The sequence below is a fragment of the Melanerpes formicivorus genome, unplaced genomic scaffold (assembly GCF_026170545.1).
Source record: "Melanerpes formicivorus ecotype bairdi unplaced genomic scaffold, bMelFor1.0.p_v2 SCAF_7, whole genome shotgun sequence".
NCBI classification, from domain to species: domain Eukaryota; kingdom Metazoa; phylum Chordata; class Aves; order Piciformes; family Picidae; genus Melanerpes; species Melanerpes formicivorus.
In genome coordinates this window covers 18,306,269-18,433,741 of record NW_027142359.1, presented here as the reverse complement: position 1 = coordinate 18,433,741, position 127,473 = coordinate 18,306,269, and the positions used below count along the sequence as shown (strand labels likewise).

The 127,473-nt window shown below is 39.8% G+C and overlaps 4 protein-coding genes and 1 non-coding gene across 10 annotated transcripts; 3 read left to right on the top strand and 2 right to left on the bottom strand.

The window, feature by feature from the left end:
* The first annotated feature begins 6,083 nt into the window (after positions 1–6,083).
* DIPK1A (divergent protein kinase domain 1A) lies at positions 6,084–21,624 on the top strand. Its single transcript, XM_068141263.1, has 5 exons — positions 6,084–6,367; positions 16,257–16,391; positions 16,664–16,771; positions 17,272–17,448; positions 18,382–21,624. Exons 1-5 carry the CDS (start codon positions 6,314–6,316, stop codon positions 19,192–19,194), a joined length of 1,287 nt encoding a protein of 428 aa, XP_067997364.1. The 5' UTR covers positions 6,084–6,313; the 3' UTR covers positions 19,195–21,624.
* A 67-nt stretch (positions 21,625–21,691) lies between these two features.
* Positions 21,692–28,762, bottom strand: RPL5 (ribosomal protein L5). Its single transcript, XM_068141265.1, has 8 exons — positions 28,652–28,762; positions 27,709–27,778; positions 27,497–27,612; positions 25,962–26,096; positions 25,244–25,446; positions 24,211–24,388; positions 22,515–22,603; positions 21,692–21,855 (listed from the first exon to the last, which is right to left on the bottom strand). The coding sequence occupies exons 1-8, from the start codon at positions 28,652–28,654 to the stop codon at positions 21,756–21,758; spliced, it is 894 nt and encodes a 297-aa protein (XP_067997366.1). The 5' UTR covers positions 28,655–28,762; the 3' UTR covers positions 21,692–21,755.
* On the bottom strand, positions 24,550–24,646 carry LOC137442679 (small nucleolar RNA SNORD21). Its single transcript, XR_010987732.1, has one exon. It is a non-coding gene; the product is annotated as a small nucleolar RNA SNORD21 (small nucleolar RNA).
* A 3,129-nt stretch (positions 28,763–31,891) lies between the features above and the next one.
* On the top strand, positions 31,892–105,954 carry EVI5 (ecotropic viral integration site 5). Of its 5 annotated transcripts, XM_068141258.1 has the most exons (21): positions 31,995–32,015; positions 42,266–42,317; positions 42,537–42,766; positions 46,550–46,739; positions 49,706–49,930; positions 50,930–51,004; positions 51,786–51,911; positions 52,652–52,795; positions 53,811–53,900; positions 54,010–54,107; positions 55,416–55,476; positions 57,151–57,204; positions 60,415–60,447; positions 60,986–61,132; positions 68,078–68,212; positions 70,366–70,506; positions 71,123–71,281; positions 73,018–73,164; positions 74,825–74,920; positions 84,507–84,602; positions 104,713–105,954. In XM_068141258.1, the coding sequence occupies exons 2-21, from the start codon at positions 42,309–42,311 to the stop codon at positions 105,004–105,006; spliced, it is 2,550 nt and encodes an 849-aa protein (XP_067997359.1). In that variant the 5' UTR covers positions 31,995–32,015; positions 42,266–42,308; the 3' UTR covers positions 105,007–105,954. The 5 variants fall into 5 exon arrangements, with proteins under 5 accessions (XP_067997363.1, XP_067997360.1, XP_067997359.1 ...); XM_068141262.1 differs by lacking the exon at positions 42,266–42,317 and having other exon boundaries at positions 31,892–32,015; XM_068141259.1 differs by lacking the exon at positions 68,078–68,212 and having other exon boundaries at positions 31,994–32,015.
* A 7,850-nt stretch (positions 105,955–113,804) lies between these two features.
* GFI1 (growth factor independent 1 transcriptional repressor) lies at positions 113,805–127,173 on the top strand. Of its 2 annotated transcripts, XM_068141256.1 has the most exons (8): positions 113,805–114,040; positions 114,172–114,381; positions 116,140–116,355; positions 116,596–116,802; positions 121,408–121,820; positions 121,910–122,047; positions 123,601–123,766; positions 125,825–127,173. In XM_068141256.1, exons 3-8 carry the CDS (start codon positions 116,241–116,243, stop codon positions 126,001–126,003), a joined length of 1,218 nt encoding a protein of 405 aa, XP_067997357.1. In that variant the 5' UTR covers positions 113,805–114,040; positions 114,172–114,381; positions 116,140–116,240; the 3' UTR covers positions 126,004–127,173. The 2 variants fall into 2 exon arrangements, with proteins under 2 accessions (XP_067997357.1, XP_067997358.1); XM_068141257.1 differs by lacking the exon at positions 113,805–114,040 and having other exon boundaries at positions 114,060–114,381.
* The last annotated feature ends 300 nt before the right edge of the window (positions 127,174–127,473 follow it).

Below are 127,473 nucleotides of genomic sequence, written 5' to 3'. Positions count from 1 at the left end.
GCTCCATTACAGTAAATCAAAGTCTGTCCTGCTGCCCATGAGGAATTCAAAGGTGAATACACAGACCTTACATAACCATATGAGAAGACAACTTCAGGATGAGAAAGAGTACAAATGTGCTTGCCTATATGAAAAGGGCTTGCTTATATGAAAGCAACCTAAAAAGCTGAGACAATCTTACAAAGACATTGTACACAAAGAAGAGTGTGCCAAGAGAACTGTACTGTGAGAATTATCTAATTCAGAAGTCAGTTTGATATAGTTTAATTATGCTTCAATTTACCATTTGTTGTCAGTTTGGCTGTCTCAGGACCTGTCTCAAATTCCTCAAGTAGGAACAATTCTAGAGCTCCCAAGGGTAGGAAGAAATGCAGGCAAGCATTAACAAGACGTGCTAGCATGCAGGTGATTGCTATAAGTAGAACATACTTTCTTTTGCCCTGGCTGGAATTCAGCAGACCAAGAGGTCAAGTGGGGATGGACTCCAAGGACTTTTTAATTCACTGCAGGTGCTAGGATGTAAAACATCTGTGACAGTGGTATCATACTAGTAAATATATAATGCTGTATCAAATTACTGTGTGATTTAATTACCAGTGGATACCCTGTGGTGAAAAGGGCACTCTTAATTCCAGGTCTTATTTAAAAACCCTTTTAATAGGTAATAGCAAATTGTAAATCAATTCTTGCTTGAATATGAAATTTTCTTGTGTTTAAAATGCAATTTGAATCATAAATGATGGCTAGGAAGAGGGATGGAAAAAAAAAATCAGATGGGAAAGCATAATTTCCACTTTGTTATGAGTTTCAATTAAAACAATCTTTAACCATCAAATTCCAATGGAGAACAATAGTTGCACTTCAAGTTTGACTTGAAATAAAAATAGATATAAGTCTATATCCTCAGTTGTGTAAATGAGTCCAGGTTCACTCAATGCTGGGTAGAAGGTTTTTTATGTGGACAGTTGCAGAATGTGAACAAGAAGTTGGAATAAAACACTGCTAAAGAGAGGTCAGCTTGGATGTCAGCACACAGTAAGTCAGTTTGTTTGTGTTTAGAGGTACTCACAAAAATAAGTTACTTGAAAACTCTGCAAATCTTACATCAAAGTTAGCCAAAACTGTGACAAGTTATTTAGTACGTCTAGACAACATTAAAAATAAATATCTGTAGTCATCTGAAATATTGTTAATGAAGTTGCACTACCTATTGTGAAAAACAGTAACTGCATTGACTAGCTACCAGTTAACACTTTTTAAAGGCAAAACAGTCTAACAAAGACTCTCTATGTCTTCAGAGAACTGTTCAGTTTACCTCACCCTCTACCTTTTTTTTTTTTGCACTTATAGCCCCTCATCCCAATCCCAAATTGGTTTTGGGGGGTTGGAAATGCAGGTTTGTAGATTATATCTCCTTTTGGGCAGCTACCTTGTAATATAAAAAACCTTAAAAGTGTCTGACGGTCATCTCAGTCAAAAGAAAATGCTTTATCTGCTACAGATTCTGTTCAGGTGTGATGCTGTTATCATTTGAATGCTCTGTTTAGCAAGAGGGTTCTGAGGCTATGTGCAATGAGAACTCTCTGAGTAATCTTGTTAAGTAAGGAAGAAGTTAGAACTGCTATCTCAATGTAAGAAGTTTGGGGAAATGGCAGTAGGGCAGTAAGATAATGCCAGATGGACTATTTATCTTTATAGTAAAGTCCATAAATAGGATATAAGACTGTCATATTCCAATTATAAAACTGATTTTTTTTTAACAGATGACTGCCATGAGTGTAAGATAAAGAGAACAAATGTTTTATTTCAAGTAGTGTGAACACAAGTTCACAGATTCTAACTTTATTTTGCTACTAATTCAAAGAAGGAAACAGCCTAGATAGTTAAGCGAAAGAACCATGTTGAAAGCTCAGTACATTTTAAAAACCACTAGGCAAAACAAAGCTGTCTGAAAATTAGAACATTATTTCCAAAGCAGAAATAGATTAATACTAGCAAGTATACTCTGGCCATTAATTTTAATATATAACCTCTCTCAGTCTTTCGTAAAAATGTTGAATCTCATAACTCAAACAATTAATAGAATCTATGATTCTATGATTCTAATAGAGGAAATAGACTTGAAAGGACAAATGCTTACAAAGGAAACTTAATGTTATGTTTGACTGAATCTGAACTGTGTTGTCTTTGTAGACTTTGAAACAATGAGAACACAAATGCAAACTGCTGTTTAGCATTTGCTTACCACTGATGACTAATGAAGTAATGACTACCCTCAATTCTTCTCTTCTGTTCTTCGGAGTTTCCTGAGTCCTCTAATGTATAAACATCTGTAATATACAAAGCTTTCTATTCTGAATTTATGAAGATCTATTTACTCCAAACATGTTATTAAGACCTATTAACTGTAATGTTTTCTAGTGTATTTTAAACAATATACCAGGAAAACCAGTAGACAGTGTGTCTCTTAAAGTAAAGACTTGAACCCCAAATTAATCAGCATCTTTGAATGCTTAATAATAGTTGGATCTAATTTCAGTCAAGAGCTACAAATTTATGTTATTTATATGACTGTATTGAAACACGAGTCTTTATATAGATATGTTTAAATAAAGGTTTTGGTGATGATAAACAGCCACTGTAGCATAAATCCAAGACACTGAAAAAGGATTGGATTGCTTCGGAAAAGAGGAAGAAATAATTAATATTAGGGTTTAGTTCAGATAATTGCTCTAGTTCTTTATACAACAGAAATTCTTGTGCCAACCCAAGCAAGAAGGCAGGTACCACCAGCAAGATCAGGAGAAGAAGGTGACATCACCTGTATCTGCAGCAGGCTGGATTTATGAGAGATTAAAGTGACCGTGTAAATACAACCTTAGAAATTAAACTTGCTGGCTGGAAGAGTCTGTTTCCTCAAACAGACTAATGGTTTGTATATAACAAGTTAAGCCACAAGGGAATACTTAACAGACTCTGTCTGCTTTCTGGGTAAGAGATGGCTCCATCTATTAATGCACTAGAAGCATTAACATTTTAAGAATTTGAATGTGATAGGAAATAATCTGTTATGGTAAAATTAAAGTTAACACACTGGTTAAATCACAGTTCACAGAAATCTGCAGGAAGGAAGGGAAATAGAATCTCACTCTGAGGGGAACATGAGGGAAAGTTTGTGTCTAAACATTGGGTGCAATTGCAGATCTTAATTCTGGAAAGACAGGCCTAATGAAGTAGGGCATATGTAAAAACAGACCAAGCACCTTGACAGCTGGGTAATAAGGAAAGGAAACTCTAGATTGTAGACTTTATTCTAGGAAATGGAGGTGTGGAGTTTTTTTAATCATTGCTGTGTTGTATACTGTGTCAATACATTTATGAAAAGTAATTACAAACCAAGGCAACTGACAAATACTAAGGCATTCCATTTCTACTTCTGATGTAATACTTTAAAACTGAGGTACTGCCCAGGATCATGCTGTATTTCTTAGGCATATCCAAAGAATAAGAACACTAGCCCATAAAGCCATGCTAGACAGACTGCAAGTTGGTAAAGCCTAAGGTGAGAAAGAGAAGTCTTGTGATTATTAACATTATTCAGAGGCTTCCTGTTAATGGAGACAGTGTGTTAACCTTGAGGATTTCCCATGGAGCCTCTTATGATAACATTTGTGTTAAATTGTTATGCATCTGCTTCAAATAACTGAGTAAGAAAATCCAGCACCACTGCAATAACTCTAACTTTTGTTTAATGTGAAAACCTGTATTACTTGCAGAAGAAACACAGACTTACATTCCAAATAAATTGGATAAAATTCTTTATAATGTTTTTAAAAGGGCATATTATAATGAGTATCTTGAAGAACTCAGATTCTTCTCTATAGTTTTCTGTTCTTCTCATCAGTCATATTTTCAGCACATGTAACCATTCTTAGGCTCTTCTGGCTTATTTTTAGTATGTATTAAGTTCCAAATGGTCACAGAACTGAAGGTGAAGGTAAGAAGGTATTATAAAACCACATTTACTTTTTGACACTAAGTGACAAACGCTGTACTTGTGTAATCAGCAATTGATTTCTATCTTGTACACAAACCCTGCATCACTAAAATAACAACACTCAATGTTGATATAGCTAGATAGGAAACTTAATTATTAACAGGTAGCACTGTTAGCCTTAAATTTCACTGCTTGGGTATTAAGATATATCAAAGTTTTAGCATTAGCATACAAAACCAGATAATGCATGAACTGTGGAATGAAAAGGTATGTGTGAATGGAAGGGTTGTAGAGTACATAATACATCAGTATTATTTATGCTCTACCTCTGTTGCTTTTCTGCACCTGCTCCCTGGTTTTTAGAATATTTATTTGGTTTTGTGCACACACTGAAGGCTAAGTCAGTGCATGCCTGGCTTATGTGGCCTAGCTTTTCATGGGAGTTGCCACTACTGGGAATTCTGTGTTTTACAGGTTGCTGAAAAAGGCTGAAATTTACTTATTTTTTAGCATTTAGCAAAGTCTGGGCACAAAGAGTACTTGAAGAACTAAACACTGGAATAAAGCACCTGTTCTCACAAATGATGAAAATTTCATGTACTAAGTGAAAAATATATCCCCCTAATGAACATATGCCAGGAACTGTTTGGATCCAGGCAGAACAAAAATTAAACGTTTAGATCTTTGCCAGCCATATGGGAGACCCACATTTCATGATTACTTCCAGCCCATCATTCTAAGGGTTGGCACAGAGCACTGGATGAAGTAATGGCTTCAGATTGTACAGCAAAATGTTTAAATGCTTGCTCTGTGGTCTCCTCTTGTGTTGCCTTTGTGTTGCATGACCGTGGTCTAGCTAAACTTGTGCAAACCACTGAACTGTAGAGGGAGGTGATGCAGAAAGCACAGCCATCTGGGCCTGCCTGAATAGCAAGAGAAGAAAACACCCTTACTGTGAGAGTCACTGGCTGTTACTAAAGCCAGGATTGCTTTTACAGGCATGCCAAATCTTACTAATTAATTTTCATATTTATATTTCAGAGTTACTCTGGCAGCAATTATGTTATCCAGAAAGTGGTCACAGACTGTTCTTGAATCTCAAAGCACAAACCTCTTTAAATTCTGCAGTTTTAGTGCTTTGTGATTCTGCAGAGTTTTATTACTTTGTGATCTCCTAACATTGGGTTTCCAGAGTCATCTTTCTGAAGAGTAAGCTCTGGCAAAAAAAAGGAGTAACTTACTGTAGTATTTTTGTTACTGTTTTTTTTTTTTTTTTTTTTTTCATCAAAGTAGCCTTTGCTAAGTGTACTGAAACCAAAAGCCATAACATCCTATGTTAATTCCCTCATTATTTTTATCTCCATAGTGTGGCATCATCTTTTTGCCCAAAGTCTCACAGCCAAAAGCATCTGAACAAGCAACTCCCAGCTTCTGACTTTGTCAAGTCATAGTCAAGTCTTGGACACAACAAGGCAGAACAAAAGTCAAACTTTATGTAAGAAATTGTGATTTTACTTGAAGATAACAGTTTTCCCACTAATTTCAATTGGACTGAGACTTCTCACAGTGCATGAAGCATTGAGAGATCCTCTGGTGAAGGAAAAGTTAGTAATTTTTTTCCTCATATTATGAGATATCCATCATCACTAACATGGGCCCAGGCAAGCACTTCCTCCTTTATTTGTGAAGACCCTTCTTTTCAGACTGTAAAACACTTGTGGCTGTTTTTAATACTGTGTCCAGAGAACGATAGGAGCCTGTTGCAATCAATGAGACGTTATTTATTAACTGACCTCTTCGTAGTTGTCCCCAGCCACAGCCTGAGCCCTTTCTGGAAAACATGAGCACCGCGGGAAACTCGAGGGCGACGCTCAGCTCGACCAATCCCACTCCTGCGCTTCAGGGCTGGTGAGCGAAAACCGCGGCGCACACAGCACCACCAGCTCGACGCGCCTGTGGGGCGAGGGGGCGAGGTGAGGCGAGGCGAAGCCCGGGCCCTCTGGGGCGGGGCCTCCCTTCGACCTGCCCCCTCGCCCCTTAGCTTCTCCTGGCTCCCTCACTGCTGCTGTGATCCTCCCCTTTCAGTAAAGGGTGGCGACGCGGGTGGGTTTTTGCGTCGGCAGAGGCGGCAGCTGCCCGCCTTTTTTGCCTACTGACAGCTTGCTGTCGCTCGGTGCCCGTCGGTGCTCGAGTGAGGGCGGCCGCTGCCGCGCTTGTTCCCTTTTTCCTCGCCGCCGCGGCTGCAGCAGCAGGCGGGGAAGCGCTCCTCGCCGCTCCGCCTCCGATCGCCGCCCGCTGCGGGGATGTGTGATTGCCATGGCGAGGCGGCTCTTCCCGGGGGCCTGGCTCAGGAAACCCCACTATGCGCAGGTAGGCCGGCAGCGGGCCGTCCCTACACGGCGGGCGGGTCGGGACAGGCAGGCCGGTGCCAGCCCTATTCCTTCCCCGCTTTCTCTTCCCTGCAAAGTTCCCTCCGGAGCGAGCGCCCCCCGTAGGGCTCGCCGCTTTCCCCAGCCCGGGTGCGGCCGTCGTTCTTTCCCGCCGGCCCCCGGCGGTGGACGGGGCTCCGCTGCGCCGCTGCTGAGCGGCTCGACCGATGGGAGGTCGCGGCGCCGGCGCCGCCCGCTGCGGCCGGCGGGCCCTTTGGTGGCGGATATTGGGGCACGGCAGCAGGTGTCAAGCGGCCTTGGGTTGTGCGGTGCCTGTTGCCGCCTCTCCCGCCGGTCGGACCGGGCCTCTTGCTGCCACCGGGGCGCAGCGAGCTCCGCGGAGTGTTCTCCTAGAGCGACCCGCGGAGCTCGCCGGCAGGACCTGTTACACGGAAGCCTGCCCGCCGGTTTGCCTGACCCCCTAGGACTCAAGGTTTTTGCTTCGGCAGCTACGTCCTCAGCGTTGCCAGGGCCCTGAGGAACCCTCTTCTTTTCTCCATTACACCTACTGCCGATGCTGTGGACATCCATCCTGTGAGAGGATGGACTACAGCTTGTGTGAGAAGATTTGGGTTTTTTGGTGCTATTTTTTAACCCGTGTGCTGTAAGAATTAATGTCGGGCACTTCTGCTGTCCGGTAGTTAAGTCGCTCCATGCATTTGTGTATGTGTTCGTCGGCACACTTCGGTATTTACATGCACAGGTAAACGGGCTGTATTACTTACTCTGTGTGAGGGTGTTTTGGTTGAAAGTGCTGCGGCTGTCATGTAGTAGGAAGTTGTACTGTAAAATGTTAGTCAGTTATGACCTTGTCATACGTTGAGGGTTATTCTCTGGAATTCTTTCATGTGTTGCATTGTTTTAATAAAATTGTAACTAAAATGAGCGTTTGTTGAATTGGAGTGCATAATTGAATTTGTTTTTCTTATATATGCTACTTGCATCATCATCTGTTGATATTTTGTTAAATGCTTTGTGGTCATCGGATTAGAAAATATAAACATCCTTGAAGTCTCAAATGTTTTAGTTCCTCCTTGTTTGGAACTTTTGCAACCTTATTCTCTTTATGGAAGCACCTGAAATGGGATTTAATATTCAAGGAGAAGTGTACAGATATGGGTATAGTCTTACCCTCCCGAGTATTTTTATAATGGTATGTATTTGCAAATTTGGGTTAGTATCACTTGATTTTTAGACAAGGAAAAAAATTATTTGCTGTGTATTTACTGAAGTAGATACTTGTACAGCATTTGAATTCCCATGTGAGAGGCTCTGATGCAAATAAAAATGAATTATTAATGAGTGTGGGATTGTCTACATTGCTGGTTTTGCCTTTATGATAAAGTCTCTCTCTGGTCTGATAACATTTTTATCCATTCTTCTCAGTATGCATTTTTAAGACCTTTAAAACAAAATACATTCTTTTAAAGTTTGCTGAGAAGCAGGAAGATCTCAAGATTGGTGTGGGTTTTGTTGGTTTTTTTTTTAATCAGAAAAGACAAATTCAGTATTTGTTTCTAACACCGATTAAAAATTGGGTTTTTTGTGTTTATTGTGCTTGCTTATGCTGGATGATGCATTTAATACTTTACAAATTTGATTCAGTGGCCTTGAGAACATAAGCATTTTTCTGTTAGACCACGAACGTGTGTCGATACTTGCTAGATCCACAGAAGGCAGCAAGCTATCAATATATTGGCTTTCCTTGTTGCTGCATGCGATTGTGGGTCCATGGCAAATGTAGTCATTGTTTAACTATAATGATTGGAGACAAATCTCAATAAAGCACTCAGCAAAGAAGACAATGCTCTTGCAGTAAATCATAGACTTTTAACTCAATTGGAACTATGAGCAAGATGGAAAGATGTGTGCGGTATTGCTGTGCAATCTTTCAAGTAGTACACTAGGGAAGATGTTGAATGACATCCAAATTTTGCTGGCTGGTGTTCAGGCTTTGAAAACTGTAAGGTGATAGAACATCAGGTTCTACAAGACATAAAATCTTGCTCTAGCTTTCCTGCTGTAATAGAAGCAGGATGCTATGAATTGGTTTGCAAATGATACTCGATAGCAAATGCTCTATTAGTAAGAATTTACATGTTCTTTAGCTTTTATACAGAATGCTGGATCCATAGGTTACCAGACAATGATCTTTTTGTCTAGGAAGGATGTGCTGCTAAGTGTCAGTTCATGTGAGAGCAGCAGGGTGAACTCTTAGGTATTTTACTTCAGCCCTAGTGGTTGGGGATCCACAGAGAAAATGTTTCAGTTGTGTCACAAAATGTTAGCTCTGAAATACGAAGCTTTACCGTCATTTAAAATGCAAATCATGCAATAATACCTCAAACCTGGTGAACTTTGAAATCTTACTAAATGCCACACACACACACAAAAATTCAAAATGTATTTGTAGGATCTTACAGTTGGGTGATTAACACTGTTGGGATTTTCTGGTTTGCACAGAGAGGTTGGTGTCTGAAATGTGTCCTGATAGCTGTAGCTAGCAGTTTTATCATGAGGCTGAGTGCAAGACTACAGAATTCTGTAATAATAATTGTGTAAAGAACACTTGAGTACTTGGTAGCTTTCTGGCCTACAGAGATTCTGAACCAATTTTACAAACTCTTTAGAGCTGTCCCACAGACTCATGTAATATTTAAGATACTGGCTTTGAAGGGTCAAAGAATGAAGGAGTTTTGAAGCCCTACGTAACAGACATTTACCGTATCATCTCTTAAGAGTTTAATCTTTTTTTGTGTTTTTGCTTAACCTTTTAAGGAGAAACCTCTTGGTCATTATTTCAAAAGATACCTCAAATTCTGTTTACTTTGATTTTTCAGGATACAAATAATTTAAGCTACTAACACAATCATGCCCTGTCAGCTCCTGGGCGAATGTGTCCAATACATGGTATCCAAGACTGTGGGCTAATGTTCTCAGACGTCATGTGAGCCTACCTGAAATGCATCCTATGATCCATAAACCAACCTGAATAGAACAAAACAGATTTCTAACATGATCAGCCTCCACCATTGGTGTTTTTGCTGCTTTTTTTTTATTTAATCTATTCTTTCCCAGTGCTAGTGTGCAAAAGAAATGGAGCAAGCAGCTCACATTTGGAGAGTAGTACAGCATGATTATGTGGAATAGCTTTCAGAATTAAGCTCTCTGTATTATTAAACAAAGGAACACTTTCATACTCTTCCACCATAAAAATGTTTTAAATAACAAGTGCGCTTTCCAAAAGCCTGGCATGTTACATTACATTTTGATCTGCTTCTCTCCATATGCTTTGGAGTGCATCCAAGCTTGAGTTTTGCCAGAAGTGGTTTTCCAGTTCCGTTCCAGGGGATGAATATCTAATTATTATTCAGTGCACATGACTTAGTAGAATATGCAAGTGATGGAAGAAGTCAAGTCTAATATTCTTTGAAGCATTACAAGTGCTTTCCTTCTTTCTTACATTCTGTGGCTCATATATAAGTTTTGATGGAAGAGTGGAGCAGAAAAGAGAAATTGTGTTTCATTGTTTTGAACACTTTTGTCCTTTTTGATAATTTCAGGATTCCTTGTCCTTCTGCTGCCCTGAATATGCTGTTATTAAAAGTTTCCTGCTGTTTGCCACAATTCCAAATGAAGTCTGTCTCAATGTATCGCCACCTAATCTTGGGTAGCAAGATCAGAAATGTGTCCAAGTGATTTCCATGGTGTATGTACAGTATGTCTGCCGTGTTCAGGCTGCATGAAGGCACACATGACCTAACAAGACTCAGTAAATCAGTGTCCCTGCTGCTTTACTACAGCTCCTGCACATCAGTCCTGACACTTCCTCAGTGAAGTGGACTGAGTGTGTCTATGCTCAACAGACCGATTTTGGGGAGGAAGTGGAAATTTGATAAGGGGACTGTATGGTAACAGAGATTGGGCCTTTTGCTGAACATAAAGAAGTCCTTTTTAGAAAAGTAATTCCTTCTAAATCAAAGGGAGTGAAACCTTGTGGTTTCCTCTAAGCAGACATATGTTCTTGTCTGTGCTTTGAACTGGCAGGACTTAAGTCTTCTGCAAGTCAAAAACTATGCAACTGCATTGGCATTGTGCTGAGCCCAAAATAAATCCAGCTTCTCAGGAACTTCCTGCCAAGTGTATGATGTAGTCAGATGGCATTTGGGGAGGATTTTCTGTCCCAAACATGCAGGACAAACCTGGATAAATTCAAATATAACTATTCTCTCCTATACAGTGGGTATGGTGAACAGGCTTGCAGACCACTCCTGGTCTCAGTGATTGTACTAAATGCTATGCATTTAATAAAAAAATTGAATTAAATAGCATTTTGGTTTAAAGTTTAGTATTACAAAGATTCATGGAAGCAGTCAGCAAGAAATTTTGAGGAATGAAGAGGGTTTGTTATCCCGGAAGCTTTGGTTCCCAAGCAGTTTTTAGGCATGAAATAGCTTTGCCTAAAATAGTTGGATTCATTTCTATTAATTCTTCCCAGATTTTACCAGTAGTGGTGTGTGCTGTGTTATTCATACTCTACAACAGTAGGGGTTTTAGAAATATCTTCTGGAAAATTAACTAACTAAAGAATCACAAAACCTGGCTGTTAAGGAATCACTGTATCTTACCTTTCAAACAGGTGAGAGATATTCAATAGCTTTTTATTTGCTATAATTCCTGATTCACAGGAGCTTCTTCTTATGTGTGTCTGTGTAAATACTAAAGTTAATTTATTATATTTTTCAGTAATCCTATTATTAGAAGACATTTTGTAGAGAAGAATCTTGTGACAGGCTTTAGGAAAACCATTGTCAGAACTGTCTGTAGGAATGAGGATGTGATAAAATCATATTAGTTGTCCCTGTAGGTGTTGTACAATATTTTAAGAACTGGGTAATTGAATGGTTATGAAAGGTTCACTTTTAAAAATAAAAGTCAAATTGGGGGGAGGGGGGGGAAGAGGGTGGGGGTGGCAGCAAATACTTTATCTCTTCTATTCAAACTCTACCCTAAGCATCCTGTTCTCTGCATACTTGCTTTCCAGACTGACTGCAGCTGTGGAACAATAATATTTCATATATTTGCATTTAGTATCTGTAAATGACATTTGCATCCTTCTTGTCTTTTTTTGTGGTTGTGTGATCATGATAATCCGCAGTTCCTGCTGTGTGTTGGTTTGTTGGGGTTTTATTAAGTTTTGTGAGCTTGTCTCAAGGAGATCTGGCTTGAATCACTGAAAACTGCCTGCAGTTGTATTTGATACCCTTGTTTGTGGGTAGAATTTTGCTTAATAAAAGTTGTTTTTATGTTATTTTGAATCTCTGAAATGGTGTTGATGGACTTGGAGATCCTGATTTGGCTTTTTTGAGTTGGAAGACATGCTAGGATGTTGAAGTAAACATACCCTGAAACTCCGTACTGATGCACTTTCTGTCATAGATTGTTTTTAAGCATGGTGTTTGGTATCAAAATGTGGAATGTATTTGAGTGTATTTGAAGTAGTGATAGTTTGTGGCAAATCTTACTTTTATTTTGGGAAATAAAACTGAAAACTCTATTTAAGAGAAAGCACTTAAAGTTGCTAGAAGGCTTGGTGCTTACTATAAGAATGGAGGTGGCCTACTATAATTCCTGTCTTAGTTTGATTACTTTGTTCTAGGGCAATATATTAAAAAATCATTTTCCCTTATATTCCTAGTCTCCCAAGTTGGATAGTAGAGCTTCGAGGAAATACTTAAAATGCTATATAAAATGCAATATGGAATAAGCTGAGACTTGGACCTGATACCCTGCCCCAGAGAAGTTAAGTAAATATAACATGTCAGCATGATTGTAAATATGGTCATGCATGTGCTTCTTCGGCACAGAATTTTAGCATTGTTGAGATTCTTCTCTATTGTTAGATTCTTTTATATTGCAAGAGTAGATATTCTGGTTGAGGTTTGCTTACAGATAGCAATCTTGAAGATGAAAAATGTAGGCAATGTTGTAATTCAATACACACCGGGTTGACTTGATTAACCCCTTCCAAGAGTCACATAGTTGGTTCTGCCCTTGTGTTGCAACCTCCCCTTTTATAGCCAAAAGGAGGAAGACATGAGTTTAAGTGTTTTAAATTAATTAAATTGTCCTGTGCCTTCAGTGTTTCTGATCCACTTCTTTGGTTCACCTCTCAGTTCAAAACTGTGTTTCAAGAGACCTCTGCAGGCAGGCTGCCTCAAGTCTAGTAGCCCGGTCTTCCTGGGACAGGCCTGCTGGGGAAGAACAGATCTCTTTGATTTTGCTTTGATTTATTTTCTGTAGTGTGGGTGTTACAACTAAACTATGCAAATAATTAATCTATCCTGCTTACAGTTTTCCTTTGGTTCTGGGAAGTGAGAACAGGGAGACACATTCTTCTATTGCTTTGTCTAAGACCTCTGCTGGCTTCCCAGAGCTGTGAAAGGCAGATGCTTGTGGATGATAAGCACATTTTGTACATGGGCAATAGTTAATGACAAGGATTCTGAAGTAAGAAATCTGTGCTAGATGAATGGAAGTAGATGGTACTGGATAGTGCTGGATGCTTACTTTAGAATGGGATACGGTGGAGGAAGATGGGAACTGAGGCCAGTGTCGCAGAATCAGATGAAAATAGACTTGAAATAACTGAAAGAAAAAGAATAGAGGACAATGTGTGGTTGCAAAAGGAGGATACTTAGGCTGACTAAGCAGTTTGAGATGGGTTCTGGAAAGAAAAATGTTGTAAGTGAAAATTGTAAGTGACTAAGTGCAGAAAATGGTCTGGAAGAAGAGATGAGGCTGAGTCTACCTGAGCTTGAACTGACATCTCAGTTCTATTCTGTAGGAAGCAAGGTGGGGAAAATATTTCTAAATCCATTGGTTTAAGTATCAGTTCTCACTTATTGCTGGTGTAGGATGACTTCTGCTTTTCATCAATCTGTTACTGTGGTTTGCAAGGACTCTTGTGATTCTTCATGTTTTAAGTGTGTAGATGTGGTATCATGTCTTTTTTTTAAGCTAGGAAATTGTCCTCTCTTGCAATTTTGTCATTTTAGTAGCATTCTGTCAATGGGAAAGGCTTTTGAATGCTATGGGTTTGAGGGGTTTTGACTGTTCTGTTCTCCCTACTCCCAGCTTCCTCATTTTCTAAGCTATTTCTGAGTGTGCTATAAACCACAAAGCATTATTGTTGGTCTCCTGTTTGTATCTCCATCCAGTTTGTATCCATGTTGTGGATACCATGCCTCAGAGGAAATTACATGTTACTCCAGTTAAGGTCTTTGTGGCTCTGAGCAAAATAGCAGAAATTACTCCTGTCTTCCAGCACTCAATAAAATATCATAAATGAAGACCTGATTGAAAGAGCTACCTATTCAAGATTTATCACCAGAATACAAGTAGCTAGTTTTGTCTATCTCTTGTAAGTACCTAGTTTTAAGATCACGTCAAGCAAGTGCGTGTGGAGTAAAGGAGTAAGGATGCACAGGTGAAGCATGGGGCAGGACCACAGCTTCACAGATGGAATCACCTTTGAGGGGTTTGAAACCAACCATTCTAGATTTTCTTCCAAGAGGAAAGGGTGTAATGCATGCAGGTTGTTCTGTCATGCTTTTGTGAGTAGTCAGAAATTGTAATTTTTCTAGTGAAAGCTGACTTCATCTGCTGCAGTTCTGTCTTTCCCCTCCATTTTAAAGCTAGGTAATATTGCTTATTCTGATGTTATCTTCTGAACCTACCCCTCTCCTTCCATGTCTCCCTCCATAAGCTTTTCAAGCTTTCAGCTTGTGGCTGAGAGTTCACTCTGAAGCAGTATAGGTTTTCCATTTTATTAGCTTAATTCTTGATTATTCTCAATAAATTTGCTTAGTTCTAAAAACAGTTTGAAAATTTTCAGTCAGTTGAGTTGTCCTGGAAACAAATCCTCACTTAAATATGGATACAAGTTTATTTATTTATTTACCTGCTTAACACTGGCCCTCGCTAATCTGAGTCCCGATTTGGAGGGCAAGCTCCTGGTTACAGGAAGTTCACTAAGATTTGCTCTGAGAGTCTGTGGGTCATTATTGCTCCCCTTTGCCCTTCCATTCTGGATCTTGGTCAGTTTGGAGCAGAGAACTAGCAAAAAAATTGAGATAGTGTCAGGAGCTTGTAGCAGCAAAATAATCATGATAGATGTGGAGAGAGTAGGCAGAAATTGATTTCTCTTTCAATACATTAACTGAGGGTTCTCAAACAAAGCTAAAGTGAACTAGATTTAATCAAAATGAAGTCCAGTTCTTGACCTCTGAAAACCTGGATTTTAAGGGAGTCTGGGTAAGTTCATTAAAGATAAGCAGTTTGGGCTTCACTAAAAGAAAATCACATCTGCCTTAGCAAGTTCTTCTAGAGGAGAATGGGAGCATATTTGAGAGAATGGGAGCAGTTCTGGGCCCCTCAGTTTAAGAAGGACATCGAAACACTTGAACGTGTCCAGAGAAGGGCAACAAGGCTGGTGAGAGGCCTTGAACACAAGCCCTATGAGGAGAGGCTGAGGGAGCTGGGATTGTTTAGCCTGGAGAAGAGGAGGCTCAGGGGTGACCTCATTGCCCTCTACAGCTACCTGAAAGGTGGTTGTAGCCAGGAAGGGGTTGGCCTCTTCTCCCAGGCAACCAGCACCAGAACAAGGGGACACAGTCTCAAGCTGCGCCAGGGGAGGTTTAGACTCGAGGTGAGGAGGAAGTTCTTCACCGAGCGAGTCGTTCATCATTGGAACGGGTTGCCCAGGGAGGTGGTTGAGTCATCGACCCTGGAGGCGTTCAAGGGGAGATTGGACGTGGCACTTGGTGCCATGGTCTAGTCATGGGGTCTGTGTTGATGGGTTGGACTCTATGATCCTCGAGGTCCTTTCCAACCTAAGTGATACTGTGATACTGTGATATTTGGGACATATTATATGTTCTCACTCTTCAATGGCATTTATTTATAGCTGTTGCTGAAGATCAGGATACTAATAGAAATGGATCCAATATAGCTGCTCTCATGCACTTTCCTTACATCCTATTGCTAAAGTTGACCATGACTTTCTAATTTTTTTCTAATTCTGATGTGAGTGTGAAAATCAAACTGTTAGCACACCAGTTGCAGGAGGGAGGAAAAAGAAAGAGAATTTGTCTTCTCCCTTACAATGTACTTAGTGCTCCCTCAATTCTTAATTTATAAATGCTTTTTTCCTCTCTCCCTTGTGAAAATTGTAAATGTGAAGCCACAGAAACAACAGGAAAACCCTGCATGCATTTACAGCAAAGATCACTGAAGATGAGGCTAGTACAGAGGAATTTTACTTGCATAAGTAAATAGTCATTTCAAGGAGTGGCAGACATCAGCACATGGAACCTGTTCCTGCTACCCACCCTGCTCACCGTGTATCTGTCCTTCATATTTATGCATTAGCAGATTATTTTTTTTTTAACTAAAGTCCTGATCTGTTAGATTTGGTTTACCAGAAGTGGAAAATAAGTAACTGGTCTTGGGAGAAAAATGCAAGTAGTTGAACTCTGGCAGTTTATGATTTTGATCCAATTGGTTCTTGCAGCTTGGCTTGGCCTGTGAGGGTCTGTCACTTTTTCTTCTGTTCATTCATATCTTAATTTTCTTTCCACTTATGTAAGTCAAACTGTCCTCCCCTGTTAGTTTTGCTCACTGAAGGAAGTGAATGTTCCATGTAAGGGAGTCTACTTTATCACTGTGGAAGACAAATTCTTAAAGCTGAAATAGTAGATTGTTTGTTGTTGTCATTCTGACTATTGCTGAATGAATTGCAAAGAATATTTCCTCTTTGTGTCCTCTAGGTACGTTTCTCATACATGCGGATGAAGTATCTCTTCATCTCTTGGTTAGTAGTATTTGTTGGCAGCTGGGTTATGTATGTTCAGTACTCCACGTACACAGAACTATGCAGAGGACATGACTGTAGGAAAATAATAGTAAGTATATCCAGCATAGCTTTCTTAAATGTTTGTCCTGACTAATTCCACAGCGAATTCAGACAATGCCGCATGTAAAATGATCAAATTCAGATACTCTGTGTTGAAGTACAGCTTCCATTACAGATAAAACTTGTTTATTAGCATCATTTTGATACAGGGTTACTAAAAACAGTTTTATGTTTTTCTTTCAAGAGTCAGGTGTTGGGAGAGATACAGTTGTCTCCTTTCTTGAGCACTTTAAAAACTCTTTTTCTCCCTGTTTGTTTCAGTGTGATAAATACAAGACTGGAGTCATTGATGGGTCAGCATGTAGCAGTCTTTGTGCAAAGGAAACACTGTACTTTGGAAAATGTTTGTCAACAAAGCCCAATAACCAGGTAAGGCTTTATATATATATATATATATACACACACAATATGCACTTGTACCTGAATATAATAATACATATTCCTACATATAAAGGCTATATTATTACTTTATAATAAATATATCTGTATTTTAGAAACATATACTGGAACCTTTCAGGTTTTGACAGAGTAACTGCTTTTGTAGGGCATACTGCTACTCTGCTATCCTGGTTCCCAAACAGAAGCAGCAGCCTCTTAACCTATGCCAAGGTGGTTGTAATGCCAGCATACTGTTTATCAAGCTGTCTTTGTATTTTGGCAGTGTAGCGTTGCCTAAGTACCTGCAGTAGTGTATTGTATTTGAGATTGCCATTGTTTGAATGTCCTCTGTGTATTCTCTGTATGAAGGATTCAGAGAAGGACTCTGATCTGCGTTGCTACTTAACACTTGAGGCAGTGGTTGGTGTACAAGTGGCCTTTAAATGTTCTACAGTGGGGTTTTTACCTTTTTCCCCTCTTTTTCTGCATAGATATATTTAGGAATCTGGGGAAATCTGCAAGGTGTTATAAAATGCCAGATGGAAGAAGCTGCTCAACTTGATTTTGATAACGACCCAGAACCAAGGAAGGAAATAATCCTGTTTGATAAACCAACAAGAGGAACCACTGTTGAGAAATTCAAAGAAATGGTATATGGTCTTTTTAAAGTAAGTCTATGCTTATTTATTCTATTTTGACAGAAAGAAAATGCCTTCTATGAGCCTCATTCAAGTGCATGTTAAAAAAGTAATCAGCACAGTTTTTCCCGGAGGTCCTTATCTTGAAGTTTTAAGTAGTTCTTTTTTTCTTAGTTTTTAACAGATGGAAGCTGGTATGCATCTTGCATGTCTATAGCTTTCACTTGCATTTGCATAGAAAATATGGTGGGGTGTTTGGAGTTTTTTTTAAATGCTTTTGTTCTTGTTGCAACCAAGTACAAAGACCGAAGTACAATTTGAAAACTGTGCTTGGGAAGAGTTACTATGTTAAGTGAGAAGCAGGAATCTCACTAACCACAATGACCAGCTGTACTTCTCCCAGCTCTTCCTGCAGGATATTAATATGGTATTTTATTGCCTTAATGCTGACTCAGAATTTTCCTAGCAGTGATCATTTTCTGTGTTTCACTGCACTTATTGCTTGGGATTTGTACCAAATGTGTCTTGGTATTTTTTGGCTAAAATGTAGTTCATAATGTAATGCCCTCTACACTTCTAAGGTTTAATCATCTGAAAACTAAACCTGTTCTAAACATTTGAATTCTACATACATTTTCTAAGATAGTACTCGACAAAGTACCTGGTAAGATTTTTCTAAACACCTATCTGACCAAGAACAGTATTTGAATTGTAATGTTTGCAGCTGGAAATGCAAAGAACATGAATACCTTCAGAAGTTCATATACTTGGTGCCATAAAAACAGAACAAAAAGGAAGCTTTTCAGGCATCTGATACCAAGTCCTTTAACATGTATAATCAATGGAAAGTAGAACATAGCCTACTATCCATAGGAAGAGAATAACAGGAGGTTATTAGTGTAACAGTTACAGGTGGATTGGTGGTGACTAATGAGATAATCTTTTTTGTTTGTTGCTTTTTAGGCAAAATTGGGTGAACAAGGAAATCTTTCAGAACTGGTTAATCTCATCCTATCTTTTGCTGATGGAAACAAAGATGGTAGAGTTTCTTTGCCAGAAGCAAAATCTGTATGGGCACTTCTGCAGCTGGATGAGTTTCTGTTAATGGTGATATTGCAGGATAAAGAACATACTCCCAAGTTGATGGGGTTTTGTGGGGATCTCTATGTGACTGAAAGAATTGAATATACCTCTCTCTATGGAATCAGCCTTCCATGGATTATAGAACTTTTCATTCCCCCTGGCTTCAGAAGAAGCATGGACCAATGGTTTACTCCATCATGGCCAAGAAAGGCAAAAATAGCTATAGGGCTTTTGGAATTCGTGGAAGATATTTTCCATGGACCTTATGGAAACTTTCTTATGTGTGATACAAGTGCCAAAAACTTGGGATATAATGATAAATATGATTTGAAAATGATGGACATGAAAAAAATTGTTCCAGAAATGAATTTGAAGGAAATTATTAAAGATCGTCAGTGTGAATCAGATCTGGACTGTATTTATGGGACAGACTGTAGAACTCTGTGTGACCAAAGCAAAAGGAGATGTACCACAGAAGTAATTCAGCCAAACTTGGCAAAAGCCTGCCAGCTACTTAAAGACTATCTGCTTCGTGGTGCCCCTTCTGATATCCATGAAGAACTAGAAAAACAACTGTACTTGTGTATTGCCCTTAAAGTCACAGCAAATCAGATGGAAATGGAGCACTCTTTAATACTTAATAACTTAAAAACTTTACTGTGGAAGAAAATTTCCCACACAAATGACTCGTAGTTTTTCCACCAGCAGAGGATAATACCAATTCCTGCCACTAGAGGTGGCCTACAACATTTGATAAAAACAATCTGCAGCATTTTTTTAAGGTTGTTTCGTTACTCATTTCCTGAATGGCTCTTAACACTTGCCCTTCAGTCAGTACCTTATGGTAGGACTGCTCAAAGAGCATACCGCTGAATGATTAGGCAGAGGCCAGAAGCACTTCCAGTGCTCCAGTGCTGTGTTAAAGAAACAAAAACCTTGCATGCTTGACTGTTCTGTGCACTTTGTCAGATCTTGAACAGGATGAAAGTATTCACTGTGCCACTGCATCACCTGATGGAACATCTTACAATTCTGTGAAAATCATTGCTCATATGAAATACTTACAAAAGATTTTTTCAAGTAAGTAGTTTTATGAAGAACCACTATTGCAAACAATGTGTCTGAGTCCAGGCTGCTGTTGTGAATAAAGGACTGTGAGAGTGAAGTTTACCAATACCTTGGCATGGCAGAATTTGCACATTAGTATTTTTTTAAACTGTGGAAAAAAATCAGAATTTTGTTCTAGAACTGAAAGGTTGTAATATAAGACAAATTATTGTTTACACCTTGTTACCTCATGCTTACATTTTGAATGTTTAAGTAGTTCAACTCTTCCTAATTAAGTCCTTATACAGTGAGCCATGGTGGGAGCCAAGAATTTGAGAGTATGTTATTTCTTAAAACACTGTATAGAGCCTAGTGGAAATAGTAACATCCATTTCACACACTGTGGACTATACTTCAGTTAAAACCTTTAAACCTACATTATGCCGAAGCAAATACTGCAACAAAAGAGTTTGTGGACTAAGCCATTGTATGAGAACTGAAGTGAGTTTTCAGAAACAGTGAAAGCTATGAAACAGTACCAGCCAGGAATGAAGTGGAATGTTAAGTGAACTGTAGTGCATTCCTGTTCATTTTCTAGTAGCATCTATGCCATTGTGAAGTCTGAAATGACAAGTAAATAAACACCATCTGCTCCTGGCATTCCACGTAGCATGACCACTGTACGTTTAATCTGCATCCCTGTTGTGTCAGATTTACGTCCACCTTCAGAGTTACGCAGAAGGGCATGTACGTAAAACACCTTAATACTCTGCTCACGTCATGCTGTTTAATTCATAAATGCTTTAGGTATGAAGTAGTTCAATCCAAAGTGATTGTAGTAGCAGTCATGCATACACTTCTAAATCCTGGCCCCTTCATTCATTTTCAGCATAGGTAAGAAGCTTTATTTATATATTTGAAAGGTTGTTCATTGCTTTAGGGATTCTGTATTAAATATGTACCTTGAATGATTAAATTGAATACCAGGACCAACAAATTTCTTCATGCTATAGGTAATAGTGGGCAGTTTGAGTTAACAAGGTACTGGTTTGTACACATGAGCTTTTTAGTTTACAAATTACTATGCCAGTAAGTATGTGTAGCCAGCAGTGCACTCAAGTGTGAAGTGGTCATGTCCTTGGTGGGAAAAAATCTTGACTAATTGCTACTAGGTTTTGGGTGGAGAAAGTTGAATCCAAATTTATGTTTAGTGTTTTAAACAGCCTAAAAACATTTATAGTGCAGTTTGATGTACAGAACCTTAATTTAAGTTGCTGTTGCATCAAGTTGGAGCTTTCACTGAAAAACAAATACACTTGTTTACAATGAATCACAGGCCTCCTTTTCTGTTTCATTAGCTGTACTTACCCATCTATCAGCATCTTAAAGCAGCATTCCTCTGTGTAGCCTACTTGACTCATGCTTTAACTGTGTAACTAACTTCATTAAGTCTAATTGGTAACAAGAAAGTCATTAATGGAGATGTAGGAGAAAAGGGATAGGGGACAGTTATAGAAGGCTCTATAACTAAGCATACAGATACAAATTCAATGGGAGTTTTTGTGTCTATTCACTAAAAGTGGTATATTCATCTCAAGACAGCATATGTCACAGTACCAGCCAGAGCCTGGAGCCAAGTGCACTGAAGTGCTTACTTCAGTTACAGGAGAAACCTTAAATACTTCCATCAGACATCTATTCATGTATCAGCTATCACTGTAAATAAAGCACTGCCATTTGTGTTCCTGAAAGCCTAAGGCTGCCTTTTGGCATATGCTTTAGAACTTGCTGTGACTACTACTTTATTTTAAGCTACAGAGTCCCTCATAACATTAAATATGCTAAAAGAAAAATGGTGAAGAACATGTAAAGACCTTAAAAAATTTGTAAGTCTTTTGGCAAGTTCTTACATCTGGCTTTTGATACGAGGCATGTCAAAAGTTAATCAAATTGATTTATTATGAGAATACTTCTAATGCAGCAGCCTTGGTTTAGAAGTCTGCCACCTCTCTTTGTGAAATTCAATTCATGCAGTACTTAGAATGGAGGATAAAAACTGCCAACCTTAGAGCTACAGAATGTCTGATCATAAAAAAGTGTTTTGCATCCTTGGGAGATAGATTAATAAGCCAGTCTTACACAGTTGCTTACTCAATAAATTTATTGCCACTTTTTCCAAAGCTTCATAGAAAATTGTGGAAGTTGTCTTAACTGTCAGCTGCGCGCTCCTGGGCCCTGAGAAAGCTAGCCTTCTTCTGAGCAACACGATCTTTCTTCTGGGCGAGGGACATCTTGGGACAGTTCCATCTGCAATGTAAGCACATTGTAGTATATAGCCAAGGCAGAAATAAGCAGATACATGGTCAAGAAAGTTGCAGTGCACCAGAAATGTGATTAGAAGTGCTATGCTAGAATATCTTCTTACTTCTGTTAACAATTTATTTCCTCATAATGATTTAAGGCCGTAGTTGGGGCACTACAGAAAGGCATGGTCAAGACTGAAACCATTTCATTCCTCAAGAGATAAGCCTATATACCGTACCAAGCCATATGGACAGTATCAAGCCAAATACAATAGCTATGCCTTGATTTTTCTTCCAGACCCTTAAAAAACTCAAAATAGCTTACTATTAACAAATTAGTCAGACTGCCTTCACCTGAAGAAAAACAACTTTCCTAGTGAAAACACTAAGACCTGAAGCGACACACCGAGTTCCAGCTATTCAGGCCCCAAGTATGCTCCACTTCATTATTCTTGAGTATAGGTGAGAGTTCTTGTGTTTTGGATTTCTACTGCCAAGTTAACTCCTGACAAAGTTATACAGAAATGTTTGTATCTTAATCTAGTCTAAAACACATGTGAAGTGTGACACAGCAGCACTGTAAATTACATTACTTGTTTTGACATAATTAAAGTGTTTTCAACAGAGAAGTCACATTCATATTAAAGATGATGAGAGTTTTACCTCTTTTTCTTAACTTCTCTCTTGGGTTTCTTTTCATGGACTGGATTATCCCGTATAGCAGCATGGGCTTTTTTATACATTTCTTCCATCTTAGAAACAGTAATAAAAAAAAACAAGTTCAATTTTCCATAGCAGTTCAGTTATATAATCCAAGCTACCCTTTCCCAAACATGCACTAAAAACAGATTTCATCAGAATACAGCTTGTAGTTTTGTGTGGCTGTCTTTAGAACACTTCATACTGCCACAGTCACTGACACAGCATACTCTGAAATTCCTACTATCACTATGATACAATTTAAGTATCTAAAGCCACACAAAAGTAATTTTATCTTTATCTTAGGGAACCAAGGCCATACAGTTACTACAGGCTAATTAAAACTCTCATAAATACAGGCTATCATCCTGCAGTTGAAATAGTATTTTGTCTCAAGTCTACATTTAGTGCCAGTGTCCTATGTCTAAAGTAAAAGGTAGTCTAGAAAGTTGTTCTCATTATTCCTCAAAACCTCTGTGTTTAGACAGGTAATCTTACCACTTTTCAGAACCCTTTGTAGTACACATTGCAGAGCTGCTTAGTAAGAGAACAAGCAGAAGTTGTGACAGCAGCTACTGATTAACAAAACTTGCAAGAACAGTAACAGTCCCTGCATCCTCCCCAAGGATGCAGTAAGACTGCTCTGTCCCAAGGACAAATATGGCTCCATAATGGCACCAATTTTAAGAATACTTTTGCTGCAGCTAATTAAGGCCACTAGGTCCCAGCTCTGAAAAATTTTCTACATGTATAACGAGTAAGTGTCTAGCTATTGACATAAATCCTGGACTCACTTCACTGCAATATAAATGATAAATGTTTAGTAAAACAGATGAAAATGGAATTTACAACACACAGTTATATTTAATAAAGACTAAACTGCCAAAACCCCAGCAACAACCAAAAATCCCATAGTCATAAAGGGGTGAAGCTTTAAGTTTGCCATAGCCTAAAAAAGGGACATGAGAATGTTTGTTTTAAACTTCAAGACCGCTAACTGGGAAGCCAACCACAAATATTACAGGCAGCAAGACAACCTATTTGAAGTAAGTTTAAAACTTGTACAGAACATAGGATTACCAAAATGCTCCTTTCTAAATACTCTGAAACTTACAGTAGTATCAAATCACAATATATTACACAATCTAGTTTCATGGTATGGTAAAGCTTCTACAATGGAGCTCACTTAGGCTGTTCTGTAGTCACCTGGAGTCTAGAAAAACCTATGGGGGTCACAAAAATCGTAAACCAACTTTGACAGAGAGCACATCCTCACAGTTGCAGCCACACCCGCTGCAGAAATGGCAGTTTGTGGTGCATGATTAGGAATGAGTGGGCAGCATGGACAGAAATTTCAAGTTAATTACTATAGCAGGCAAAACCAGAAAAAAGGCTCGTCTTGGAACGCAGTCCTGTAAGCTTGTATTTATAGGTTGAATGTTAAGCTTCACGGCAGAAAAAAAGGTCTCCCTTTCAGAAGATCTATGATATACTATAGAGCCCTTAAGGAAGGAAAAAGTATTTCCTTTGGGTGGATAACATTCAACATCAATCACATCATTTAATACATCAAGCTTATTCACATTACTAAAGAAGTCCCTAAGCAAGACTTGGCAGCACCTCTCAATTAATGCACCAGAGCCTGACAGATAAATCTTACCCCATCAGGTGTTATGTTATTCTTTATGTACTGGGAGAACTGTTTTTTGTAAGCATCTTCATCTTCCTCCATCAGGTAACGCATATAATCTGCAACATTTTGGCCCATGATATGCTTGCGGTGAACTTCTGCATTGAATTCTTTGCTTTCCGAGTCATAACCAGGGAAACGTTTGGTACTGTGGGACAGCAGTTACAGTCAGACTAAGACATAGTGCCAAATCTCTACTTCAGAGGCTAGGTTCCACACAGAGGTGGCCACTACATCAGATTCTCATATGGATAAGCAAGGTATAGAACTAATTAAAAATGAAGGTCAAGAAGTTTTAATTTCGTCTTGGCTGCCATCAGTCCCGTCTTGAAACAGTGCAGTACATCATACACACACCATGGACCAACTACAGCATATTCAGTCACTGGGAGTATCATCATGTAGCAGCCAAGTCAGAAACACCAATTACTCAAGAATGCATAGGACAGCATGGGAGAGAGCAGAAAAATACCCAACAGATCTAAGATTTTTCTTCCACTACTAGTATGGAAAAAATTCAATGGCAGTATCAGAATTAGATAACACTGCTGAAAATCTTGATTCACTCATTTGTAACCAGGAATTGTCAAAACTTCTAAGTGCAGGTGGACTGCTCAGACCTACTCTACTGACAACTGTAGCAAACATCAGCTTTGGACTTGGTATGCGCAATTTTCTTACACTGAAATTAGTACACACAATTTGCTCAAGACTTAACAGAATACTAAAGCAGTCAATCACTCGGTGATTTCACGTAAAAGCTCTTTTAGTTTCTACAAGTTCAATAGCATCTCTTGATAATTTCAAGACTCCCAGCAGCATCATCAGAATTGCACTTGTGGATTCAAAAACAATCAATGAACCAACCAAAACACCCCACCCATGAACATTACTGCATCACAACAAAATTATTTCACCACAGACTGTCAGTCTAAGTGGACTGTCACATAGAGAACAATCTTGGGTTAATTCTAAAGGATCTGCTCTAAACAGACTAGATTACCTGTGAGGGATGGACAGACCACCATCCACTGCACCCTTCAGAGCACCAAAGACTTTGTTTCCAGTAGTAGTTCTGGCAAGACCCGCATCCAGGTAGCATGTGAAAGCGCCAGGCTTTCCATCCACGCTTTCCACATTGTATTCATCACCAGTCACTTCAACTTGACCTTCGTAGATCTTATCAAGGCCAAATTTATTCAGAAGCTGTGAGAAAAGAAGAAAAAAAAGCTCTTCTGAAATTCTTTCCACTTACTGAGGAAATGAAAACTCAGCATCACCTTAAACACAAATTCCCAGTAAGATCTTCAAAGTTTTAAAAGATTTCTAACTCAAAAGGTTCAAATGCACCTTAAACTAATTAACTTAAGACTTACTCGTAAGCTTGTATGGAAAGTGGAAGGATACCGTTTACATTGTTTTCAAAGTCTTAAAAGTACATTTCTTACATTTTCATCCTGATTCCCTCCCTCCACCAAACCTCAGTGCCAGGACTTAAAAGTGGGCTGCTGGAGTTGGAACTGCATGCTGTCATACTTTTCACTGTGATCTGACAGTCACAAAAGGCCATCCAAAGTATAGGGTAAAGAGCAAGTTACTCAGAGAAGCCTCAAGAGCTGGGTATCTATCCTAACAGGCCACTTAAGGACATGAGTTTTCCTTTTTGTAAGAAAACATGAAAAACAAAGCAGCACCCTCCAGACAAACTGACGTATACCTACCCTGCGAGCCAGCAGCAGACCTGTACAATACGCTGCTGCGTAATTGGTCAGGCCAACCTTCACACCGTATTTTGGCAGCTCATGGGCATAAGCAGCACAGACAATCATGTCACCTTCAATTCTGGCATAGGCAATCTGACAACAAAACAAATATTAGTGGTCTCACAGTAACTCTGGACTTGATTATTGTTTGACATCTAATTAAGCTGACAGGAATTCTGTGTAGACACATACAACAAACTGCCAACCTTTGCTTGTGAGCTCAAAGCATGGCCTGTATTTTTTTTAAGCCAAGAATTCAAGTATGTATTAGGCCAGAAAAAGCATATGTCAGCAACTTTTATTTACCCCTCTACATACATCAAGAAGCCAGGAAAGTGCATACAGAAGCAACTTTTCCAAGAATCATTATGGATGTGGATGGATTTTGTCCTGCTTTCTGCAGGCAGCTCATGTAACACAGTATGTAACAAACCTCAGAAAAATGCAAAAAGCATCAGAATTTGTGGTAACACTTTTAATAAAATCATTCTGTAGGGTTAGTAATGGATCTCAGACTTCATCATCTCAGGGGTCTCCTCTGAGATGGCAGTATGAGAGCAGATATATTTCTGTTCTTCCTTTCATATACCAAACCTGCTTTTGACTCCCACACCTCCTTTCTACATTCTAATATTGTCCTGTCTTTGTAGGATTCCTACATACTGGAAACACGCTGTCAGTCGGATCTAAGCACCTAGCACCACTGATTTTTGAGTTTCAAAGATAAAATGTCAAGGTCACATAGTTCTGTCCGAATTAACTTTAAAGACAGCACTCTCCACTTTCTCAACAGATATTTATTCTACAAAGAAAGAAACAACAGTTAAGCTTTCATAGATTCCTCTTCCTTGAGCTTAACAACATGTATTTACCATAGAAAAACATGCCTAAGTTTTAAACTTCAGTATGTTTAGTTGAAACATTCAGAAACAAGTGAGTCACAGTGAAGAACTGCATGATACAACACACACCTGTGTACTTAGTAAGCATGAAATAATGCCTACAATTCTTATTGACCAGGCTCCTTTAATCTCATGTGAAAGCCATCATAAGGCACACCTGCATCACACGATCCGCATGACATCACAGAAAAACCCTCTCAAAAAGAGAAGGCACATTTAGATACTATGCTGTGCAGGTTTACAACTCAACTTTGCTGTCTTCAGTCAAGTAAAAAGGCCCTTTCCAAAGCACTTTAAATACAGAGGGGAAAAAAAATAGGTCTTCCCTCTCCCTGCACTTACTGCAGCAACATTAACACAATACAATCTTATGAACAACCTTGCGAAAGAATGCTGACACCAGTAAGACTTACTTTGTATCTTGAATACAGTTTATTAATGAAGTTGTATCAACACCTGGTGTCTTCAAAGCAGCTATTTTACAATACAGAAACTGCTCAGAGCAAGCCTAAAAAACCTGGCTGCTTGTGTTCTTCCTTTCCCTTCATTTCACTGGGAAAGCTGGTAAGTAGCAAGTACCACAGACCTTACCTGGCAAATGATGTCTCTGTTGGTAACACGCACAATCATCCTGTACTTAGGAGTGTTGTACTTGTTTTTGTCTTGAATTACCAAACGTTTGCGAGCATAATAATCAGTTTTTCCCTCTGAAAAACAGTAGTTATGGTGTGGAAAATGTGTGGAATAAGTGGGAATATTTATCAATGACATTTAATTACATGTTACAGAGAATTTGACAATACCTCTCCTTCTCCTGAATTTCACTTGGTATCTCTTGAAGTACGCCTTATTCTTGACAACTTTCACAAACCCCTTGAATAAAAAACATAACTGTTACTAACACAGAACCACTGAAGCTGAGACCACTCTATGTGCCATGAATAAAACTGTAGTTGAATCATACATAAAATAGCAGTTTACTTACATGTCTTGATTGAGTAAAACCCAAACACAATTAATAAAAAAAAACCAACAGATCAAACCCCACAATTCCTGTCTAAAACACACTCCTCCCTATAACTTCATATAATTCTAGAAGAAAGCCAGGAACTCTGTTAACATAACCTCTTGACTGCATGGGCCGAAGTTCTAACCGTGGTCCCTTCCTGTCGCTCTCCCACCGCCAGTTATTTCACTGGGGAGTTCTGTCCCAGGCCAGCTCCTCCTGTAGCCTCCCGACCCTTGCCTAAGACAACGCACTTTGCTGACATCGCGACGGGACAGACATTCGTCGGCATCTACCGACGTTCGGACGCGCAGCCCCGCCGTAGGGCTGCCCCTTCGTCCTCCCCGATCCTCGACCGAGATGCCAGCCATCGCAGAGGACGGGGGCCTCCATCGAGCCGCCCGCTCCCACGCCGCCCCGACCGCCCTCTTCCCGCTCCTTGTCACGCGTCTGCGGCCCGGCCTCGACTCTGTTTGCTGCTGCACCGGGCCGGTAGATTAAGGCCCAGGACGGTAGCACGGGCCAGGTGCAGCTTGTGGGGTCCAGCTGGATTCCCGCTGAGCCGCCCTACTGCACAGCCCTAGTCTTAATGGCAGCCATTGCCACGCTGTAGCCGCCGCAGCCGGCCCCGGGCCCGAGCCAATCTGGCTCCATCCGGACGGCCAGAGCCGCGCAGCGGGCGCAGAACGACGGACAGAACTCCCCGCCGCCGCGCGGGTCACATAGGGCCCGGTACTGACCATCGTGCCAGGTACTGTCCGGTCTAGGCCTAGGCCGGGGCCCGCTCCGCACAACGACTGCGCTCCGCAGCAGGGGGGAAAAGGCCGCGCCCACTGCGCAGGCGCAGCTCCTAGCCGGGCCGGCGAGGCGGAGCGCTGCCATCGAGCCTGTTCTGGGCACCGGCTCTGCTGCTCCCTGTCGGCCTGGCGGAGCACGCACCGGACCGCGGCCGTGGCACGGGCTGGGCCGCCAAGGGGGCCGTGTCAGACACACCGGGATGGGCTTCAGCAGTCGGTTGTCACAGTCCGAACAGATCAGAGAAACAATTCCAGAGAAGAGAGGAAGAGGAGAGTATACAAAGACAGCATTTGTTTCTGACGTGTTTGTGTAGTTATCCTCATTTACTTTACTGAAAAAGAGCCCAGTGACATATGTTAATTGTTATACACAGACCGATATCTTAAAAAGTTACAAATTTGGTATAAATAACCGCAAGAGAATGAAAGAAATAACAAATCTTTCCTACGTAGAGCAAATACCAGCATGGATCCTACCAGGTAGGTACCTGTTAGCTTCAGAAATAATTTAACTGAGTTTTACAAATTTCAGAATTCTACATGCTTTTCACATTGTTGCATAAACTAACTCATTGGGAGCACATTGTCTTAGCTACTGTCTAGCATGCTCCTCAAATGTCTCTGCTGGCAACTGCTGGACAATTACTTTGACAAGAAATGCCTCATAGTCTATGGTATCATAAGCAGGACTCCATTAGTCTTGTTAAATAAGAAAAAGGCAAAATCAAGTTTCTTGTTCTTCTTTGCAAGAAGATTCTTTGTTCCCAAAATAGCTCACTGTCAAGAAAATCAGCCTGTTATCTGTCACATTCCACAGAATGTTAGAGGTTAGAAGAGACCTTCAGAGATCACTGAGTCCAATTCCCCTGCCAAAGCAGAAGCACCTAGGGCAGGCTGCACAGGAATGCATCCAGACAGGTTTTGAAAGGACACTCCACAACCTCTCTGGGCAGCCTGTTCCAGTGCTCCATCACCCTCAGCAAAGAAGTGTTTCCTCATTTTGAGATGGAACCTCCTGTGTTCTAACTTGCACCTGTTGTTCCTATTGCGGGGCACCAACAACGGGCGACTGTCACCCTCTTCTTGATACCCACACCTCACATATTTGTAGACATTGGTAAGATTAAACAGCCCCAAGTCTCCCAGTCCTTCTTCATAGGAGAGATGATCAAGTCCTGCAATCACCCTTATAGCTCTCTGTTGAACTCTCCAGCACATCCCTGTCTCTCTTGAATTGGGGAACCCACAATCAGACACAGCATTCCAGGTATGGTCTCACCAGGGCAGAGCAGAAAGGGAAGGAGAACCTCCCTAGACCTACTGGACACACTTCTCTTAATGCACCCCGGATGCCATTGGCCCTCTTGGCACATTGCTGTCCCATGGAGAATTTGCCATACACTAGGACTTGAAGGTCTTTCTCCATGGAGCTGCTTTCCATCAGGATGACTCCTACTCTGTACTTGTGCTTGGTGTTATTCCTCCCCAGATGCAGGATTCTGCACCTGTCCTCAAACCTCTTGAGGTTTGCCTTTGTCCAGCTCTGCAGCCTGTCCAGAACTCGTTGGATGGCAGCACAGCCTTTCAGCAGGTCAGCCCACCCCTACAGTTTTGTATTGTCAGTGAATTTGCTGAGAGTACACGCAATCCCCTCATATAGGTAATTGATGAAGACACTGAATAAAACTGGACCCACTATTGATCTCTGGGGAATTCCACTGGCCACAGGCTTCCAACATGCTTCCAACATACTTTCTTATTAATTGTCACCCTGCAAAACAAGAAGGCTCCAGCTGAAGTTATTAGCCCCACCCCTGAATCACTTCAAAATTCAAGGCAAATTTCTGCTTTAATTTTCAGCTTGTAGAAAGGGTGACTGCTATTCATAGAGGTTCTGAACTTACTGAGGCAAAAGCTAGTATTTTCAAAGTTTGAATAAAGTACTTTCCACTTATTGATAGAGAAAAAAACTGTATTTGTGATTTCTGCTCTGATGCTATTTTCTGGTTTACGGTATATTGTGTGTAGTGTTTTTATGTAGGTGTATTCTGGAGAGCAGTGTCTTGAAGTTGGAAAAAGTCTCTTGGGCCGATGAAACCAGTAGCTTGGCAGCATTTGCTGGGAGTAGAGACCCTTGCTGTCTGCCTGCAGATGACCCAAGGCAATAAGGCTGTTGTCTGTGGCTGCACCGACCTATGTGGTCACTATCAGCATTTGCATTTTTTCTACTAACGTTTACTACAGTAGCAAATAAAGTAATGATGGAGATCAATAATCTATAGCTGCTCACTTGTTTTTTTTAAGAGTGCATTCTTCACATACTTTGGTATAGGATAGTGTGTGGATTATTGTATGTAGTCCGTTAGTGTTGTGGTTTGTTTTTTTTTTAAGCTTTTATTAGAATCCTTACAAACAAAAACGTCAGTATGATTTTGTCTAGGAGTCTGTTATTCATTGTATTGTGGACAATGGCAAATGGGCTCATTATTTGACGGGGAGCTGCTCCGAGCAGAGTCTCTGAACGCTTGGTGTCAGCCTATCGGCCTCTGGCCGCAAAGTCTCTAACAGACGCTTGTAAGGAAGGGCCGGCCCGTCTAGCCTGAGGCTGTTTAGTGCTCCGAGAGAACGATTTCCAACGTGATGGAAATCCCTAGGCAGACACCCTGTCTAACCCAAAAAGCCAGCTCTTGATGGGGCGGATGTTGCACACCCTTGCTTGTGTCGAGGCGATGCGGCAGCTTCTTTGCTCTGCCATTGCTGTGAAGCGCAAGGGCAACAGCGGGAGTGTCGGGAAGGCACGTAGGGTTCGCAGAGACGCTGCAGCTCAAGGTGCACTGGGGACTTGAATTACGGCTGTAGCTTTTTTGCCGTTAGTGATAACGTAACGGGAGGACCTGCAGGCCGGGAGCACGTAAAGCCGCCTGCGCGGTTTTAAGGGCCGTTTATCAGAACCAACCCCGGAACCCATCGTGGGCCGGGAGACCCTTGGCAAGCACCCCAGTGTAGCACTCGCGCTTTCTTCACGGCAGACCTTGTCCCTGGCTGCCTGGGACGCCCCCGCCCCTGCCGCGGCGCCCTTCCCAGGCTGGCGGGTCTCCGAACGGCGAAGCGCGGGGCTGCCCCTTGCGGCGGCGTCTGCGCGCCGAGTGCGCGTGCGCGCGGCACGGCCAGGGACGTGGCCCGGCTGCCGGGGCCGGCGGAGCGCGGGGAGCCACCGGGGACGGGGGGCGGCTCTGCGGAGGACGGTGGCGGGCCAGCGCGGGGACGCCGATGCTCGCACCTCCCTGCCGCGGGCAACGCTTCCAAGGTGAGGCGCGGCCGCGCCCGCGCTCCTGCTTGCTGAGGGACTGGCTGTGGTGCGCGGCAGGGCCTAGGTGGGGCGCAGCGACCCTAGCCGTGCCGCCCCGTCCACCTCCCGTCGGGCTGTGGGCCGTGCCGGGCAGTGGTGGGGCGTCGCCGCTCCGCGGGCACCGCTAGTCGCCCACACCCGGCCCCAGGTCCCGGAGCCCTCTTGCTGCCGGTGGGCGGTGGAGCGGGCGTCGTCGTGCTGCAGTTAGGCAAGGGAAAGCTCCCTCCCCTCCGGCGACCCGGGATGGGGCTGACATGAGGCCGCGGTGCGCGGCCCTGGCGCCGGCCCGGGGGCTGTGGGGCCGGCATGCCTCAATCCCTCCGTGCCTTAGGCTGTGGCGGCGGCTCAGCTGCCGCGGGAACGCAAGCGGGCAGTTGGCAGCTCCGTGATGGAAAGGGCCTGTGGCCCCCGCCGTGGATGGTCGCGGGGAGGGGCTCTCGCACTCGGCCCGGGGAAGACTTCAGCGGGTCCGTCTGCAGAGGGCGATTTCGTCCTTGGTTTGATGGATGCAGCGTTAGACCAGGAACCTACGGGCCTGTCGTTCTTGAGAGAGATAGTGTTCAAATGCTGCTTCGGAGATCTCGTTTTCTATCACCTCCTGCCGCATCTGCATGAACGCGATTATATAATACGGGTAGAAAGTCGATGCTAATGTTCTGGCTACTTGTTATGTATTGCAGCCTTAACTTCTAGTGTAATTTTTCTGTAGTCCCATGTAATTCCTGCTGATTTTCAGCCTTTATAACCGGTGCAGTTCTTTTGCAAACGCGGAGCTAGCATACCATTTTGAATTTTCATCAGGAGCTAGGGTTTGCACTGACTGTAGCAGTACATAGTCTTTCATGTCATTTGGGGACAATTTTATTTTTTTCCCAAAGATCATAAATGAAGGACATAGAAAGGAGGCAGATTCATACAAGGGGATCTGACAACATTCAATATGTTTTACTTATCTCCAGAAGCATTTGTCAAAAAATACAGACTTTTTTTTTTTAATGGTAACTGGATCTTGTTTGTTTTTCTGGTATTAAAAAGTGCTTATATAAACGTGTCTGTTTATTTCTCTTACCTTCTTTCATTGTGTAGTTTCTGCTTTGATTGTAATTATGCAGTTCTGTATTTACATTTATAAAGATTTAAGGCTTATTTTGAAACACATAGCTATGAATTCTTTTGTAGACAAGGATTAGGAGAGGAAATTGAGATAGCCAGTGAAAAAGAGGGATGTCATCCAGAGGAAAGCACTCAGTATTATGAATCAGCGTTGCCTGAATTTGATAATCTGGGGTGAGAATAGCTGTAGTTATTGTCACCAAATATCCCCCGAGCCCAACAGTACCTCGAAGAGGAACAGATGTTTGAAGACGAAAGCTTCAACAGAACAGCCCTACTTCTTCCCACTGTCTCTTCCTGGCCTCCCGCAGGCTGAGGCTTAGGGACTTAGTGAGCTACAGCTTGGTGGTTTGGATTTCTGTAGGTGTTGATGTTGTGTGGGTTGTGGTTTTGTTTTTTTTTCCCCTCTAAATTTTTCATTGCTCTTCACGTTTGTCTCCTGTGCAGCTGTTTGATTGCTTTTGAACAAGTAAGCAGGAGGTGGTTGGAAAACAATGGCTGAAATGGGGTTCGCAGATAGCAACAGATGTGAGAGCAGCCTTTCAAACTTAACAAGAGAAGGTGTGGGGGGGAAGTGGCATTCCTAAACAGTTACTGGTGGCTTATTCTTTGGGTAGGATTGATAAATTGAGAAGTAATAAAAATTTGAGTACAAGTCCTCTGCAAGTGAATTTGGGAGAGCAAAAATTGAATACTCTGCTTATTCAAGGTTTTAATATTATTTAGAAGGGGGAGAACAGCTGTGTTGGTCTACGTACACTATTATTCTTCCTGGCTTGTTTTCTTGTGTGGAAAACCCCCCCACTTTTTTCTCACTTCTAAGGAAGAGAGTAAGTAGAATTTAATACATTAGGTATATTTCAAATGTCAAATATGTAGTTTAAAATAGATTATTTTTTTTCTGGCAATCTGAGCAGAACAACAATAAAGAAAACAAATTCTGACTTTATCAATGCTGTTTTCTGAAGCAACTTGTACTTGCCTTGATGGCATAGTCTTAATTTGCTGTTTGTTGTTGTGTTTTTGGTTTTGGGGTTTGGTTTTATGAGTTTTAACAAGGCAAATAGTAAGTGTTAGAGGAATATGTAATTTCAAGTTTAGATACATTCTCTAGAGCTCTTGAATGTATGTCACTAAAGTTTGTAAATAGCATGATTAAAGCCTTGTCTTCCATATTTATAACAATCAATGTCATCTATTGGTTAAGTGTTTGAGCCCTTCAAAGATGGTGCATATTGTCTTGCCTTCAGTGTAGTCTTGTTTGCTGAAGTGGCTGTAGTTCTTTCTTTCTCCAACAAGTGGTAGTGGTTGGAATAAATATGTAGTTGGTTTGTACTAGTGCAGGGACTGTTCTTTTGCTTTGCCTATTTTATGCACCATTGTGGTGGTGATTTGTATTTGTGTATAGAGGGACTATATTCTCTTACAAAGTAGCAGCAGAAGTGATCTAGTGAATCATAGCTTTTCCTTAATTACTCTTAATATTCTCTGACTTCTTGTCAACTCTGGGTAATGTATAGAATTGTGGGAGTAGTATTTTTAGGAGGGCCTAGGAAGTGTTGAAGTTGCAGTAGGATTCAGGCAATGATGTTGGCATGGTTTGTGTTAAAAGAATTGACTCTTGATGTATCCACCTGTATTCAAATTTGCTGCTTACTGAAGAGCTTTGACAGTTTTCATATGGGGAAATTACTAAACAGGTTACACTTCTCGTGTCTAAAACTTCTACTTTGTATTTCTTGTTCTCTGTCAGCAGCTGCAGGTTGCAATGAATTTGTAGCTCACAAGTAATCATGGTTACTAGTCAGTCACTTAGAAACTGGTTTATGATGTTTTTTGAATGTGAGATAGAAAGCTGGCCTTTTAGCTGCTTATTTAGAGGAAAGAAGAGCAATAGTCTTGAAGGTAGGGTCTCATTAGTAATTATTTACCAGAATTGTAAGTAAAAGCTTCCATTGTTGCTGTGTTCCATAAGGCCATGCTTATGTTCATTGGGTTTTCCATCAAGTCTTGCTCCATACATCCCTTTAAACTTACAAGTTTAACTCCTTGCAGATTTTGTATACTTTTTAATTGAAGAATTGTTTAAAACAATTGGTTTTAATGGAGACTCAGTGAACACTGAAAAGTTGCTTAGTTGTTTTTCACTTTCAAAATAGGAACCAAAGGCTTTTAGTAAATGTAGCTGTATTTAACTTCTATTTTTTTTACCCTAATGTATCTTAGATGCTAGTCCTGGCTTCTTTCCAGGAGGAAGTTGGCTAAAAACAATGTTAAGGAAGCTAGGCTTCAAGGAATGAGTAGGAAAGTAAAACTTATACAAAAGAGCTTTGCTCATAAAACATATATGGCCTTCAGTCCTTCTTGGTTTTTTACAAATGTCTGGTGATACTTGAACTGTAGTGAAATGACTGAGGTATGTTTTATTAAAAAATGAAATTATAATAAAAAAATCTAGTGCCTAAACTGACTTTGCAGGAGTTGTTCTTTATTTTAGCCAATTGATTCCATTCTTTCCTCTTTTGTTAGCCAAAGGGATGGACCTTCAAGTACATGTGTGCATAACTTGGCATGCTGTTCCTCAGATACAAAGAAGTTTTCCATGCAGAGGTCTAAAAGAACAAAGAAACAGGAAGTGCCCTTTGAAAGTTTTTTACTGAAGTCCTTCAGTCATTGCAGCTCTCAGTCTTTTGTGCAAAAGCATTCTACCTGGTTCTTTTCCCTATGAAAGGACATCTCTGGTTTTCTGAAGGTTGTTAAATTGCTGTCAGATATGAACTTGTTTGATAAGGGACAATCTTTAGGCAGACAGGAGATAGTGTCTGCAAAAGCACTGTAATTTATCTCCTTAGCTAGCACACTGGAACAATGCTTGGCAGATGGTAAACCACAGTGGACTTCAAAGGTAATTAAAAACCTGGAATTGTCCTTGGAAATTAGCAGAATCCAGTTGAATTTGGTCAGTGATTTTAAAATGTTATTTATGACTTTAAGCAATGATTTCAACACTTAGTGGATCACTACAGCAATTCTAATCAAGTACCTCCCTAAACCATCTTTTATATTAGATTGTTACATATATGAACTTTCTGCTTCAGGTTTCTGCTTTCAGGTGTTTTGAAGCCATCAACACTCCAGCTAGCATTTTAAGAGTGTGGAGATGACTTTTAAAAAAAGTGTATTTATTAAAAGATACTACAGGAAACTTTCTGATAGCTTAAGATATACACAATATAAAATATTAAGACCATTTCAACCTTTGAATTAACCTTTAACAGCTAGTGAGTATGAAATTAAATGGAAGCTGACGAAAGCTAGTCATGATATTCTTGGCTATTGTAAGGAGATATTACAAGAAAAAAACAGGAATATGTGTAACTAGGGACTTTTTCCTCAGACTTCAGCAGAAATCAATGACATGAATTCATAAAGTAAAATATGGAGATGAAGCTTATAGGAAAAGTATGCCTGAGCCCTAAAGCAGGATTTTTATCTTGTCAGGAATCTTAACAGGTTGATTGACCTGCTGCCTCTCCTGCATGGGTTGCTGATTGAGTCAGTTTATTTTTTTTTCATACATTAGAATGCTATTAACTTTTCTTGAAGCACACAGGAGACTGGGTCCGTGAAATGCTGTATGACAGGCTTGGAAACCACATACACAGCCCCAATTATCTGAGACGTTTTTAGTATGTAGAATAGTGTAAGGATTACTTCCTGTATCCTGAAAGTTCCTGCTTCTTTCTTTTCAGGAAGAGAAGAAAGAGTGGAGAACATACATAAAGTAGTGTTTGTGTAAGACTTGCAGTTATTTTCACTTTGTCACGTGATAACAAGAATTGAGGTAGTATTCTGGGTAATAAGGATACTTGTAACTTTTTTCTCAGGGAAATGAATATAGGTATTAATCTAATTCAGTGTGTGCAGCAAAATACCTTTTTAAAAGAGATCTGAATAGTCTTTCTTAGAAAAACAAATATGTGGTGGTAACACTTAGATGCTGCACAATACCTTGGAATTTTCAGGGAAAGGGATTTATATGATTGTAAATAATGCAGGATACTGCAGTGTGCCTTCATTTCATATGCTCCTCCACCTCACTATTACTTGGAGTAACTCAAAAATCTAGAGGCTCTTCTTGGTAATAAAATGCTGTGATTGGCAGCTATTTAAAGATGCTAAACATAAAGTTGAGATACTGAATTTTATGTGTTTTGGCACATATAAGCCAATGATATATATAAACATATCTTTGCAGTAGCTTAAAGTACTTAGTAGATAGGTCTGTGCCTTGCCTGATGATTGCTCAGATGGATGAGAATTGCTGGTAGTTGAGTTGTGCTCATTGGAAACTGCATCAGAGAAGAGAGTCTTCAGTAGTAAAGACTTGTCCCCCTCGCACTTTCTTAGAAGGTATCTATGTGGTCTGAGGCGGGCAGAGGTAAATGAACTCTTCCTGTGCTCTTGGTCTGTTGGCAAGCCAGAACCATTATAGCTGTTAATATGGCCTGGAGCCTGAATTGAATGTACCTGGTTTAGAGCTGGTCAATGTCTGCTCAGTTTCCAGTGTCCTCTTGCAAAGGTTTAAAAGAGCCTACATCTGCTTGCTTGTCTCCAGGCCGGGCCATCTTCAGTGCAAAGTGTTGGTGCCCCTAGGAGTAGGCCAGGAGCAGCATTTCTGTTCAAAGTCTGATTAATTGACAGGTTCTTGAGTGAGTTCCTTCTGAGGAAAAAAAGCACATTTTTTAAAATGGGTTTACGCTGGTTTTGATCACACATTAATAAAAATTAATAATGACTTGATCGTTTTGATGGTGCTCTTGATTATTTGGCATGCTTCCCAGGCAATGTAGGTTATGCTTCATACTCAAATATAACTCAGAATGCTGGAAATAAAAGGGAAACCAATCATCTTGGCATACTTGAAAAAACTGTGTGAGGTCAGCTTAGCAAAGAATACTGTCAACTGAGGGCTTCCAGCCTGGGCTGGATAGCTGAAGGGATGGAGAGCCTGCTCCCAGGTCTGATATATACTAGGAGCAGAGCCATAAGCTTGATCTGTCTGCATAGCTGCTGCCAGTGATAGTGCAGCAGAGGAGGGCTCCAGGTACAGCTTCACAAGTGTGAGAGCTTCAGCGATAAGGCTGAACAGAGTGGAAGTGTATATGCGTAGTGAGAGGACAGTGGCTAAAGTCCCGTCTTGTGTAGTTTTATTCAGCGCTGTAAACTAAGATTTTTTTGGGATGGGCACTGTGGTTATCTGACTGTCCTTGTTACTGCTACAAGCAGCTGAGCACGTGACTCTGATCGTTTTCCAAAATAATGAAGAGTAGCAAATGGGGGAAGACCCTTCGTAACTGAAGTGCAAAGCATTGTTGTTCTAGCCAAAGGTGAGGCACTGCTACAGGCTGGCGCACATATTGCCTGTTAAATAATGACCAGTATTTGAAAGAAACATTAGTTTAGGAAAGGCTTGAGGAGACTGTTCAAAAGTATGAAGAAGAGATTAAAAGTTTTGTGGTGGTTTTCTTGAAACTTTCCAGAAGGCTGTGTTAAGCAAAGTCACAGTATCACAGTATTGCCAAGGCTGGAAGAGACCTCGAGGATCATGGAGTCCAACCTGTCACCGCAGACCCATGACTAGACCATGGCACCAAGTGTCATGTCCAATCTCCTCTTGAACACCTCGAGGGATGGTGACTCCACCACCTCCCTTGGCAGCCCATTCCATTAACAAAGGACTCGCTCGGTAAAGAACTTTCTCCTCACCTCAAGCCTAAACCTCCCCTGGCACAGCTTGAGACTGTGTCCTCTTGTTCTGGTGCTGGTTGCCTGGGAGAAGAGACCAACCCCTTCCTGGCTACAACCACCTTTCAGGTAGTTGTAGAGGGCAATGAGGTCACCCCTGAGCCTCCTCTTCTCCAGGCTAAACAATCCCAGCTCTCTCAGCCTCTCCTCATAGGGCTTGTGTTCAAGGCCTCTCACCAGCCTCGTTGTCCTTCTCTGGACACGTTCAAGTGTCTCAATGTCCTTCCTAAACTGAGGGGCCCAGAACTGGACCCAGTACTCAAGGTGCGGCCTAACCAATGCAGAGTACAGGGGCACAATGAGCTCCCTGCTCCTGCTGGCCACACTATTCCTAATACAGGCCAGAATTTGTAAAGCAGGGAGTTGTTAAATCAGATGGTCTCACAGATTTTCCTGTGTTTCCAGGTGTTGGTGATACCCAGTGAAAGTACATGCTTTCATTCATACTGAATTTATTCTCACTTTGTACAACTTCATAGCTCTGAGCCTCAGTTTCTCTGAAGAGGTTGGAGTGAAACCTGTGCGTGTGTTGATAGGAATACCAGCGTGTTGCTGCTAGAAAGGTTTTCTTTGACAAGTGACCTAATGGGCCTGAAAAGAAGAACTCTGAAATCTGGCACTGAATGTCAATTGTGAAAATAACATCGGTGAAATGTTGAAGTATGTAAATTCTGTTACTTTGCCCTTTTCATGGAAATGATTAATGAACTGATAGCTAAATGCCTTAATGTCTTAAGTCCAGGAGTCTTCACTGATGCTGACAGTAAAAGAGAGCTAGCTTTGGATTTTCAGAAAACCCTGTAAAAGCCTGGTGAAATAGATAAAAGCTTGAATAGTTAGTCATTAGATGAGAAGTATTTTCTTCCCACCCCCCTGTCTTGTAGCTTGGCTCTGGGTGACTGCAGTGGCTGTTTTTCCCCAGATGAATTCTTCATGTGTTTTCAATGCAAACTTCACTGTGAGCCTTTTTATCTTCAAACGTTTGCTTTTTGCAGCTGTACGTTGCTGCTCTGTGTTCATGATTTCAAGTAGTTGACTAGGAATATTTTTTTGGGTACTAATTCTCTGAATACATTCTGAGGGAACATCTGATTTATCTGCTGTCTTGCTTGGTTTTCTTGACCTTGCTTTTTCTTGCTCTTCTTCACATGATTGGTTTCTACAAACTTTACACTATTTTTTCATGTGTAGTGATGTGTTGGTGAATGAATGTTAGTAAGATTCTTGACTTCCATCCCCCACTTTGCTCCTTGCTTCAGCTGTCAATGTGGAATATGGCCCTCATAAGGTCTAAGCCATGCTCAGCTTTTTGCCATATGTCTTCCTGGTTCTTTTACTTTCTAAAGAGATAAAAGTTGACGGTATAATTTCTCTTCCTGGTTGTATTGCATAGGGTATTGCTCCAAATCACTGCTTTTCTAATACTCATGTGTAAGAGCCCTAGAATGGGCAACTTCTAACACCTGCTGTGTATGGCACCCATATTTGCTGCATTAGCACTGACTGTTTCTTCTGGCATTTATATTTGGAAAAGTTGCATTACTTGTCATATTTGAAGCAGCCTAAAACCTTTGAGAAAATAGTCCGTTGTGAGATGCATGAGTTACCTTTATCATAATGATGTTTTCCTCAAAGTAGAGCTGCAATGTTTTATTTCATAGCAATATAGAATAAAGGAATACTGAGTGAAGTATTAATTCATGTATTCAACTTGAGATTTTGAAAACAAGTTTTACTTCTTTCTTTTATAAAAGATGGTGTTAAATGCTAGCATTGGAAGTTACTAAATTACTAACTTCAAAAGGTGATGTTTTGCTTTTTGGTTTTGGTTTGTTTGGTGGTATTCACTCCTCCTCCCCTACTCTGTTTTTGTTTGGTTTTGGTTAAAATGCTGTACTGATGTGCCTGAGCTTTCCTGTCCAGCAGTCACTTAACCCTTTGCTCCCTTTCTGATGCCTGTGCTAGGGCTGTACTCTTCTGAGCTCTGGGTTGTGTCCCTGTATCGGAAGATTTCTAGCAAACTCTGTTACTCTTTCCAGAACAAATGGTAAACATATGGAGACTCTTTTTCAGTCCTGCAGTAGAGCTCTCAAGCGTTAAGTTGCTGGTGGAGAGGAAGTACCACTGTTCGGCCCTGACCTGCAGTGTTCCTCTTGTTTTCTGAAGACGTGTGTCTTCCTTTCAATAGCATGTGAAAATAACATTCTGGTGGACTTGATTTGCGGGGGGGAGGGAAGTTCATTGTAGCATTGTATGTAAATAAAGGCTTCTACTGTAGCAATCCGTTGCTCAGACTATATGCTGTGCTTTAGATAAATGCATACTGTGCTGAGATGGAGTTACTTTTCACAGCTTAAATTCTTCATTAGATAGATTCTGCTGCATAATTGTGACAATGATTGAGCAATCAAGAATCTTGAGAAAGTCAGCAAGGCTCAAAATAAATAGTTGGCAGGAACAGCACTTCAAAGGAAGTTCCTCTTCAACCTTGGTTTTGGCAATTTTTAACCTGTTGCTAGGAAGCTAGCTTGTCCTTTCAGATCCATCTAGATTTTTTCCTAAGTTGGGCCAGGGAAGAACTGAACTGTGTTGTGCATCACTGTAGGTCAAAGCCTCTTACACTTTAAGTTGCTGAAGGAAGCTCTAGTGAGGGTTTTGTTAGCAAATACTTCCAGGAGCTGTATTTCTTTTTGTCTGTGACCTGTGAATCTCTTAAGCTGCATTACCCCATAACACTGATGGAGAAGATCATGATCAGTCCCAGACAACCTCCTCATTCCTGGATCTGCAGTTTCCCCAACTGTTTTTGCAGAACTGTCTTCTACTCTGTTAGCACCTCTTGCTTTTCCTCCAGAGCTCCTCTCAAACCCCACGTTTGTCTGGGTTTGTAGTGTGATCAGGGGTCCTACACCAGGGACACTTGGCATAAGGGTGATCTGAAGAGGAAGTAGGGAAGAAGAACAGCTGACAGCATGAGACTTTAATGGAAGACATTTATGAGCTGTTGTAAATTCTTTCTGACCTTTTCTCTGCACTCTGACTGCAGGATCTCTTGCTTTGGTGTAGATTCAAAATGTGATGACCCTGCTCCTCTGTCCTGCCACTATAGGGATTAGTGAATGTGAGCAGTGAGTGGTCTCGAGTGTTTACACTGATGTACCACTCTGAGTTCCATCAGTAAAAGTAGTTGACTGTTGCTGTATTTTTCTACAGTTTCTGTGCCATTATTAGTTTATTAAGATGTTTTAAAATAAGCTTTTATTTCTGTTTGTTTTTGTAATGGGAAGTCTGAGCCGTTCCTGGATCCTGTGGTATTTCTGTACTGCAGAAATGAGCTCTGTGAGTATGCATCAGGAATTCTTCCGAATATCTTTGTAGATTAGCATCATACTTGCATGTTACTACTTTTATATGTGTTGCTGTTGATGCTTGTGTTGCTTCTGAAAGCCTTGAGTGTTCTGGAGAAGTAGATAATCTCAGTGTTCAGTACAGCAGGCCTACTGAAGAAAGGTATTGGAAGAAGACAACTGTTGCATCCTTTTCTTTTTGTCATCACAGGTGGCGACAGACAAGGTTGCAGGGAAGCTGAGCTCTACTCTCTCATGGGTGAAGAACACTGTATCGCACACCGTCAGTCAAATGGCCAGTCAGGTGGCAAGTCCATCCGCCTCGTTACACACTACATCTTCTTCTACCACTCTCTCTACACCGGCATTATCACCATCCTCACCAACACAGCTGAGTCCAGATGACTTAGAATTACTTGCTAAACTTGAGGAACAGAACAGGTGAATGGAAAACCTTTTGTTCTTTAAAGTATTGTAATGAGACTGAAATTGTTTTTATTGCAATTTCAGCACAGAGGCTGTTAATGGAGGGTTGAGGTAAAACTTTATGCTACCTTTCAGTTTCAAAGCCACATGGCTTAAGAACTCCTGTGCTTGTGCTGTGTTTTTGTGTGAACTCCAAAAGGTGTTTTTTCTTTCCTGGTTTTACAAGAGTGTTTATAGCTGCATTTAATCCTAAGAAATTGCACTGGAGCTATGTGATTTTCAGTGTGCAGTTTAAAATAGAGTATCTCAGGGGTGAGACTTTCGTATGACCTCCTCACCATCTTTTACCAAACCTGTAATTTGTTACCTTTTTGAAATCTTAAGATTTCTGAATTCCATTTGCTTTATTTTTTCCCTTTTACCCAGGTCCTGCTTTCCACTATATAGCACACTGTTTTAGAGACAGAACAGCGTTCACCCATCTTTTAGCTGCTACACTAACTGTGGCAGATGCATAATGTCTTAATTTCATGAAAAGTAAATTCCTGATAAGTCCTTTCTATTAATTTTTGCATTTTTCTTTTCTATAGTAAGCAACAATGTTCTTGGCAGCCTTTCTGTATGTGTTTATCTGCACCATCTACAGTTCAAGATGCAACTTTCACTTGGATCAATTGCTATTGACATGCACAGTGATTACACATTGACAGGCTAAGAAATAAAGCTGGATCATGTGATTTCTTAATTCTCAATTTGCAGAACCCATAATTATTTGCACTTCTGAGGCAGGACTTTTAAGTCAGCTGGCCTTTTACAAAATTTAGTTATATCTGGCAAGTGTGAAAGGCTGACTGTATGTTGACTAGTTTTGTGATGGGCTAGGAGGCAAGGAGAGCAGGTTTTAGATTTAGCAGATAGCTGCAGGGCTTTGATACCTGCTGAAGATTGCTGTCCCCTGTGCTGTAGTGAAATGCAGAGTTTGATAGTTTAGCTCCAACTAGCTTCTGTTCCAGCTTCTGCTGGTGTGCTGGACTTTGCACTGAGGGAGTTAAGGTACTCACTCCTTGTTTGTTTTCTTCTTTTCCCCTCTCATGTTTATACACTGCAGCCTAATAGCTACAGAACTTCAGGAAATTTATTGTGTTTGTCTAATTCTTCAGAAGGCTGCTTTTCAGAAAGATAATTTGGATTTAGTCTGAGGCATTCCACTTTGTTGTAGACTTAGTGACTAATTTCTATTTGAAGAGTAGTAACACCTGTTCTTTGGAGTACTTGTCTGTGTTGGAGCATCACGTCTACATCTAGAGCCCTCATCTCTCATTAAGCCCTGCAGTTATAGTGGGTTACTTACTGAAAGCAGAATGTGGGCTTGAGCTTGATAGTTTTTTTTTTTTTTCAGCTTTATTAATTTAGTAGATAAACTGGCAAATCTGTCTGTTTTAATTTAACTTTTTCTAGTTCAATCCCACTTTTTCTTATTAGATACTACTCTTTAATACAGACACTTTATGCTCATGTGCTGGGTACATTGTAGTTTCAGAACAGTTCAAATCTGCCTTTTTGTACAATGGCACTTTGTTGAGAAGGAATTGTACTCTGAACACAGGGCACTAACTATTCTTGTTTCTGCTTGCTGGAAGAATTACTGGTGATGGGTATATTTTAAGTTTTCTATTTCATTGTTGGCTTTTATGTCAAGAAGAGTATGAGTTAGTTAAATACCTAGAAATAAGAACTCTGTATCAAGCTATGTCTTGTAACATTCTGTAGTCCAATTACGCTGAAACGCCTCTCAGAATAATATTGCAGCACAGTCCAGAGTCCTGGTGGAGCTGTTGGCCATTAGTAAATCATTTATAAAGTTTTCAGTGAAAGAAAACAGTGACTAAATGCCACGGAACTTGTTACTTACTGTAAAAAGAACTTCCCATTTTCAAATCTAAGGAAAATGAGTGTGTCCAGGTAAGGTCCTATTACAGAAACTTAGCCTAACTTCTATAGAAAACTGTGAAAACTGAAAGTGACTTGTTAGAACCTTGGTTTTTTAATTATAATGTTTATTCTCTGCATGTTTCCCCTTCGATTACTTCGAATTTGATCTGTAGTGCTATCTTAGATTGAGAGGAGTAGAATAGAATAAGCCAGGTTGGAAGAGGCGTTCTGAACTGTGAATTTTCATTATGGATTAGTGTAGGCCAGATTTCTAAACATGAAAACTATTTTGGTTATTACATTTTTCCTCAAAACAATATTTTTTTGCATTCCATTAACATGGACTAAATTAAAATTTGCCTTGAAAAAGTGTTATTTTTATTTATTTATTTTTTTTTTTCTAAACACACTGCTGTTTAACTTCTTCTAAACAAAATACTACTGCAGAGAGAGCACTTGTTGTCTTCATGAATTAAATTACTTTTCTCCTTAACTTTCCTAAATACCAGTAGGTAAGCACCGTCAATGGGAAAAACTAGTATACATGTATCTCTGCTGTAACAGGCAGCTCAAATACTGCAGATTTGTATACAATCTTGGGTACATTACAACACGGGTTATTAAGTATCTAAACCCTAACCTGACATTGCTGACATGCTGAAGTGGTTAGCTTTTGTGAGGATGCATTGAGAAGTTATTCAACCAGATCACTGGTTTGCACATGTTGGAAGTTGTGGAAGTTAAAGGGCAAATGAAACTCGTGATACAGCAAAACACTTCCTCAAATTAATCTGAACTCTTGCTCTTGGGTAAAGCTGTCTTAGAGTCTTCTTCCTGCTTATGGGGCTGAATATGAGTTGTGGATAAACAAAGCAGGCCTTTTTGCCCAGTATCCCCCAACCCTTGCAAAACTGATGATTGTAGCACCCAGCTAGAAGGGAAGTCTCTTCAACTTGTATAGCACTTGACACATCTTTATGTATACCTTGCTGCCTGGTAACCCCAGGAGTTCTCACATCTGAAATCCATACTTTAATTACATATTCATTAGCTATCCTAACCACTTTTGTTGCCTAGTCCTCATTCTTTAGGTCTGAGATTTTTCCCCCCCTTGTGTTTGTGAAACAGTGTTGATTTTTGTGAACAGTTGTGAGCAAACATCAGGTATTTTAAAATTGCTCCTGCTTTTAATTATTCTGCCTGTATTTACATTGTCAATTAAAAAAGAATAGTCATGTGGACTTCTCAGAGGTCAATTTTTTTTGTCTTTCTTTGGGATTACTGTCTGTTTTGCCATGCTTTGACATTTGATGCTATCATTGAGGATATTTAGCTTCCTTATGTTCTCATTGTCACAGTGGCTGTGGGTATTTTATTGCTAGTAAAATCAGAGCACTCACTGGTATTTATACCTCAAAACAAAACTTGCACATCTTCCTTTAGGGCTGTTAATACAAAGTTGATGAATGCATAAGAGAATTTGGCTTGCAATGTTTCTGTTCTTTCTCTAATTTGATATCTTTATGAATTAGGATCCAGTTCATGGAACCACAAAACACTTGTATTAATCTCTCTTCTCTTAGTGTTGTTGATGTATGATGTGATTATTTTTATCCATTTCCTCAAATGTTGCAACGTGAGCTATTCTGGCTTCAGAAATACTTGAGATCTCAAGAAGAAACTGTAACATTGGTCAGTTCATCTTTTCAAAACTAGTACAAATTGATGTTGAAAAACTGTTCCACTGAACATTTAGATACATTCTTTGTAAAGAGGTTGGAATAATTGACTTCTAAGCAAACGACTAATAGTTCAGTCCTGTGAATAGAGGAACTTAAATTTGGGTTTTGTGTGCTTTCTTTGCAGACTCTTGGAAACAGATAGCAAATCTTTGCGATCAGTAAATGGGTCAAGAAGAAACAGCGGATCTTCTCTTGTGTCTAGTTCATCAGCTTCTAGCAATCTCAGTCATCTTGAAGAAGATTCATGGATCCTGTGGGGGAGAATCGTGAATGAATGGGAAGATGTACGGAAAAAGAAAGAAAAGCAAGTTAAGGTTGTAGTTGGATGCTAATTTTTGGAATATATTTGTAATGTGATTGAAAGGATAGTTTTATCTTTTTGTTGGTCTTATTTTTAAAAATAAATGTATAATATATAGTTCCAGATGAATCCATTCTGTTTCTAAGCCATAGAGCTTCCGATGTAAACATTACCAGACTTTGGTAACAGTTTTTTTCCCAGAAAGCATTTCTTATCAGAAACTGGATGCATTTACTGTGTCTTGAATACTAAAGCTTTGTCTACCTCTGTTTCCAAAATGAAATTACTGAAAACCCACTTAAAGGCATCTGCTAGCTGGATGCTATGACTATTGTCCACTGAGCAGCTATTGTTTTAAAGCATTCTTACTAGAAGAGGTGATAATTCCACTGTGTGACACTGAGTTCACCTTTTTATGCATGCCAAGTGTTTTGACCCCACAAAGCAGAAGAGCACATAGTTTTAAAATCCAGTATGGATTGGACAACTTTGGAGTAGTGTGCCCAGCCTGGGTGAGTTGTGGGCATGTACAGAAATGGAATTCGATTACGCTGAACTCAAAGAACGAGCATCTGGGGCATTCAAACATATCTGTGTTTCAGAGGCAACAAGTAGAGCAGTGTGGGAATTTTTGTCTGTAGGCAAGTCTGTTCTGCTTTGGTATTTTATTGGCTCTAGTCTGAAGTTTTATGTGCAGAATACAAATTTTCAAGTCTTTTGAGCGGTTTGAAATGTGTGTGTATGAATAGTTTGTGGGAAGGCAGAACAATGGGCTAAAGTAAAGTATCTTTTATGTGAAGCAGTTGTGAAGAGAGAACATGACTTGAGAGAAAACAAGGGAAGAAAATGAATTCAAGACTTCCTGCTTGCATAGGGAAAGCAATTTCTGGAAAGGTGTTCCCAAAAGGCCATGAAAAGAAGGCCACATGAACCTGGCAAGAAAAAGAAGTGAGATGGTAATAAGTAGATCTGGTTGGATAGAGTTAATCTGAACTGCCTGCATTTGAACATTTTAAAGTGCCACCAGTATTACTTGTTTTTTACAGCTGGCCAAGTATATTATGAGGAGTATTTGATGAACTTTCAGTAAATAATTATATTACCAGTGATGTTTCCTTTGCCAGTTAAGTAATTCTCAGTATTTGTTGGTTCTTGTTTTGTTTGTGGAAAGTCAGCCTGAACTGTGTCATTCTGCATTTACAATGGGATACCAGAACATCTATATCTATTTCCTGAGTGTGCCAGTAGGTGTGACTTTAGCAGCACAGGTATCTTACTGTCTTGGCTGTAAAAGCTGCTCTTGAGTTATTAGATATTTGGTAAGTTTGGAGGGTGGGGTGGTGTGTTTGTTTGTGCTTCAGGTTTTTTTTGTTATTTTGTTTTATAGTTTTAGACATAGGTGTATATACAAACCTTCCTGCATAGGTGATGTGCTCCATCCCTGTGTCTCTTGATACACATTAGAACTAATTTTCTATTTATGGAGGTATTCTGGAGGTTAACTGAAGTCCTGCTTTCCAATATGTGTAATACTCTGTAGAACAGCATTGTTTTAGTTCTTCTTAGTAGGTGCATTTCCCAGCTGTTCCTTTAGGAACTGTTATTCTGTCTAGTAAATGCTTGGTAACTTAAAGCAAGAATCCACTTTGGAATGCTTTGTTATTAGTAGCTCTTGTGGCTTTAGATGGCCGATCTACAATCTGATAGTGTATTGTTGACGAATGCTAAAGATAGATGTGGAAACCTGATGTGTTAGTGTTTTGTCTCGGAGTTGGCAATCTTTTAGGAAGCAACACAGGGTGTCTTAGTTGTTGTATATGGCAGAAATAGGGAGTGGCATTACTAGGATGGTTCTGAAGAAGTCTGGAGATCTTGAAGATATTAGAAAATTGAGGTCAGTTATGCAGAACTCCCACAGCAGAGGTCAAGATTGACTAAAACAGAACTGGAAAGCAAAAGTCTCTTTAAAAGTTACTACTGTTGTGTTAATCAATCTTACTGTTTGGAGAAGTTGGGAGAAATGTTTGGAACAAACAGGAAAAAGAGGGACTTTCGCAGAATAGAAGATTACTCTGGCTTCAGGAAAAAATGCTAGTGAAAAACTGTTTCTTAGGAGACAGAATATTTTATAACAGTTCTTCAGGCATAGAAAACTATTAAAGGAACCCTCTTGTCTTGAAGAGGTTCTAGGTCAATTGCACAATGTACCTCTTAAGTTTATAAACTTCCTGAATTTCTTGGTTTTCAACTCGTGCAACAAGAATACTTTCTGCTTGTGCTTTCTGAAAAGGCATTTATCAGGTTCTTCACTCTATTTTTTGTTGGAATGGTCTTTCCTAAAAATAAATTTATTTTGTTCAGTGGATTTAAACTTAGGTTGGTCCAGTGTCTGAAACTAGGTTTAAGTGCTTTCTTGAAAGAGAACTTGGAAATACTGGCACACCAGAGAAATTAGACACAATTTGTCAAGTCTATCAAATTACTTCTGTTAGTTGTACTATTTTGTACTTTTTTAATTGCATTTTGCTGTGCTATAATTAGTTGCACTTCTATTATTTACCTGTCTTGGAAATAATTTTTAATTGTTGACTAATATCTCAAGCATTACAATTCTAATTAAAGGTGTTATCTTCAATTATCTTTTGTGAAATGTAACAATAACTATATTAAATGATGACTAATGCAAGTTCTTGTTTAAAATTACTTGAATATTCAATTTTCAGGCAGCTTACTACTAATAGTGTTAGGTATTTCAGCCATGAAAAATTTATTCAGTCTCCTGTTAGCTAACAATCTATCACACTAAAATTGAGGTTTACACATTATAAACTGTATGACTGGTTTGTGACATGGTGGAAACATTTTCTGGAGTTTTCAGGGAACTTGATTGTGGAATTGTTTTGCTCTTTAGGCTTATTTATGTTTTCAGGAAATAAAAATGAATTTTTGTCTTTTTTTTTTTATTGTTTTGTGCTCTAGGAGCTTGTTCGAAAAGGGATACCTCATCATTTCAGAGCAATTGTTTGGCAGCTTTTGTGCAGTGCTCAAAGCATGCCAATTAAGGATCAGTATTCAGAGCTTTTGAAAATGACATCTCCTTGTGAGAAATTAATAAGAAGGGACATTGCTAGAACATACCCTGAGCATGATTTTTTTAAAGAAAAAGACAGCCTTGGACAGGAGGTCTTGTTCAATGTGATGAAGGTAAGTCAGTATTTTAGCCCTTGAAAAAATGCATTAGCAAGAATGTGCATAACAGTTTGGAAAGTAATTTGCCTTGTATACATAGTGAATTTTTATCAGTTGCATGTGTTTGAGTTTTTTAAACCTACTCTTACTTCATATCAATGGAATGGTTTAGCAAATGTAAAATTCCAGTTTCAAACATGGCTTTTAAATACATAGTGTTCCTATGGCTGATGGTTTTAATTTGTAAGAGATTTAGAAACCTTACAAAGTTTGCGTTAAAACAAAGTTGAGTGCTTGAAGTAAATTAAATGGTATAAACCAGATCTGGCATTCACCTTGAAAGTGTTTCTCCACCTGCAAGTGGTGGGCCCAAGCCCAGCACAGTTGCTGCGGTGCCCAAGCACAGCATTAAAATGCCATCATAAAATTGAGTTTGCATTATTCTGTCTTCATTGTACTAGAGCTCATATTTAGAAAGGCAGACTTTTCTGTACAATGTAGATTCATGTTGGCAGGCTTCCAAATCATAGTAACCCCCCTAATTCTAAAATCAAGATACAACATGCATGAAGATCACTGCATTTCCTCCATCTGTAAATAAAACTCTGACAGAAGTTTATGAAAACTGTTGTTTCTTTGTCTGGTCAATCTCCTGTTAAAGTAATAATCTTGTGCAGTTCATATGCCAGCTGTCTCATCTTTTGACCAATTTCTGTAGTTGAAAAGTGCATGTATGCTGGTTGCTTTTTTCCTTCTTTGTTTTGTTTTTATTTTGTCTTTTTTTTAAGGTATGCCTTAGTTTTAGCTTTGTATGCTATCAGACAGCAGAGTCCATGTCCTGTTGTAATAGAAGTAGCAAGTAGCATATTTGACTAAAACTTCTGAATAAAATGTCTGTCCTTGGTGGATTTGGGGGAGGCAGAATAAGTTACAACGCTTCATGCTCTTATTTTGCTTACTTCTTATTGATCATGAGGTTTTAATTGTTGAGAGCCTTGAAACTTCATTTCACAGGCTTATTCTTTGGTGGATCGTGAAGTTGGATACTGTCAAGGAAGTGCTTTTATAGTTGGATTACTGCTTATGCAGGTAAACATGATACTAAAAATACGTGAACCTTTGAAATCCCTTCTAGAATGAGTGGTGCTTTATTAGGAGTCTTGTAATAGTTTTCTCTTGTTATACTTTTGACAATGGAATTACCAAGGGCAGCTGTTTTCTCTGCAAATCAAAAGATACTTATTCTCTGTGGTTTTATTGGTCAAAAAGATACTATCTTTGACCGGGAGAATACCTTTATTTCTCTTGCAAGCTATTGTGGTGAATGTTGTTTCAACTATTAACAGACTTATTGTTTCAATCCCATCACACCGAATCTCTTCAGAGTTCAAATAGAACTTTTGCAGTTGATGTGATTAATCTTAAAGCTGCCTTTATATTGCTGGATTCTGTTTTATGACAAGGTGAGGTGTATTACAAGAAACTTGCAGAGCTCCATTTCAGTTTAGGAATCACTTGATAGAATCCACTATACACAGAAGTTCATTAGAGTACTTGTTTATAGATCCCTAAAAAACAAAACACCCCCCTCCCCCAACAACAACTAAAACCAAAAAAACCCAACAAAAACCCCCAAACCAACCAAGCAAAGAACAACCCCAAAACATCCCCTGGCCTCTGAAATTCCAATACCCAAACCTGCCACCAAAACCTACCAAACAAAAAAACAACAACCGTAAAGCAAAACCAGAACCACCTTACCACATGCACACACACAAATTCCCCAAAAGTAAATCCTCCCAGACACTTTCTGTGATCTATCTTTACAATTGTCCAGAGATCTTACTGTGCTTTTTCGTTTTTCATATAGATGCCAGAAGAAGAGGCGTTCTGTGTGTTTGTTAAATTAATGCAAGACTACAGACTACGAGAGCTCTTCAAACCAAGCATGGCTGAACTGGGCCTTTGTATGTACCAGTTTGAATGCATGATACAGGTACGTATGAAATGTATCAAACTTTCTTTTCAATAGCTATTAATTAGGAACTTGGGAATTGGAGTTCCAGAGCGGTCACATTCGTTGGGTAATAGGCTGTTATCTGGACAGTAACTAGTTTCAGAACATCAGAAGTAAATGCACGTGGCTGGCTGGTCTACTTTTTTAACCTGTGGCAGTGACTGCCTTTAAACAGTGAACAATGACGTTTTGTATTGCTGCAGTTTAAGCATATGAATGTCTCCCTTCTGAGAGTCAATGTCTTCATCGTCAGTTAATAGCTAGTTTATAGCTGTTCCTGGTCAGGCTGATAAACCCACAAACTTGTGTCTCTTGATCCAGTTCCTAATGTAATGTTCAGGGGTGGAACATTGTGTAGCAAATAAGACATAGATCTTTAGATTTTTCCAGCTCTCTTTGTAGCCTACTCTTGACTTAGGCATTTACAAGATTGCTACTGTGATCCGGTAGTGTTTCTACTGTCTGTGCTTTGCTGAGTAGAAGTGCTGCAAGGCGTTCTGTATTGGGACTTGTATTGCATGGTTCCTGATAATGACAAATAGTATCTTTCCTGATCCTGTGTCACAAAGATGCTGTCTATATGAAATATTAATTATTTTCTTATTTTATTCAAAATGTGTCAAATACTACAACTCCTAACTGTTGTGTTTTTTTTTTTTTGTTTGTTTGTTTTTGTTTTCTTTATTGTTTTTCTTTTCTTTCTTCCTTCTCTTTTCCAGGAGCATCTTCCAGAGCTTTATGTGCACTTTCAGTCTCAGAGTTTCCACACTTCTATGTATGCGTCGTCATGGTTTCTAACTATATTTCTTACCACTTTTCCACTACCAATTGCAACAAGAATATTTGATATCTTCATGTCTGAGGTAACTACTCAATACTTACATGTTCTACTTTAACAGTAGCCATTAAAAAGCATTTATTTAGGTAGTGGTATAGATCCCATTATGACAGGCAAATCTCAACTAGTCTTGCTTTTTAGTCCTTATGCTTATCAGATATTTTGTAGGGGACAGTGTCTGTGTATGTAGTTTGTCAAGGGAGGGAGAGAAAGTAAATGTAGATACTGTATGCAACTTTGTGCTCTAAACCTATTGAAGAATTTCCAAACCTGCAGTTCTGGATGCCATGCATTAGCATCACATAAAACAGGGACATCCATTTCTCAGTGCTGTAGAAAGATTGAGTTGGAAAGTAATTCTGCTTTCATCCAAAGTTAAAGCTCTATGGGAAAATGCAGACCGAGAAGAGGGAATATTGGCATGTTTTATTGTCCAGATTATGAAGACTAGCCAAAGAAATATATGGAATAATTCAGTGTCCCTATCACAAAGACATGTTGTTTTGGATTAGAGCTTTGTATAGTTGTAACTGGTGACAAACAAAAGCTTACATCCATTTGTGCTCTTTCTCAGCAACTGTCTTTTAGAAAATAGTAACTCAAAGCTGGATCCTCTCAGGTTACTCTCACAAATGTCTAAGTTAGCGTACATGAGCCAGATATTCTCTTATGTCTAATAGTTTAATTGCATTGCACTGTGCCTGAAATTAAAATGGATTTTTTGAGAAGTACCTTGAAGGCTTTGTACTACATACTTAAAATGTTTGATAAAACTGACATAGCAAATGCCTGTAAGTTGAGTATTTATCTCAGCAATAGCCTTTCTGAGAGGGCATCTGGCATTGGGACAAATAGCCATGCTACTTGTCCTTGGGGCAAGTAAAACACCCAGAAACAATTTGTTGAGAGATTTTTTTTTTCAGTAGGCCTTTTGCCTGTTTGAGAAACTGAGTGAGATTTGCAACATCAGTAAATAATAGATTCACTCTGTTGTGTTGACAAAGCCATGAATAATTGTTCGATACTTCTTCTGTTTGCAGGGTTTAGAGATAGTATTTCGAGTAGGTTTGGCAGTACTGCAGATGAATCAAGCAGAATTACTACAACTTGATATGGAAGGAATGTTACAGGTAAATCAATGTTATAGTAATTGTAGGAAATGTCTGAAATGTGTAATGTGTGTGTGTGTTTCCTTGAAGCTATTAATTATATATAATCTTTTGCTCTGATTGCTTTTAGCACTTTCAAAAGGTCATTCCACATCAGTTTGACAGTGGGCCAGACAAATTAATCCAAGCATCTTACCAAGTCAAATACAATGCAAAAAAGATGAAAAAGTAGGTATAACATTTTGAGAAAATTCTACTATTTCTAAGCTACTGCTTGTTTAAAGCTAATTATTAAATATTTTAATTTTGTTTGTTTGTTTTACACTATACTCTGTAAGAAAACTCAAGCCATATTTGCTGTTTTTCCTAATGATAATAAAGCTATATCTCATTTGTAACAGTAACTTTAAAAGCTTTTGAGGAAAGTGCAAGTTATGGGAATTACAGCACTTCTGAAAAAAAATCTGCCTAGGAGGAGGAGTGTGTTTGTTTTGGGAAGGAGGGATTGTTCTGGTTTTTGAGGGTGAAGCAGGGAAAGAAGGTCAAACTTTACGATCTGGCCTAAATTCTTGAGACTTCAGTTCTCAGGAATTGCTAAGTATTCACAATGCTACAGAGTGCACATATGGTCAAGATCAGTGCTGTTTAAAATAAATAAATTGATAGAAGTTTGTAATGCAATTGGTGGTTGTGAAAGAACTCATTTGGGATCTGAAATTCTGATGAAATTTTAATGTTAATTCTTCTTTCGGCCTTTGGTAACTTGCCTTGCTAAGCCAAGCTGTGTGTACTGTGCTTTTCCAGGATTAACTCTGGTGATTCTCTGGTTGGTTGCAAAGTGTTGTACATTCACTGTGCTTGCATTGCAGATTGTGCTAGGGTCTTTCTATTTGAATTTGCCAATCCTTCTGTCAGTGACCTATGATCAGTGCTGTAAAGTCAGCAGTCTTCTCTAAAACAGAAAAATAACAATATTTTCAAGAAAAACATTTTCTCTGGAAGCCAATATAAATGTATGTAGTTCAAAATCTTGCTACTCCAAGTCTAAACTTCCTTGGTTGCCTTCTGTAGAGGCATTGATTGCCTCAAGTTGCTTTTTTTATTGTTGCTACTGTTCTTGGTTAGGACAATTTTGTGGTTTTGTTTAAGATACTTGTCTGAAATCTCTTTGCATCTTTGTCTTCCAGGCTTTCAAGGTGTTTCTTTTTGGCTGGATATACTGAATTAAATACTTTAGAATTACGTTGAGTAGTTCCTACACAGTAGCTCCAAGTTATTGCTGCTGTAAATGTATTCAAGCAACCACCTGCACTTAAAAGTGCTGGTTCATACTCTGTAGCTATCTACAGATGTCTTTAGTGTTTAAATTTTATGTCTGGTCTAAATATTTACAGGAGTGTATTTCAAGTGGCCACTTAGAGGAAATACCAATAATCTCTAGATCTATTCTACTGTCATTTGTTTAGGTATTACACTAACAATTAAATTACCACCTATAGTTTTTCTAATTGTAATTTACTATTTCATATTTTTTAGGTTAGAGAAGGAATACACTACCATAAAGACAAAAGAAATGGAAGAACAAGTTGAAATTAAAGTAAGAGAGCTTCCACAAACTTTGTTAATGGGTTAGTTTCGTTCCTGGATGTGGGGCTGCATACTTGATCTGTTTGTGTATCAGGACATCACAGAATCAACCAAGATCATCAAGCACAACCTATCACACAACCCTATGTAATCAGCTAGACCATGGCACTCCGTGCCTCATCCAGTCTGTTCTTAAACACCTCCAGGGACATGTAATTGCGGTCCTCAAGTTTTTTTTTTCTTTCAGTGTTCATATTTAGGATGTTTGCTCATAAAGGACACTGCTGGTGAAAATGTTGAACCTTCTGGTGAACACTTAGAAGCCTTTGATGGAGACCAGTTTGTACTTAGTTTAGATTAGTTTACATTGTTTTCTGCTGACTGAAGGTTGATTAGGGCTGACTGCCTTTGCCAGAGATTCTGAATATGCTGGTTTAGATGTAGGTGTCCCACTTAGGAGGTTTGTAAGACGCATGTTAAGATAGCTTATCAAATTGCACTTTATTTTTTAATTGATCTTGATTTTTCTTACACATAGGACCAAGACTTGAGTGTATTCTGTTTACAGACACTTTTTCTTTTAGACCTTCTGTAATTCGTACCTAAGATGAAAAAAACCCACCCTGCAAGTGCAGTTTGTTTTCCTTTTACTAACTGACCTACTTACTGTATGTACTCAATCCCTGCATCTCTTTGCTTTTGGGACAGAAATAGCCTTTGCTGCTTTTTTTTTTCCTCCCCTTTTCCACTGCATGGTGTTTGATCTGAATTTGCTTCCTTGTGTCATGTTTTTAGCCAGTTCCATGAGAGGGTCAAATCTTTTCTTGCTCTTTCCCCAAAACAACCACAAAAAAGGGCACAAAACCATGAAACCCAAAAGCAACCAACAAAACCCCCAACCCTCCCAACCAAACACAACAATCCAAAGCTGTTTCTAGACTCTGTTTTGGGACCACTTTTGACTTGTTCTCCTTTGCTAAGAAGCTCTGCTGTTTTAGGGAGGTGGGAACAACAAGCACATAGAATCTGCTTCTTGGCCTGGCAGAATAAAGCATTACTGAACTGATATCCACAGCTCTACTCTTAAGAATACAAATCTCATTAGGAATACAAATCTCATATCTGAATGCTACCAAATTTTATAGGAAATGCAGTGGTAAAATATGCAATGTAGTAAAATTCTTCTCCACTGCTGAGATCTGAGGTAAATAGTTCTCAGTATAACCTTACATGTTAAATATTTGTTTATAATTTAATGTAAATTATTTGGAGGAACGCGAGAGAAACCTTGTGGCTATCTCATCAACCTGCCATAGTGCAGGGAGTGCACCTTCGTGTCCCTTAAGCATGAAGGCCATGTCTAGCTTTGTTGGTACTTGATAGACTTATCTTCATAATATGTGGTTAAATCCTGTGGTTCACCTGCAGACACATTGCTTTCATCTAATGTAATACAGATCTTTTGTATAACACGCAACTCCTCATTGTTGCTATTGCAAGCTGCTTAAACTCCACTCTTGGGTTAGGACATCATATAAAAGGATGTTAGAAAGGTCACAAATTTTTGTATTCATATTGATTTTCATAGATGTGATGAGATAAAAATAGTCTTACCTTGCTTGGCTTTTATCAGACTTCCAGTTCATAACTTGAGAAATACAATTCTGAACTGTTTGCCTTCCAGAGGTTACGAACTGAAAACAGACTCCTTAAACAGCGCATTGAAACACTAGAAAAAGTGAGTATGTGGTGATATTATTATATGAAATTGGAATCTCAGAACTGCAGCTTACTGGGTTTCCTGCTACTCTATGGTGTTTACTAATAGTGCTTACCCAAACAGCATGGCAATAACAAAGCAGTTAAACTCAGTGCTTGTAAATACTTAAGGTTGTTATGTCTGGCTCTTAGTGAATATGAAATCAAACATTTTGATGTACCAAACTTCTGTTGTACTGTTTCCATTCTGTATTAGAAGCATCTGTCCAGAAGACTCTGTGAAATGGTGAGCCGCATGAGTGGAAAAGATGTTATTATGAGTGTAGTCATCAGTTTTCAAAACCTGAAGTTGCTGGTGTTTTTATGTAGGAGCAAAATGACAGACCTACCAATGACTGGAGAGAGATGTTGCTGAAAGCAGATTACTTCATCACTAGCAAATGAAGCAGTAGAGAGGTGTTGTTGCAGCATTCACATTCAGTACAGGAAATCTGATGCCATTGGTTTTTGTATACCTTTGAATTTTTGCAGGAATTCTGGGTAAATGGTGGGGAGACTATCTTTCAGACTTAATTCTCACAACATTATCCTGGAATAGAGTTGTGTTTTAGGCTTTTTTTGTAACTGGATGTAACTTTAAAAGCATGCGTGCTAACTCCTGTATATACAATGCCACCATGCAGTAGACACTGCTCTCCAGTCACCTCTCCTATGTTCTGGTCTCATGCTTCCTGTGACAGATTGCTCTAGAACAGTCTGCTCTAGAACAAGAACATTCTTTTCCATTCAGCCAGGTATAAAAACTGTCTATTCACAAATGAAACTGAGTGCTCTTGTGAGTTGCAAATAGTAATTAATGTTTCAGGCAAAGAAAATTGTAAAGATTCAACTTAGAGTACCATAAGTGAAAGATAATGCCATGGTTTAGTTGTTTAGGTGGGTTGGATTGGTTGATGGGTTGGACACGATGATCTTGAAGGTCTCTTCCAACCTGGATTATTATTCTATTATTCTATAATCTCTTACAGTTTCTTGGAAAAACAGTTTGTGTAAAATTCTAATTAATTGATTTCTGAATGTAGTTTGGAAGAATGCACACAATGAGGACATACTGTGAAAGTTGTGAACAAAAATACAATATTATAAACATATTTGTTTCTAGTACTGGAGGGCTGATAAAATTAACTGAGTAGACCAGACTCTTTTTAAGAACTTTGAGGCTGTAGTGAGTCACTTCAATGCTCTTAGCAAATTTATAATAGTAAATATTTGTTTTACGCTTAATTTGCAGAGGTTTGAAATCAATTTGGTTTGTTTATTAGGAAGTTCAGCATGACCTGCCAGATGCTAGTGCTTTTGCAAATTCTCTACTTACTCTGAAAATGAATTCTGAAAGTTAATCTCATTCTGACTGGAATTGGAATAATTCAAAATGGGAAAATATTATCTATTGATAAGAATTTCTGAAGATAGTTCTCACAGCGTCTGAAAACCAGATCATAAAGTGTGAACAAACACATTCACTTCTTCTGTTGGAAATTTATTTTTATTTTAAAGCATTTTTCCTCATCCTAACCTACATGGTTTAGTCATGATTTCCTTAGTGTACCTAAATGACAAACACACCTTAACTTCTAAGTAATAGCTTGTATAAACCAGATTGAACTTCAGTTTTAGAAAAAGTTCCAAGGACAAAGATGGCCTGCAAATACCTGTGTCCTCTCTTGTAGAATCTGTGAAAACTGTATGCATTCAAGGAGGATAGAGTAGAAGTTTGTTGTGCAACTAGGGGGGTAAATTTATTGCTCCTCACTATGCATAAATAAAAATAACACAGAATCATGGAAACATTCAGGTTGGAAAAGACCCTCAGGATCACCACGTCCAACTGATAACCCTATTCTACGAGGTTTGTTGTAATAAGGGTGTAAGCATTCGATCACCCTAGAGCACAACTTCCAGGCCAAGATGTTAGCAGGTGAAGACCTTTATTACATTACACAGCTAAGTTATATATTCTATCAGTAGGCAAATTTGTCACATCTTACTTACTGGTTATTTTCTACTGGTATGCATGTAATTAAGGCATAGGGTAGGTTAAAAAACCAAAATTATATTCTAACACATCCAACCAAATTCTGCCAAGTTTCTCCCTTCAGTTACAAGATGCTTACATTCTTTTCTAAGTCAGAGACCAAACACAGCTGTTCCAAAGCTATCCAAAAGCAACCTGTCTCCTGCAAGGTTCACCCCTAAAACATCCCCAAGCACCACATCCAAATGTCCATTAAACACATCCAGGGTTGGTGACTCAACCACCTCCCTGGGCAGCCCATTCCAATACCCAGCCAATCTTTCTGTGAAAATATTTTTCCCAATGTGCAGTCTAAACCTACCCAGTTGCAACTTGAGATCATTCCCTCTTGTTCTTTCACTAAGTACCTGTGAGAAGAGACCAGCACCAGCCTCTCTACAGTGTCCTTTCAGGTAGTTGTAAAGAGTGATGAGGTTTCCCCTCTGCCTTCTCTTTTTCAAACTAAACATCCCCATCTCCTTCAGTTGCTCTTCATAAGATTTATTCTCCAGATTTATCTTTCTTGCAAAACTTTGGCAAGGAAAGAGAAAGTATGAACTGCTTGACAAAGTTACTGCAAGAGTTCAGTATAACAAAATATTGGCTCTTGTAGCTGAAATTTTCTACTTGTGTCTGCCAGTTTGCACCATTTAAATTTTCTGCTTCATCTTCTTGGAAGCTTTAGTTCTGCATGAATGCCCCAATGCTTAATAGAGGTCCTGTAATACTCAAATGATGCCTTCCTTTATTGCTGTGGACAGACCATAGACCATGTCTTGAATCTTTCTGCTAGATCATATCAGCTAATGTATCAGTAGCTTTTTGTTAATTGGGGAAGCAAGCCATTTGGATGAAAACACCCAGTCTCCAGTACATGCATCTTGAATGTTACAGAAATTTGGCTTTGAGATCTTCTTGTAGAAAAAATGGACTGTGTTAAATCTGTACAAAAAAGACTGCTTCCTGCGATTTTTAGGCTGTTGCCTTAATTTATATGAAGAGTTGTTGATTTTGCAAAATGAGTTTGTGCAGAAAATGGGTAGAATTTGCACACTTCCTTTCTCTCAGCTCTTGTCTGTGTTGTCACTAGTATCACTCTTTTTTTTTTTTTTTCTTCTTCTCTTCCTTATTCCTATCTGAATTTTTCCTTTGTAGGAAAGTGCTTCCTTGGCAGATAGATTGATACAGGTATAGTCTTTTACTGTACGACTCTTCTTCCTGCTCTCTAAAAACCCCAAAGTGCTTTAATGCATGCATATTTGCATGCTGTACTCTATCCCTGCTTTGCTGATTTGGAATAAATGTAGAGCTAATCTCTTGCTAGAAACTGGTTTAATTTTATTTACTAAAAATACATAAACCCAATATCTGCACGTTTATAATACTTTTCCTAACCTACTATAATTTTTTGGTAAGAATTCCTATGATAAATGGATTCGATGACACTATTAACATTGAAATGGAATATTGTGAACTTAATTCTGTGCATGTACAACTGAGTAATAGTTGCATGAAAGGAATTTTATTGAATGCAAGTACGCAATTGTGCTTGCTAAATGGATGCTGAACTTCGTAATAAAGTACTGCCTTGTCCTGAAATTTCTACCAATTGTACTCTATGCTGTTTGCAAAACCAATCTAACGAAATAAGCAGCTAAGCATCACCAAGGCAGTCTTTCTTGGAATTGTCCTTAAATGCTTAAAAAAAAATAAATTGTGTCCTAAGGGACAAGTGACAAGGGCCCAGGAGGCTGAGGAAAACTATCTCGTAAAACGGGAGCTGGCCACCATCAAACAGCAGAGTGATGAGGCCATTACTAAACTGGAGCAAGCTGAGAATACCATCAGGGAGCTCCAACAGCAGCAGCAATGGGTAAGGAGCCTGGCAGCATATCATCTCATCTTTTTCACTCACTTGTGTTTATTTTTTTTCCTCATCATGACATGGTCTCTGTGCTGTCCTTGTAAATGCTTGTTCATCGTGAGTTGCATGCTTAAAATTACACTGATTGGACTAAGTGATATTCTGGCCTGTTTGTACTGATAGGTGAGATTCATAACCCTGGATTGACCTAAGTTGCTAGATGGATGGTGTTTCTTAAATCACCACCACAAAACATACCAAGCCAAAAAAAACCATCCCAAACACCATAACCACCAAAAAATACTAGCAAAAAGCCCCACACAGCTGTTGGTAGCTCCTAATGGGAAGAATTTAGCTATTGTAAATGATGTCACTCTGAATACTCAAATTTGAGAGTTCATTCCTAATGCCTTTACATAGCTTCTCACTTGAGTCAGTCTCTTTCATGTTAACGTTTCTTCCCTGTATCTGTATTTTTTTAACTAGCATGCTTGTATTTCTTGCTTTGAAAATTAAAAGGGTATTATCCCTGAGTTTGGAACTACAGTACATTAATAAAAGGTGTGGGTTTATGTGCCGCTAGAGCAGGAACACAAGTTTTAGCAGCTGTATGTAGTACTACGCTTGTACATACTTTATGTTTTAGGTGGTATAATGTGCAGGACTTCAAACTTTACTGTGAAACTGAAGATAACTTTCTCTAAGCTGCTTAGAAATGGCTCAGTATTTTCTCTTGAGAGAGGGAAGGAAGCACCTTAAACAATCTTCACTTGCTGAATAACCATGCACTAGTGTCAGCGTGAATATGCTCATACTGCTTTAAGAAAGTGGCATTGTAGTACTTATCTCAAGCCCTGGGCATTTAAAGTGTATGAAATAAATTTCTGGAACTACAGCGTACTGCAGCCACTTACCAGACACCTTACCTGCAGTGTAGCAGTGTGTTTTACATGTCTTCCACCAAAGCTCTAGAAATACTTGTATCTTGTCTTGAAAGGTAGAGGTGAGATTTACTGTTCAGCTGAAAAGAAATAATAACTTAAATGCAACATTACCAATATAGTTTATATGTCCATTTAATGCATTTCAGTGTAAAATGGTGCATCTTTTAGAATAGTTGCAAGGAGTTATTAATCAGCTCTGTAGTGTATAATGATGCTTTTTATGGGACTTTAGCAATGCTTTACAGAAAAAAAAAGAACTGAAACACACCATGAAGACGTTATCATTAGGAAGATGGAGATGCTTTAGTAATGCTTTCCAGAATTCTAGATACATTGTAATCAAGTGAAATCAACCAAGAAATGTTTATAGACTTGGCTACCCAGGTGTTGCTGTCTGGTTACAGTAGTACACATGCTTTTGGAATGTGTTTTTTGAGACATCTATTACTTACCTGTACTCAATAAGAGAGATTAAAATGCTATATTCAACTAGTCGATTATTGACGAGCAATGCAACTTTTAAAGCTAATGCTTTTAATTGTGCTGTGAGGCTTATTAAGTAGCAATGATGGGGAAGCCTGGCAGGCTGGTTAGGCATGGGGACTTGTCTGAAGCAAAACTGTAGGTAACTGTAAATTGCAAAATTGGTTGGAATGGAGCTGTGAGGGCTGACTATTGGACAGGTACTACAGGAAGGTAGATAAATTAACTGCCCATTTTGTATGTTACTTAAAGAGCTACATGTGTGCAGCCTTGTTTTCCTCTGCTTCAATGTAAACATGGCTATAATAACTAGTTTGACTATGTGTGAAACTGGGGTTGTAAATCCATGTGGTTAATGAGGGATTTGTGCCTAGTAACTGACTAATTTTGAGGTGTAAGGAGTAGTCCTATGGCTTTGAGGGCTGTGTGAACTAGCAATGTGTGATAAAATAGTTTCAATTAGTAATTCCCTAGATTCTGCTGCATTAGTAATATTTATAATTGAACAGGCTTTTAACTTTGTTTTCAAGCATGCAAATAGAAGCAACAAATGCAAACAGCCATGTGTGCTGAGGGCCCCACCTGGTGGAAATCCATTAATTTATTTTGAAGTTGGGCATTTGTCTTTAAGGAGAGTATGCCAATAAATCTTCTTGCCACGTCCTAGTGCAAATAGCTTTGCTCTTAGAAATTTGCCTCTTCAGTATTGTCTTAAATTTTTTTCCTTATTTTTCTCCCAATTATTTCAGTTTTATGATTAGCAAAAATGATTGGTAGCAAAAATATTGATCTAAACCATAGTATTTCTAACATATCCTTTGTAAAAAGATTATGCATTTGTATTTAAATATCTAGGGTTTATTCTGTCTGTTCTATGAGATTTGACAGCACAAATTGGATGGCTTAAAGGTAAGTATTAGAAGAGCTTACAGGATGTGTATGTGTATGAAGAACTCCTCCATTGCATCACTTTGTAAGGCTGAACAGAGTATTTTTTTGACTGAAGCCTTAACACCAGAAGCCCAAATTAAATGAAGCTTTTAATTTTTCTCTGAAGTTGAGGGAACTTCATAGCTGAGTTGTTAGTTGAACCAGAATGTCTTTATTACAAAGCATTGAGTCTGTTTAGGTTGTCCTTACCATTGTTCCTTAGTGAAAGGAAGTTATGCTGAAGTGCTTTTCCCAGATGATGTGAAAATAGTACTAATGACCATATTAAGTCATATATTTAAGTGTCATAAAATGTATTCTACTTAGTTCTGAATATATTCAAGGTCATTAGGAAGGGGGGGGGAAAGGCAGAAAACAGTAAGGTTTGAAATGGAGACTTCATAATTAATTTTACTTTGGATACAAAGCAAACTTACTTCTTAGTAGAGAGCATCTCTCTGTGTAAGGCTTTCAAAAATGTGTATAACCTGTACCTTTTTATAATCTTGATAACTAAGGTAATGAATTGTAAACCTAACAGTATTCTGAAGTGCTCTTGGAGTTCAGTGCTTCAACAACCTAAACATTTTCCTGAATGGTTTTGAAGAGAATGGTACTAATCTGTCTTTGGCATGTCTAATTTTTAAATAAAGAAATCTGCAAAGGCCTCTTGAATTTGCTTACCCAATACAACATTAAGAGGAAGGTGGTTTCTTCCTCATACTGCTGGTAAATCAAGAACTGTGTAGAGGAAGTTTTGCCTGACTTCAACAGAATACAGAAGGTTTTATTTTGAGGCATGCTAAGAAAAAAGGTGTTCAAGAAGTTAGGGTAATTAGGTTGTTCTAACTTAGTCCTGGTAATTACTTGCTGAAGTTTGGGGTTTTCCCCCCCCCCTTTGATTCCTATTGTTTCTAATTGAAAAAGGTGGCTTTTACTGGATCTATTAAAAAATTATATCATAATTTCTCCCAGTTAATTACACCTTGAAAACACAAATTTCAGTCTTTAACAGTGACATTCTAATATTCAGTGATTACCTGATTCATCAGTCTGAATGCTTGGAAATGGAATCTAAGAAATAAGGGGCAGTTCAAGCTCAAAATGCTTCAGATCATATTTTTACATGGGCTCTTCAAGTGTGCTATGTCAAGACAAAGTTCTGATTGGCCTAACACTCAGATGGAAGTATATGCATTTGGCAAGGTATTCAATATCACTAAGGTTGGAAGAGACCTCAAAGATCATTGAGTCCAATCTGTCACCACAGACCTCATGACTAGAGTAGGGAGGACACTACTGCCCACTGCAGGCTTCAACTCACGACCTTCCCATTAAGGGTCTTATGCACTACCAACTGTAGTTTATAGCCATGTATTTGGTTATAGTTACAACTCCGTAACACACAGTTTATTTCAGGAACTCATCCTACAATAATTAATAATAACAAAGCACATAATTAATTTAGAGAATGTATGCTTGTAAATGACTGTTGAGACCTTATGGAAGGCTTCACTTTATTTTACAATATAATTTTTTTTAAGTTGCAGTCTGATTTGCAAGTAAAACCAAAACAAATCAACAGAAAATAGAAATATTGTGTTTAGTCAAGTACTCAATGGTACAAAGAGTGATGTTAAAAATAAAAATTAGTGAGGCATTTGTGGAACAATCTTTCTGCTGTCCTTCAGTACAGAGTGCTGGGAATGCATTTTGTTACTATATATAGCAATCTGCCATTGGTCAAAATACATTGGCAATGGTTTTTATCAGTCTGAGATTTTACTATTTCTGAGATTTTAAGAAAAGCTGGGGGAAAATAAAATCAGTTGAGTGAAGCCAACGGAGGACTTGTTTCTTTCAAAAGTAAATGGCTGTAGAAGTACATTTTTAGTACTTTATATTACAGACACCTTTTCAACACAGCAAAGAACAGTGTTACTCCAGTTAAAATGTTTGGCTGATGCCTGGAAACCTGGATTCACATTGTGGGTTTTGCTACAAATTCTGGGGCTTAAGGCATATACATAAAAGCAGGGGTTTTTTTTGCTGAAGTCCTCAGTCTTAAAGTAGCTTTCAAACATTGTTTTGACTATAAACTTGTGTTACAATTTTTTTGTAATTCAATATATAGAGGTATGTTATCTTTTTAAGGAGCAAAAAAAATCACAGCTTTGAACTCATGAACATCGGTTTTGGTATTGGCAAGTCAGGACTTGATTTCAAGTTTGTTGTGGCTAAATATATAACTCCTAACATTCTTTAGGTAGGCAAAATGTAAGGACAAATTTAAAAAAGGTGTGACTTGTGCTTCAAACTAGATAAGTGACTTTCTTATGCTATTATTTATTTGACAAATATCAGTTTGATTTTTATAGACTGAAACTATTTAGATTACACTTACATATTGTTGCAAAATCACGATGTATTTAGCTCTTCAAATCTACTGTTTTCTTTAAATTTCCTGGAAAGTACAAGAGGATCCACTGCATTCATTCTTGTATGTCATAAGCAAAATCTGGAACAAGAAATGTAGAGTCCATTTAAGCTGCTGTGTATCATCTGATGAACTTGTACAAACAGCCAGGAAATAAGAAAGAGCTGTTGCTTATTGTCTACATCTGCATGTTATTCAATATGCTACTCATGCTCCTTTATCGTGTGAAGCAGTTGTACCAGGCATCAGCACTGACTACCCATCCTCTAGTTAAGCTCAAATTAGAGCTACTTCCACTGCTTGCTGTGGCAAAGACAGTGTGTGAGTTGAAAATAAGGCAAATTAGTATTCCCTAAGGGAAAATTAATACTACATATCTTATGGTCTTTGTACATTAGGCATTCTTTGTGCTTTAGTTGCACAGTTAAGTAGCCCAGGAGCTTAAATGGCTAGTCTTGGTGGCACTAAAGCCTGCCTGTGTGAGCTGTATTTGCTTTTTATGGCTTTGTATACATTCCCTCCACTATAGCTCCCTGTGGGCATACATAATAAATATAATAAATTTCCACACCAAGGCTAGTTAGTGTACATTTTGATTTTTGGGTTGTACCATAAATCATGATGAAAGGCTTAGCTGGCATGCACAAGTATAAAAATAAATGGACCCCCCCGCCATGTTTTCTTTGCCATGTAGTTACATGTTGTATATCCTTGTTTCATCCTACTTTGCCTTCAGATGGTGCATTAAAGGTCAAGAGATGCCGTACTCTTAACAGAAGCATATGGAACCAAAGACTTTTCTGTTCATTTTGTCAGCTATTTTTAGATGGAAAAAATGTGAACTGTTTGATGCAAACAGGGCATAAGAAATAGCTCTGTCTTAGCATAATGAATATCTATGAATCCAGTTATATATTTTTCACAATGCAGTTGATGACAACAAAGATATGTTAAATTATTTCTCTTTAAAACTTAATTTTCAGGGTTGATCTGTGTACACAGTAACTAAGTAACTATGTTCTGTGGGTTTAAACTTCTTTTTCCTGCCTCCCCCCCAACCCAGAAATTTAAATGCTGATTTAGGATATCATGGCAAGTCTGACAAACTGTGGTGAATATCAAATAATTTTAGAGTGACCCAGTAAAGAAATATATTATATTTTCTGACTGTCAACTGGAGAAAAATTTGAAATACAAATGCTTAGTATTACTTTGATTGGATGTACCTGATGAAAAATGCAGTTTGATGTTTTTGTGCTTTAGCAAGTGAAAGAACAGATCTCACTTTTAATTCCAGCTAAACAACAGTCAAGGAGTAAGTTAATGATTAATTAATTTACCTGAGGGGGAAAAAAAATGGAAGTTTTGCCCTTCCCTCTGAAGTTTGGAAAGTATGACCTGAAATTTTGAGCTGCTGTTTCCACAGAGGGAATGTGGATAGCTGACAGAGAATAGTCTTGGAGTAAGTCCTATATGGAAAGAACCACCTTTCTTTGTAGCTTGGGCTATGCTGTCTGTCTAGAAGAGACTATACTAGTGCCTGGATATTTTTTTTTTTTTTTTTTTGTTTCATAAATCCATGGGGCTTTCCCTAGAAGATAATCTCAGAGAAAATACCTATAGTGAGCAGATGAGAGACAAGGTTGCAGTGGAAGAAATGACAAACCAAAGTGATTGTGTATTGCAGCATACGTGACTTTACTTTTAAATTTGAGGTTATGGAGATTTTCTGTTCAGTCTGAGTTTGAATGAGTAGGGGTCAAGAGAGGTACATGTATTAACCTTGTCATTAGGTAGTATTTTCTAAGCATCTTTTCTGCATTTAGTAATCACAGAATCCTTGAGAATTTTTCAGTTTAGTTAACAATGAAAGAAATGTAAGTTGTTGCTTATCAGCTCTAGTAGAGGTCTCAGTTTGGTCTCATACATCTGACTGTTTGGAGGTGCAGTTGTTTGCAGAGTGCAACATTAGTATTCTTACTGTTAGCAGTATGGGTGGGCATGTTAATAGGCCTGTATAAGGTAAGCACTTCTGTTGATCTTAAGCTAGTACTCCTAATATTAAGAATTTGAATGTACTTTTCACACAAAATCTGGCTTATAAAACCCCTTTCAGGCCATCTGTGCTTCATACTAAATGTATTTCTGCAAACTTTGTAGCATAAATGCAGTTCACGATACAGTGAAGACTTTGTGCTACAGCTGGAAAAAGAGCTGGTCCAAGCCAGGCTGAGTGAAGCAGAATCCCATTGTGCCCTGAAGGAGATGCAAGATAAAGTTCTAGAGATGGAAAAGGTAAATCAATCCAGGACCCTCTGTATAAAACAGCGCTAGGAACATTACGCAGGTCCTTGTAATTCTTTGCATAACTGTTCTCTAGAATCTTTTCTTCACTGTTTTCATGACTGCAAGATGCTTTTCAAACCTGAAGCTAATGCAGGGGAATAAGAAGAGAAAAAAAAAAAATCAGTTTGCACTGCAAAAGGTTTGTGAAGAACAGATCACTTTTCTCCTGATCCTGAAGGCTCAATGTGGTGGTGAGGTCCTTACAGTAAACCTCAACTGTTTCAAGACAATATCCTGCCACAATAGGCTTAGCACTGAGGTGATGTGAAGCTAAATAGTTTGGGAGATGAAGATGGAGTCCAACATTACCATTCCCAGGTCTCAAGTTCTTGAGTGTCTCCTACTTTGACCTATTATGGTCAGGGAAGGATTACCTCCGCTGTTTCATATCAAAATCTCTACTGCTTTTTTGCATGCTAGCCCAGCTTGTACATTACTAATGCCAGAGTTTGAGCTGTACTCAAACCTACAGTCAAACACCTTCCTTAGAAGAAAAACTGAAAAATAAAGCAGGAAAAGAAGGAAAGATAAGAACCCATTAATTGGCCTAATAAAAAGCATGCTTTTCAGATCCTGTTACATTAGTTTTGGAAGTTGTTTCCTCATGGAAATTTTAAAGAGCTATATACTCAGGAATGTGTCCAGAAGTTATTAGTCAATTAGTTTAAACCACTGCACTCAAGGTTTTATTTTTTTTAATCATCTGATGGGCTTGATGGGAGTCTGACACAAGAAGTGCGGTAGTTTTCATTGCACTTAACATTGCTAAGAAATCGGGACCTAAGGTATTTTTCAGAGCTCAAAAATAGACATCTGCTTTACTTAACCTTCATTAGCATGATGGTGGCATACACTGACAATTGAAATGTGAATCAAAAAGTGGGGTCAATTCCAGCATACCAGATAAACAGGGGTGTATGGTAGTATTTCATTCTGTCATTATGCATTTAGGCACATAAAGAAATGACTGAAGTTTACTCCTTCAAATTCCTACAGATGCAGCTCTTCACAGCTCTTAGTGATGTGCCATATAATCTGGGACATTTCTGATCAGTAACCCAAGACTCACATGGCTATACTGACAGTGATGTAAATGTTCAGAAACGCACCCTATCACTCTCCATATTTGTCAATACTCTAATCCCAACATTTTGAAACATGGAAATGTTAATAAATGGCTGTTGTGCTGTGTTGTCTTAATGTTAATAATGCATTTTACTCTATCAAGAAAACCTGGCAACAGTTACAATATTACATATCTACAAAAATACTTGATTTTGCTGAAAATTGCTACTGAGAAATACAGTAGAAAGTGATTAATCATGCTTCAGCTTAGATACTGGGTAACCAATGATTCAGTGTAAGGATATTAGGAAACTATGTCCTTTTTCTTGCCCTCTTTTTATTTCTTTCTACCCCAACCTCCTTTAGTATGCTTTCATCACTGTTTTGCTTCCCTCAAGTCACTACTGCTATGTGTTTTTCAGTTTAGCTGTCTCTAGTCTCTCGTTCTTCATGTGTGTGGGTTTGTTTTGTTTTGTTTTAAAAACATCCTTGCACTTTCATCTGTAAGACCTGTTCTTGACCATTGTTTATAAATATTACTGGATTTTTTGGTCGACATATCTTTCTCCTTTTCAAAGGCAGATGAGCTACATCCTAAAAAAAATAAATTTCCAGTTATTATAATTATAATAATATTATATTAAATACATTTTTTTTCCTGTAAGTCTAGATAAAAGTTAGAACTAAAGGTATAATTTCAGTTTCTTGTTTGCTTTAAATAAAATATCAACTAGATAAAAATCTGTCAGACCTCTCTCTGTATTTTTCATGTGTGCAAATAGTGTAAATAGTGCTTTGTTAGGGATACAATCTGGGAAATCTGGAAATCAGAATACCTAAAACTACATTGTCAGGTTTGGGTTTTTGTAGATTACAGTTAGAAGATACTTGTACACACTTGCTATATCCAGGAACTTAGATTTTTGAGGAATTTTATTTTGCATGGAATGTTAAAGTTAGCAATAAGAGTTATGTCTATATTCTTGGAGTGGGTCTTGCTAAACACAGTTTTGTTCAAATACACATCCTTGTTGCAGAGGAACAGCACTCTCCCTGATGAGGAAAATGTTGCTAGATTACAGGAAGAACTGATTGCAGTAAAATTAAGAGAAACAGAAGCTCTGACAGGTCTAAAAGAATTAAGGCAACAAGTCAAAGATTTGGAGGAACACTGGCAGGTACACTTTCAACACTTGTGGGGTTTTGGGGTGTGTGTTTTTGGGGGGAGTGTTTTGGTTTGTTGGTTTTTGGTTGGTTGGTTTTATGGTTTTTTTCCCCAATGAATGATGGTAAAGCAAAAGACTTCAAAAGGAAACACAGAGATCAAGTAGAAACTAATGACTGGGTATCAGGCTGCTGAAGTGAGAAAAATCTTTCAATGCAGCTGCCACAAGAGACTCTACTTCAAAAGTATCTTAAAAACTGGTCCTTAGATGATGGCAGAGAGCCTGTGCTACTAGCTAACCACTCTGGTAGAAGGGAAGTATCCAATCACTACTGTTATTTCACTAGATGTTAGTAAGGGTTAGAAATAAAGCAAAAATCTCAGGATGTATGTGCAGCTCATTGACTTACTCTAACTGGAACTGACTGTCTTCAATGTTTTAATTATCTATTTTTAAAACTTGTAAATTTCCATGGTTTTCTGGTTTTTAGGACAAACAAGCCCTATTAGCAATGTGTCCCACATACAATCCTGAAACCTTCAATGAAATAGGGTAACAGCGGAAAGATCAGGCATTATCAGCAATGTCATGGGGTTTTGTTGTGGTTTTGGTTTGTTGTTTCTTTTAGCGTCATCTGGCTCGCACCACTGGAAGATGGAAAGATCCTCCCAGAAAAAACGCAGTGAATGAGCTACAGGATGAGCTCATGACAGTCCGATTGAGAGAAGCAGAAACTCAAGCTGAACTGAAAGAGACCAAACAAAGAATGATGGAGATGGAAACACAGGTATGTTACTGAACATGCCAGGATATGTGAGCTGGGCCAAATGCTGGCAAATTGGTAGCTATCTGATGATGCTCTTTATTGTCTACAGGCATGTAGGCTCTTTTGAAAAATGCTGTTAGACCAGAAGGGAGAAGCCAGTGCCTGCAGTCCAAATTACTTTTACTATCTCCTCTTTAGTCTTTCCAGGACTAAGCTCTTTGAATTTCTCATTTGGCCTACTTGATAGAGTCTGTGAATGTACATTAATCTCAATTCAATCAAATTGATCTCAATTCTCAATTAAAACTGATGTTTTAAATTCTACAAACCTCACTGATTTTTCTGGCAATAGTAATTCTAATTCTTTAAGTGCCAGTGTTTTCTTTTTTTCTGGTGAAATTGCCTTATCTGCTGAGATCATGAATCTGGTTACTGAACTGTGGACCCTCGGCAAAACATCTGTGTGTGGTCAGATATCTTTTATTATTTTTTTATTATCAGAAGCTTTACCTTTCATGTGCCAGAAAAGACAAGCATGATTCTCTATTGCTGGGATTTTTGTAGAAAATACAAAAGTAACTAGTTTGTCAAGATTTTTTTTTTTTGTAACTAGGATATAAGTTGTTATTAATCAAACAAATCTGGTATTAAAGGGCATGAAAACTGAGTTCATATTGTATTAGTGAACTTTCAACTGAATCAAGAAGCACCAGGCTATTGATTGAGCAGGTTTTTTAACAGACTGTTGATAAATCTTTCCATTAAATAACTGTTAAGTGTAAAGGTTCTTTGAAAGAGACCTTCAAATCCCAAAGGCTAAACAAACAAAAACTTAACTTGACCAGCTTCAGCAATTCCAGAAACAATGAGTGTACAAGGATGTGCTACTGGACAGATGAGTTAACTGCAAGGCTTATCGTGGCTTGCTTCTGACAGAAGCATCACTTTTTCCTGTACCATCTGAAGAAAAGTCCCTTTTGCCTTAACTTTTAAAACTGAAGTATCAGTCAGTACTGTTACATTACTGTTAAGCTGTACTTTTGTTTTGTTGCCTTTTTCCCCACCTGTGTGGGGTTTTAGTCAGTAGGGGGCATAGGTATGCTGCTGTCTGGATCACACCCATTAAAGTCAGAAGACCTTTGGTTAGTTCCCATTTCTGTGTTATGCGTGGAGTCTTTGGATGTACTTACGCTGCTTAGCTATTATTTTTGTAGAAATGCATTGCTTTTCATGGTATGTGCTGGTCTGTGCATGGCTTCACATGGAAATGGTGTGACTTGTACTGATGCACTGATCTTAATTAAGGTGCTGTGTTACTTTCAGGAATTCACTGGGCAGAGAAATCTGCATGTATTTCTGATGAGCCTGATGTTTCTTGGATACATCAGCTTGTTGCCATATTTGGACTACAAGTTTACAAAATCTTACCTAAGCAAGACATTGGAAAAATAGATACACAAAAGCTTTGTAGTTATGTTTTCACAATGAATCATCTGTTGTTGAAAAAAAAAATTAAATACCATGCCAACTTTTCTGATTGCGCTTAAAAAATTCTGAATGCTTTTTCATGAGAAGGTTTGGGGTTTTTTTTTGTAATAGGAAAAAATATATGCTGTATGGGCTATAAATATATACTATTTACTATAGATAGTAAATGATCTGTAAGTCTTGTCAGACTTCAGGAAGTTAATTTGATATCAAAGATCTTTCCTGAACACGCATTTTCTCTCCCTTTTTTTCCCCCCCATAAATTTCAGAATCAGATCAATAGTAACCATTTACGAAGGGCAGAGCAAGAGGTTACCAACTTAGAGGGGAAGGTACAGTATCTGTCTGCACAGAATAAAGGACTTCTTGCTCAGTTGAATGAAGCAAAACGTAGACAAGCAGAGATTGAATGCAAGGTAAACAACATCATGAATCAACTACTTGTGTACTAATGTATATATATTTTTTAGCTTCACTCACTATTGTTGGAAAGAATTGTCCTGAATGAGCAGTAAAAATGAGAAAACCACAGTTTTTGTTCCCTGGTTAGACAATATAATCTTGAATATACCATTTTGGAAAAATTACTTGAGATTTTGACACAGCTGCTGCTTTGTGATCTCACAAAGGTAAACTTCAAAGTGTGATTCTATTCAGAAAAGTGTCTATGTATTATATATTAAACTATATACAGAATGGGGAGGTTTCAAATTGTTTCTTGAAACACAGCACTGATCTTTCTAATCAGTTTTGCTAAAGAATTTTTAGCATTACATTTGTGCCTCCACCCGTCTTTCCTACCATATCAACTCTGTTTCAGAGATAAAGCATCAGTGCCATCTAGAGCAATGCTATTGACTCATCTGGGGTACCAAAGTCAAACTAAGCCAGTCTGTCCTTTAGTTTTCAGTTAAATACATGCAATCCTGTGGACTTGTGGGTTTGGCTTCATTCAAGCAGTCACGCATCAGAATTTAGCAATAGTAGCTGGTACATGATGGATTCCCCAAAATGGACTCCACTGATTACCAGTGCTGCTAATTGGATCCTGTAGATGTACCTTCATTACGGGAATCTTTTCTAAAACAGCATGTTTTCAAGTAGCTATTATGGATAAACTTTGGCATGTTCAATTCAGTCACAAATTGTCTGATGACGTCCAGTTAAGCACTGTCATTTGGAAGCACATGTTATGGTAACTGAAATACTGCAGCTGTTTTACAGTAGCTGCAGTTTGTGGAGTTACACCAGCCTGCCATAACAGTAGATGTCCTTGAACCTAGTCTGTGTCTTCACTAGAATTATTTGCATTCTAGCTGAAAGTGTTGCTCACTCAATATCTACCACTGTTTTCTCTCTGTGGTGATACCAAGCTGCTGACAGTGTAATATTAGTTGTTTTGTGCTCCGAAGTCTTGAGGACTTGCCTCATGAAACCGGAAGTAAGAAAATTTCCTTCTTATCCAAACTCATTTATAGGTGAACTTATAGTTTAAACTTATACCAGAGATCTAATTGTAGGTTATAGGTATTAGAAATTTTATTTTAAACTGTCATGCAGATCTTTTTTGTATATTGTGACTAGGTTAGCTGGAGTTAAATGAGGCTGAGAATATCTGTGCCTTTTGGGTTTTTTCTTAATGTATTTTTTTTTTTAGGCAGAGAATGAAGTCAGTAACTCTGGTGTAGCTTTGTTCTTTATATATAAAGTCAAAAGTTGAGGCGAGTGTTGGGTTTTTTTATAACATTGATACTCCTCCTTAATTTACAGAATAACATTTCTGGAATGCAAGACCCCTGTTTTCTGGACCTGGAAAGTGAAAACATCTTTTCAAGGCTACATAGATTTTATTTTTTTTAAAGATTGTTATAGTTTAGAATCAGTATCAGTCAATTGCACAATTCTGTGGGTTACAATAAAATCTGAATTCTTAAGCGTATGCCCTATAGTATGATACTCAACACAGCAGTGTATCACGTTCTCTTAACCTGCATGATTCTGGGTAACAGCAGTGCACAGTCTTTTATCAACTGAAACAGATATTATTTGTTAGCTTCAATCTGTGACTTCTTTCAGAGTAAAGAAGAGGTGATGGCAGTGCGGCTCCGTGAGGCAGACCGCATCGCAGCTGTGGCTGAACTCCAACAGCATATTGCTGAATTAGAAATCCAGGTAACAAGCGATGGCATTAAATGTGTAACTTGATACTGATTACTTTTTGTACTTTGTGGTTTTTCCCTTCTTCCACTTTCTTTCCTTATTGACATACTGTGAATACAAGGCACTTTGCGAAGTAAAACTTACTCCCTTGATGTAAATCTTGATACGAGCTATGTTACTTATTCCTGCCATGTCATGAGATGCATCCTTTGGCCTCTATGTTGTTCCTTATCCTTTCAGTTCCTTTTGGAGCTTCCACTGTCTCATGAACTCCCTTTTCCCTTGAGAGAACCAGAAATGACTCTGTTTCTTGACTTTGAAAAATCAATGTTTTACTGTAATCTGTCCTTCCCGTACTTGTATACTGTTGTCCTGTCTGATTTCTGCTGCGCGTGTCAGCAAAGATTTTCTTGGCTATTATTCATAATTTAGAAGTTAGTTAATCTCTAGGGTTTGTTTTTGGGTTTTGGGTTTGGTTTGTTGTTGTTTTTTTTTTTTTTTTTAAATCCTGGAATTGCTGCTTTCTTCCCTCTGAAATCTTTCCTTTGAAGTGATGATTTTACTGCATTGTGCCAAAGCCGCCTTCTCAACTACTTGCAACATTTTAATCTCTTCATTTGTGGAACGTACCAATACATTTTGTTGAGCTTGCATAAAGAATTTTCACTTTGTTTTTCCTCTAGCACAGCAGGCACTAAATTTATTGAAAGATAAAGCAATCATTTCTTTTAATCACATAATGCTGTGATCTGTATGTTAGAAATACTTAGATTAGTAAGCACTGCATATGAATCATTTATCATCTAGTAAGATAATGAGTAGCTGAGTTTAGGTCAATATTTTACTTGTGTGTTACCGTTTTACTTAAATCAAGTTTGAAGGTTACTTCAACGAGTGTGATTTTGTAGGTGAAATTTTAGTGTTCATTTTGCATTATTTTTATGTTAGTTCAGACTCTAGAAGTTGTTGTGCTTCTACTGGTGTTTGACTTGTCCAATCATCAGTGCTTAATGTTTTTATACCTGTTTCCCATATTTCTGCTTAAGCCATAGGTGTCAGAATTGCATGCAGATTTTGATAATATCCTGTCATAACACAGGTAAAGAAGTTAAGGGCAGGAACATAATCTATTTCTCGTCTCTGTCTGATACATCCAAAAATTACATTGTCCCTGTTTTGTCATGGTATTGCAGTGTCTCATGTTCAGTTGTTTATCTGCTTCATCTCTCCTTCCTTTTCACAATTACTACTTTGCATGATGCAATCTTTAGTTTGTTTCATATTCTAGGTGGCCTTGTTTTTGTTTCCTACTGCAGTGCATTTCAAATTCCCATCTTTTTGGTGTTCTTAGATGATTGCCTGATAATGACTTCTTGATCTGTATTATCTTCATAAGCTCGATTTTCTGCACAACTGAAAATGTCTGAAGTATGAAGTCATCCTGTAGCCATGGTTCGTGTTTCTAATTAAATGACTTTGCCCTTGTAGGCTTTTGGTAAACTATTGATCTCAGACTTACACTTGGTCTGAAGTACAACTTCTTCAGTTGTAAAATACAGGTTTGGAGTGTTAACTGTATAAAGATATTTAAAACAAAAGTGATTTAGTAGAAATAAGTTCCTCTAATGCCAGTTTACTTATTTTTTGAGACTCTAGTCTCACTTGAAATGCTTTTATTTGGCTGTGACTTTTTTATTTTTTGTAAGATTCAGTAAGTAAATAGATATTTTTGACCAGTGTGTTTTGCCAGTAACAATGAAACTTATAATCAAAACTTCCTTTTTGGTTACTAATCCTCAAAGGCCTTTGAAACACCTGTACCAAAATAAAGTAATAATGGAGTAGGAAAACCTTAACTCACCAAGCTTGTAAACAGTAAAACATACAGCTGATAATAGACCTTAAACAAAACCTGCTTTTTAAGGAAATTGAAACTCTAGATACCTTCATCACTGGAGAAAGAGCTGCCTCCCGTTCTCTTCGATTCAACTTATCACTGGAATTGCTGTGACCTTATGTGGGGAGCAGAGGACTTCTTAAGGGTTTAATGACTTTTAAATGCAATATTTAATACCAGAAATGTATTTAGCTACTCCTGCAGTGGAGGTTTCAGTTGCACAGTAATTGTGCTTTTAACACCCAGCATCACACATAGGTCTGCTTGTCATATCATTTCAAAGCTGATAAAGATGAAAGGAGGAAGTTAACTTGCCACATAACCTTCCCTTTTTTGAGGGGGATGGTGCTTTTCTAAGAAGCTCTAGGGATTCACTGCCAGGTCCACATGTTCCATAGCAATGCTTAACCTAAACTGTGCAGTTTTCTTTTAAATGTTCATGTAGGTGTAGGTGCAAGACACTGGTGTTAAATTTGGTACACGGTGTATCACTACTCCCACATAAGAACTGATCTGACATTACACAAATGCTAGATTTAAATCACAGTTTCTGGGTCGCTCTTGGTTTTGATTAGGAGTAATGACAGAGGGAGAAGGAGATAACTGTAATAGTAGATGTAATTTGGCAGCAAGATGTCAGTTTATGATGATGCTAGGAAGCTACTTTTGGTATATTCTTCAGGCATTCAGTTCCTAATGCTAGGCTTCTAAACTTACAGCCCAATACAGGATGGATATTCTTAACCAAAAGAAATGCAGGACTTTTTCCTGAGCAAAAATAAATGGAAGTTTAACTTATGCTGCATATACCTAGGCTGCAGAAATGAGGAAGGAAACCCCTGAAGTTATGTATAAACAAGGGTTTACTTTGTCAGCCTTTGTTTTCTCTCACTTGCTAGTTCAGCTTGGGAAGCAAACATGACTTGGAAGTATTTAGCAGGCTTCTGGACTTTGAGCAGAACATTTAAGCAAACTATTAACAAGTGAAGGATGGATTTTTGGATGGCTGGCCTGCTATTTTTTGTACCCCCACATAGGGGAGAAGCTGTTCTCTTTAGCAGGATATGTTCTACTTTCTTGCAAAGGTTAGAGGCTCACATCCCATAGATAAGTTACTTGTTTTGGCCAAACTACATGCACTCTGTTCCCTTTTGTCCCATCATTTTGTGAGATGCAGACAGCCGTGGCTAAGGAATAGATACAGTCTCCCAACACGTCTATAGTTAATCAGCAAAACCTCAAGTTTGTTTCTTCAGGAATTAGTCTTTCTTACTTTCAGCTGAACTGGCCTGATAAGCTTCAAACTCCAGTAAGCAAATGCTTGTAACTTCTTAATACCAGCCTATAAAACCCACTTGCTTTTTGCTTGCGTGTGCTTTCCTAAAGCTTCACAGAGAAGTCTACCAAGATTTGCTACACGTGGCCTAATAGCAAGTGTTCCTTCTGAGTGCATGTTGCATTGGCAATCCTGTTGGTCCCTTGTTTGGTTTTTTTGGTGGTGGGGTTTTTTTTTGTGTGTGTTTGTGTGGTTGTTTTGGGGTTTTTCTGTTTTCTTTGCCATAGCTGAAGGAAGAATAAGAGAAATTCAGGGAAGATTATATCAGTAAAAGTTAGAGTTAATCAGCTGGCTAGTGCAAGAGCCCTGAGCTTGTGGAACTGTACACAAACTGAGGAAGCAGAGCTGGTGCAGCTGCAGTCTCTATGTAATCTCTCTCCTTCCATTTCTGTTCAGGCTGGTGTCGTGTAGCATCCTCTTAATACTATGGCTGGTTTGGGTTGAGGAGGTGCAGAGCACACTTGTAATATAGGAATCTGGTTTTAGGTCTGAGTCATCTTAAAGCTAAAACTATCTGTAAGGATTCATTCTTCTTTGTTAAGCTGATCTGGACCAGGGGTAACATCACTTCCTCCTGATGTGTTTCCTGGCAGATTCAGAGAATTTTGTTGCATTTACCCTATCTAACCATGTCAAAACTGCTTTGAGAACAACTGGAAAGGAAATCCATGATTGTGCTAGTTCTCTCCCCCACAATTTAAACTTTTAGCACTGTTTCGTTAGAAGGAAGCCTTTCTATGACCTCTGTTTAATAACTTTTCCAAGTACTGACTGTTGAGTGAAGAAATTGTTTCAATTTTTTCAAATTACAGGAAACTTTTTCAGTCTTATCAATAGTGGTGTGTGATGTTAGTGATGTGTTTTTTGAAAGTCTAGAATGAGTCACTGTAAAGTCACTGAAAGGACACTAGTTACCACACTTACCCTTCTGAATAAACTTCATTTACATTTTTAATGCAGTGTCTTTTGCCCCAGAGTAAGAATTTAAAAGTCTCCCATGAGAAGATTCTAAGGGGAATTGCTAGCAAGTAAATATTTCTAAGTCAGAAAAGATCAAGCTAGGGGTGTTAGGAAAATGTCCAACCCTGTAGACTTTTTTTGTTTGTTTTTTTTAAAGATGGTTGTTTCTCAGTTAACAGTTTTATCATCTGGTGTGCCAGTATTTCGGCTGCCTATAGCACCACTGGATCTGGTTTTCTGTATTTAAGTTAGCAGTTATTGAAGTGAAAGCAACACTGGATGCTTTCTTATTTAAAATGGCTTATTTTCTTGTTGATGTATATTTCTCTTTCTACTCTGATGTGATCAAAAGTGTTTCAGAAACTGAATTCTGATTGCATTGATCTTCTATACCTTAAACTTAGGCACTGGCTGATCAGCCAAAGCAGCCTTAAGGCCTACAATGTGCCCATGTGGTCTCCAGTGGTTTATTTGTTTATTTATTTAAACTTTGTTCTATCATAACTACTATACTTGATTTTTGGGGACACTATACAGTAATGGTTTCAGGTATTTAAGATCAGCATTCTTTGAAGCAGTCTGTCCTTGTGTTGCCAGCTATGCATACTAGTCCTATGCTGATTTAAGTTTAGGAGGTCTCTGCATGCTCAGTAGTTCTCAACAGGCATCAGGTGTGTTGCTGCTTCTTTTTAAGGTACAGGAAAGCTGGTTTTCTTAGAAAGCCAGACAAAGGAGTCTTTGAATATGATACTACAACTATGAATTTCAACTGGTAAGATTTCCTAATTCTAAGAAGCAGATTTTTGGGAAAGGGAGCAATCAGTGTAGCTCTTGGTATGCACATGAGTGCAGTCACCTTAGTACTTCAGAGCAGGATGAAAGAGGTGAGAGCTTCTGAAACTGCAGGGACCTAAGTGAGTTCTGTTTTAGCAGCTGGTGGGTTTTTTGGGTGTTGTTTTTTTGCTGGTTTTTTTTTTTTTGGTCTGTAGGGCTCACTTCCTGCTTCGCTGACCATGCTACTACTCCATTTCAATACACAGTCTCTGAAGCAGGAGGTTGGATTGTGTATTGGCTGCTTACATTGTTATGAATACCTTTGTGCTTGAGCAGAGGTGATACCTGGCCACTGGGGTGTTTGTTTCCCTGATAGAGGGGTTTCTGACTCTGTTAATGCTGGTGCAGCTCATCTGCTAAAGGAGATAAGACTGGGAAGAGTTTTTAATCTTCAAAACCAGTGAAATTGAGATGATAGAGCTTTAATTGCAATATAATACCAACTGACATTGCTTTTTCAAAAACCCTTCTGGGAAGAGGAGGCAAGCGCTGCAGCGGTGGCACTGTGGAGGAGCACTACCCCAGGAAAATGGATGTAGAGATTCAGTCACATAGGACTGTGGGGAGTTTTTAAACAAAATCCCTCGATTTCAGAATTCACTAACTTTCATGGCTTTGCCATGCTGATAATACTCACACTTTGCCTATTGATAGGTTATCTGGCTTTTTCACTGTATGTTAAAGTTAAAATGGCTATGATTTGCATACAGACCAGCTACTCTTCTTGGTGTCATGACCTCTCCAAATAACACAGATTTTCTGTAATAGTGCTCCCCCTCAAACAAAAAGCCCAGACCAACAACCCACATCCTATGTGTATAATCTTAGATGAAAAAAAAAAGAAAGAGAGATTACTAATTGCTTATGCTATTTCCTTTTAAAATGTGTGATGTTCATACCTTTAAGACTTTTAAGTTGTAAGTGGGATCTTAGCATTCACTTTTGAGTCGGATCTAAGTGTTTTCTTCAGAAGTACAAAATTACGCAAGCACAGTAGTATAAAACTATTAAATCACAATATACAACCAATGCAGAATGTAAGACCTGGTTCCTACTGAAGTAAATGCTACAATAGAGGCATTAAATTAACTCAAGCTATATGAAAGCCATTAAATTTTTCTTATCTCAGTGAGGCTGTTCAGTAATTTATGATGTAGCCTCACCTAAAGTACTGTGTGCAGTTCTGGACCTCACAATTTAAGAAGAATATGAAAGTCCTTGCATGTGTCCAGTGGAGAGCAGCACAGCTGCTAAAAGTGCTGTGAAAGTTAAGTCCTATGAGGAGCAATTAAAGACTTTGGAATTGTCTAGCTTGGAAAAAAGAAGGCTTAAGGGGTGACCTCATTGGTCTCTGTAGCTTCCTGAGGAGATGCCCGTGTCTTCTCCCTTGTATACCCCCAGGATATGGGGCAGTAGTTCACAGGTGCTCCAGGGGAGAGTCAGACTGGTCAACCTGTCCTAATGAAGTACTACTGTTAAAGAAGTTTATTAGCAAACTTAAGTTGCTCACATTAAAATTTTCATTTGATTAACAAATGCTTATCAGAAGCTTGAAATTTGCTGGAAAGTAATTGCACTTAATGCAGAGATGAAACATGACTGGAAAGTGAAACCATTTGCAGATGATAGTAGCATTTTGTACTTGTATGAAAATAAAGGTATGTATTGATGAGAAATATCAGTCTCTTCTCACAGTTTTAAAGAATGTTGGATAACCTGCTTGGCAGATAAACCTACTTTTTATGAAACACGTGTATGAAATATGTAAACTTTCATCTGTCGACTTATCTATTCTCAAAATTAGATGAATGTTTGCTAAGAAATAAAAAATATTTTAATGCTGTAGTGTCTGACTCCTGCCCTTTTTTCCAGTGGTTTGCTACTGCACTTGCATGAGTGGCTTTTTAAAAAAATAAATTTAATGATATGATCAACTTAGCTTATTAAAAAAAGGTAGACTTTTTCTTTGCTATTGCTCAGACAGATGAACAGAAGTTGTGAAGAAGGCTCTGATAGCTTGTCCTAAAATTTATTCTATGTCATCCTTCCATTTTACCTGCCATAGACAGACTTCGTAGCTTATAGAATATGAGCTTATTTAGGTAGAAATATATGGTTTCTGTTGCAGCCAGTTAAAAGGCTCAGCTTCTGACCTCTAGTGTTTTGAATGTTGCAAGAGGAAGTCACATCATGACTTTTCTTTGAGAAATATGTTTGTAGAAAAACACTGCAGCATTACTTTTTTGTGTTAAATGCATTTTGGTGAATTGTCAGCACTACAGAATCTTTAGCTCCAAAAAGAAACCTGAAACTTATTTACCCTTTCCTAACCCTGAGGATCTTTCGAGCCAGGTTTATGCTTTACATTCAGTTCCAATTGATTTGAGCTAGAGTCTGTTTTTCCATGAGCAAATGTGTGTGCCAAATTACTCTATGATATCTGCATTAACTTTACAGTATTAGTTATGGAATAGAAGGTAAAAGTAAAACTGCTTAAAAATACCGAATGTGTATAACTCAATATGGTATACAGGAATAACTTTCAGCTATTTGTACAGTGCCAAATTTAAGCTAATAAATGTTACTGCCTCTGCTGTTAGTTTTTACTGTCTTGGGAATGCCTGATTCATGTCCTCTTGTGAACTCAGTCTGAATGTTTGCTCAGCTGTTCATCACACTTTCATTTTAAAAGTGCTATGGCATCCATTTATAGTAAAACCTTTCTTTACTCTTTCTCATACTGTAGTGGATGGTTACATAGTAATTTGGTGTCAATAGAACAAGAGGCTTAAATGGAAAAGTCATGGTTTCAAATAGAGGGAAAGGATGTAGGCAAGCATTTCTGTCATATATTCCTGCTTCCACAAGAGATCAGGTCATTTTCCTTGTCTGGAATCTTAGTTTCTGATGGCAATGAAGCTTTTTCTATACACAGATTTAAACAACATTATTTTTAGTCTACAGGTTATATTGCTTCTATTTTGGCTTTTCCAATACCAGTAGTCATCCTTGTAGAGAGAGGTGATGGGTTTTGGGGTGTCTGTTACCCTATTTAGTACAGGAACAATTACTAATGTTGTTAATATTAATATTTTTTGTGAAGTTGAGCCATTAGGCTGCCTTGGAAAGTTGATTCAATATGGAATTAAAGGATCTGCCTCCATGTTGCAAATGCTGTGACTTAATAGTGAACATGACAAATTTGGGGGTTTTAGTAATATAATCCATATTTTGCTGCAAGAAAAATGAAGTCTGAAATTACATAAATTGCTTTGAGATTGCAAACACTGACAGTGTTCAAGGCAGCAAAAGGGTTTGGAAGGTGATATATTACCCTTTCCACTGATGTTCTAGTATGTTTTCTGTCCTGATACTGATATTTTGAATAGATGATCTGAAAGAATCTCTATATTAAAGCTTTTAGGAATAATGAGCACCTTTCACTCTTGAAGTTATTTAAATTGTTTGCACATGACCTTGAATGTGCCTGTTAGCTTTCAAGTATAATTAAAACTTCATCAAAATGAGCTACAAGTAGCAAAACCAGTTATTCCCATTATATTTGTATTTCTGTAATGTAATGGTACAATGTGATTTACAGTCAAGGTAAAGATTTATATAAAATAAAGATGCTTCTGTGCCTTAAAGCTGGTGGCTGCTTCGTAAATTACTCAGGGAAAAAAAAAAAAAGAACCAAAGCTGCTCTTAACTTACTGTAGCAAGCTGAAAACATGGGCTGCCCTCTCCATTGAGGGTGGTTAAGTATCTCAGATCTGCCAAGTTGACTGCAGTCACATTATGATTCCCTTTTAGAGACAAGATGAAAGTTAATCTTGTAGGCATTTGAGTGCAGATGACACCTTTGTGTGCATCTTGAAACTTAGGAGCTGCATTTGGTTGACAAGTGATAGAAATCTCATGTTCCTTTTAATTTCTGGCTCTTCTATTTTTTTTTCACTTGCTAATTGTACTTTGTACCTCTCACAGCATTGCTTCTACAGGATGTCTCTTCACTTAATGCTCTCTGGAACTCCTATATGATAAATACCACAATATTTTAAGTGTTTTAATTGTTTTTTTTTCTTTTAAGGGGAGAAAAAGCTTGTTATATGTCGTATGTCTTGGCTCATGCTCTATATTGCAAGGAAAACCCATGTTTTGTTTACTTGGCACTTGGAAACAAAGGTCAATTGCTTGTTACTGAATGAAAACTTTGTGTTGGTGACAATAATGTACACTAAGATATGTTCCTATTGATAGTTCTGTAGGGATGCTTTACTAAATTGCATGTGCCATGTACTTTGGATATGAATTCCACATGTGAGGCTTTGTTAATTCTCCTTGCTCCTCCATAGCATCCTGCCGGTACTATGGTTGGTATTGAGTGGGTCAGCTCAGTCACTGATGCCCCTAGATACTTGCTGTAACTTCAACCTGATGAAAAGTGCTGGATGATGGCTGAATAGCTTTGGTTCATGACAAAAATAGGCAGACAGTTAAAATAAGATTTTTTTTTAAATGTGGCATATGCATAAATAATCTGAATAAGATTTATTTTTTAACCAAAACAGAAAGAAGAAGGGAAAATTCAAGGGCAGCTTAATAAATCTGATTCTAACCAGTACATCAGAGAACTGAAAGATCAGATAGCTGAGCTGCATCATGAGGTAAGTGATAAAATACTACCATCTCTAATCACACCTTTTTTTCTTATCTCTTGTGTTTTAGCAAGTTCTGCTTATCTAAGAGTACAGCTTCAGTACCTGACTTTGCCAACTTGCATTATTTTAAATGACTGCAATAAAAGTAACTGTTACACTTTTCCTTCATCTATGCATGTAAGAGAACAAAAAATTGCTTAGTTGTGTGACTTGACATTAAATGAGGGCAACATTTATGTCCTGTCTTGATGTTTTCCTTAATTTCATGAGTGAATCGCATTTCTCTGTGTAGCATTTACTGCATTTGGAGCTGTGTGCATGAAAATAAGCCCCTTTATGTCTTTGCTACAAACTTTAAGGCTAACTTAGTTAGAAAATAAGATGTATTTGTGCAAGTAGAGGAGTCCACATGTGGATATAGGTGATTTTTTTTTTCGTTCTTGCTGTTGTGAGCATGAATTTTATGTGGTTGTATACTGAGATTGCTTAAAAAGAAAAAGGATGCTTGCTTAATACCAGTTAACAGATTTTTAAGCTTTAAACTGCCAAAACCTTCAACCTATGAAATTTGCCTTCGAACTTCCTTGCTCTAATAGTTGTAGTAACTTTGTTAGTTAAAAAAAATCAGAAGGTCCCGAAACAGCTTATGTAACTCCTGTGCTCGCCGCCTCATTTCGGTTCACCCTGCATTGTGAAGAAATGTCTTTACTTAATGCTCCCTGAATGCAATGTGCTGCCTTGTACTCTGCTGCACTTTCCATGCATCTTCGAATACTCAGCTCTAATAGCGTTGCTTAAATCCATAGTATCATAGAGCAGTGCAACCTAATTATTTATTTGTTATCTTTTCTGCTTTTGTTAAATGAATACATCCTTTCTTCATTTAGGTTTAGATAGCGTTTTCCTAACAGTCATAGTGGATTCAACCTTTTAGGACCAGTCCCTTGGGAGTTATAACATAGTGGAGGATCTTGGAATACTCTCTATGCTATAGATTGAAGATAGTCTCTAGGGGCCATTAGTCCAGCACCTTTAGCAATCATTAAGTTCACTTAAAAACAAATTTAGAATCAATAACCTGGGTTTTTTGGTTAAAGGGCAATAACTAGCTTGCTTGGTACCTTGCAAGAAAGTAAGTTGCTTGTAGAATTCCAAGAAAGCCGGATATTTATTTTGCATTATGAATAAATAAGGCACTGTACTGATCTTTTCCTCTGCTCAGTGTAGGTTTAAAAGCCCAGAAACCACTACTTTGGTGAAAAGTAGAATTCCTGTTGGAAAGCTGTTGCATCATTTATACAAGCGTTTGTCATATGCCTGGCTGAGCAACTCATTTGTCATGAAGATGTGCAGTTGTGTATGTGTTTGTGTATAAGTTGATGTGTACAGGTTGGAATGAAGATGAGGTTCATTAGCTCCCAGAACAATGGATACTCTGATGAGTAATATTAGTGATTCCTAAACAGTTACATCTAGACAAATCTTAATGAACCCTCCTCTTCTACATGTGTGCTTTGTTATAATTTAATTTTAATTTCCAAACTAGGTAAACAATATAGGAAAGTATCTTATTTTAGGACAAATAGAAATAGTAGGAAGAAACTCTATGTAGTAGTCATGTTCTACCTCGGCAGTGTTTGTGAATGCTCCCTTACATAGAGTTTCTTAAAGCCTGGAAGTCCTTGTTTACTAATTGCTTCTTTTTTTCTTCCCTCTCATGGTTGCATATCTATTTGTTTGGTTTTAAAATAAAAACATTGGAGGAAAACTTATATTTCAGGCACAGCAATCCTTCATTCTGAGCTGATTTTGAGATAATGCAAGGTTAAGTCTGAAATGTATGTAGTACTTATGGGTAAGTTTGTGCTAATAAATAACAATTAAGTCTCATGTTAACATAGCTGCTAAGCAAAGAACTTTGCTTGCTGTGATACCTGAAACAGCAGCATCTGAGTAAAATGGCAGTAGGGAGAGAGAAAAATGTTTGGCCTCAACTGCTAAATGTTAGTATAATTTAGTCAGTATTGATTAAATAACCTAACTTTTTTTTAGATCTGCACTGAAGTGTTTTTATATGTAGATCCATTAATGACCATGTTCTTTGCTTTTTGGTTAGCTGCTTTTTGATTCTACTTCCGCAAAACCTGAGGAAAGCGTTACACATTTGCAAATTCATCTTCCTGAAGATAGGGTGATGGTGTATATGACATGCTGACCACAACCTCCCAACTGGTTAATATGTAAAAGGCACTGGTAAAGGAAAAGCGTTCTTGGTGACTGTATAGTTACCATCTAATATCGTGGAACCTTTAAAATGGACGTAATTAGTGCAAATGTTATAGTTGAAGATAGGGGTGGGATGGGTGTATGTGAAACAAGATTAAATGTTATGCTGTGGCCATCAATGTTGATTCCACTTACCGAACCTTCCCCCCCCCCCCCCCCACTACTGCATATTTACAGAATTTTACATCAGAAGAATTGCAAGCTCTCTATCTGAGGGATGGAACAAAATAATGGGCAAATTCTATATTGAACATAGGGAATTGCAAGATAAGTCCATATTCTGGCCTTCTGATAAAACACTGTTTCATGTCTTTGGCCCGGAATTTTAATGCATGTTCCTGTATCGGTGGAACTTGGAGGAGCTAAATACCATTAATTCAGTTCTGTGATATAGTCCATCAGATGGTGATGGTACCAAGATATGGCAACAACATGATTCATCCTAACTGCAGAATTCCAGTCAGAGGTTTACTGTTCCATCAGTGTTTGAAAACCAGGCTAGCAGCCACATTCAGGGCAAACCTTAGAACACCAGTGAGGAGCACCAGACAACACTGAAGAGGGTGTCAATGCCTGAGATCTAAAGCTGAATTCTCTTCACTAAAAGGTGTGGGGTGCTGAGGTGGTGTTGCTTGAAGCACAGGCTGCTGCAGTGAGTTTGCTCTTAAGTTTGTAATGGAGGAAAGTTTGACCCTCAGATTTAAGATATTTCTCAGACCCATTCCAGTGTGGTAGCTTAAATCAGCTACATATCAGGATTCTCAATATACAATTTCAGGTTATTCATTTTAATTTTTAAAGGTTTTGTTAACACTTTTTAAAACTTCCAACCACTTGCCCTTTGTTGCAATGTGAGTCTATTGAAATAACTTTGATCTTCCTTTTCTGAGCTCAAAATTTTCAATACACCTTAAATATGGTGCAGCTTGCAGCCTAAAGAATACATTTCAGCTGCTTTTATATTACTCACCTAGGAATAGTAATGCTTCAGTCAGTCTTCAGCTTATAAGAAGACTTATTTGTAGTAAAGTTAAGTTTTTGTGTTTCATTTACTGAGTAAAACTGCCCATGTTGGAAAGTGGTACTATGGCATTCGAAACTAAACCAATGAGGCACATTGCTGTTAAATGTGGAAGGTAAATTAAATAGTGAAAGATAATTCCTTTTCTGTTACCTTTAAATAAAATAAAATAACTATAAATGGAATTACTATATTGGGGTTTTGGTTTGTTCTAGCAAGATATCTGCCTGGTTCCTTTTATACCTAACCAGTTGATTTTTTTTGTAGTGTGATAAGCTGAATTGTATATTGACTTCCTCACAGTAGGTCTTAAACTTGTATTTGATGAACACTTGCCCAGAGCGAACAGGCAAAATCTGGAGCTTTGAGAACATGGTTACGAGACTTGTACAGTAGACACCTGCTCTGCACACACCATCTTAGATTGTACTCACATGTAACTTTCTTTGCACTAACTTGAGTAGCCAGATATGGGTTAGAATCAAAATAATGAACATCGTTTATATTACTATCTAAAATTCTGAGTTCTACACACCCTGTCAACATTCAAAGAGCAGCTGGTACATCATGGAAGGATACTCAGAGACTGCAGTATTTCTTGTTAGCCAATAGCTAGTCCTGTTAATCTTATGTATATCTGGTGTCAGATTAATGCTACACTCACTTTCTTCCATACTGACCAAGTTGCTTCTTTGGTCACAAAGTTGTTAGATGCTTATGCCTTATGGCTTTATTTCTGAAGGCAGAAACTAGTGTAAAAAGCTGAAATTTTCAGAATGGTCACAAAGAGGAAGTTATGAGGTAAACTTTTATTCCAGAACTCTTAATGTGCACTAGACTTAGACACTCTGCCTTTTCAGACATTTGTCACGTCGCCTTTGGATATTTTCATTAAATGAGTTATTGCATTTTCTTTCTTTCTTTCCCATCCACTTTCAAAAGGTTTCTCTACAGCACTCTTGACAACATATGGCTTAGTATTTTAACCTAAAATGCTTTTGTGTTGTGCAGCCCTGACAGGCTGTTGTTTCTGTGAAGCAACTTTGTTACTCTTATCAGTAAGTACACAAGCTTGGTTGCCCCATCTTTGACACAAGAAATAAGGTCTGGTGAGCACTACACTCTGTCACTTGACCTTACAGTTAATGTGCTTTATCTGATGTAATGTAAATGGCACCGCTGGACTTGGGTTACATACTTTCAGGCTGCACTTGGAGTGTTAGTACTTCATAGAAGTTGCCTTTGTTTAGACACTAAATGTTAAGTGAAAGCAACTATTGTGAAACATCTTTACTGTTCATTTTTACTGTTACACAGTTCTAGTAGGTAGCACTGAATTAAAACAGTTACTTCATGTGGAAAAGAATACATAGGAAGTTTGGACTGTTACAAGTTTGCATTCAGTGAAGGTGTAAGAAAAACTGACAAAGATAAATCTTGAACTAATTGTTACTAAATTCTACATAAATCACATACTGCGAAAAGAAAGCTTCTTTGTAGTTTGCCACTAATTCAAACTGAATGGAATTAAATGATTTATATAGTGCTGAAGTTCTGCATTTCATGCATTATCCCTCTGTACATACAGTCGATTTATGTATATTACACAGCAGCTGTCTCTGCTTCCTGTTGGATGTTGCAAGGCTTGTATGTGTTACCTAGATTACAGGAGTGGTACAAAAGATTAGAATTGACGTGCTTACCCACAAACTACACTGGCAGACCACAAGACACCTTTGGAGACAAAAGCAAGTGGTTTCCAGTCATACAGACTTTGTGATTTAGGACTGAAGTGCTTAAGTTTAAATTGTATTTCAAGTGAAACTTTGTAAAGTTTGTCTGTGTCATACTGCTAGCTGGTTTTTGCATCTCTTGGAATGCTTTCAGTTTGGTTTACTTTTAAATTTCAGTTCCTTATTTATCTGCAGTATTTCCAATGTAGATTTGTTTTAATTTTATGACCTTTCCTGTATTACAAGCTAAATTCTACCTAATACATATTAGAGTCCACAGAACAATTAGCTCCACAATTTGGGACTGCAGAGCATTTTATTCCATGAGGCTGTTTATTCCATTCTACTATCTATTTGCCATCTGCATAAGGGGACAGCTTTATGAAGGCAAACAGCAACATGCAGAAACATTCTACATCCTTCACTAAGCATGGATTTTATTTTTTTTTTTCCTCCTTAGGAAGCAGAAATATGGATGTTGAAGATAGGTCTTTAAAATTAATTTTAAAGACCAAGATTTTCCTGTACTTTGAGGGATCCCATAATTGTTTTTACCTTGAAAGCAGCTAAAGAATAATCAGAGCTTAGTGATGCTTAGGTTGGTTTGACAAATTATTTGGTAATTTTTACATTAAAAAATATTTTTTATAATTCTGGGTGGAAGTGGGGGTGGTATAAAAAATATTCAGACTGTGAGTGAGATGAAGATGATGGGTAGGGAGCATTTGTTTTCTTCCAGTGCAAGAATTATGATCTTCAAATTAAACTGGAGATTTACTGAAAAAAAACCATGAAGATATGATATTTGCAACTTTGAAAGATGAAATTCCTTCAGATCAGAAAATTGTTCCACATACTAAAATCCATGTTAGCACAGATCGGGGAAAAAAGTAACATCCAAAATTCATGGTGGCGATGGAGCCCTGGAGATGCACAGATGTTGTGTATGATTGAAAAATGGGCTGCTTGAAGTTTGGGAAGAACTTTCTGGAGAAGTAGTGCTGCTTATTGCCTACTGTTACATTCTTTCCTGGGCATCGCTACAGACCAATGTCAGGCACAGAATACAGAGCTAATTTTCTGCTACCTGTTCCTTTGCAATTACATATGCTTTTATCAAATAGTTACTTGAAGCATTTTGGGGAAATCAAGGGTGAGATTGTTTTCTAATGCACAAATCATTATGCCCATGCTGTTGGTATTTGAATGAAATGTAAAATCATGATGATAGTGTAGTACACTGTTCCGACAATTAGAGAACCTACAAGTTTGCCCATGTTAACAGTGTTTCAGAATGGGTGATGGAAAAAACAAGATGACAGATGACTGGAGAATTACTATTACACTGAAATAATTTTTTATGCTTTTAAAAGGCTTTATAATAGGAACTTCAAGTGAAATTCTGGTGATTAAATTCTGGAATATTGGCAGTACAGAAGATAGGGTTCTTCTGTAGAAGTATTTCCCATTTTCAGTATCTGTAAGCTTGATGGCTATTCAAAGGAGTAGTGACTACCTTACTACTCTTCCATCCCACATACACATAGTTCATCTAGGAATGGATCTAATATTATGTTTTAAGAACCTAATGTAGTCAGTAAGATTCTGATATAGGTGTTATCTCTTGTCTGATCTTGCTCCTGGTGAGCTAACATTTTAAGATTGTCTAAATGAAAAGAGATATAAAAATTGGAGATTAAATAGTATGCTTTTAAAAGATTTTCCTTGTGTAAATAAAATTCAAGACACTTTAAGTAATTGAGGATAAATAATGCATAAGTTATGACTAAAGGAGCAATTGGTAATATGGCTGAATTAGGGATGTGTTTTGGAACTTGGGTTAGCTTTCTGGGCTTTTGCTGCTGAAACTAAAACAGAAAAGAGAAAGTAAATTGTAGCCATCAGAGTGAAGGATTTAAAATACACCTAGACAGGCCACATAATACCACACCTAAATAAAATTCAATGTGCTATAGCAAACAGGAGGAATGTTTAAACCATGCCAACAGTGTTTGGTTTTAAATACCATAAACTTCAATGGTTAGCACGCTGTGTTTACAAGCTGCCAAATTTTTTTTCCTCTGTTTTTCTTTGGTTGGAGGTTTTCATTGTCTGGGACTTTTTGTTTGCTTGCTTATTTGTTTGAGTCTTTTTATGTTGCCTGGGGGTTTTAAATTATTATTAGCTAATAGTCTTAAATCAGTATGGTACAGTGAGTGCTTCTGGTCCTCTGCACAGGTCAGTATCCCTATGGAGGTGAGGGAATATCTTCACAAGCAGCTGAATGACTTCTGCATCAGCCATAGATGAGCACAAAATGCCCCTGCTGCTTGTGGCCCTCTGCAGTATCATAGCATGGGTTGGCCACTTCTAGTAGCATTCCTAGCTCCTGTCTCTCACGCAGCAATAGCATCTGGGCTTAATGATGCGATACCAGCAGGAAGTGTTATTCCTTTCCTCTGTTAATTTTGTTACTAGGCTTCCTTTGAGTCAAATTCAATGCTTATCAAATCAGATGTTCTCTTATCTGAAGCACCACTTGACTACATTCAGAAGCAGGATAAATAACTTGAGCTTCATCCTGCTGTTCTTGGACTACTGGTGTCTAGCTACTTGGTTTAGATGTGCCTATATCATGTTGTGGTCATCACTGCAGTGTGGGCACATCTTTAAGCAACTTCTAAAGCTGAGTTGTACATAGCTTTGCATGATGGGGATAAGGAGATTAACTGGAGAAAGTGAATTATTATTAAATTCAATGCTGGTTTTGGTTGGTTTTGCATAAGGGGGGTTTTGTGTTTGTTTTTTTTTTTGGGGGGGTTGTTGTTGTTTTTTCTGAAGACATATTTATAAGGTGATGGCTAGCAGTGGATCAGACCACATGGGCAAATGAAAAAGAAAAGCAGATTTGTCAGCATTTAGGTATCTTGGAAACAGAAATAGGTAATATTTCTTTCATCAGAACAGAGCAAAGGACAGCAAGTCCACAGAGGCCTAGTATTCCTCCCATAAAATTTATAATTAGATGTAATACTCTTCTACTCAGTCTGGTGCAAGCTTATTTCCCCCCCCTTTCCTAGAAGAAGTGTATACTTTGCTTTCTGTGTTGTATAGACAGATGTATAGTTGTCTCTCAGCAACTGTCATTTTATTTACTTTCCTAAAACTGGCTAATCTTTGTGGGATTTAGTTCAGTAATTTTTTACATTTTTCTTACTTCATAGTCACTGAAACTGTAATACTTGTTACAAGTACTGTATGAACTCTTGCAAAGCACTTGTTTCTCAATACTGACCACAATCACATTGACACCTTCTGGTAGTTTGTACTAGACAAATGCTTCTAAAATATGTGGTACTCTATAAATGTTTTCTTACTTGATAAGAAATATTGTCCCTGAAAGGAAATATGTTAGCCTTCAGATTTACAAAGTAAACATTTCAACTTGTGGTGGAAGTTTATAGCACAATAAATCATGTGCTTTTCTTTCACCATATCTTGCAAGCACAGTAGGACAAGAGACCATCAGATTTTTTCCTCCCCACAAGTTAAGTTCTTGTAAGGCTTCTGGACAGCTAAAAATGTAGTTGCTTTACTAGTACGTGTCAAAGTTAGAGTCTCTGTGCTGGCAGAGTCTGATTTAAGTGGTTGTGGTCAGTCTGAGGAACCTGTGATGTGATAAGATAGCGTTTGTGAGGTCATGTGGTTTGCAAGTACCCCGTCTAATGTAGCAGCTTTGTCTACACAGGATAGTTAAATATATACCCTATGCTTTAGAAAAGTGAATTGCTTTATTCCTTTAACTCATCTTGTCCTTAAGAAATGTTGCTATACTGGCTTGATAATACCAACCTGGTTACAGGAGTGTGAGACTGACCAGCCTGGGGTCTTAATTCTCCAGTAACTTTCTCTAGTAGAGCTACCCTGCCGTTAGTTTCTAAAGCTAGTTGTTTTATTTGGCTTAACTAAACAGTCAACAGGCAGAAGTGTTGTTGCACAATGGAATCCCTAGGTATGTTATGAACTTCTGTTGTTTCATTCCATTTATTTTCAGTGAGTGTTCATACCATAATTAACACAGATATATTACACTTCCCCAAGAAGGTAGGATTGATTCTGTGGTGATGGTACTCCATTGGCCACAAATTACATCTTCATCTTGGCATCAGTCCATTCCTGTCCCTTCCCCACAGGAACACCACTGTCAACAAAGTAATGTTCTGTCTCTCATGAGAGTGGAGGAAACCTCTAAATGTGAACAGTGTAACCAGGTCAATGATGTAAGCTGTCCTCAAATGGAAATAGGTATGACTTTGCTCACTTCCATGAGGGCATCAGTTTTGGGTAGGAATCTTAACTATTTCACTGACACTGCTGACAGAGTAGTAAAATCAATGAAAACCAGTGATTGTCCTTTTTACAAACACTTCCACTTTTTATTTATTTATTTACCTACTTGTTTATTGACTGTGTCCTTCTGTGTCAAAGCTCCAGACCTGTCTTGTTGAGCAATTTACTAGTTCTTGGTTGTAGGGTTAGACATGAATATAGCTAGCTACACTAAACTGTACTAAGTCTTATTTGTCTGGATTGCCAAAGTGAGCAAACTGATTATAGATAATTATTTCATTATCATGGCAATAATGCTTCTCTTGAGTGTTGCAGCTGTGTGACCTGTCTGTTGTACTAATTAGAGCTATGTTAGGGTCTGTCCTAGGTTTCTGTCTATAAGTCAAGTTTTGGGGTTTGAAAAATGGAGGAACTGAGTTTCTGCTGGTTTGGATTTATCTGAGTTGATGTTCCTTGCAAAAATAAATTGTTTTAACCATGTATAGGTGATATGAATGTGGGAAACAAGCTCGAGGAGAGGAATGCTATGTATTAGCTTGTAATATGCCTCTATAAAATTATAGCTGCAAACAGTGCTTATGTGGTGGAAACACCACCCCCCCAAATTTCTGTTATCACTCTGAGTGGCAGCTAGCACAGACAGAAGTCGTCTCTGCAATCAGAGGCATAAATGTTAATGTGTCTATTTTAAAATGCTGAGTTTAATTCCTGCTTGAGAAGGAGAGAGTAAAAGTGCAAAGTGATCATTTCCTGTAAATGTTGCCTAGAATAGCTGCATTTTCAGTCTCTCTATCAGCCTGTACCTTCTAGTTAAAGCTTGAGATTTCAGTAACTTCTTTTTATTTACAGATGCATGCTCTAGGGGGAAGGAGCATTGAGTTTTAGGCCCTTCCTTGGATGTGATAACTGTAGTACATTTAGTGTGACCATGCTGCCGTTTTAAAGTATTTTTGTTGCTATGTCCTCACTCCAAATAAATGCTTCCTTTAGAACTTCTTGTAGGAGGAGTTTCTGGGAACTTTCCACCTAACAACTACCTATTTTATGAAACTTCCTAGGACTAAGTCAGCTTCACGCCTTTTTGGAATTGCATATACTGACTACAGCAATCTTGTTAGTAGGTAAAATCTGGCTTAAGTTACCAGCGACTGATTTCTCTTGAAAATAGTTTTAAATTTGAGTACTTCCTTAGTGCTGTTGATATTTCTAATGCATATATCATACAGAACTTCAAGGTTTTAATTTGATTACACAGTACTAGATCAAAACCAGATTCTTTAACCATGTAGTGCAGTGATCAAAAAGTCATGACCTCCCATTGATCGCTTTTTTGTTTTCCTGTTCTGATTCACTGGAAACCTTCTGGTCTGAACACTTGTTGCTAGTTGTAGTCTTTGTCACGTTTACAATACAGCAGACTCATCTGTGGTAAAACTGATATACAACATATATTTAACATAATGTTTGGGTTTGGCTCAAGTGCTCTTTAACTGATAATGGTGATAAAAAACTTACCCCTTTTTATAAAAGCTTAAGTCAGAAACTGCAGGAGTACATTCAGAGCAATGTGAAATAAATAGCTGGACATGAACTTTCTTTTAATCTATTTAATAGATTTTATTTAAACCTCCTGACATTCCTAGGAATTTTGTGAAGCATTTTGTATTACTCTAAGTCTGACTGTGACTTAGAGAAGCTTGTAGTTTAAAACAGAGGCCAAATATTTAAGTGCTTATAAAACCCCCAGAATCCTGAAGTGACTCAGTCTTGGAAATTTCATGCTGCTGCTTTGCTTGTTTCACTTATGACTTGCTGCAGTGGTTTGAACTCTGCCTAGTCAGTAAAGTTCATTTAAGATAAATATTTCAGGTTGCATACCAGTGTACTACTCTGGGTCATCCTTTTAAATGTACAAGTTTCAAAACCAAGGATGATTCTTCCCTTTATAAGGAGAATTTAGTAGCTTGGATTCTAAAGAGCTGATCCTGAGATCCATCTAATATTTTAGTACTTCATGAGTGTTGCTTTTAATCTCACTATAGATGACAAAAAAACCCAAACAAATCAAAACAATCTTGGTCCAGAGACTATTTGGGTTTGTATCTTTTAAGAATATCAGTCATACTGGTACAGCTGAAAAAAAGCAGCCTAGTGTATAATATGGTCTTCCTAGCATTAAGTTATACTGCAAATCTGCTTTCTTTGAACCTTTCTGCCATGAAAGTAAGACATTTTTTTTCTCTTTCCTTCTTTCTGCATGTCCTAAAACTCCTAACAAATCAAAGGAATTTTTATCTAAGATTCAATTTATCATACTTCGAAATAAGCAGCCAAATACTCTACCAAGTCATCCAAGAATGTTTGTCAACTGATTTGGTTGGTGTTGTGTTTTTTTTTTGGTATGAGTTCCTGTAGGAATTGGCTAACAACTTCATTTCAAAGGTCATTGTTAGACTGCCTGAAAACTAGCATTTTTGTCAGACTGAAACTTCTGCTGGTGAAAACTTTGAAATAAGGAATTTATTTTCTATATTGAAAGGATACTAAAGACAAAAATATATCTTAAACCCTCCATGAGAAATTAAATGTTTAATAGTGATTTTGTTGACTCCTAAGTAAAGGAAGCAAGTTTGCAAACACGTTTCTAAATGCTTTCACCATGTCATTTGTGAGCATGATCAAGACATTTCCTGCTTGCTTAAATGACAATACATTGATACTCTGCATTATTTTTGTTAAAGAGCAATTTTGCTCTGCTTGATTTTTGCTCAGCGACACTCATTTGTTTCATTTATGTCCAACCTCCTCTGCAAACACTTCAAGCAAATAGAAAAAACTGTAGTTCACCTAAACTTTTCTGAAACACATTTCCACAGGTTTTAATGCATTTTGAAATGTTTCCTTTTCTCCTTATGTCCGTGACTTTTCAGCGACCCATTAGAATGTGGAGAACACCTGGGTTTAGAATCTAGCTACTTTGCAGCGATTATTAAAAATGTTGAGATGACATTAAATCTTGGGGAAAGGAGCAGTAAAGAGAAGAGCATAGTAACACTTCCTGTTTGAGAATACAATTGTCTATTGTGTCCGTTTCAAAATTAGTCAGATTTTAGACTGAAGCAGGACATCTTCAGGAAATGAGAGAAGACTCAAAGTTATTCTGGAACAGCTTTAATCTTAACATTTTAGAAGAAAAAAAACCAACCAAACAAACAAAAAACCCCACCACTTTGTGAAAGCAACAAATGCATTTCCTGTATTCTAATTGAGTTTTAAAATCTCTAGAGGTAAATACAGCACTGGATAATCCAAAATGCCTTCAGAATGAGATCTGGATTTCAGGGAAGAGAAGCCCCTACAGTCCCTCTCAGCTGTTAACTTTCAGTGAGTCCATTGTATTAGGTAAGGCATCTTCTTCAGGAGGGACAACAGTGGTAGGGTAATGGGAAAAAGAAAATAAGTAAAAGGGAGTTCCTGGATTCAGTATCCATTTAGTCTGGTTGGTTTGGGCTTCTTGAATTGCCATTGATTTCTAGGAATGACCATTGTCTAGCATTATGGCTGTTCTTCACAGATTAATAACCCTAATTATGGCTGCACTTATAGTTAAGCCTTTAGAAAAAAACCAACTTAGTATTAACTGAAGTGAAATAGGAAATTCCCTGACACTGAAATAAAAGCCACCATTTTGAGCTTTGTTCTAATACAGGAAGACATTTATAAATTTAACAGATCTTTTTGAAATTTCTTTTTAAATTCATTAGAGAATGTGTCACTGTTTCTAAACAAAGAATGTGATTGTACTATATGCAGTGTGTCATTGATGTAGTCTTATATGTAATCTTAAGACCAATGAGTTGAGAAAGCGCTTAAAATGTTATTCTCTGTTGCATGTGATTCACAAGTTCAGGTGAAAACTGACTCATGCTTGAGTAAAATGAAGAATGTGTTTAAAGTTGGTTTAGTTTTGCATTAAACTCTTTTTTGTTACTGCAGGCTGTGTTGAACAATCCTTAAGTTTGGGTTTTCTTTTTCAAATCTCAGACTCTTCACATTTGAAGATTAATGAACAGTGGCTTTCATTAAAATGCTCTCATATGGTTCTGTCTCAATGCATGCCTAGCAGTCCCTTTCATGTAAGGATGCTGATTCTGTTGGAGAAATTTAGTTAAAATGCAAATGGAGTTTCTGTTCAGCCCTTAAATTTGCTAAGAATTGGTTTAGGCAATGGATTGCTAATATTAGTTTCTGCAGCTATTCATTTTGCTCCTGGTGTCTCCATTTGTGCAGTGTTTATGTTGAAATGGTTTCGGTATGAATGCAACTCGCTGAAGTACAACAGTCTGCTTAAAAATGGGCTTCAGAAAGCTTAGGATATCTCAGGAGTTGCTTGTGTCCATAGAATGGGAAAGTAACATGAAGAGGCCTGCAGTTTTTACATCATTTGCTCTTTTTGTGTCATGTGCAGAAGAAATGCTTCTGCATTCTACTGGATGTAATATTCGTGTCCCAAATAATAACACATTTTCCATTAATTTAATCTGAGATGCTGTGACTACTTCATTTTCTGAGATAAGTGGTTTTCCAAAAGAGGTTAACAGGAGTTATTTTAGAGAAGTGATAGTGTACTAAACTGGAGTGATCTCATCACAATGGGAAAGGGGCAGCAATATGTAGCAGTCAGCTTGTTACATGTGAGAAGGAATGTGGAATTTTCAGGAGCACCAATTAAATTGCTGTTATTCATGTTAAATGTGATTCCAGTTTAATAGATCATAATAGATATTTTTAATTGGCTTGTAATTAGATCTTGACTTCTTACTTCATGTTGCCAAATTGACAGTATTTTACTGAATTATAGACAGGTATTTGAAAATGCTTATGACTTCTTTCTTTTCAACTAAAGGTGGTTACTTTCAGCAACATTCTAGTTTTGATTCATATTTGGGTTTTAATCAGGAAATCTTACTAGGACTGCCTACTGTTGCTAAAAACAAGACAAAGAGGGAACTCTGAGTTCTAGATTCCTCTTGCTATAAGTAAAAACACAGATAATTCAGTATCTTTATTTGAATAAAAATTTAATATCCTGGCTCTTGCCAAAACTATTCACTGAAGGCAATGGTCGTATTTTTATCATATTTTGATCTCACTTGTGCATTGCTTGCTTATCCTGCCATGAGTAGATGAAATCTTTATTGGCAAGCTTCAGACTGTTCTATGATTTAACATGGAAGAACTTCTGAATTGTACTATAACATCTACATTTCTCTTTACTGTCTCTCCCTCATGCCTGACTTGATGAGGCAGTCAACATCAGGTAAGATGATTTATTCTGAGATTCAAGGATCTGATTGTTAGCCTTTTTTCAGCTCTCCTAAATTTGTGAAAGGATGCTGTTACCTCTTGAGGGTATGTACAATTGAAGTATTTTCATGTGTTGACTAGTAGCACATAATCTGTCTTAAAAATACTGAACCCCTTAGGCATAAGAAGGGATGTAAATGCAAACAAAGTAATGATCTCGATACAACTGGCTTTGGAGGGCTAGTGATGGCGTACATTTTGGTCACGTAATGTTATTAACATTTTGAAATGTTCTAAACACCACATGAACGTACTGTAGTTAAAACTAGGTTGAAGCTGCAGTCATCTAGACAATATGACCTGGATTTGAGAATTAAAAGCAAAACATGTGGGTTTACCAGACATGGCCTTTTTGCAGATGTGATCAGATTTGAGATTCTTGCGAAACTGAAGCACTAAGAAACAGTCAAGGTTCATTTGAATGTCACTTGTTGAGGTGACAGAGGTCTGGTTCCCCTCACATGAAGGAGGGACAGACCCGAAACTGAACAGCTTTAACCACTAGTGGCTCTTTGTACAAAAGAGAACAGAAGTGGCAGACTCTGGGATGCAAGTCTCTGTTCAGCACAGCTGCAAAAAAAGGGGCTGTTCTTTTTCACTCCAGGTGGAATGGTAAGGATAGAGCAGACCTTAGGTTTGAGATGGGGGGTTGGAGGGTGTTTGGGTAGGGTCCACATGCTCCCTGTTTAACTCCTCCTTTGGATTTTCCATTGACTTGATACGCTTGACTAAACAAATTACAAGATTTTCACATAGCACTTTACCTCCTATTTGAAGCTCCCTTTCAACATTAAAATAAAAATACTGACAGCAAGAATCTCAAGAAGTGTCCCTTAAAATGATGACAGGTGATCCTCAATGTGAAGAAGGTTAATCAATTAATTGCAAAATCTAAGCCATTAACTACAATGACAAACAGAGAATTGGTAGTTACAAATATGGAAAGATATCTTGGAGTTACCTCAGGGTCCTCTGACATCATTGGCTTAGTGTGCAGCAGCACCCAAACCAAATGACTATGTTAAGCAGCAGTAGGAAGTATATTAAAAACAAAATAAAAGGGATTTTTACTGCCAGTACAAAACCTTGGTGCATGGCTGGTCTGTGCACTTGGCAATGGATGCAGAGAGTTTAAAAGTATGGGGGGAATTAAAGAGCAGCTAAAATGGTTTGTGGTCTTGAGTACTACCTCATCTGGGGAGGCTAAAAAGGCTTGGGACTCATTTGTTTTAGAAAGCTGAGAGGTGTTACACATCTCAGACTCATGACTGCAGAACTGCTTTTCACCACTTGCTCCTGTGTTACCAGATTTCAGGGGCAATTCCTGAAATAAGTAGGAGATTAGTTTAAAACAAAGTAGTTTCTGGAACTTACTGCCACAGGAAGCTGTGGAAGTGGACAGCAGATTTTGAAAAATGCCCTGGTCTAACTCTCCAATCTGCTCCAACATTTTATGGACAAGTGATTGGGTGCTTGGGAATCTGAAGAGAGTGGATTGCAAAAATTGGTCATATTCACATGCTTTCCTTTAAAAACAAAGCAACATGAAAGTCCTATTGTCACTGTGGGAGACAGAATGTTAGGCTGATGGATTATTGCCCTGAGCCAGTAAGACACTTCTTATGTTCCCATCTTGAAAAAAGCTGCTGCTTTTTCTATTAGAAGCACAGTGCCTCACTTGCTAAAGTTATGTGAGAATAAAAACTTGTCATTTTAAGAAACCTCTAGTTTACAGCCCTAAGCTGGTATTAGCCACTAGTATGCAATTACATTGGAGTGTGTGCTGTCTACAAGATGTTACAAAGCCTTTCAGCTACCGCAGAAATGGCTGATAATCAGGCTCCTTCAAAAATGCTCCTGAATAAGTTAGATTGAGGTGCCTCTGAAGTATTTTCAGCTCTGAAAGTACAAAAAACTGGAAACAGTGCACAATTGTTTCCAACCTATTCTATTGGATATATTTGATTTCTTGAAGATTATTTGCTTTCATCAAATTTTATGTTAAAAAATAAAGAAAAATTAAGATCTGAATCCAATTCTATCTTCACTTGAAAAAATAGCAAGTATTTACAAGATGAAAGATTTCTAACTGTAAACCAAAAGTAACATTCTGCTGCAAACTAGATTTTGTGATAGATTAACGTACTGACATTTAATGTAAAGGCATTGGGATTCAAATGGCATTTTCAAGAAGTGCAGTAATTTTGGCAGGGGCAAAGTATTTCAGTTTCCTGGACTCAAAATGGCTGCCATAAGAGCAGCAACACACATCCCACTCCCCATGCTTTTTGCACATCTCACTGAATTGTAATCTTTTTTAAGGCTGGAAGGCACCCTGGAAGGCCTCTAGCCCAACTTCCTATGCAAAACAGGATCAGCATTGAATTCAGAACAGGTTGCTTAGAGCTTTGTTGGTTGTTGAAAGCTGCTCTGGATGGAGCCTCTACAGTTTCTGAACAAGTTGTTCTAATTCTTAACTAGCCTTGTAGCAATTATTTTCTCTTCATATTCAAAGACAACCTTGTGTTTTGTGTTATGATCAATGTCTCTTCTCTCAGTAAAGAAACAGTTCTCCTATCTTAAAGCATAAACTCCTGCCCCTCTACCTGCCTTGGTGCCTCTCCACTGAATTTACTCATGAGTATATTTTACTGAGGAAGGAGTGAAGTAGCAAGTGTGGAATAGAACAGGTGCAGTTTAAGGAGTGCCAGATAAGAGCTAGTTCCTATGTAACTGTACTGGCTATGACCTTGTCAGTACAGACTAATATATGGTATTAGCCTTTGTCACTGCTTTGGGACACTGCTGAAGCCTCCTGTGTCTCAGGACCCACTGTCCTTTTTGGCAGTGTTGCTATCCAGCCTGTCAATCCCTATAATACAGACAAATTCTGTGCTGCCATGTGTTTGTGCTTCTGGCTGGGATGGCCATTTTTCAAGCAGACAGAGACATTATGGAACTATAGGACCTTTGATAGACTTGTCACATTCTCTACAGTATGTACATGTTTTGTCCTAGAAATCTGGTTCTCCGTGGATATGAGGAGTAATTGTGAATAAGTGGAGGCAAATATAAATCTGCAGGTCAAAAGGAGTGCTTCTAGGTCACAGGTTTTACACCCTTTTATTAGAATAACAAAAGATAACAACACACTATTTTCCAGACTGATTTTAGGAATTGGCAAAAGCTGTGTCTATTCATGATTTCTTTTTTTTTCCCCAACAGCATCTTCCATAGACTCTCATTTGTGTTCGAAAATGCTGCTGCCTAAAACCATGAGGCCATGGTTTTGTCATTTGACCTAAATGCATTAATCTAAAGGTGTCATATGTTTAAGGCTCCAGCCAAGTCATTGGCTTGGCTTTCTGAAAGTTCAAAACAACTAAGAGAGTATCAGCTTTATAATTTCAGGCTGACCCAGTGAGTTAACTCTTCAGACCTAAACGCATGTAATTTGTTACTTTTAATAGGAAATTTGTAGTCACTTGCACAGCAAAGGGTTAGTGTTTTGGGGGTTTTTTTGTGTGTGGTGAGAGTGGAGAGAAATTGCTGGGTTTTGGTTCATTTTTCTGGTTTATTTACTTAGTGACTAAATATGGTAACTGTTTTGGAAACTTCATGGGGCAGCTAATGTGATCATAGAGCAGGATATTTTTAGGAATAGTATTTGTAAATAACACAAGAATCTCTGTATCAGGCTTTCTCTATCTAGGTATATAAGCTAGTAACAATTTATTCCAGATAGGTGTTGCTGTTCAGTATCCAATATTTGGCATAAGCCAGTTTAGCTTACCTCTGGAATGACACTGTGCAAGTGTGAGACTTTTTTTTTTTGTGCTTTGCTTGCCTTTAAACAAGCAAGTTCCTAAAAAAAACACCCCAATTGCAGCCTATATGCATGTGAAGACAATACAAAAACTAACATTAGTGTGTGTAGTTACAACTGAAGTTTAGATCCATGGAATGTACCCATATACCTAACAGACATTTTGATACCCATTAAAAACTGGAGCTTTTACATGCTGTTAATATCTGATTTGATGACTACTTGCAGCCCTCTTTTTTATTCTTACCTTTTGCACAAGCCCAATGTAAGTACAAAGATTCCTTCTTACCCAAATGAGTTGGTAAAAATCTTCTATTGGTGTCAATAGTAAGGACCTACACACACTATTTATCAAAGTGAATATTTATTCAGATTTCTGAAACATTAATGAGAGTTGTGTTAAGAAGCTCTTCAGCCTTTTTCTTCTTTCTATTTTCCAGGTGATGTTACTATGAAAAGTCACTTATAAAGCAGCACTTGGTGCATCTTTGGTTTTAAGCTTTAGGAGTGACATTAGGAAGTTTCTGTAATGCATTTTTAATGCTTTTCTGCATCCTTAGGATTTTTTTGTCTTAATGTTCTTGGACTGCCAAACTGACCCTAAGGTAGTTTCTCCTAAAAGCTAGCAGAAGTGAAATTCTAAGGAAAAAAATAGGCTCAGAAATGTCTTCCATGATTTGCTGTTATTTCCACTAAGTTATCAGGGGACTTGTCAGACTTCAGAGACTTAGGTTTTACTTTTGAGTAGCTTGAACTAATAGTTGTAGTAGTTTATCACTCTACAGTGCTTTTTAAATTAGAGTGTTTTCTTATCTCTCCATGGTCTGAAAGTAATTTGTCTTGTTTGATTGTCTTTTAAAATTTACAGTTATGCCATACTAAAATGTTTGGGGTTTTTTTATTTGTATTTTATGTGAAATCTCATTGTGTCTGAACTGGGTAATGAAAAGACACTCGCAGAGTAGACAGAACAAAGCATATTCTGTTTTATTTCTGTGGGTGTGTCAAGCTGGCAATATTCACTTGGGACCCTGCTCTTTGGGATTAGAGGAGGGCTTTTCTCTAGTGAGAAGCAAAGTGATAAAGGCAAAAATGGAACTGTAGAAGGAAGAAGTGAAGGCAAAAATGTTATCAAAACAAATAGACCTCTCTAGAAAACTAACTATAAACTATCCTTGTGGTGATATTGAAGATGTAATAAGTAGCCTGGAGAAATTGGTCCTTAGCAATTCTAGGTACCTTGTTTATTAAGCCTTAAAATGGAAATATGCTGGGGGTAGAAGGAGAATTTTGGAGAGTTCCAAGTACTACTTAAGATATTTTTGAAGGTCTCTTCTCAGGCAGCCAGAAGTGAGAGGTCACTTTGTGCTGATTCCAGCTGATTTTCAAAGTGATCATCAGATGTGCTACTTCTAGTTCTAACATTTAATTTAATCCACTAAGAATTCAATGAGACACTTCTTGGATATGTGGGGGCTTTGCTGCTGTACTCTTCAGCTCTGATTAACTGTTAACTTATGCTTTTTCTAACAGATCAAATGTCTAAAAGGCCAGAGAGACTTCTCAGACCAACCCACTTTTGATGGGATTCACATTGTCAACCATTTCACAGGAGATGATGAATCATTTCATTCTTCTGATGAAGATTTTATAGCTAACTCCATACAGGAGAGTGGGGTGAACTTTCATCTACACAGGAGGACTGGTCAGATGGCTTTGGATCATACAGTTGTGGACAGCAGTGACAGTGATACTGAGGAAAGTGCTCTTCCAAGTGGAAATTCAGACAAGATGAGAAGAATGGAATCTTACTCTACTACTGTGTGATTATCACTGTGACTAGCATTGAAGATTTTCCTATTTCTTTAAGGATGACATCAGATAATGGTAACTATCCAGCAGCTGGTTTAGGTAACTATTGGGTCTGGTTTGGACAGTGCTAACTAACATGCGCTGTCGATCTGCCTTCTCTCTTTGCCAAATCTTACCAATGCCATACCATTGCCATAAAACAGGCTGGGAAGAAGCTGACGGATGACAGTCCTGACAGTATTAGTGAATGTTCCTTGGTTTAGAAACTGCAAATATACCATTTCTTTAATGCATAAGAAGCATTTTTGCTTTCCACAAAGGAATTACTTTCCTCAAAAGAAACTGCTCTTGTGCAATATTTTATGCTCTGAACAAATGTGTTTTACATTGTTACCTGTTTGTGATCAAGATGGACCCTAGCAGGCCATCTGATCATGACACGTGTATATATATGTATACTTATGCTTCTCAGTTACTTTTGTTTTTACTAAAGTTATTGGATGCCCACAAAAGGCTTGAAAGAGGAGCCTTTATCTGTACTACTTCATATATGCCAATAATGGTCACTAATGTCATAAAGGTGTTCACCATTTTCACTTAGATTCTATGTGCATTTGCTTTTGATGTTGCTAAAATAATACCTGGTCTGAATATATTAATTACAATAATGTCTATTTTGTACATATTTATGTATCTACACCAAACAGAAAATGTACATGACACCATTTTATATGAAGAATGTAAATGTTGCAATATTACTGTGTCTGGTATTATAACAGGAAAATGAATTCTGTATATACACACTAGAAATGAATTACTAAATAAAGGCAAAACACTAACTTTAAGTTTCCTCCTAGCTACACTAACAGGTTCATGTCAGAAATGCTTGTTCAAAACACTATTGACTGACATCCTTTACCTTCATATATATGTAATGAAAATAAATTTTTCATGATTTAACAAGGTTGCAGCATTTACTGTTTACTCACTTCTAAGCTACAGCCCTTGGTTACCACATAGTTATTTACTGGCTCTAGATTAGAGTGACAGTTCAAATAAGGTGAACAATTATTAATGTCCTACAGTTAGTTTTAATGAAGGCATGGTTAGTGCAGTATGCAAGTTCAGTCATCTTACAGTTTTGTACTGCACAACTAAGGAAAAAGCTGTCACTCCTGTCACTAATTAGCTGTGATTCCCAAAAGCAGCAGTAACTGAGTATTCTGCTTTCATGTTCTCCTGAAAATTGAGATCCAGTAAAATGACCCTAGCTTCTTGAAGAGAATAAGAAATTCTTCTGTTGTCATCTCAGCCACATTCTAGTCAAGAATATTAATGGCAGCTATTATTGCCCTACTGTGTAATTAAGCAATCTTTAAGACTTTGTTTTAGCAATGTTTGAAATTGTTCTATTAGTAAGACCAGAAGACAAACCCATGCAGAATTTGGAACTGATTGTCAGTACACATTAAACATCTTGCTATCCTCAAGAACCAGGGTAGTTTTTTACAGTTGTGGAAGTGTGGAAGCATACTGCAGCACACCTGCTGGTCCTAGGAATTTCCTTTTACTTTGAATATGTCCTTACAAAGAAACAGCACAACTGAGGACATAATATGTGTTCAGAGAATGACAGGAAGGCACATTCTGGGCATCTCAACAGTATTATCTGCCTGGGTGCAATCTTATTTCAGTCTTAAAAAAGGTGAGTGACAAATTCCAAGTTACCAATTAACACGGCTCCAAACTTTCTTCTATATTTCAGCAGTTTTCCCACATCCTACCAGTGAATATTAAGTTCCCAGTACAGCTTGTGAAAATTGCTGTCTCTGAGGTGGATTAGCTAGCTGTGATCCTTGTTGGAAATCCAATGTATGCAAAACCAAATCAGAAGCACTTTTGTTTGCTGACAAGTAACAGTTGCCTTCTTTCCTTCCAATCAACATCTGGTAACTTGTGTTTGCACCTGGATAGTTGTTGCCCAAGAGGCTAGATGACAAATATCTTGTTGCCTGTCATCAATACCAGCTGCAAGTCTCTCTTGAAAGCAGTGTTCTATAGTAAGTGGTAGGCACAAAATTCAGTTGGAGAGCCATAAAAATCCTGTCTGTTTGAACAGTGAAGTGTTATGATTTTGCAATAACTGCCTTGTTGTTCAAGTGATAGCAAATGAGATTAGTTGGCAAGGGTTGTTTCCTGAACTTCTGTGGTTTTAAAGTATACTAATAGAATAAATACTGATACTGAATATCAGCATTAAAAAATATGAAGAGAAAAGCAGAATTCCTTATCTAACTAGCTGCATCTCCTACTGATGAGGGTGCACATGACGAGGGACATGCAGCAGTTTCAGAAGACTTAGTTACAGAGTATTCTAGGAAGATAACCTGAGAAAGGCTGTTTGAAATCATCTTGCTTTTTCTGCAACTATTCTACAAAAAAATGACACTAATCTCTTTTCCTGTGTGTATTATAGAATAATGTCAAGTCTTCAACAGCATAGATAATCTATTTACTAACATGTAATAAATAAAGCATGTTAATTATGCTGTGTGGCATGAGCTCGCTTGCATGACCTTCTAACAAACATTGCCGTTCTCTTGAATTTGCTCTTACTTGCAGACTCTGAGAGTTCAATGTGAATGCTAAAAGCATAAGGGGGAAAATCCAAACATGTAAACATGAAAACTTAAAATTGTTGAATATGCAAGTGCTGCAGCTGAGAAGACAGGTGAACTAGGAAAGGGAACTAGGGAAGCTGTTCTATATACAGAGTTTCCATGTAAACTGTGCTTTATATTTCATAGTGGAAGTGGTTCTGCTTTCACAATCTGATAATCAAAGGTCTTTAAGAGCTAGAGAAGCTTTAGTGTTAGTATTTTCCTATTTGTCCAGGCTAAACAAGTCAACATTTTTAGTTTTAGGCATTTATGATTAACTCTTTAACTCTTTTTACCTTTTTTTTTTTTTTTTTAATGTATTAAAAGTTTGTAAGACTTGTGAAAAATTTGGACCATGACTAGTTGGGAGAAAGCACATCCGTGAAGTTAAGGAGCATGTATTACATTCACAGCTCAGCACAGCTTTATTCATGTTGGTCATGTTTGATTAAATGCAGGCCACGTCTACACAAGCATTCATGAAGTAGTATTTTGCACTACATTCAATTTTCAACTGTATGCAAAATTTCCTGTATTAGCAACAACAAAAAAATTGCTGTGAGTGTGATCAAAAGAAGCATCTGCCTACAGGTTTGCATAAATTTAACAAACTCGCTTTGTAAATCTTGCACTACTGACCTTAATCAGTACTCGGCCCTTTCACAGAGCTGCAATACAGAAGGAACTGTGTGGTTCTCTGGGTTTTTTCATGTAATCACTGTTCTGTATCAGACTATGCTAATGACTTAGTGAAAATTGCTACTCATACAACATACTTTAAGCTAGAATGACCTAAAGATATTTTAGCGTAAAAATATCCACATTCTAGTCTGGATATGCTGCTAATATAATGCAACTCATTTTGCGGGGGGGGAGGGGGGAATGTGTGGAGAGGGTAATGAAAATCCTCTAGGAACACCATTAGGCTAGCCTGAAGACTAAACGGAAAAAAAACCAAACCCAACCAGTAATACAGAGGTTCAGTGTGATCTCTGTATAGCATGAAGTTTGTTTCACAGTGAAACAAGCTAACATAGGCATGCCTATGCATATATGGACACTAGTTGACTAAGGTACAACTGCTAAATCCAGGACAGAACAGATTAAACCCCTCCCTTTCCCAGAATGAATACCTCATTTCACAGTTATAAAAAACAAAAACAATGTGGCATACTCTTAGAATTGTGTACTGTTGTGTAAGTGAATGAAGTTTCTAGGTTCCAGAGATTGTTTTGCATAGTCTGTGTTCTGTAATCCATTAGTTCAACTTTCTTCTGTTCATAATGGAGATAAATTCTGTGTCTACTCCTTTCAAAAGCTGGAATTTCTCTTGTCAGCCCAGCCTTCAAAACCACAGCATACTGTCACTTCTCCTCTCCAGTTTGTGCTCACAGGGACCATTACTTTTCTAATCTGCTGTGAGAGCAGCAGAAGTTAATTTGGTTTTATCAGTGATAAAAACAATTGATTTATGTGAGACGTGTTTATAACACAAGGAGCACCATAAAGAAGGTGATGTTGTGGAAAATACAAGCAAACAAACCAAACAATAAGCAGGATGTATTAAAACCAAATATTTACAAAATATCAATACATTTCCAACGGAATCTACAGGTTGTAGCAGCTTCTCATAGTTAAAATGTTCTGGATAACTGTGCTCTCAGGTTATATCACTTTAAAGTGTGTATGTTAGAGTTCCCCACAGAAACACCCTCCGTGCTGGCTTCTCCCAATCATGATTTGCACACACAAGAAATTGCTTCTCCTGTCCTACATACCAAGCAGCTACTCTGTCAAATCCTGTTCCTCAAATATTTCCCCCAGTTACGACCCTCTCTCTCATCATTTCTGCACATGAAGATCTCATCTGCATCCTGTCACCTTTGGTGTCTTATCTGATATCACAGAATCACAGAATATTAGAGGTTGAAAGGGACCCAGAGAGATCATTAAGTCCAATCTGCCTGCCAAAGCAGGAGCAACTAGGGCAGGCTGCACAGGAGTGTGTCCAGGTGGGTTTTGGAAATCTGCAGGGAAAGAGACTCCACAACATCTCTGGGCAACCTGTTCCAGTGATCCATCACCCTCACAGTAAAGAATTGTCTCCTAATTTTGAGGTGGAACCTCTTGTGTTCTAGCTTGCACCTATAGTTCCTTGTCCTATCACTGGTCACCACCAAAAAGAGACTGTCAGCTTCATCTTGACACCCACCCCTCAGATACTTATAGACATTGGTAAGATCCCCTCTCAGTCTTCTCTTTCAAGATTAAACAGCCCCAGGCCTCCAGTTCTCTCTTCATGGGAGAGATGTTCAAGTCCAGCAATACACTGTTGGACTCTCTCCAGCACATCCCTGTCTCTCTTAAATTGGGGAACCCAAAATCAGGCACAGTATTCCAGGTGTGGTTGCACCAGGGCAGAGCAGAAAGGAAGGAGAACCTCCATAGACCTGATGGACACACTTTTCTTAATGCACCCCAGGATGCCATTGGCCCTGTTGGCCACAAGGCCACATTGCTGTCCCATGGAGAACTTGTCCACTAAGACTTGAAGGTCTTTCCCCATGGAGCTACTTTCCAGCAGGATGACTCCTAGTCTACTTGTGCTTGGTGTTGTTATTCTGCACCTGTCCTTATTGAACCTCTTGAAGTTTGCCTTTGTCCAGCTCTGCAGCCTGTCCAGAACTTGTTGGATGGCAGCATAGCCTTCCAGCATGTCAGCCCACCCCTACAGTTTTGCATCATCAGTGAATTTGCTGAGGGTACACTCAATCCCCTCATATTGGTAACTGATGAAGACACTGAATAAAACTGAACCCAGTACTGATCCCTGGGGAACACCACTGGCCACAGGCTTCCAACTGGACCACTGATCACAACTCTTTGAACTCTGTTGAGCAACTTGTGAATCCATCTCACAGTCCAATCACCTTAGTGAATCCATGCTAGCTACTCTTGGTAACCCTCTTGTCTTTTCATGTGCTTAGGGATGGCTTCCAGAATGAGCTGCTCCATCACCTTTCCAGGGATGGAAGTGAGGCTGACTGTAGTTGCTCAGGTCTTCCTCTTACCCTTTTTGAAGGCTGGAGTGACATTATTCCTCAAGCACATCCTCTGTTTTCCATAATTGTTCAAAACCAATGGAGAATGGTACAGCAAAAATATCAGCCAGCTCCCTCAGCACTTGTGGATACAGCTCATCAGAGCCCATGGATTCATGCATTGTTATTCTTTCTTTAATTCTTCCCATTTTGTCCCTATAATGTAATGATCAGATGCCTCCCATTGCATTCGACTCTTATCTTACCAAGTTTTCACGTTTAACTTTGAATAACACACACTCCTCTTTGTGGGGAGCTTTAGAGCAGCTCTGTCAAACCCTGTCCCCAGCCTCCACCACCCACACTTTATATGAATTACATCCCTCTGCCCGCTCAGAACCGTTGGGGTTTGGCTTTCTTTGGGACAGAGTACTTGGCATTGTACAGCTCTTGTGATATCACATGGTGATCACTGCATACACAGAATCATAGATTCATGGAATCAATAAGGTTGGAAAAGACCTCAAAGATCATCAAGTTCAACCTTTCACCCAAGACCTCATGACTACAAGAAGTGCTTAGTCCTGTCACCTTTGTTCAGCATGCTGTTACTACAGATAGCAACCCCTTCTGAGATGGAAAGGACGCTGGGACAACATCTGCCAGAGGCTAGGGAATGGAAATTGCCTTCAGGCCCTACTTACGGATTGTAGCAGTTGCAGCACTTTTCCTCCCGTCCCTCAGTCCATAGAGGTAGCAATCCAGCGGTATTTCTGGGTTGCAAGACAAAACGCGTGAGGGGAGAGTTCCAGAAAAGAGGGCTCGAAGTCTCCGACGTGAGAAAAACCCCACGTAATTAGGAATTGCCGCATGAGCCGAGGCTCGCAAAGCCGCGGGAGCAGCACCGCCCGCCGGCTGCCTGCGCCAGGTACTCGTCAAAGGGCTGCGGCGGCCGGGCAGCAGGGCAGCTGATGGCGGCCCTGAAGGGCTCGCCTTAGGCTGCTGAGGAGAAGCGGCCGCTTTCCGCCTCGCGCCGCCGGGCCGGGCACGTGGCGCACTACCGCACGCGACCCCCTGCACAGCGGGCGGCTCCCGCGCCCGGTGACGCCAGCCGCTGACGACACCTCGAGCCCGCCGCATCCCGGCGGGAGCCTGCTGACCGCGCACACACCGGGGACAGGCGGCGCAAGGCTCCTGTGGGGAGCCCGGGTCGTCCTCGGCGGGAAGCGCCCGCGTCCTGCTTTCCCTTTCCTCAACGACGGCATAATAGGAATCGTCCGTCTTGTGGAAAGCCTGGGAAGACAGGGTGCGTTTCAGGCGCCAATTGGTTTGGCAAATCAACACAAAGCCGTGTTCATGCCCTTTCTCCTTCTGTCGCTTGGGAAAGCTGACTCCAAATTAACTGGTTGTCTGTTCCTGGTACCCGTGCAGTATACACCAGGCATTCATACCGAGAAGGTGCCGTCTGCAGGTGGGCGAAGCACTAGGGAGTCTGGCACGGTGCATCCCAAGGGAGAACCCCGAGCCGAGCCACTTGTCTCCGGCGCCCGGCAGCTCGACCTACTCCGCGGCAGGCAGCGAGCACCTTCCGCGCCAAAACTGTCCTGCTTTAAAACGCGCAAAAGCGGATGTATACATTTTAAATTCAGATGCATAAAAACGAAGATGTATTTTACAGTTCCGAATTGTTTATGAGCGCTAACAGTAATTTACAGCAACGTTTTCTATCGCTTTTATCACGCGGTCAGAGCACTGTTTAGCAAGGTTTTAGTTTATTACCCCTTTTTAGAAGTAAAATGAGAAAAATCGTTTTGCAAAAAGTCAAACAGTGACTCAACGAAGACACATATATGAAATTACAGCGAGTTATTCTAATCTGGTTATTTCTACCCATTCCAGCACTTATTTTTTAAGATGACGACTTGAATGATTTTAAGAAAAATCAAACAAAGGCATAGCAAGGAGGCTGCGGTACACAGTGCCGTAAGTAGAACTGCTGTGCCCAGCACCGGTAACTTTCCGGCAATAATGAAGGTGTTAAGTGTGATGTGTTAGTCGTGCTCTTCAACATGACTTCCTTTTTTGTCACTACTAAAGCATCATGTAAAAGGTTGCACGGTTTTTCTCGTGGTGATGACTGCTTGCTTAGATTTTGGGAAGTCAGGCTAACCCTACGTTCCATACGGGCTCTCAGGCACAGAGTTAATATTTTTTCTGTAAATACCTCGGGGGTCGAGTGGTGGTGAAGAAAAGCACCTGCTCGCAAAGGAAGCATGCTCCTGGGTGTATGGGAGGCTGAAATTTGCTTCTGCCTCGTCCAACCTCAGTCTCGGCTGTTTCTGAACGGGAAATGGTGATAAACTCACTTCAGAGCCCTACTTCGGGTGGCCGTACAGTCACTGAAAACAAGTTGCTGGTGGGCTGAGACATCTGAGAGCAAAGCCCAGAGCCATATGAGAAAGATACTGAAGATCCGAGCCAGATTTCCTGGCAGTATCTAGAATCCGAGGCGAGACCTGTATTTTGGGGTCGGGGGAGTGGTGTGTGTGTAAAGCAAGGCGAGCTTTTTTTCTCTTTGCAGAAGGGAACAGGTCCTTGGCTGCGCGGCGCAGTAAAGAGGTTCCCCGCAGTTGCGTGTGATGCGGGGCCCTGCCTGCCGCGGACCCCGCTACCCCGCTCGCCGCTGGTGCCTGCGTCACGGATCCTCCCCGACTTAGTACACTCAGCACTGGCACGCAGGCAAGAAAGGCAATCGCTTCCTTCTCGCCTGGCTGCACTGCTCTTTCGCCCTCGTGTCTGAATCGCTCTCGAGCTACAGTAGCCACCGTGCGCCAGGGAGGGAGGGGGTGGGGGATCTCGCCTACCCCTTCCATATTTAACCATTACCTAAATCCGAAGGGAAATGAGCAAACCTCTAGGCTTGGGTCTTAAAGTATTTTCAGCGCCGCTGGGCGTATTTATCCCAAAAGAGTTTTCCACAACAAGTTATTTCTAGTCTAGGGGAGGTCTCCATCGCCCTGGGCCCTGCCTTTGCCCCGATTGTAACACCACGCACGGCTGGATGGCAGCAGGAGGCGACCCCCACCGCCTCAGTTCCCAAGCCGGGGGCAGAGATGCTGCGCAGAGCCGCCTCAGCTCCACCGTCCCCTGCTCTCTGCCTCTGACCGCCTTGAGTCAATCTGTGTTTTGAATCTGTGACTTGTTCTCGTTGCGGAAGTTGAAGGGGATCCAAGAATAGTTCAGATAGATGCCTGTAATTTCTAGAGCAGAACCCCGAGAGAAATGAAACGCCCGATTCTAGAATGACACTTTGATGTCACTTCAGCGAGCCCTGTGAGGTGGAATACGGTAAGATGCTTTCATTTAGGAAAAAATGAGAAAGAAAGGAGGAAAAGGAGGAGAACTGCTGATTTGTGAGGCTTTTTTTTTTTTTTTTTTTTTTTTTAAAGCCTTTTTTGTTTTGTTTTGTTTTGTTGCAGAAGCTCCTAACGCTCAGGAAGTGGAATTTGTGGTTTAGGGGGCCGAGCTCTGAAGGAGTTGAGAGAGACAGAGAAAAAAAAAAAGAAAAAAAAAAAGCCAGCTCAAGCACCATTGCTCCTTAAAGGGAGGGTAAATTTAAAGTCACCTAAGCCAGCAGGCTGCCGTGCAAACCCCGTCTGCAGCCCAGCTTTCTTCGCCCCTCCAAATGGGTAAGCGTTCTTGCTTTTCTTGCCTCGCGTGGGCAGCTGTCGGCGGCCGAGCCGGGTCGGGGAGGCAGCGGCCCCTCTCCTCCGGCCTCCTCTCCGCCGGCCCCCGTGCCGCTCTGGCCCTGCCTCAGCCGTGGCGGTCCGGGAAGGACCCGGCCTCGCGCCCCCACAGCGGCGGCCCCCGGGGGTGCGGGCCCCGCGTGCCTCAGGTGCCAGCAGCGGCCGCACACGCGGCCCTCGGGCCAACGGCGGCGGGAGGGAGAGCGGAGAGCAGGTGCCGACCGCCAGGTGGGCTCCGGGAATCGCCTTCCCACGGGCCAGGCCCCAGCCTGCCAGGTTCCGGCCTTGGACGGCGGGGCGGAGCACGGCAGGCCGGCGGCGCCTCCGCGGCGTGGCTTTTGGAGGGAAAAGCACCACGCCGGGAAGAAAACACGCGGTAGAAGCGGCTCTGGCGCCGGGAGCCCCCCAACGGCTGCAGCTGCCGTTACCGTTGGGGAGGGCGACGCGTTATCGGGCCGCTTTGATTTCTTGCCCCTTCTGCGCGGGCCCGCTCAGTGCCAGCCCCGGCTCAAGGATGAAGAGAGGTGCAGCTGGGTCAGGGTAGCAACACTCCCACCCATCCGTCCGGCGCCTCCCCTGGCGGCGCAGAGCGGCCCTGCCCCCGCCGGGAGCGGACGGGCCAGCGCCTCGCGGCACACCCAGAGCCGCCACCTGCGGGGCAGCTCCCGCGGCCCCGCTGACGGAATCTGCTCCGAGCGGGGCAGGTGAGGGCGGGCCCCAGCTCTCCTTTCCCTGTTCGAAAGCCTGAGGCTACTGATGGGAGAAGAAAGAAGAGAAGAAGCAACCACCCAAACAAAAAAAGACAACCCAAAAGAAGTCCGCCAAGATAACCCAGCGAGCATGATTTAAACTCGCTTTTTGCGAAATGTAACCACAAAGGTGATCTTGCGCTGGACGTATTCGAGTGAAGCTCTCCCGCCTTGTCCCGAAAAGTGGGCTCAGGCTAGCTGTAGTTAACCGGGTCCCTGCTCCTCTTGTGTGTGTCCCCCGGCTCTCCACAGGACCACCCCCAGCTTTCAGTGCCTGCAGCTGCAAGGTGCCGCAGCACCAGCAGCCGTTGGCTGTAGTAGAGACTCCGTTTTGTTCGTTTACGTGTTATCGCGCTTCGCGCTGGACAGGTAACTTAGCCCCTCCGGCGGCAGCAGCTTCTCAAGAGTCGAGTTTAGGCCAGTGGGTTTGTGACGACTCTCTCTCCTGCTTCGGCAGAAGCCCGTTTTAGGTGGTGAGGACTAATAAGCCTTTTCGTGGACGCGTTTTGTTGGCGTCGCGGCTGCCGGCGCGGACGCAAACATAGAGGAGCGGTGCGCTCACTGCACCGAGTGCGGCCGCACTCCCGCGGAGGGACGAGGGTGCACATGACCGCCCCCCAACTCCCTGCCCCCCCACCCCCAAGTCCTTTCTCCCTATCTCCCTCATCCCCCGTTCTTCCGACGAACGGCGCCCGACAGCTGCTGTGGTCTGTTCCCCGCGATTCGGGAGACGCCGTCGGGCCGGAGTGTGGCCGGGGTGGGCCCAGGAGCACGGGAGGGGGACAGCGTTGGCCGGAGGCGGTGGGACGCTGAGTAGCTGTGCGCTGGTAAGCGGGGGGGGGGGGGGGGTGGAGAGGGCGAAGCCACCTGCGCGCAGCCACCTGGCGCGCCGCCCCCGGCGAGCGGCCCCTCCCGGCCGGCGCCCCCGGCCCTCACCGGCGCCTCCCCGTAGGTCGCGTCCCCGCCGCCGCCCCACGGGAGTCTCGGGGGTGACACTGTGCCCGGTGTTTGGAGAAGGGAGTGCGGCCGCGCTGGCCGTGGCATCACCCCACCATGCCGAGGTCCTTCCTAGTGAAGAGCAAGAAAGCACACAGCTACCACCAGCCCCGCTCCGCCGACGAGGACTACAGCCTGCGGCTGGAGACGGTGTTAGCCCAGATCTGTGCAGGTAGGAGTCTCTCGCTCACGGACGCAGACTGCCCATCCCGTACCACCCCGCTGCCAGGGCATCAGCACCGATACTTTGTGCAGCTTCCCGCACCGCATTCCCGCGGGAAGCCAGTGGGGCTGATGGGGGGTTGGAGAAAGTCCGGCAGCAAACCTTGGTGGGAGCGGGGCCGACGCGGGTAGTGGACGGCTCCTACCGCAGTCCCACATTGATGAGCCCCCTTGCCCGTTTGCCCTGCAGACAGCAAGATCCCCGAGGACGCGGGGCTGTGCCACACGGTGCTACCTGATCCGAAGCCTTCCCGGGGGCGATTCTCCCCGGAATCCCACCTTACCGAGGCTGCCGATGGCACCTCCGAATCAGCTCCCAGCTGCGAGGGCAGTGTCTGTGACAGGGTGTCCGAATTTGAGGATTTCTGGAGACCTCCCTCGCCTTCCGTGTCACCAGGTAGGACCGGGGTGAGCAGGGCACGCTCGGTGAGGGTCCAGTTGTGTGTCTGTGTCGGTGTCGTGGGGCAGTGTCTCTGACTGGGCGCCGCCGTCGAAAACGAGTGTAAGAAACAGATTTGCCTTTGCCAGGTTTGCGTGGGAAAAGGCAAATCTGTCCCTTCCAGCCGTTTTCGAGTTATCTCCTTCGGGTTGCTTTTCCAGCCCGTCTCCCACTGTTGAGGGAGCAGGGAGTTACAGGGTTTAAGAAAGTTGTAATGCCATTTGGTGTTGATTATTTTTGTTTCTGATTAATTACTAGGTGCCAGCCAATTATGTCTTGAATATCCCGTCATTTTCCTACAGGGTCCTGCTACTCGGAGTTTAGATATTTCTTGAGATAGAAAAATATTCTGCTAGGATATCTGTATACCTCTAGTAAACAGTGTTGATTTTTTGTTTTGTACTACCTGCTAGACGTTTCCCCTAACTGCCTTTCAGCTTGTTTCTTGCCTATAAAAAGGATCTCTCCCTCCCACCCTTGTATCTTTGGTTTGGTTTGGTTTGTGTTTGCCCTTTTTTTTTATTATTTTTTCCCTCCTCTTTTCTAAAAACGCATTCGTAAAACCCAGAGGAAAATAATGACGGGCAGATTTAAACACCCCAAATCCAGGAAACTCACACTTATGGCTGCAATGCCTGTCTCTAGCTCTCTTGTCCTGCCTTTGATGTGGTTGGAGCAGTGGGAGATGCTGTCCCCAGCCTGGCGCAAATACTTATCTCGTTTAAAAATACAATGGTGTCATTTTATAACAAAAACATGTATAAATAAAACCCACTTTTTTATTGCCTAGGTTAAAAAATGAGAGATGGAAACAAGAACAATTTCTGTCTTAGCGAAGGAAAAATTGTCTCAGCCTTACCGACAGCAGATGCCAGCAAACAAATACTTAGTCCCGGTTTTTCCCACTTCATCTTTGTAGTGTCCTTGCATATCAATGACTGACTGTAATGGTGTGGGTTTGCATTTTTAAAGCGTCTTCTTCTTTTAACAGCCCTTCAGCCCTTTGAGGGGACGTTTAAAATGCTTCCCAGTATCATCACAACCAGCCATGGGACATTTTCAGTCTTTACATATGACAGATTGGACCAAATGCAGCAATGCAGCAGTCTTTCTTTTGCTGTTATTTCTAAACAAATCATAGCAATGCATGCTGATTTTGTTCTAACAAATTTGCCGTGCTTCTCTTTCCCCAAATGATTGCAGTTTTTGCACGGGACATTTTTTTACAAGGTGTCTAAAAGACAAATGTAAACTGGACCGGGTATTTACTGCTCTGCTTTTTCCTCCTCCCCACTCATTTCTTCCTCTGTTGTGAGATTCATTAGTTCTCAGCCAGCCATCCAGCTACCAAGGGAAGGTATCTTTACAAAACGAGGGTGACATCCCCAGACTGAGATTTATCAGGGACTGTGTAGAAGAGGGGTCCTGGAACTCTGATCCCATTTGCAGGAGTAACAGGAAGCGAAGGGACTCCTGCACTGTAAGAAAAGAGCTTTATTAAATGAACCTCAGTGTACTGAGAGAGGTGCTGCTAGGTTAATGATGAAGGCAGTGGCAGCAAGATTAGATAGCTGGGATTCCTCCCACAGATTTACTCCAGTCCCTCTGACTTCCAGCTGCTTTGTCAGATTTGTTGCGAAGATGAAATTTGTGCCTAGGTTGCTTCTTCAAGACATGCTGCTGAGAGACTGGATTTCTATGACTGTGGTTGTCTGGGTGGGGCACAGTTTGTATGCCTTGACAGGCAAGGCAGATGAGAAATGATGTTTCTAAATCATGGTCAGGGCAGGTGCAGTGATTAGTACTATCACCCCCTTATCCCTACAAGTGAACACAGGCGTAGGTTGTACTTCAATACGCAGTGAAAGCCAGATACCAGATTTGTCTTTCAGTACTGTGCTGCCAATCTAGGCAGGTATGCACATACACAATACCTGTTGACACTATTGTCGACCCCATCTGTGAAAATCACTTTGTTATTTAACTTCACTTTCCATGTGTGTAGTCACATGCATTTGCATATACAGAAGGTACCAGGTAGCCCAGTGCAGCAGTATATGATTATCTCCTGGTGAGCCTGTTGATGATGCAGTCTTATAGGGAGGCTTTTATGGGCTATAATGGACTTGTGCAGAGTGTGGCATTTTGTGGCCTGTGGAGGAAGGTGCTTGAATCTTTCCTTGCTTTGCATATCAATCTATTTCCAAACATTTCAAGTTGAATTCCCTTCAAAACAGAAGTGGTCTATATAAAGGGTGCACAGATTTGCTAGGAAGATGAGGCAGAATCTGTCACTCCCTTCCTGCTCACCCTGTGGAGGCCTAGATACTGTGGAGCAGAGGAGAAGCAGAGAAGTGCCCTGCAACATGTCAGAGTAGGGTTTGCAGGTCAATCTTGACAGTGGCTTGGATGGCTTGAACTTGCCCCTGAGAAGTATAGTGTGAGTGTCTCCCCTGCACTTGTGCTTGAAAGGTCTCCAAGGCACGTGAGGTGATGGAAGGAACATCGCATGCAAACCGATCTGTGGTGCAGTGTTTACCATGTCCCATGGTACCAATTCCAAGGGCTCAAAAATCAGGTCAGCCATCCCTCCCCTCCCACTCAATGAACTGACTTAGAAATCAAGATTATAAGTAATACCTTGTGAATATTCAGTTCTAGTGTTGAAATACTGAGGGTTTAAATGTTCACGCTTTTCTTTACATCCTGGGGTAGAAGTTGACTAACAGGGGGGAAAAAAAGTTAAAACAAGAAAACAAAAGGAAAGCTGAGGGCCTGACGAACTCATGCAGTTTCCAGAGCTGGGGCTTTAAGATAGTTTTGAGTTTTGTGATAAAATCATGAGAGATGGCAACCCTGAAACTGGTTGCAAAGGCACAAGACAGATGATGTGATGCTGACCACAACTTTGCAGTCAGTGCAGAACAGGAAAATCATGCTCAGCACCATGTCAGCTAATTTGATTTCATTGCTCTGTTCAAATGTCCCACTTGGTATGTGTGCTTATATTTCCAACCAAAAGACTACTAATTTCAGTGGAAGAATTTGAGACTGTTAAGATCCGAAATTATATAAAAGATAGGAAACAGTTTAATCATTCAAAGCTCATTTTCCACCTCATTTCCAACCCCCCTCTGTAACTCTCAGTAGCCCTCTGCCTAACCAAACGGATAGCCTAACACATCGTGCCTTCCTTCCCTAGCCCACCACTGGCTATCTTGGTTTATTTAAGGTTGAGAAAGCCATGGGAGCTGTGAAGCTGACAGGAGTGAGAGAAAGCAAGAGAGCAGTTGTGGATAGACAAGTTTTTGGGTAAGAGAGGTCATTCTGGAAGCCCAGTCTGTAAGGGATGCCAATAACTCTATGAAGACATCAGCACTTCGATAGTTGATTCATCTTTTCCTTGGTTTACTAGAACATTTTTCCAGTAGAGATATTTGACTCTCATAGTGGTGGTGCCTGTTGTGTGTGATGAAGAGTGAAAGTAGAGCACCTTGGACATTAATCAGCATTTCTGACAGAGACAATTGGGGTCTGGTTCCCTGCCCAACTGTACTTTCCTCTATGCGAGGCTCCCTGAGCATTTGTGTCTTTAGACACTGACCTCAAAGGCTGTGATCCTGCCATTGCATCAGACCCTGCTATGGGTCCCCCAAATACAAGGCAGCTTGTGGTGCTCACTACCTTGGCCAGATGCCATTGCCGAAGGTGAGCCTGTTAGAGCCAGCTGAAGTCATTTGAGCTTGTCCTGGTGGGAGATGGCTTTGATTATGTGCTGCTAGGAAAATCTTCCTGTGTCTTCAATTTTTAATGATGATACTGATGATTTTGCAAAGCTCAATGCTTTGGGTGGACTTTGTTTCTTTATATGGAGAAACTCTGAGTAATCTAAAGCAATTATGATTACATTCCACATGAGGATTGATCCTGTTTTGGTTTGTTTTCAGAAAAAGTGAGGCATGACATTCAAGTACCTCTGAAGTGGTCTTTATTTCAATTATGCTGTAGTATAGTTATGGACAGTTGTGGCTTGAAGTTGAGGGACTATATTTGGGCATTAAATTGTGTAATAAGCAGGTTTTAGTTTTATTGAACAGGTAAATCTTGGTACATTTTCTCCTTCTGGCACCTCCATAGTGTCATATTTGCTATGTGGATGTGTGGGATCTACACTGGAGCTTAAACATGTGGACTGTCAAAGTCCATCTTGGGACACAGTAGATATACTTTTCTGAGGAGCCCCAGGTAAAACCAGAGGAAGCTGCAGACTGAGTTGTTTAGTGTCTCAAGAGTTAGTTCAGTGTGTACGCACCTGGGGACCCAGAGATGAATCTGATGGCTGCTTTAGTTAATTTGACTGGACAGTGGGTGACTAGGTAGCACTGTATGCACAGACACTACTGTGAAGTATAAAATGTCCTCCCAGTGAGATGAAAGGGAAGCCTTAATGAGCAGTACAAGGGTCTGGCTCTGGGCACAAGCCTGAATACTGAGATTGATTATGCCCCATGGTAGTGGCTGATGAAGCACATTAATTCCCATGCCCTTGTCTTCTTCCCACAGCCTCAGAGAGATCTGTGTGTCCATCCCTAGATGAAGCAACCCCATTCTCGGTGCCCTTCAAACCATATGTGTGGAACAGCCTGGGTGGCTCCGAGCTGAGGCACCTTGTACAAAGCTATAGGCCCTGCCCAACACTGGAGCGAACCTCAGCCCTGGGGCTCTTCTGTGAGCGAGGCTCTGAGTCTGCCCTCTATGGTGCCGAGTGCAGCTCTTCCCTAGGACTTTATGGTGACTTCAGCTCCCCTGGCCCAGGGCTGTTTGAGCGACCGGCAGCAGCACCTGGACTCTATGGTGAGACACAGCCTGGGCTACAGCAAGAGAAGGGTCCAGCTGGCATCAAAGTGGAGTCAGACCTCTTGTGCCGCCCACTACTCATTAGCACTGGCTCTTACAAGTGTGTCAAGTGCAGCAAGGTAGGAATCCCTTTCTCCCACACTGGTTATGACTCTCATCTAGCCCCTTCCCCCTGACAAATCTGATCCTATGTGCTTTCTCCCCTTAGGTATTCTCCACGCCACATGGCCTTGAGGTACATGTGCGCCGCTCACACAGTGGCACAAGGCCCTTTGCCTGTGACATGTGTGGCAAGACCTTCGGCCATGCAGTCAGCCTGGAACAACACAAGGCTGTGCACTCGCAGGTAAGAGCGATGTGGACTGGCAGGATAAAGGGCCAAGGGCAAAGCTAACTACTGGGTCCTCCTTTGGGGAGGTCGTGAAGGCAGTGCAGGGGAATGGGTAGGCATCTAAACTGAGGAGAGGAAGAGAACATGGCAGGGCTGCAGTGAGCATTTGTAGGTGAAGAGTATGGTTGCAAGAAGAGGAAAGGGTAAGCAGCTAGGGAGCAGAGAAGGAAATCAACAAACGAAAGAGCACAAGTTTTGTTTCCATTACCCAGACCTTGTATGTATCTGTATTAAGCAGTGGACACTTTTGGCACTCCAGAAGTAATAGATAATAAATAACAGATTTTCACTCTCAGAGCTGGAAACTAATACAGGTGTTTTAACAGCTAAACAACTCACTGTGCCTCTTTTCAATGCAGCTCTCCTCATTCTTTCTCCTCCCCTCCCCCAAAGAAGTGTATTTTTTCTTGTTTGTATTCATTGTGTCGGTGCATGGAGCATCTGAATGACCAGTCAGGTATAGAGAACAGACTTCACCCATCTCAACACACTCTGAGTCACACACCAAAACAATATGATGGTTAATTTTGGTAGGAGGACTTGTAACATTTTCCACCTGCTGATACTGTGCCATATTCCCCTTTACCCACCCACCTGGCCTGGCACATCTTCCTGCTTCAGATTGGCTGTTGGAGAATAGAGTTACATCAGTGTCATTTTTTGCTAACTGTTTTATTTACAATTGTAGGAGTGTTCAACAGCAGAGAACACAGTGAGGGGAAATATATTATGTAATGGTGAAAAGAGCATCACTGCATAGGTTACCCATGGAGAGGACAGCATTTCAGGGAGAGGGGATTAAAAGCTTAATAAACAAAGGTGATTGTGTGAAAGCATAGCAGGAAGAGAAAGGTGTGATGGTATTTAAGGGATGGAAAGAAGAGGTGATTTATAGTGGAAGAAAGTGGTGAAGAGGAGTATGTGAGGGAAAAGAGAGAGGTAGCAAGGTCTCATTTAGTTTATTTTGGTATGTTAAAATAGTCAGCCAAAAAGCTGTTTTCCACAGATACTCTAGGTGCATTTAATTGGAGTTTTAATGGAACTATAAATAAGCAGTTAGTTGTTGCCCTGCCTGAAGCCAGCCTGCCACACAGATTTCCCAGGAGAGTCAGGCAGACCTCAGCACCCTCTTTCCTGAACACAGTGGAGAGGTGGCTTTTGAACAGTGCTGCAGCTGTTGGGCTTCCCACTGGAGTGAGTGATCATGTCTTGGGCTCCTGTTGACACGTGCAGTCCATCAAGGCTACTCTGATCTGGCCATTCCTACCATCAGGAAGAGCTGTTCAATTAATTTTTGTGAGGAGCAGGTGTAAGGTGCATTATCTGTTTTACCATGTAATGCTGTCATACCAGTGTAGGTATCTTCACAGGCCAGCTTAGCATTCTGAAGTAGAAGTGCTTGTTAAGGCAGAAGGGGCAGTACTGATATGCTACTAGACATCTTGTTGATGATGAGGTGGTTGGTGTGATGTGATGTAATATGTGTGTTTGGGCTCCTCTCTCTGCAGGAACGCAGCTTTGATTGTAAGATTTGTGGCAAGAGTTTTAAGAGATCTTCTACTCTGTCCACCCACCTACTCATCCACTCAGACACCCGGCCTTATCCATGCCAGTACTGTGGGAAGCGGTTCCACCAGAAATCCGATATGAAGAAACACACCTTCATCCACACAGGTCAGCCCTGCAGCTGCTGGGATTCAGCCCCAACTGTGAGGACAGGTCTCTGAGAGAGGTCTCTCTGCAGCAGCTCATTGCTCCTCAGCTGGGACAGTACACGTGCCTGGCCATGTTTCTCACTGTCCTGCTGTTGATGCTATCTGAACTCTGCTTGTGCAAAGGGGGGTGATTTGAATGTGGTTTCATGAATGGCAGCTGCAAAATAACCCAAATCCTCGCAGTCCAATCAGTGTTTCCTTAATAGGACCCATCAATGTTTATTCAGAGGGCTTTTGTGTAAGATCATTTATAGAGTATTATATTCATGTAGCCTTGATTTACAGCTGAGGTCCCTGGAAAATGGCAGGTGAATTTGATTGCAGCATTTCTTTTTGCAGGATCTACCAATTTATGATAAGAACAATAGGAGTCTCCTCCTCTAGATCAAACACTAAACTGGAGGGCCTAGGGTCCAACTCTCAGTCTAAATATTTGTTCAGAGATTGTCTGCACTTGCACCCGGACCTTCTGAGAAATGGCTGCAGTTTGATACAGAATGGAAGGAGAGGTGCAGAGTTCTCAAGTTTCACTGTTAGTAATAAACATGGAAACTAATAAAGTGCAGGTGAATCACTAAAGGAAATTGATTTAAAAATATAATTCAGTGAGAAGGGAAGTTTATCAGAAGTCATTAAAAGAAAATCTGGCTTTTCAGACCTGCACTATTCTCATAAAGTAGAGGGAAATGGATGGTGTGTGAGATACAGAGGCATTTGTAGACACAAAATAACAGTTGTACTGGCCAAACCCAAGGTTTGGATGACCAAAATCCTGTTTCCTGATAGTGATCACTAGCAGTTCTCAAGGGGGAAGCCTAAAAATGGCAAATATATAGCACTGCTTGGTTGTGACTTTCATAGATGGCAAGCAGTGAAAATAAATGTTATTTAGAAAGATTTTTCACTAGATATTTTCTGGATGAAAATGAACTGACTAAGAAGTAACACAAATAGTATTTCCATAGTAACTTCATCAGCTCAAAGTTAAGTGTTATTTAAGCCAAATTCAGAGATCAGTCAAAACCATTGTTTTGTTGTGAGATCAGAAACTATGCCTGGGCCTTTGAGTTGCTGCTATAAACCCGAATCCTTGACTGAATTGGAAATCCTTTTCATATGCAGGGTGCCTTTGTGAACGTAGCACAGTTTGTATTATTTTATGTTTCTTAGAATCTGATCTTCAAATGTGTGAAGGGTTTGTTGCTGCAGCTGAAGTCAACGGGCTCTGCAGGTGCAGAACTATTCTGAAAATCAGGCTTGGTTTTGTGATTGGTTTCCCTTTTATCTTTTATTTGATAATAAACACTATGAAAATACACTAAGATCCTGCTCCTGTGTAGGCTAGTGGAGTTTTACCATTGACCCCTCTTGCAGGAGAAGTTCCAGAGGCTGGATTTATTCCCACTTGTGTTATTTACATGCAGGAGAATTTCTGGGCTAATTCAGTGACTGTTAGCTTTTCATTGTGGGGAATGGATAGAAGAGCAGATCTCTGAATGAACTCTGCCCTTCAGGTTTTGCTTAAGAGTCCTCATACCTCCCTTGGGGACAGACCTGAGCTCACTGGTTTTGGCTTATAAACCTCCATCTATCTGTTACACCTGCCTCCGTGCTGATGCTGTAACAATCAGTGTCAGCATGACCTGGGGATCTTTCCAGGAGTTCCTGGAAAGTTCTAGGGTGCAAAGGCAGTTTACATTGCACAGAGCCCTTGCAGACAGACATATTCACAAGTTATGGTGTTCTGAGAGCACTCTGTGCTTTAGGCTGCTCCCTGGGACTATACCGGTTGGTGGTGGTGCAGCCAAGTCCAGGTCTGCTCAGCTGTAGCGCAGGCTCAGCTAATGCTTTGGGGTTCCCAGTTGCATGTTTTTTATAAGAATAACTAATTTGGTAATCACACAGAAATCTTTTTGATTAGCTTTAAGGCCCAGTGTGCATTTCCTGTTTGCTCTGGTCCTGTGTAAGCAGCACCTTGCCTCTTTCTCATTCTCTCTCCCCTACCTTCTGCTTGCAGGTGAGAAGCCTCACAAGTGCCAGGTGTGTGGAAAAGCCTTTAGTCAGAGCTCCAACCTCATCACTCACAGTCGGAAGCACACAGGCTTCAAGCCCTTTGGCTGTGATCTGTGTGGCAAAGGCTTCCAACGAAAGGTGGATTTGCGGAGACACCGTGAGACACAGCACGGCCTGAAATGAGTCCCAGCTGCAATACAGAAAGCGCCTACAACACTATGAGAACAGACTCCCTTGTTTTTCCCACTGGACCCAAGCTCTGTCCTGAGCGCTGGCCCTGGCATTACCTTTTTGTCCAGGAGATCAGAGAGGGAAGAGCAGGACAGGACCATACATTGAGAACTCAAGCTGAATAGATTGAAAGGGGAAAATAAAGGCTGGTGTTTATCTCTTTCTCTTCTGTTTCTGAAATAACACCGGAAAGTAAGCCTTTTAGGTATGAAGCCTGATACTCCAAAGACAGATAAGCTACCGAGTATCTGTAAGCTGAAAAGTATTTCTCCCATGGCCAAGATGAATGGTCTGAAGGTTTCAGTAATTTGAATCACCTTGCAGGGAAACATGGGTATAAGCGTTTACATGGTAATGACACAGAGCCATGAGTACTTGATGTAGTGAGCACTTGCCTTGGCTGAGTTTCAGTGCTGAATGGCTTCACTCTTGGTTTTCTGTCAGGAAAACCTGGAGGATCAGGACTGAACTGTGCAGTTTGATGTCTTGATGGTTTTTAAGCAAAGGTACCAGCTTGGGCCTGATTCTGCTCCCATTTGTTCTGGTGCAAGTCAAGAGCTGCATTAGCAGTTATTATAGAGAGACCCTTTTTATCCTCCCAGAGCCATTTCTCTTGTCTGTGTGAGGCCTGGCTGTGTGCCTGTGTTTGAGGCACAGGGGTTTATTTCTTGCCACATCCACTAGAGAGAAGGAAGATTGGGAAAGACAAGTGGAAAAGCCAAAGCACAGAGTTATGCCTTATAACTAGAAACCCATCCAATAAGTCACTCTGACTGAGGAGGGCAGGAGCACTGCGGGGGGCACAGACTTTCTGTCCACAACCATTACTGGCATCCATACTCTGGGCTTGAACTGGAACCTAGCTACTCAATAGCATCATTTGTATAGTCTCTCTCTCTCTTTTTTTCTTTTTTTTTTTAAACTTTTAAAGGGAAATCCAGCTGAGGTGGGCAGGAATCATTATTAAGAAGTATAATTGATTGAATTTGCCTTAAATGATCCTGCGTGTACCTCAGTTAAAAAAAAATGCTGTTTTTGCTTTGTTGACAGGTTTGTATATGTCCTTATTTAGATTTTATGGAGTGTCTTATGTTTATTGGTTCATATTTATTGGAACAATGTTTTAAGTTAATAAAGTATTGAGAATGGTTCAGAGTGATTTTTACTTAACATGCAACTTCATGTCAGCTGTTGAAATGATACTTCACAGTGATGTCGAGGGATACATCACTTGAGGAAGGAATGCAGGCATAGAAGAATCTGCACAAGGGCTTTTGTGATTGAAGATACCACTGCCATATTAATTTGTCCATTTGCCACTAATGTCAGTTAAACACTTCACATTTTTGAAGACTGCTTAGGATTGTCACTATAAAAAGGTTAGTGGGGTAACAGACGTTTTATGTGTCTGCTTGGCAAGTG

What these genes read in the sequence shown, in the direction of transcription:
- GFI1 (XM_068141256.1), top strand. Translation starts at nt 116,241, where the DNA reads ATGCCGAGGTCCTTCCTAGTGAAGAGCAAGAAAGCACACAGCTACCAC. An exon ending in GTTAGCCCAGATCTGTGCAG is followed by an intron (nt 116,356 to 116,595) that starts GTAGGAGTCTCT and finishes TTTGCCCTGCAG; the next exon opens with ACAGCAAGATCCCCGAGGAC. An exon ending in CTCGCCTTCCGTGTCACCAG is followed by an intron (nt 116,803 to 121,407) that starts GTAGGACCGGGG and finishes TTCTTCCCACAG; the next exon opens with CCTCAGAGAGATCTGTGTGT.
- DIPK1A (XM_068141263.1), top strand. Translation starts at nt 6,314, where the DNA reads ATGGCGAGGCGGCTCTTCCCGGGGGCCTGGCTCAGGAAACCCCACTAT. An exon ending in CAACAAAGCCCAATAACCAG is followed by an intron (nt 16,772 to 17,271) that starts GTAAGGCTTTAT and finishes TTTTCTGCATAG; the next exon opens with ATATATTTAGGAATCTGGGG. An exon ending in TGGTATATGGTCTTTTTAAA is followed by an intron (nt 17,449 to 18,381) that starts GTAAGTCTATGC and finishes GTTGCTTTTTAG; the next exon opens with GCAAAATTGGGTGAACAAGG.
- RPL5 (XM_068141265.1), bottom strand. An exon ending in ATAACATAACACCTGATGGG is followed by an intron (nt 22,604 to 24,210) that starts GTAAGATTTATC and finishes ACTGTTTCTAAG; the next exon opens with ATGGAAGAAATGTATAAAAA. An exon ending in AGAGAAGTTAAGAAAAAGAG is followed by an intron (nt 21,856 to 22,514) that starts GTAAAACTCTCA and finishes CTTACATTGCAG; the next exon opens with ATGGAACTGTCCCAAGATGT.
- EVI5 (XM_068141258.1), top strand. An exon ending in TCTTGTTCAATGTGATGAAG is followed by an intron (nt 49,931 to 50,929) that starts GTAAGTCAGTAT and finishes TTCATTTCACAG; the next exon opens with GCTTATTCTTTGGTGGATCG. An exon ending in TTGGATTACTGCTTATGCAG is followed by an intron (nt 51,005 to 51,785) that starts GTAAACATGATA and finishes TTTTTCATATAG; the next exon opens with ATGCCAGAAGAAGAGGCGTT.